Here is a 108,985-nt window from a genome sequence, read left to right as displayed (position 1 = left end):
ACCACCTGCGTTAATAATAACTACTGAGGTAATAACTGCATATTATTATTATTATTATTTTTGAGACAGAGTTTTGCTCTTGTTGCCCAGGCTGGAGTGCAATGGTGCAATCTCGGCTCACTGCAACCTCAGCTCACTGCAACCTCTGCCTCCTGGGTTCAAGCAATTCTCCTGCCTCAGCCTCCCAAGTAGCTGGGATTACAGGTGTGCACCACCACACCAGGCTAATTTTGTATTTTTAATAGAGATACAGTTTCACCATGTTGGCCAGGCTGGTCTTGAACTCCTGACCTCAAGTGATCCATCCACCTTAGCCTCCCAAAGTGCTGGGATTACAGATGTGAGCCACTGCACTCGGCCCATATTATTATTATTATTTGACTAGACACTTTTTTTTTTTTTTGAGACGGAGACTCACTCTGCTGTCAAGGCCAGGCTGGAGTGCAGTGGTGTGATCTCAGCTCACTGCAACCTCCGCTTCCCGGATTCAAGGGATTGTCCTGCCTCAGCCTCCTGAGTAGCTGGGACTATAGGCCTGAGCCACCACACCTGGCTAATTTTTGTATTTTTAGTAGAGACAAGATTTCACCATGTTGGTCAGGCTGGTTTTGAACTCCTGACCTCAAGTGATCCACCCACCTTGGCCTCCCAAAGTGCTGGGATTAAAGGCGTGAGCCACCGTGTCTGGCCTATTTGACTAGTTACTACAAGATGTTTTCTATATATTATTTACGGCCCAAAACTTATGCAAGGGAGATATATATATATATGTATATATATAAATTTTTTTTTTTTTTTAGATGGATCTCACTCTGTTGCCCAGGCTGGATTGCAGTGGCACGATCTCGGCTCACTGTAACCTCTGCCTCCCGAGTTCAAGCAATTCTCTGCCTCAGCTTCCCAAGTAGCTGGGATTACAGGCACCCGCCACCATGCCCGGCTAATTTTTGTATTTTTAGTAGAGACCGGGGTTTCACCATCTTGGCCAGGCTGGTCTTGAACTCCTGACCTCATAATCCACCTGCCTCGGCCTCCCAAAGTGCTGGGATTACAGGCGTGAGCCACTGTGCCTGGCTGCAGGGGATATATTTTAATCCCCATTTTATATATTTAGTTTTTAAGATGGGGTCTCATTCTGTTGCCCAGGCTGGAGTTCAGTGGTATGATCTCAGTCCATGCAGGCTTGACCTCCTGGGCTCAAGTGATCCTCCTGCCTCAGCCTCCCCAGTAGCTGGGACTACAGGCATGCACCACCATGCCTAGCTAGTTTAAAAAAAACTTTTTTTGAGATAGGGTCTTAACTATGTTGCCCAGGCTGACTTTGAACTCCTGGCTCAAGTGATTCTCCTGCCTTGGCCTCCCAAAATGTTGGGATTACAGGTGTGAGCCATGCCTGGTCCCCCCATTTTATGTAGAAAAAAAGAAGCCTAGAGGTAGTTTTCCAAAATCATAGAAGTGGCAGCACCAGACCCTGAGGCCCCTGAGTCTGATTCCATATAGAAGCTTCTCCTTTTACTACACCACCAGGCCCCAGAAATTCTTGGCCTGATTTGTCAATGAGGAAGAATCCTAAAGTCATACTCTCACCTCTTGTCTGAGCAAAACTCATTTGAAAATGTGTAACCTTCTCTAAAGTGGTCTTCATCGAGGCACACTGATGCCTGTGTCCCTCTCCCAGAGATGCTAATGTAATTGGTCAGGGCTGCAGCCTGGGCATCAGAGAGCATTAAAAGGTCCCCAGAAGATTCTGATGGGCAGCCAGGTTGAGAACCATTCACTTAGGGGAATCTGTGCAGTAATGATTCCAAGCCTTTAGTCCAAACCTGCATCGTGAAGGACTCCGAGGAGGTGCCCTGATTCCACTTAGCTTTGGCCAGATCAGATTCACCAATGAGATGCTGGGCCTTTAAGATAAAGAAGGAAAATGTTCCCTTACCAGGCCTAAGGCATCCTAGCCGACTCTCATGTGGTCTCCTGTCGTAGGCTCCTGTTAGATAAGAAACCCAAACCCCGGGCTCCAAGCCAGGAATCCCAGGGTCAGGCGATTGTTTAACCAGTTTAATTGTTGTGTGAACAAAATGTACCACTGCAGCAGTTTCTGGAATTTGATCTCAGAGGGACCGGCTCTCCTCTCACCTCTGCCTGGTGGCCTGAACAGTAAAGACAGCTGATTAAGCATCCTAGTGCTCTTTCCTTTGGCTCCTGTCTGGTCCTCCAAGAGCAAGGGATGGCTAAGCTCCAAAACAGCCTGGGAGAATCGGTGCCATTTCAGGAAATAGACAAGAAAGACATCAAAGGAGAATGACGGGAGTGTGATTAGGAGCTGCAGGAGACAAACACCCATGTGGCTTTTCCTCTGGGGTTCTCTATTGTTTGCAAAAACCACAATATTAAGACACTCGGCCCATTGTGGGGATCATGGAAAAGAAAAGAATTTTAATATTCTGAGTTTTAGTCTTCATGTTAACATAAATCAAAATCCTCCCTTTTTCCTTTCAGTATCCACGTATTTTTGTTGTTGTTGTTTTTGTTGTTTTTTTTGTTGTTGTTGTCTGTCACACAGGCTAGAGTGCAGTGGTACGATCTCAGCTCACTGCAACCTCTGCCTCCCAGATTCAAGCTCTTCTCGTGTCTCAGACTCCTAAGTAGCTGGGACTACAGGCACAAGCCACCATGCCCAGCTAATTTTTTGTATTTTTAGTAGAGATGGGGTTTTACCATGTTGGCCAGGCTGGTCTTGAACTCCTGACCTCAGGTGATCCACCGGCCTCAGCCTCCCAAAGTGCTGGGATTACAGGCATGATCCACCAGACCTGGCCCCACATATGTATTAATACCTATTTTTAATCTCAAAATAACTGACCCAGAAGCCTCAACCATCCAGAACTAAAATTTATGAACTTTGACTCATGCAGCAAACATTTAGGCCCTCATTTTGAGTCTCTCACATTTCTTTCTGTATTTTTTTGGGGGGGCGAGGGGCAGGGTCTTGCTCTGTCGCCTTGGCTGGAGTTGAGTGGCATGTGAATAGCTGGGTCTACTGGCATAAGCCACCATGCCCGGCTAATTCTTTTATTTTATTTGTTGGTGGAGATAGGGTCTCACCTCGCCATATTGCCCAGGCTGGTCTAAAACTCCTGGGCTCATGCAATCCTCTGGCATCTGCCTCCCAAAGTGCTGGGATTACAGACGTGAGCCACAGCACCCGACCTATTTCATTTTAATTCTTATTAAAATTATATTTTTAAATGTATCCCAAATATCCTTTATTGATCTCTATTATCTGCTGGCCCTGGGCTGGGCATTAAAGAGATTGATAGATAATTAAGACATCATCCTCATGCCCTAAGAGTTCACAATCTAGTTGAAAGCTACACATCTGCAATTTACCACGTGACAAGTCAGGCTAGGCCAAGAGACAGTAACGACAATAAAAACCCAATCGATTCTCCTAAGTCTGGTTAGAGGATTTCTCCAACCAATAGCAGATTAGAGTCAGAAAATTCACATGCAGGGAAAAACTGTTTGAGATGGCTGACAGCCTGGAAGCAGGGGAAGAAACAAACAAAACCAACAACTCAGAAACACAACAGCCTGGCACCGGCTAGTGTAGAGGCAAGTGTCTTACAGGCCTCTGTAGTCCCCTGAAGACATCCCTATTTTAATATGGTTGTAAAATAACATCTGTAATAATTACAGCAAGAGTTATTGCTAGGTGCTGTACTAAGTGCTTCAGGATAGACTATATCCTTTAGTCCTCACAACCACCCTATGAGATTGATGTCGCTCCTCCACTCCAGATGAAAGACCTGTAGCTCAGCAAGGGCCCTCAGTTGCTAGGTGCGGGGTCAGAATTCAAACCCAGGTCTGTCTCCCTTTCCACTCCATCCCTGAAATGATGCTCAAGGTTATAACTTCAAAAACACATAAGAGTTGGCAAGGACTGGGCAAGGTGATTCATGCCTGTAATTCCAATACTTGGAGTCCAAGGAGGGAGGATCACTTGAAGCCAGGGGTTTATGACCAGCCTGGGCAACACAGGGAGAACCCAGCTCTACAAAAAATTTAAAAATTAACTGGCTGTGTTGATGCATGTCTGTAGTCCTAGCTCCTCCAGGAAGCTGAGGTGGGTGGATTGCTTGGGTCTGGGAGGTCGAGGCTGCAGTGAGCCATGATCGTACCACCGCACTCAGCCTGGGTGGCAGAGCGAGAACTTGTCTCAAGAAAAAAAAAAAAGAGTTGATAGGAATATCGTCTAATTCAATGTCCTCAAAGAAAGGTATACATTTCAGGAAGATTTCCACCAAATATTGCCCCTATAACACTGTCATGTGTAGGGTTTTGTAGAGCAGAGCCTCAGACAGGGATCCGGCATATGATTTATTGCAGTAGTCTCTCCAGAAAGACCTACAAGGGTCTTAAAGCACATAAGGGGAAGGAGCCAAACAGACCTGTGGTCCCAGGTAAAGTCTAGCCCTGGCCTGATTCACAGTGGATGGGTAGGGTCTTCTGGAGCATAAATAATACTGCAGAATTATCCTCTCTCCACCTTAATGCTTATTTATTTATTTATTTATTTATTGGAGATGGAGTCTTGCTCTGTTGTCCAGCCTAGAGTGCAATGGTGTGATCTTTGCTCACTGCAACCTCCGCCTCCCAGGCTCAAGCGATTTTCCTGCCTCAAGCTGGGATTACAGGCATCTGCCACCATGCCTGGCTAATTCTTGTATTTTTGGTAGAGACAGGGTTTCACCATGTTGGCCAGGCTGGTCTTGAACTCCTGACTTTAGATAATCCACCTGCCTTGGCCTCCCAAAGTGCTGGGATTACAGACATGAGCCACCGCACCCGGCCAATGCTCCCCCTTTTAAAAATCAGGGTCTCACTCTTGTCACCCAGGCTGGAGGGCAGCGGCACAATCTTGGCTTACTGCAGCCTCAACTTCCTGGGCTCAAGCAATCCTCCCATCTCAGCCTCTCGAGGAGCTGGGACTACAGGTGTGCACCATGACACCTGGCTGATTTTGTTTATTTTTTGTAGAGATGAGGTCTCCCTAGGTTTCCCAGGCTAGTCTCGAATTCCTGGCCTCAAGTGATCCTCCTGCCTTGGCCTCTGAAACTGCTGAGATTATAGGCATAAGCTACTGTGCCCAGGCCACATCAGTCCGTCCTTTAGCTGTGGGCTGCCAAAGGGTATAAGGGAGTGGGTGGGTATAAGGGAGTAGAAGAGGCAGCACCCATCATCTGAGGACAACTCTCAGGAGGAGAGGGGCACCCACGAGCCGTTAGCAGCCAACCCCCATGCCGCAGAGGTGGGTGTGCTGAGCCAGGGAAGGGGATCTGGGTAGAGCACCAAAACTGCATCCATCCAAACACTCAGGACAGGTTATAATCATCTGTTTATGGCTCTGCTTCCCCCACTACTTGGTGAGCTTCTTGAGGGAGGGGAGAGTGTCTTACTTGTTGTTATAGCTCAGCTCCTAGCACAGTGCACAGCACATAGTAGGCTGTCTATACTTGCCAGCAGAATGATAAAAAGGAGAAAAATTGTCATGGCTCTCAAACAGGCAAACTGTAGTTGTCTGGGGAAAAGTGCTGATCGAAAGAGGCATTGCTGGGCATAGGGCCACACTGAACCACATGGGTGGTTGGGCAGAAAGACTCATGGAATACAGAGCCTACAGCCTTCCCATAGCCAGCAGAGCAGAATTTCCTGAGAATGCAGATCTGTTTATCTAAGCAGTACTTCTGCTTCCCCACTTAGGGAGAGCATAGCACATCCAAAAGAACCTTTTGATGGCTTCTTACAAGCAAGAGACATCTGCGCTGTCACTGAGAATTAATTGTAGAAAGTCTAGCCTAAGGAAATGCTCAAGTTTCTCCTTTTTGCTACCAGATTTGGTATAAGCAGGCATCGAACTGGCAGATGATTAGTGATATGTTCCCCACACTTCTCCAAATGGCCTACTTTTGCAAGCAACATCCCACCTTTAAATGAAGCTGCTAGCAAATGCGGAATGCTGCCTATGTTATTTTGCCAAGTTGCAGTATCAGGCTTATAAGTGAAATACAGCACAGGCGACCTCTAGAATCTGCATGGCTGCTACTACTCCCCTAAAGTATAAAACCCTTGTACTCTAGAAGCTTACATATTGGGATGTATTTTCCACACTTGTCAAATATCAAGAAAGATGCATGATATCATCTGACTTCTTTTTTTTTTTTTTGAGACAGGGCCTTGCTCTGTCGCCCAGGCTGGAGTACAGTGGCACAATCTCAGCTCACTGCAACCTCTACCTCCCGGGTTCAAGCAATTCTTCTGTCTCAGCCTCCCAAGTAGCTGGGATTACAGGCATGTGCCACCACACCTGGCTAATTTTTGTGTTTTTTTTGGTAGAGATGGGGTTTCAACATGTTGGCTAGGCTGGTCTCAAACTCCTGACCTCAAGTGATCCGTCTACTTCTGCCTCCCAAAGTGCTGAGATTACAGGCCTGCACCCGGCCTCATCTGACTTCTGAATATGGTAGTGAGTGTGGACGTCAGATGTAGTAAGGAAGCTGGTTTTACACCAGAAATTAAGAGGGCGAAGGCATAGAGTGTGATGGGAGAGGAGGTGAGAACTATTTCACTAGGTCTCCATTGAGAAAACTAAGAAAATAATGATAAGAATTAGTAGAATTCTTGACGTAAAAGTGAGTTTGGGGCTAGAAAATGCACCTGTGTACCCCAGATCTCTGATAGGCTCTGCTACAATGATGGCAGTGTTGATGCCATTGCACCTGCCTATAGGTGGGTGTACCCTGCCTATGCTGGTATATTCTGGCTGGGCTCCCATAGGCACACAATGTAGAAAGTCAATGGACTTATCCAGATAGTTTGTCTTGGCCAAAACCTGTTATTAAGGGAGATGTGTGGGGGTGGGAATGCTGGCAAATGAAGAAGAAACGAAAAGTAGATGATACAGACTGGTTACCTACAGAGAGGTAGAAAACAGAATCTCACCTGCAGATGTATTTTGTTTGCCCACAGTTTGTTGCTTTATAAAATTTTGAATTAGTTGCCAATTTAAATAATTAAGACATTTCACATAAATATCCAGAATATTCCCTTCCTCTTGAAAAGTCTAATCACATTCCTGCACGGCATGGCTTGGCTGGGCTGGGAGCTACTACCTCCTCTGTACGCTAGGGAAGGCCGTGGGCTCACTCATACAAATGGCCTGACCCCCATGGGTGCTTGAATTTGAGACTCCTGATACTTTGAGTGAATATTGTGGATAGTTGCTTAGTTTATTTTATAACATATATTGTGAAAGGCCAGGCACGGTGGCTCACGCCTATATCCCAGCACTTTGGGAGGCTGAGGCAGGTGGATCACCTGAGGTCGAGAGTTCGAGACCAGCCTGGCCAACATGGAGAAACCCCATCTCTACCCTACAAAATTAGCTGGGCGTGGTGGTGCATGCCTGTAATCCCAGCTACTCAGGACTAGCTGAGACAAGAGAATCACTTGAACCCGGTAGGCGGAGGTTGCGATGAGCCAAGATCACGCCATTGCACTCCAGCCTGGGCAATAAGAGCGAAACTCCGTCTCAAAAAAATAGTGGTAAAATATACATAACAAAATTTACCATTGTAACCATTTTTAAGGGTACAGTTCAGTGGCAGTAAGCACATCCATGCTGCTGTGCAGCCATCACCACCATCCATCTTAGAACTTTTTTCATTCTCCAAAATGGATATTCTGCACCCATTAAACAGTAACCCCCCATTCCCCACAGTCTCCAGCCCCGGCAACACCATTCGGCTTTCTAACTCTGTGAATCCAACTACTCTAGGTAACTCATGTAAATGAAATCATATAGTATTTGTCCTTTTCTGACTGGCTTATTTCACTTAACATAATGTCTTTAAGCTTCCCCATTGCATAGTTTCTGGCTCAGATCATTCTGGTGCTCATTTTACAGATAAGGAAGCTGAGGCCCCAAAGGAGCCTGCCAGGGCAGAGGTAGAATTGGATCCTGGATCTTCTGCTCAGGACACTCTCCCCAACGTTTCCCCGTTGAGGTAAACTGAGGAATGGAGAGACCGATATGGCAGAACAGGAGGATATTTATTTTAGGGTATGCACCGGCTCAGTGGATTCACATCCAAAAAGCTGAGCATTGAACAAAGACAGAGCGGGGCTTTTACAAGCAGGCTTACAAAAGCAAAACAAAGGCAGTTAACCATATAGTGCATAACTTGTGGCCCTGCATAGCTGGTGGCCTTGTAGCTGAGTCAAAAGAAAAACAAGAACTAGCTAAATACAGACATTTGTAAAACATAGTTATGCTTAAGAAGCCAGGGAAAGGAGTAACAGTAAAGGAATTTGTCTTCCTCTCTTTTTTTTCCTTTCAACCTTGCTCTGGAGGGAGGAGTGGGTGTCTGGAGCCCATTCCTTTGGCCTGGGCTTTTCAGACAGCGTTATCTTATAACCGTCCTTGAAGTGAGCTGCTAAGCAGAAGAAAACTTGCTTCTTTTCTTTTTAACCCTTGCCTTGCTTGTTACTTTTCTTGGAGTGAATGAATGCATATTTATTTTTAAATTCCTGCCTCAGCCCTTCTTAGACCAGATCTCACCTTTCTTTGCTACTAATGCAAGTGAGAGCAACGTGTTCTTCACAGCAGCAAAGCCATCCCTGTTCATACACGTTGTAGGGTTGCCTTCTCTCTGTTTGCCAATTTGAAGGGTTGCCCAACATTAATCTGGGAAGGGAAAAAGAGCTGCCTCCTAATCAAAACAGTAATGAACATTAATAATCCATTCTCCTTCAAGGGACAAATTAAAAAAAAAAAACCCAGTAGCAATAAACTAAAAAAAAAAAAAAAAAAAAAAAGACAAACTCATCCTTTCCCCTCCACATATTTTTAGCTAACCCTTGAACCGAAGGAGGATTTTACCAATGGCTCTCCAGGAATTAGAGTTGTCACACCAGTCTCCTGTTGCCAGGAAATTAGGAGAGCTGTCCTCATCCACATCTGCAGTACCTAGAATAGCCCCCTCTGGCTCTCCACAGATTGATTCATTAGAGGCAGGGTTGTGTTTAGGTGACACCCACACACAAGAACATTCATAGGAGCCATCATTTCTCAGTGAATGCGGTCCTGTAAATGCTGGCGATCTTGTAGCAGTGCTGATTGGCGAGTTGCTGCAACACCTCCGCATATTTTTTTCCTGCTCCTCACTCACCTGCTTTGCCAAAATGAACAAGAAGAAAGCATGATTGGGCTGTGCACCGAGGTGGCAAGGAAGCCCTGGATGACCCTCTTAACAGGTTCATTTCTTCTTGAGCAAGCTTGTTAAAAGTTAGCATTGCTTAACACAGGCTAATTGGCTTCCCTTTCATTTTCTTCCATCCAAGTTTCTATCAGGAATCTTCCTCAGAATGAAATGCCAAGTTGGTTAGGCACTTTCTTATTTTAGTCTTGAGATTACGTTCTTGCTTCAGGAAAGAGTCAAGTTTAATTTTACTTCCAAATCAGCCCCTTCTTGTTACTCTAATCAACAAGACTTTTCTTGGCTGGGAGGTAGGGGTAGGGGAGGAAAGGAAGGGAGGAAAAAAAGCAAGAAAAACAACCTCCTAAACATCAACAATCATTTTTCTTGCATGTAAGATTATCAACTACTACAGATATAAACATTGTGGTCTAGCACTTCTTTATTTATGACTGTGGCAATGAAAATAACTTGGTACTTAACCAATTATTTTTAAGAGGTGGTAGCACAGTATTTCTTTGAATGTCGAAGAACAGAAATAGAGCCTTTAAGAATTTCTTCCATCTGCCACCCTGAATATTGACTGGGTAGAGATTTAAACAGCATGCATGCGATAGAATTGGCCTCATTGCCCCATCTGTAGAACACAAGCCTGTGAAATCCAGTGTGTCTGTGTGACATGCAATTCGCTCAATCCTGTTTCTCCATCCAGGGCTCCACTTCATTGTTTGGCCATGGGATGGAGAACACCTTTGCTGGGTGGCGGGATTGACCCTGCTGTATATAGCGACATTTATAGGAATGAGCACTTTGGATGCCCTGGGAATGACAGTGTGTTAGAAGGCTAAACAACTGCATAATGAGGTTGATTGGGAATGCCTTTCAACAGCAGTTTGCTCATTTTAGGGACTTCTCATCACAGGGATAAACAGGAGGCAAAATCTGGGGTATTGGTTTTGTGGTTTCAAATGTCTATTTGAGTTGGAAACTGCTCAAAATGGAAATGGGCCCTTTCGGGAGGTAGCACAGACATCACTTCGAGAGGAGATCCAGAGATGATTAAGACACAGTCCTCGACACAAGGAACTCCAAGATTTGTAGGGGAGGCAGATGAGGCATTGAAATTGAAAAAATAAAACACCTCGCTGTCCAGGAGTTTGCTTTTGACAAGAAGAAATCAATCTCTAGACTGATTCTCTTCCTATTGCTGAGACTAGTGCCCTGCCTTGGAATTTGATTTGGCCCAAGGTCAAGAAAATCTCAAGATCATGGCTCCTTGTATAGCTGAAGGTGGGACGGGAGGGGGTCAATGACTCTGCCGTTGGAGAAGGCACTGAGGTAAGGCCAGTTTTTTACGTACCAGGTCCCCAGCTGTGCTCTAGAAACTGCAGAAACAGAAAGAAGCATAAGATTTGAAAACAAACAAATACACTCTGCACGTTGGAAGCAGGAGAAATCTTGGTATAGTATGCTGTTGTAGAGTGAGGGAGATTTTTCTCTTTCTTTATATAGATTCAGGCAGGATTGTGTCTGAGACCAGAACTACGTCTGAATCATTGTGAGCCACTGGGAGGGAGGTATGATTTTGCCCTGTATGGGGGTTTCAGGGTGGAGAATCACTCTGAAGGTTTAAAGGGGGGGCCCTTGGAAAAGGATGAATCCTGAAGCAGAAAGCAAAGCTAGCTGCTTCAATGCACTTTTAATGGGGTTAGCACTTTTTATTTTCCTAGGATTCTGGGAATGATTCATTTAGCATTCGGTGTTAAGGTTCTTCCCTCCCCACATTTCAATTTCATATACATTTTCCCTTCCATCTAAAATGTCAGAAAAGCCTGTTACATGTAACACAGACTATGTCACTGTATTGTGGAGAACGTAGGAACAGGGCAGCAATGGGAGAATTGGCCTGGCCTGCATCAGCTCTCTGCAGAGGTCAGCTTGATGGCAGTGATCCTGGGATGTCAGTCAGCCCCCACTCCCTGGACCTATTTTCCCCAAATTACCAGGGAAAGGTGAGCCTTAAAAAGAAGATCATGGGCTGGGTGCAGTGGCTCATGCTTGCAATCCCAGCACTTTGGGAGGCCGAGGCGGGCGGATCACGAGGTCAGGAGATCAAGACCATCCTGGCTAACACTGTGAAACCCCATCTCTACTAAAAAATACAAAAAATTCACCGGGCATCATGGCAGGCGCCTGTAGTCCCAGCTACTCGGGCGGCTGAGGCAGGAGAATGGCGTGAACCCGAGAGGAGGAGCTTGCAGTGAGCCGAGATTGCGCCACTGCACTCCAGCCTGGGTGACAGAGCAAGACTTCGTCTCAAAAAAAAAAAAAAAAAAAAAAGAAGATCATGGACTGGGCGCGGTAGCTCACACCTGTAATCCCAGCACTTTGGGAGGCCAAGGTGGGTGGATCACCTGAGGTCAGGGGTTCAAGACCAGCCAGGGCAACATGGTGAAACCGTATCTCTACTAAAAACATAAAAATCAGCTGGGTGCGGCGATGAGTTCTTGTAATCCCAGCTACTTGGGATGCTAAGGCAGGAGAATCACTTGAACCTGGGAGGCGGAGGTTGCAGTGAGCTGAGATCGTGCCACTGCACTCCAGCCTGGGTGACAGAGTGAGACTGTGTTTCAAAAAAAAAAGGATCATAAAACACTTGGGTCACATCACAAATACTCAAAAAACAGGGCAAGTGCATTCTTAGAGTTTTCTAAGCAGAGAGGTTTTAACTGTTCCTCTTCACCCCCGATTCCCCTGTCCTATCTATTTGCACTGGTCAATTGCAGCCACAGTTCTGTTCTCCCTGGGAGCTCCACAAAGCTATCTCAGCCACTGGCCAGCAGCTCATTATTCCTTCTCTGCTGCTTTTGCTCCAGTAGCATTGCCCCATTCACTGCCCGTATCAAAGGCACCCACGTTGGGCTGCCCACATTTGTTGCTGCCAATACACTGCAAACTGACCTGCCTCTCCCCTGTCCCAAGTGCCTCAGGGGATTCAGCACACAGCTCCTTGGTTTGGCCCCTCCTTAGAAGCCCACCTATCCAGCTCTCAGGCAGGAGGCTGTGGCAACTGACACAGAAGACAATCAGGGAGGCAGACACTGTTAGTCCTTAGAAGAGTTCCTTTTCTTATGCATTGGCTTCCATTAAAGTTCAAACTTTAACATGGACCATATTTTCCTTCCTATGGTCCCAAGACCCTCTGTGATCTGAATCCCACCTTTTCCAGCCTCATCTCTCCCCACCCGCTTCACTCTCTTATGGCTCCCTAAACCTGCCATGCAGTCTCTCACACACTAGTCTTTGTAAATACTGCTCCCTCGCCTGGCAGACTTTTCCTTTAGCCTCGCCCACTTTTCCCTTATTTGGACTGAGTCCTACTCATCCTTCTGGCTTCAGCTGTGGTACCACTTTTTCTAGGAAGCTACCCCTGTCTACTCCCAATATAGGAGAAGGTTGCTCTTTTGTGCTTCCAGGGTACCCTATGCCACCATCAAAAGCATGTCACTTAACACCGTAATATCTGTTGACTTTTCCATCTCTCCTGTCAGACTGTGTGTTCCTTAAGAGCAGGAACTATATCTTATACTGATTTAAAAAAAATTTTTTTTAGAGACAGGGTCTTGCTCTGTCACCCATGGGGAGTGCAGTGGCACAATAATAACTCACTGCAGCCTCCTCGAAATCCTGGGCCCAAGTGATCCTCTGGGCTCAGCCTCCTGAGTAGCTAATTTTTCTTTTTTTTTTTTTCGTAGAGACAGAGTCTTGCTCTGTTGCTAAGGCTGGTCTTCAACTCCCAGCCTCAAGTGATCCTCCCACCTCTGCCTACCAAAGCGCTAGGATTACAGATGTGAGTCACTACGCCTGGCTGGTTTTATTTGTCATTTTATTGCAAGGGAACAAGAGGTGCTAATCGATTGTTGAATGGATGGTGACACATTGCCTGGGACCACACTTGTATGCCTTGAGTCTCTTCTTTTAAGACAAGTTTTTCTCCAAGAGGGAACACGTCCCCATTGCGCTTAGGTTCCTGATAGACTTAACTCATTGGTCCTCTGGCCTGAGTTTTAGAGACTGCTCCTATATATGGATCTATTAGAGACAGGAAAAAAAAAGTGTTTTTTTGTTTATTTGTGTGTTTTTGGGTATTTTTTGTTGTTGTTTTGTTTTTTTGAGACAGGGTCTCACTTTGTCACCCAGGCTGGAGTGTAGTATCAAAACCATGGCTCACTGTATCCTCGACCTCCAGGGTTCAACGATCCTCCCACCTCAGTCACTCAAGTAGCTGAGGCTACAGGCATGCACCACCACACATGGATAATTTTTGTATTTTTTGTAAAGACAGGGTTTTGCCGTGTTGCTTAGGCTGGTCTCAAACTCCTCAGCTCAAGTGATCTGCCCACCTCAGCCTCCCAAAGTGTTGGGATTATAGGTGTTAGCCACCATGCCCGGCCAACCAAAGTGTTTTTTCCTACTCCCACCCACCACAACACTTCTGACACCAGATGTGTGGGTTTTTTCCCCACACACTAAGCAATTCTGACACGAAATTCTCCATCAGACACCAACTGGATGCCCTGTAATTTAATTCAATTCCAACACCGTCTGCCTAGGCACAGCATCAGATCCCACAGGTTCGGGGCTCAGTCTCAGAAGACTGCCCCCCACTTCCAATGCCAGTTACGAACCCTACATTGTGACCTGTGCTTCTGAACAACCGGCTATAAATCAAGGTTCCTAGGACCCTCTCCTTGGGTTAGATTAATTTGCTAGGGTGGTTCACAAAACTAAGGGAAACACTTCCCTTACATGTATTGGTTTAATAATAAAGGGTGCAGATGAGCAGCCAGATGGAAGAGACACACAGGGCGAAGCATGTGGGAAGGAGCACGGAGCTCCGCACTGTCTCTAGCACTCCACCCTCCAGGCATCTCCACAGGTTCAGCTACCCAGAACCTGCTTCCGAACCCAGTCATTTTGGGTTTTTATGGAGGCTTCATTATGGAGGCATGATTGATTCAATCATTGGCCATTGATGATTGACTTAACCTTCAGTTCATCTCCCTTTCCTGGAGGTTGGGGGAATGGGACTGAAAGTTCTAACCCTAGAATCCTGCCTTGTTCTTTCTGGTGACCTGTCCCCATCCTGAAGCTATCTAGGGGCCCCCAGCCACCAGTCATCTCAAAGAGCATAAAAAAGACACTCTTACTATTCAGGAGATTCCAACGGTTTTAGGAACTGTGTGCCAGGTACCAGGGGCAGAGACAAAATATAAATTTTTTATTATATCACAGCATCTGATAGGGATGGGCCACCACAATGCTTCCCAAACTTTAATTTGGGTAGGAATCACCTGGGATCCTGTTGAAATGCAGATTCTGGCTCAGTAATTGGGACGGAGCCTGAGATGCTGATACTGCTGGTTGGGAACTCACACCTTGAATGGTCAGACACAAAAGTAATTGTCTTGTGCAGTCTCTTTAAACTGATTCCAGAATTCTAACATAAAAGAACTGGGAAAAGTTGGAAATAATGGAGGAAACTTTCTAGGAGTTTTATTTTTTATGATGTTTGGTTTCATTAAGAACAGAAGTTTCGGTGGAGCACGATGGCTCACACCTGTAAACCCAGCACTTTGGGAGGATCACATGAGCCCAGGAGTTCCGAACCAGCCTGGGCAACATGGTGAAACCCCATCTCTATAAAAAATACAAAAAAATTAGCCAGGTGTGGTGGCGCGGGCCTGTAGTCCCAGCTACTCGGGAGGCCGAGGTGAGAGGTTCGCTTGAGCCCGGGAGGTGGAGGTTGTGGTGATCCACCACACTCCAGCATGGGTGATAGAGTGAGACCCTGTCTCAAAACAAACAAAACAACACAACAGAAGTTTTCTTTTTTAAGTGCATGTGGCCACCACTGTAGGTTGGCTCTGCTTACTCCTATGACCAAAATCCTCTTCTCCCTCGTCTGTCTAACACAGAGGCTGCCAAGGCTCCAATGCCCACTTTCTCAGCCTCCCTTGCTGCTCAGGATGAAGTATGTAGAGCTGGAGAAGAGACATGGTTAGACCTTATGTCCTGCCTTAAATGATGATGTGATGGCCATTATCTGGATCCTTCATGGAATTTCAGCAGTTCCAAGGTGTCAGGCCAGTATCTGGGATTCTCTTAGCCTTTTGCTTTTTCCCCTGGGAGTCGGACAGCTGCTGCAGCTCAGTCAGACCAAACCTCTCTGAATACCACCAAGAATCAGGTCAGTTTCACATCTCCTTGATCATAATTTTTTCTGCAGTTGGTTTGTTTGAATCAGAATTATATCACATTTTTGGTCATTTTAAACAATATTGAACATCTTAAACTCTAGACTTTTTTTTTTTTTTTTTTTTGAGACGGAGTTTCACTCTTGTTGCCCAGGCTGTAGTGCAATGGCATGATTTTGGCTCACTGCAACCTCAGCCTCTCGGGTTCAGGTGATTCTCCTGCCTCAGCCTCCCGAGTAGCTGGTATTACAAGCATGTGCCACCACGCCCGGCTAATTTTGTATTTTTAGTAGAGACACGATTTGTCCATGTTGGTCAGGCTGGTCTTGAACTTCCGACCTCAGGTGATCCGCCCACCCAGGCCTCCCAAAATGCTGGAATTACAGGGTTGAGCCACGGCGCCTGGCCCTAGACTTCTTTTTATGAGATAAAAATAAATCTGTGTTTAAGCCAGTCTTACTAGAGTTTTATGATCCTTGCGTTCAAACTGTAATACAGTATGCAGTTTTTCAAAAATGTCTTCTTCTTCTTTTTTTGTTTTACAGGCAGGGTCTTGCTATGTTGTCCAGGCTGGTCTCAAACCCCTGGCCTCAAGCGATCCTCCCACCTCAGCTTCCCAAAGTGCTGGGATTGCAAGCATGAGCCACCACATCCAGAGAGAATGCAATTTTTAAAAATTAATATTTATATTCTCTCATTAGCAAACTGATACACACTGCTTACAGAAATCTTTAAAAATATTTAAAAAGTAGAAATAGGGTGAAAAATTAGAGCCCCAGTCACTGAAGTACTCTTAACATTTTCACATATTTTCTTCCAGTGTTGTGCAGTTGTGATAATATGGGGCAACAAATTTGTGTCCTTTTTTGTTTACCATTAAAATGAGCACCTTAAGGATTTCTTTTTGGAATGATGAAAATATTCTAAAATTTATTGCAGGAATGATTGCATAACTCCATGAATATACTAAAAATCATTGAACTGTAACTCTCAGTAGGTGAATTATATGGCATATAAATTATTTATCTGTCTCTCTCTCTATATATATTTTAAGAGACAGGGCCCAGGCTAGAGTGAAGTAGTGTAATCACAACTCACTGCAGCCTTGAACTCCTAGACTCAAGCAATTCCCCTATCTCAGCCTTCCACAATAAAGCTATTTTTAAAAAAATTTTTAAATAAGCATTTTCAGGCTGGGCATGGTGGCTCACGCCTGTAATCCCAGCACTTTGGGAGGCCGAGGTGGGTGGATCATGAGCCTGGGCTGTTGCCCAGGCTGGAGTGCATCTCTGCTTACTGCAACTTCCTCTGCTTACTGCAACGATCTCTGCTTACTGCAACCTCCGCCTCCTGGGTTCAAGTGATTCTGCTGCCTCAGCCTCCCGAGTAGCTGGGACTACAGGCGTGTGCCACCACACCCGGCTAATTTTTTGTATTTTTGGTAGAGACGGGGTTTCACCACGTTGGCCAGGCCTCAAGTGATCCACCTACTTCGGCCTCCCAAAGTGCTGGGATTACAGGGGTGAGCCACCATGCCCAGCCTTTGGTGCTTTTTTGTACCTAGAATTAGCTCCTCCCATATTGTGCCAAAGTGTAACATTGCTTAAGCATTTATTGAGTGCTTGCTACAAGTCAGGTGTGGACTACACTAAGTACATTACTCACACTAAGTACATTACTCACGTTATTTCCTCAAATTCTTTTTTTTTTTTTTTTTTTTTTGAGAAGGAGTCTCGCTCTTTCACCCAGGCTGGAGTGCAGTGGCGCGATCTCGGCTCACTGCAGGCTCCATCCCCCGGGGTTCACGCCATTCTCCTGCCTCAGCCTCCCGAGTAGCTGGGACTACATGCGCCCGCCACCTCGCCCGGCTAATTTTTTTGTATTTTTTAGTAGAGACGGGGTTTCACCGTGTTAGCCAGGATGGTCTTGATCTCCTGACCTCATGATCCGCCCGCCTCGGCCTCCCAAAGTGCTGGGATTACAGGCGGGAGCCACCGTGCCCGGCCATTTCCTCAAATTCTTCATCACCCTAAGAGGCCTATTCTACCCCTATTTTTGAAAGCTGACATTGAAACTCCAGGAGGACAACTAACTCACCCAAGGTCACAGGGCCGATAAAGAGAGGAGCCGGGTGCCTACACAGCTCTGCCTGGTCCCTGAGGCCATGGTTATTCCATTCCTTTTTCAGATGGTAATTTTTTAGAACCTTGTAAGTTTCGAAGGCAGAAATGCTATCCTGTTCTAAACTGTTTTCACGGTGTTGGACATTTCTTTATGTTTACTAAACTAGACACATTCTTCTGCTGTAAATTAGCTGTTTCCCAGGGTTGGCTATACAATTGGAAGAGTGAATAAAATGCGACCTATGGCTTGTCACCATCGTTAGAAAGAAAAACACCAGTTTCCTTTTTTGACACCTGCTCAAATATGGAAGCACCTTTAATGAGAGCTGACATGACTTGGGGGATTTCCTAACCATCATGCTGTTAACACAGGTGCCTGGTTCTCCCATTGGTTCCTTCCACCTGGCTGAGCCCAGATACCGATCTATGAGAGCAGCACAGTGCAAGGGAAGGCTCCCTGCGAGGGAGGGCTGCAGGCTAGGCTGGCCCTTCAGGGTAGTGTTTTGGTTCTTTCCTGAAGCAGGAGGCCTCACTTGGAGCATTGCTTTGCTCCTAAATTACTTAACCAAACGGCGACTTATTTTCCACGGTCAGGTAGACAAACACCACAATGATGAAAATACCAAGCACAGCAAGCTTCAAGCCCACTGGGAAACCTTCTTCTCTCCAGCTCTCAATAGTCTGGTCTTCCACGCAGTAGTCTCTCTCTTTGGTGATAGTCACATATGTGATTCTGGTGCTTGGTGCTCTTGCAGCCCACCTGTGAAAACATCAGTGGCTCTTAGGATTGTGCACAGCTCTGGTGCACCTGAGCACACCCTTAAAGTGTGTGGGTCTTGAAGCCCAAGGGTGCAGTCATGGTGGGGCTTTAGAGGTAGCCTCTCCTCGCTAAAAACCTATGCTAATTTCTTTTTTTTCTTTTTTTTTTTCTTTTTTTTTTTGAGACAGGGTCTTGTTCTGTTGTCCAGGCTGGAGTGCAGTGGTACAATCACAGCTCACTGCAGCCTCAACCTCCTGGGCTCAAGACATCTTCCCACATCCACCTCTCGAGTAGCTCAGACCACAGGTACATGCCACCACACCCAGCTAATTAAAAAAAAAAAAATTGTGTAGGCCAGGTGTGGTGGTTCACACCTATAATTCCAGCACTTTGGGAGGCCAAGGCAGGCAGACTGCTTGAGTCCAGGAGTTCGAAACCCTGTCTCTACAAAAAATATAACAATTAGCTGGGCATGGAGGCAGAGATGGGAGAATCAGTTGAGCCCAGGAGTTCGAGGCTGCAGTGAGCTATGATTGTGCCACTGTACTCCAGCCTGGGTGACAGAATGAGACCCTGTCTCCAAAAAAATTAAAAAATAAATTTTTTTACAGAGACAAGGTCTCACCATGTTGCCCAGGCTGGTCTCAAAACCCCTGGGCTCAAGGGATCCTCCCACCTCAGCCTCCCAAAGTGCTGGGATTATAGGCATGAGCCACTGCGCCCAGTCTCTAATTCAACAAGTGATATTAACAGCGTATTGGGGGATGTGAGGTCTCTCAAATCCCACAAAGCATTTCTTCATTGTTTCTGCCCATTTGTGTATCACTTCTCAATGCCAGCATAAAGCCTGACTTGGCACAGGCCTTGCAGATCCCCAAGTCCTCGCTGGGAAATGGTATAAGTGGATGGGAAACCTCCGTACTCAGGCCCTCTCCCTCCTCCCTTTTCAGGTACAAACACCACCTTTCAGGGTGGGGAGGAAAAGCGCCTTTGCAATCTGCTTATTTTGCACTTAAAAGGGCAAGAGTACTTTCTGAAATTTTTTTACGACAGCCTTATGTTACCACTAGTCTAATTCTGCAAAACCTGCTGAAGTTTATTCAGAAGTTAGGAAACTCTCCAGAAAGCTTTACTTTCTGACTAATACAATTGCCTGTCTTGAGCTTTTATTTGAACTACCTACTCTTTTTATTCGTTTTTAAAAATGGATACATAATAGATTTACATATTTGGGGGTATATGTAATTTTATATTACATACATATTTTTTTGAGACAGGGTCTCACTGTGTTGCCCAGGCTGGAATGCAGTGGCACGATCATAGCTCACTGCATTGCAGCCTTGAACTCCTGGGCTCAACTAATCCTTCTGCATCAGCCTCCCAGGTAACTGGGACTGTAGGCACATACCACCATGCCTGGCTAATTTTTATATTTTTCTGTAGAGACAGGATCTCACTATTTTGCTTAAGCTGATCTCAAACTCCTGGCCTCAAGTGATCCTCCTACCTCAGCCTCCCGAAATGCTGGGATTACAGGCATGAGCCACTGTGACCAGCCAACATGTGCTATTCTGATAGTTTCATATAATGTGTAAAGATCAAATCAGGGTAATTGGGATATCCACCACCTTAAATATTTATCTTCTCTTTATGCTAGGAATGTTTAAATTATTCTCTTCTAGCTATTTTGAAGTGTTCAATAGGTTATTGTTAACTAAAACCACTCTACTGACCTATTGAACCCTAGGCCTTATTTATCCTATTTAACTGTATATTTATATCTTTTTTTTTTTTTTTTTTTTGAGGCAGAGTCTTGCTCTGTCGCCCAGGCTGGAGTGCAGTGGCATGATCTCAGCTCACAGTAAGCTCCGCCTCCCTGGTTCAAGCAATTCCCCAGCCTCAGCTTCCCGAGTAGCTGGGATTACAGGTGCATGCCACCACGTCTGGCTAATTTTTTTGTGTTTTTAGTAGAGATGGGGTCTCACCATGTTGGCCAGACTGGTCTTGAACTCCTGACCTCAGGCAATCCACCTGCTTCGCCCTCCCAAAGTGCTGGGATTACAGGCAAGAGCCACCGCACCTGGCCTTATATCCTTTAATTTTTTTTTTTTTTTTTTTTTTTGCCTCTTGCCCATCTTCCAAGACACAAATAGAAAGAAATGTTTCCAAATGGCTACACATCAGGAGACTTGGGCTGTGATCTCAGTCCATTGTGACTTTTGCCCTGTCCTCCCAATTCTCCCGGGCCTATTTCCTTATCTCTAAATATGAGCAATAAACTAGAAACTTTGGATTTGAAATTGTTGGATATTACAAATCTTTCTCCTTTCTCAACAGATTCTTTTCAGGCTAAACTCTTCACAGAAATATGAATAATTAGTTTTTTCCAGAGCTACAGAATACAGTAATATCAATTTCCACATATGCTAAAAAAACATCATTACCTTCTTCCCTTGGAAGGCTTATAATCCAAGCAATAGATATCTACAGCTTTGGGTTTAATGGTGGAAGCCTCAGGCCACTGATAAACAGAAAGAAAACATCAAGAGGAATTTGTTTCCAATGTCTTGTACAAATAACCTTGGTTTTTATTCTAGAAAAAGTCACATAATATGCCAAAAGTTTTTGGCACGTTAGGTAGTTTGGTACTTTATAATACAAACTTGTTTGTCTTTATTCAAGAATTAGCAAAAACATTCAAGTTCCATGGAGTAATATTTTACTTCAGTGACTCGCATGAGAACGATACACATAAAAGGGACTAGGGCCACGTGATGAGAACAGCACTCTGTTCTTAAATATCAACTCTATTTTGCTTCTTTATTTGTACTTTATTGCTTGGAGCTCTTTTTTATGAGCCTGTATCATTTTCTACAAAGAATAAAGTAATTTTAACAAAACAAGTTGACTATGAACAGGGACTAGAAAATAATTTAGGAAAATGAAATGTTGCTTTGTAAGAGAAGTAGGAGCAATTGTAGGGGACTCCCAGGAATGTGAAGATGGGATGTCAGATGATGTTGCTAATTCTATTGATCAAGCACTAAGCCCCATTTACCCATTAACTCACTGAGGGCTTCCAGTGAGCACCACCTGCGAGGGAGCACCCCACCCCTATCTAGTAAGCACTATTCTGTTTTGGAAATGAGTCTGAGACAGAGAAAGTTTAAGTAACTTGCTAGAGGCTACACAGTATTATCAATGGAGAACTATGTGCTTGGACTACTACACTAGACTTCTCTCTACCCTTCAGTTTCTAAAAATAATTTGCCCCTGTAGGAAATCTTGATTACTCTCATCCACTCAGATCACTCTTCTATGCCATATTTCTTCGCCCTAATATACACATTTTGTACTGTAGTGTTTTGTTTGTTTGTTTTTGGAGACAGAGTCACCCAGGCTGGAGTGCAGTGGCACAATCTTGGCTCACTGTAACCTCTGCCTCCTGGGTTCAAGCAGTTCTCCTGCCTCAGCCTTCTAAGTAGCTGAGATTACAGGCATGCTTCACCACGTCTGGCTAATTTTTGTATAATATTTTTAGCAGAGACGGGGTTTTGTCATGTTGGCTAGGCTGGTCTCGAACACCTGGCCTCAAGCAATCCACCTGCCTCAGCCTCCCAAAGTGCTGGGATTACAGGTGTGAGCCACTGTACCCAGCCCTTATGTTTTATTTATGCATTTAACAAATATTTGTTGCGTGCTGCTGAGTGCCAGGCCTGACGCTGGCTGTGAAGATTTCAGAAAGGCCTGCCAAACCGTCCCTGTCCAAAACAGCTCACTACCAAGCACGGTTATTTTGTAAGTGTTCTGCCCTGGCTTCCTTCTTCCCTAATCAGACCATCTGTTGGATCTCATGGAGCTGTCTCCTATTTCTCTGTAATCAAGCCACAGTATCTAACATTTGGGGCCACTGGTAACTTGCCGTCTACTCCCATGCTGGAAGCCCAGGACCCTTGAACATAAGAGGCGCCTTCTGACACCTGTGGTGCTATCAGAGCCTGCAGGCTGCAGACAGTGAGTCGGGAAATGGAGAATTCCCAGGAGTGGTAGAAGGAGCTGGGACTCGCGTCAGACAGGGAAAAGACTGACCGAGACCAGGACAGAACAAGAAGCACGAGGAAAGTCAAGAGGAGAGTAATGACCGCAATCCCAAGGTAGACTGGACTGGAGTGTCTGGAGGGTCCGACAGGAGAGGGGCATTTGTGTTCATCACGGAGCTACCAGGAGAAAGGAGAGCCTGGGTCTTAGCAAGGATGTGGTCAGGACACAACAATAGAGTGGACCCCTCCAGTGAGTGTGACTATGACCTACAGCAGGCCCAAGGGTCCCAGCCCAGGGTGGGCTGGGGAGGGCATGGCTTGCTGTAGCATCACGCGCTGCTAGTCACCCTCTACCCAGTATAGGTCACCAATGATGGAACAGCTACAGCCTCCTCCCCTTCCCTTGTACTCCCTGTGCCCTCTTCTTTTTTTTTTGAGACGGAGTCTCTCTCTGTCGCCCAGACTGGAATGCAGTGGCGCGATCTTGGCTCACTGCAAGCTCCGCCTCCCGGGTTCATGCCATTCTCCTGCCTCAGCCTCTCGAGTAGCTGGGACTACAGGCACCTGCCACGATGCCTGGCGAATTTTTTGTATTTTTTAGTAGAGATGGGGTTTCACTGTGTTAGCCAGGATGGTCTCGATCTCCTGACCTTGCGATCTGCCCACCTCAGCCTCCTGAAGTGCTGGGATTACAGGCCTGAGCCACCGCGCCCGGCCCCTGTGCCCCCTTTCTTAAACATGTTTTCAACAGTGGTTTAGCGATACCCAAGCAAGGCCTTTGCATGTGTGAGAAGTTGTGCACCATGCAAGAGCGCGACATGCAAACAGCACCTTTCCCTGTGTAGACACTGTAGATTTATATACCCTTAGCACATACCCTTCCAGGAACAGGGCAGCAAAGGCTCTTGAGGAAGAGATACTTTGAAATTTCCCACAAAGGTGCTATGTGGGTTAGTGTTGGCATGCTCACCAAGAGATATTTCAAGCTATTTCCAAGGGTATTGGAAAAATCATTTATAAGCAAATTCTTTTTTTACTTATGGAAAATTTTAAGCATATACGAAAATAGACAACAGTATCATGAACCTCTACGTATCCATCACATGCAACTTCTTTTTAATTCTCTTAAACTTAAAAATAGATACGTGAAATAAAGCATTTGGGGTAGTTCATTGCAAAATCAAATGATAGAATTTCATAGCTCCTAGGCAATCAAATACTCCCCTTGTGCCATAAGGAGATTTAGGCCTTTTATTTCCTTTTATTTTACAATTTGTTTTCTTTGCTATCATTCATATGTAGAGTTCTCCTGCAGGACGTAGAAGGTGGACATCGTCATTTTCAAAAATGGGGTAATTATGGCCTATCTACCTGACTGTGCAGCTATCAACAATAATTACTATTATAAAGACCGTATAACAGGGAAAAGGGTTATCGATTAGTGCTAATACACAGGGTATAAATTGTACATAAACAGTGATGCCTACTGTGTAAACACATAGTAGATATGCATGTAAACAAAAACTAGAGGTAAATTGAAAAAATAAAATCAGTTTTTGCATCAAGTGGTATGTTTGTCGTTGATTTATATTTCATCTTTTAAAAAATTCCATTAATGCTGTTATAATATGATTTCCACTATAAACAACATTTACAGTGGAGCTAAAAAATATTGGTGTTTATTAAAGCAGTGGCTCAGTGAGGGTAAATGGCACCCAGGAGACACATAATGTCTTTGCTCTCTTCTCCTTAGGCCCAGAGCTAGAATCTGCAAAGATGGCTGTTTTAGCAAAGCATTCAGAGCCCAGAGCTGGGGCATATGTGGACCCCTCTGCTTTTCTACCCTCTTCGCTATACCCTCGGCATTCAAGTCCGAAAATTCCACCACACTCCCAAGGCCTGAAGCATATTGCTGGCCACAGCTGTAGTTAGTTATAAAAGTAGTAAGTCGGAGATATACCAATACAACAAACTGTGACTGTCTCACTACAACACTAGCTAACACGTATATGGCATTCCCTGTGCACTAGGCACCATTCAAAGCATTTTACATCAGTAAACTAATTTCATTCTCAAAACCACCCTATGTGAAAGGTGCTTTTATTATGCCCATTTTACAGATGAGAAGCCTGAGGCACAGAGCATTTAAGTAGCTTGCCCGTGCTCACACAGCTGGTGAGGCGGTGGAGCCCCACAGTCCCTGCCCATAATCACCACATGGTACTGCAGCATGATAGTGGAGGGAATTAGAAATACCATGTTCTGAACATCTATTATCTTAGGCATTTAACATGCTTCAATTCACTTAAACTTTCTCTCCTTCTTTCCTTCCTCCCTCCCTCCTTTCTTTCTCTCTCTCTCTTTCTTTCTTTTCTTTCTTTCTTTCTCTCTCTCTCTCTCTTTTCTTTTTCTTTTTCTTTTTTTTGACGGACTCTTACTCTGTCACCAGGATGGAGTGCAGTGGCGTGATCTCGGCTCATTGCAATCGCCGCCTTCCGGGTTCAAGTGATTCTCCTGCCTCAACCTCCTGAGTAGCTGGGATTACAGGCGCGAGCCACGACACCCAGATAATTCTTTTGTATTTTTAGTAGGGATGGGGTTTCACCAGGATGGCCTTGATCTCCTGACCTTGTGATCCACCTGCCTCGGCCTCCCGAAGTGCAGGGATTACAAGCGTGAGCCACCATGCCCGGCCAATTCACTTAATCTTTCTAACAACTCTAGGAGGTAATTATTACAGTCACCATTTTACAGAGGTGGAAGGAGAGGCTTAGGGAGCTGAATTATTTGCCCTAGATAACACAATTCATAAAAGGCATAACTATAACTTAAACCCAGATATTCTGGCTCCAATGCTTTAAAACATATATTTCTATTATTATAGAAGAACTCATCATTGAAAATATCTCAAAACATGTTTTTAAAAACTTTTCATTAATTAAGAAATTATCAAAATCATTAATTTCCTATGGAAGTAACATTTTTAGCCAGTAGTTCCATTCTTAATTATCTTGGATGAATTGACATTTTCATAAGGGTGTTTTTTTCCAGGTGGACTATTTTGTGCTAATTCTGGCCTACTTAGGTATATCATAGTCAATCTGAAATAATATTGCGTATGATATTTTATGTCATACTGTATCACATTATAGTTAACTACAAAACACTGGGCTAACATCCAGAGCCAGAAAGAACGATAATCTTTTTGTATTCTCATTAAAATAATCAAAAAGTACATTTGCTTTTTTTTTTTTTGAGATGGAGTCTTGCTCTGTCGCCCAGGCTGGACTGCAGTGGCGCAATCTCGGCTCACTGCAACCTCCACCACCCGAGTTCAAGCAATTCTCCTGCCTCAGCCTCCCGAGTAGCTGAGACTACAGGTGCACGCCACCATGCCTGGCTAATTTTTGTATTTTTAGTGGAGATGGGGATTCACTATGTTGGCCAGGCTGATCTTGAACTCCTGACCTTAAGTGATCCGCCTGCCTCAGGTTCTCAAAGTGCTGGGATTACAGGCGTGAGTCACCGTGCCCAGTCTACATTTGGATTTTTAAGAAGAATCTACCTTGACTAAAGCCGTCACTAACTGTCCATAAAGAAATACAAGTTTGTTTGCATTTCCACAAGACATATATTTACTGTGTAGGCTTGAAGCTGGCCAAAATTTCACAGGCTGACACCTACAATTAAGGGTAGTCAAGAAAAGGGTGCTGAGAGCCCAGTTTCCTACCCTTTCTTTCTCTTATTCTCCCAAGACTCCTTACCGCTGGACTTGGAGAAGTCAGAAGTCAGAAGTGTCAGGGATGTCCCTGAAGCTTAGGGATGGCACTCTCTCCAAACTGAAACATAATACATCCTCCAATTGCTCTAAATCAATAATGCAATTACTTCTTAAAGGCCTATATGTAGAATTGGACACTTTTACAAATGACATAGCAAACTGGAAGTTATGACCTGCTTACAGGCAGAAAAAAAGAAAAACGTCCTTTTGATTTACTGATCTTTAAAATTTAGTTAACTCCAAATCCCTTTATTGACTAAAAATTATTAAGTTAGTAAAAGATCTATGATCATAGCAGACTTTTACTTCATTGTTTTTGCCTGAATCCTGATTTGATAAAGCTTTTATTTAAAACGTTGTATTCTCTTAACCCAAGTAATGATTTTGAATTAACTAAAAGGCTTTAAAAATTATCTGCACCACATTAACAAAAGAAAGGTTAAAAACCTTATGATCAACTCCGTTCCTGGTTTTTAAAAAATCTTCTAGCAACCAGGGGAGGTGGCTCACGCCTGTAATCCCAGAACTTTGGGAGGATGAGTCAGTTGGATCACTTGAGGTCAGGAGTTCGAGATCAGCCTGGCCAACATGGTGAAACTCCACCTCTACTAAAAATACAAAAATTAGCCGGGCATGGTGGTGTGCACCTGTAATCCCAGCTACTTGGGAGGCTGGGGTGGGAGAATTGCCTGAACCCGGGAGGTGGAGGTTGCAGTGAGCTGAGATCACGCCACTGCACTCCAGCCTGGGTGACAGAGCTACACTCTCTCTCTCTCAAAAAAAAAAAAAAAAAAAAAAAAAAAACTTTTAGTAAACCAGGAATAGGAACTTCCTTAACTTGATAAAAGACATCTTCGAAAACCTACACCATAAGTCATATTCAAAGGTAAAATATTAGAAGTATTTCCTTTAAAATCAGGACCAAGGAAAGAATGTCCACTGTCATCACTCTCCTTCACTAGTGTAATAAAAAGTCTTAGCCAGCACAGTAAAACAAAAAGAAATTAAAGACATACAAACCACGCTACAAAATAATCTGCAGAAAAAGTATTATAATTGCAAAGAGTTTATTGTTGTAAAATCAATATACAGAAGTCGACTTCATTTCTATACACCAGTAACAATTTAAAATATGCTTTAAAAGAGGTCCTATTCCCAATGGAGCAAAAATTAAAAGCCTACCTACTAATAAAGCTAACAAAAGATGAGCATATCCTTTACTAAGAAAATTATACAATCTTACTGAAGGACACTAAAGGAAATTTCAATAAATGTAAAGGCTTTAAAATACCCATTTAAATACACAGGACACAAAGATGGAAACAATAAGCAGGGGATTCCAAAAGGGGGAGTGAGGAAGGCAAGGGTTGAAAACATAGTATTGGGTACTAATGTTTACTACCCGGGCGATGGGATCATTAGAAGCCCAACTCTCAGCACCACATAATATACCTGTGTAACAAACCTGTGCATGTACCCCCTGAATCTAAAATTTTAAAGTAAATAAATAATCCATTAAAAAATACCGATGTATAAATGGAAACTTGATATATGACAAGAACTAACATTGCAGCTCAGAAGAAAAAAAAATGGACCATTGGAAAACAGTATTGGGAACAAATTGGGGTAGATGTACTTCTCTCAATTTATTCTGCTAAGTACAGCCAATCTCCCTGGACATTATACCTAAAACAAGCCTATGAAGACTCTGGAAGATATAGAGAGAAGGTCCACAGGCCAGGGAGCTTGAGACTCAGGGAAGACAAGGTGGTGAGTTCCTGGGTTTTTTTTTTTTTTTTTTTTTTTTTACCTTATATATCCTGGACTGGGAGCTGGAGGAGCTGACAACCTGGAAACACCAAGGGATGCAGGTGGAAAAAAGCTCCCGGAAAAGCCAAAAGACAAGGAAAAGGGCAGCCTGGTAAGACAAAAAACTTTTTGACATTAACTGCCCTGTGGCAGCCAAACAGCCCATCTCCACCCCAACCAGCCAAGGTACATGAGAAGCCTGGACTTTCACCCCCATGTGGCAAACCCTCCTGCTCCCCGCCTGGGTGATGTCAATGGAGCCCACATGGGAGCCCTCCCAGCAGCCCAGCAGTAAGGAGGCATCCCCTGCCTCCACCCACACCCCAAGGTGTCCCCAGTGGGAGCCTGGACTTTTACCTCCACCTGGCAGCAAAGAGGCAGCGCCCCTCTTTTCCCACCAGCGTAGAGTCAGAGAAGGTCTGCTAAAACAAGATTTAAAAGCCACCTAGAAGGCTGGGTGTGGTGCCTCATGCCTGTAATCCCAGCACTTTGGGAGGCCAAGGGAGGTGGGTCACTTGAGGTTAGGAGTTCGAGACCAGCCTGGCCAACATGGTGAAACCTCGTCTCTACCGAAAAAAAAAAAATTAGCTGGGCATAGTGGTGGGCACCTGTAATCCCAGCTACTCAGGAGGCTGAGGCAGGAGGATTGCTTGAACCTGGGAGGCGGAGGTTGAAATGAGCCAAGATCACACCACTGCATTCCAGCCTGGGTGACAGGGCGAGACTCCGTCTCAAAAAAAAACCAAAAACCAAAAAACAAAAACCACCCAGGGTCTCGTGAGGGGAGACCATAATAGACACTGACATCAAGATGACACAAATGTTGGAATTATCTTACCAAGATTTTAAAGCAGCTGTCATAAAATGTTTCAATGAACGATATGAACATGTTTGAAACAAATGAAAAAACATAAATTCTTTGCAGAGAAGTAGAATATATAAAGAAGAAGCAAGTGTAAATTTTAGAACTGACAGCCTGCGCAGCAAAACGAGATCCCATCTCTAAAAATAAAAGATAAAAAAAATCAGCCAGGCATGATGGTGTGTGCCTGTAGTCCCAGCTACTCAGGAGGCTGAGGCAGGAGGATCGTTTGAGCCCAGGAGTTTGAGGTTACAGTGAACCATGATTGTACCACTGTACTCCAGCCTGGGTGACAGAGTGAAATCCTGCCTTAAAAAAAAAATTAGAACTGAAAAAAATACAACCAAAATATGGACTCAATGGCAGAATAGAGAAGACAGAGAAAAGAATCAATGAATTTGAAGATAGAACAATATAAATCACCCAAGCTGAATGACAGAGAGAAAAGAGAAAAAAATAAACAGTGTCTCAGGGTCTCATGAGACTGTAATGAAAGACCTAACGTTTGTGTCATCAGAGTCCCTAAAGGAGAGAAGAATGAGGTGGGGCTAAAAAAAATTTTGAAGAAATAATGGCTGAAAATGTCCCAAATTTGGCAAAAGACATAAATCTACAGATCAAGAAGCGGCATGGACCCAAATCAGATAAACCTAAAGAAATCCATGCCAAGACACATCATAATCAAACTTCTGAAAACTTTTGTGCAATAAAGGACATTATCAAGAAAGTAGCCAGGCGTGGTGGTGCATGCGAATAGTCCCAGCTATTCAGGAGGCTGAGGCAGGTGGATCGCTTGAGCCCAGGAGTTTGAAACTACCCTGGGCAACATAGTTAAAAAGACAATGTATGGACTGGAAAAAAAACTTGCACATCATATATCTGGGGTCTATTATCTAGAATATATAAAGAATTCTTACAACTCAAAAAGAAAAAGAAAACCCAGTCTAAAGATGGGCAAAGGACTAAAACAGACATTTCTTCAGAGAAGATATAGAAGTGGCCAATAAGCACATAAGATTCCTTATAATAAGATAACGACATATCTTGATATAATGATGTCATAAGATAATGACATCATTAGTCATTAGGGAAATGCAAATCAAAACTACAATGAGATACAACTTTATACCCAGTAGAATGGCTATTAAAAAAAAAAAAAGGCTGGGCACAGTGGCTCACACCTGTAATCCCAGCACTTTGGGAGGCCGAGGTGGATGGATCACTTCAGGTTAGGAGTTCGAGACCAGCCTGGCCAACATGGTGAAACACCATCTGTACTAAAAATACAAAAATTAGCCAGGCATGGTGGCAGGCACCTGTAATCCCAGCTGCTTGCACGGCTGAGGCAGGAGAATCCCTTGAACCCAAGAGGCAGAGGTTGCAGCGAGCCGAGATCGTGCCACTGCACTCCAGACTGGGTGACAGAGAAAGACTCTGTCTTAAAAAAAAAAAAAAAAAAGGAAAATAGCAAGTGTTAGCAAGGATGTGTAGAAACTGCAACCCTCATACACTGTTAGTGGTAATGCAAAATGGCCCAGCCACTGCGGAACACAGTTAAGTACTTTCTCCGGAAGTCAGACATAGAATTATTATATGACCCAGCAACTCCACTCCTACGTACCTAGCCATAAAAAAAAAAAAAATGGAAATCAGGTACTCAAACACTTGAACATGAATGTTCATAGTGGCACTGTTCACAACAGCCAAAAGGTAGAAACAACCCAAATGTCCATCAATGGATGAATGAATAAACAAATTGTGGTATATACATATAATGGAATATAATTCAGCCATAAAAAGAATGAAGTGCTGACGCAAATACATGGACAACATAGATGAACCTCAAATACCTTATACGAAGCAAAAGAAGCGAAACACAAAACATCACACATTGAATGATTCAATTTATGTGAAATCTCCAGAAGAAGTAAATCCATTAAAACAGCAGATTACTAGCTGCTGCAGTGGTGGGGTGGGGTGGGGTTGGGGGTGGAGCGACTGGGGGGTAACTGCTTACTGGGTATTGGTATTTTAGGGTGACAAAAATGTTTTGGAACTAAAATAGAGGTGGTGGTTTCACAGCATTTTGAATGTACTAAATGCCACTAGATTGTGAACTGTATTATTTGTTTATTTATTTATTTAATTAATTAATTTATTTATTTTTTGAGACGGAGTTTCCCCCTTGTTGCCCAGGCTGGAGTGCAATGGCTCAATCTTGGCTCACCACAACCTCCACCTCCCGAGTTCAAGCAATTCTCATGCCTCAACCTCCCGAGTAGCTGGGATTACAGGCGCCCACCACCACACCCAGCTAATTTTTGTTATTTTTAGTAAAGATGAGGTTTCACCATGTTGGCCGGGCTGGACTCGAACTTCTGACCTCAGGTGATCTACCCGCTTTGGCCTCCCAAAGTGCTGGGATTACAGGCATGAGCCACCAAGTCTGGCCTATTTATTTATTTATTTTATTTTGAGACACAGTCTCGCTCATGCCTGTAATCCCAGCACTTTGGGAGGCCGAGGCAGGCGGATCATGAGGTCAGGAGTTCGAGACCAGCCTGACCAAAGCGGTGAAACCTCGTCTCTACTAAAAATACAAAAATTAGCTGGGCGTGGTGATGCACGCCTGTAATCCCAGCTACTCAGGTGGCTGAGACAGGAGAATCGCTTGAACCAGAGAGGCGGAGGTTGCAGTGAGCCGAGATAGCGCTACTGCACTCCAGCCTGGGTGACAGAGTGAGACTCCTCAAAAAAAAAAAAAAAGTTAATTTTATGTTGTGTAAATGTCATCTCAATTTTTAAAAATCTTGATTTTTGTCATTGTACTGTGATTATATAAGTGATATTATGTCTTTATTCTAAGGAAATACATACTGCAATTTTGGGCAGAGGTCAAAAAAACATGATGTCTGCAGTTTGATCTGAAATAGGTCAAGGAAAAAAGATAGATAAAATTGTAAAACACAGATGGAAAAATCTTAACCATTGGTAAATTTGGGAATGGTTAGATTCAATATGACCATGTAAGAATTCTTTGTTGGAAACTTTCTGTAAGTTTGAAATTATTTCAAAATAGGCCGGGCATGGTGGCTCATGCCTGTAATCCCAGCACTTTGGGAGGCTGAGGTGAGCGGATCATCTGAGGTCGGGAGTGCGAGACCAGCCTGACCAACATGGAGAAACCCCGTCTCTACTAAAAATACAAAATTAGCTAGGTTTGGTGGCGCATGCATGTAATCCCAGCTACTCAGGAGGCTGAACCAGGAGAATTGCTTGAACCCGGGAGATGGAGGTTGTGGTGAGCCGAGATCATGCCATTGCAATGTAGCCTGGGCAACAAGAGTGAAATTCTGTCTCAAAAAAAAAAAAAAGAAAGAAATTACTCCAAAATAAAAACTACAAATATAAGCACATTTAATTTTTAAAAGGCACCAAGAAGAGAGTAAAAAGACAAGCCAAAACTACTGGAAGATACGTGCTACACATATAGCTAACAGAAAATTGGTAACCACAATATATAAAGAGCTTCTATAAATTAAAAAGAAAAAGGTAAACAACCTAATAAAAAATGGGCAAAAGACATGAATAGGCATTTCACAGATGAGAAAACACAAATGACCAATAAATGTGAAAAGATGCCCAAACTTATTAATAATAAAATACATAAAAATTGCAACAATAAAATACCATCTGACACCCACCACACTGACAAAAATAAATCTAGCAAGGCTAAATTCTGAAGATTTAGAAAAATGGAGCATTTGTTTTTTTTTAAGACAGGATCTTGCTCTGTCACCCAGGCTAGAATGCAGTGGCAGGATCAAAGTTCATTGTAGCCTTGAACTCCCAGGCTCAAGCCATCCTCCTGCCTCAGTCTCCTGAGAAGCAAGGACTGCAGCTGGGCACCACTAGGCTCAGCTGATTTTTTTCTTAAATTTTATTTTTAGAGACAGGGTCTTGCTATGTTACCCAGGCAGATCTTGAACTCCTTATTTGAACTCCTCCTACCTTGGACTCTCAAAGTGCTGGAATAATAGGCATTAGCCACCATGCTCAGCCCCTGGAGCTCTTAATATATAGCTGGGGGAAGCAAAAAATGGTGCAACCATGTTGTAGAGCAATTTAATATAATCTCTTAAGTTGAACGTGTGTAGACCCCTTCCATTCAGCAGTCCTACTTGTAGGTACATTCACACAATCACAAAAAAAATTCTTACACATATACACACTGGGTCCTGTACCACAAAGTTTGTAACAGCATTGTTTGTGTTAGAAAAATTTGAAAATGATCCAAATGTCCAACAAATAGGGAATGAATAAAAATACTTCTCCAATAATTCTATATAGCAGTGAAAATAAATGAACTAAAGCTACCAATAATGACCATGTAAGCTCACAGCATGAGGCTGCATGGTAAGGGAAGCTGCAGAAGAAAACTTGCAATATAACATCATTTAAATAAAATACAAAATCATGAAAAACTGAACTAAAGTTTGTGGATACTATAAAGAAAAGGGAAAGAAGGATAAGTAGAAAATTCAGGTTAGTGGTTGCCATGGGGGAAAAGGAAGATGTCCCAAGAGGGATACACTGGGGGCTTCAGCTGATTCAGCAATGACTTATTTTTCAGTCTTTGGGGTGGGAGTCCAACTTCTCATTACGTAATTCTTTATTCCTTTTCATACGCATAATGTATTTTATTTTAAAAGATTTTCAGACACAGTTTTTTCCTCCCCACTTGGGCAAATTCCAGCTACCAATCTGCATATGTCAGCCCATTTCTAACTGTGCTGATTTCTGTGCCATGGTTTTAGTTTGTGCTGGGAAGGTTCACCAAGAAGTACCTCCCATGGACTCTCACTACGTAGCAAGAAAGATCAGCCTTTGCTTCCATGGGAAAACAGATGTCCCGAGTCCTTCTGTAATACCATGGAAAGGACACTGAGGGGAGCTATTTCATCACTCAGGTGCCTGGCCGTTTTTCCTCCCCTGTGGCCTTTTGATGTAATGGAGAGGGCAACAGAATGGAAATTAGGACACTAGATTTCTATTTCCAATTTTCCTCTAATCCTCTCTGTGGTCTTGGGCAAGTCATATTGCCTTTCTGCCTGTTTCCTCATCTGTAAGATAAGTCACATAGCCTCCTCCAAGAAGGCTGGGCAGCACAGCAAGACCTCATCTCCACAAAAAATGTAAAAATTAGCAGGGTGTGGTGGCACACACCTGTAGTCTTAGCTGCTCAGAAGTCTGAGCCCAGGAGGTCGAGGCTATGGTGAGCTGTGATCACACCACTGCACTTCAATCTGGGAGATAGAGCGAGACCCTGTCTCAAGAAAAAAATTATCTATAATAAATCATTCCTGGACTCATGAATTGTAATGAATAATTCCTGGTGCTTACGAAGCCTCGACAAGTCTCAAGAGATTAAAAATAACTCAGGGGTGCTCATATGGGAGGTACAACAGGAAACTCCCCTTCCTAAAATGAAGACATAGATCCATACTCACAAAGCAAAGTATAATTTAGCTAAAGCCAGTATGGGTGTATTCTTAGATGAAAAAGAAAAGAAAGCTGAGTTTTCTAAACAAATCCATATTTTTTTCTACAAGAGAACACCACTGCTCATAATTCAGTTTTATGAAAATAAGTAAGTTTACCTTTTTTTTTTTTTTTTTTTTGAGACGGAGTCTTGCTCTGTCACCCAGGCTGGAGTGCAGTGGCGCAATCTCGGCTCACTGCAAGCTCCGCCTCCCGGGTTCACGCCATTCTCCTGCCTCAGCCTCCCGAGTAGCTGGGACTACAGGCGCCCGCCACCACGCCTGCCTAATTTTTTTTGTATTTTTAGTAGAGACGGGGTTTCACCGTGGTCTCGATCTCCTGACCTCGTGATCCGCCCGCCTCTGCCTCCCAAAATGCTGGGATTACAAGCGTGAGCCACCACGCCCGGCCTAAGTTTACCTTTATTATCATCTTGGAATCATTATAATCAGGGTTTGGTTCCACTATTTCCTCCTGCTGGTCTTGAATTTCAAAAACTGGGTTCCATTATACAGAAAAGAAATCAACACTTAATCAATAAGATCAAGATATATTGATCATATCTACCAGGAGGTCAATATTTTTACAGGAAGAATGTTAAATTATATTCCTTGTAAAGATGGCATTTAGCAGCCCCCTTAGCACACGTCAAAGGTAAGAAGAAAGGGCTTATTAAGTAGTTAAGAGACTATGTAATTTTCTCTTCACTTTGACCCAACTTGAATATACAACTACTATTGGGAATAAGGATGTTTTTCAATTAATTAAGAAACTATTAGAGAGATGTTTAACATCAGGTCTTCTAAAACCTGTATATGCTACTTGAATCACACACTACTTAATTGTAGTCCTTTAATATATTTTCCCATGATACACTAGGCCTGCTGGTGGCAGCCTTTGGCGTGGGCCCTGCCTGTGCTATTGTAGGCTTACAAGGTATCTCATAAGCAACAATAGAAATTGAGGCACAGGGAGTTAAAATCCTGTTAAAGTTTTGGCAGAAAGACATTGAAATAAACTTACAATTCGGAAGGAAAAGTGAGACATGAAGTTTTCCTTCCCTTCCTTATCGTCCCCTGAGGTGTCAGTATGCTCTACACACTAAGAAAAGAGGCAGAAGTGACATGGACACAGAAGTTTTGGCATGCCTGGAGGCCAAGAAATGGAGTGGTGAGGTTGTGGAGGGTTTCTGCCTGCCTGGTAGTAGAAGAATTAGAGCAGTGGGAGGGGTAGGGGGACCAGCATGGACACATTAGTGTGCCCTGGGGCAAGGAAGAGGGACAGTGAGGGGAAGGAAGAGGGCTCTCTTGTAGTGGGGGCTGCAAGGAGGTGTGGGTATGTTCCGTGGTCAAGGAGGTAGTTACGGGTGATACAGAGAAGGAAGTGGTTATTGTGATTGGGTGATTAGTTACACTGAGAAAAATCAGAAAATTGAGGCTGAGTGTGGTGACTCATGCCTGTAATCCCAGCACTTTGGGAAGCTGAGGCGGGCGGATCACCTGAGGTCAGGAGTTCAAGACCAGCCTGGCCAACATGGTGAAACCCCATCTCTACTAAAAATACAAAAATTAGCTGGGTGTGGTGGCGTGCGCCTGTAATTCCAGCTACTCAGGAGGCTGAGGCAGGAGAATTGCTTGAATCCAGGAGGCGGAGATTGCAGTGAGCTGAGATCGCACCACTGCACTCCAGCCTGGGCAACAGAGCGAGACTCCGTCTAAAAAAAAAAAAAATTAGAAAGCTAAGTGAAAATGTAAATACAGTGAGGCTAATGTAATCTATAATCAGAGGACAATGGAATCACTGTCAGAGAAGTGATTTTATAAAAGTGAATGATTAAAAAGAACATTGGATTGTTAGATTGCAATTGGAGATAAATAGAAACTCATAGTTTTTAATTTTATGTATACTTACATAACAATAGAGAAGTATGTGTGTATATGTACATAGATACATACATTTATTTTCTAGCTCTGTCCACTGAAAAGGGCCTAGAAGCAGAGAGACCCAGTAGAAAGGTGCTCACTGAAGGCCTAGATCTTGGTTTCCAAACACCATCTTGTGAAAGGAATCAAGGCTCCTGGGGCGGGAAAAGTACAAGATGAGTCTGAAACATCTTTTTGTGCCAGAAACCAAGCAAGTACTCAAATAATGATGAGGACATATCAAAAGGACACAATATCTATCTTGAAGGGGCTCCTACTAGCCAAATCTGGGAAAATTTGAGTATGAAAATAGTGATGTCAATGGATACAATCCATTGGATGAAAAGAAAGCAATGAATTCATACTTACATGAATGAATGAGTGAGTGAGTGAGTTATTGAATGAGTAGGGAGAAAGGAAAACGCTTCTTACAGTAGAATGCCAACTAATAAATGTAGAAGGACTGATATAAATAGAAAATCTCAATAGGCCATCACCACAGTGGAAGTTGATTCAGGCAGAGTGTTCTACAGATACTAAGGCTAACGAGTGAGGGTCTATGAGGAACAATATGTTGGTGTCATTTCAGAGTATCTCCCCACAGAATGCTGTTCAATTACAAAGGCAAAAATAATGTTTTGGGGTTTTTGTTTTGTTTTGTTTTGACACAGGGTCGCTTTGTCAACCCAGACTGGAGTGCAAGGGCACAATCTCAGTTCACTGCAGCCTCAATCTCCTAGGCTCAAGCCATCCTCCCACTTCAGTCTCCCAGGTAGCTGGGACTGCAGGCACGTGCCACCATGCCCAGCTAATTTTTGTGTTTTTTGTAGAGAAGAGTTCTCACTATTTTGCCCACTATTGAACTCCTGAGCTCAAGCAATCCACCTGCCTTGGCCTCCCAAAGTGTTGGGATTACAGGCATGAGCCACTATGCCTGGCCAAGAAACCTGACAAACATCAACATTTCCAGGTAATTAAGGTTAACATTACTAGCAGTGGGACATAGTGACATTGTTTGTCCCGTGGCGATGTAATGAGAAGAGCGCAGAGCCATTTCTAAAGAATTCCTGCTGAGAACGCGTGGCCTCTAATACTAATCAAAAGGAAAAATCAGACAAATCCAATTTGAGGTTCACCCTTGTGATGCTGTGATACAGTCAGAAATATGCACTTGGTCTTCTGTCCCATCTCCTGGCACAGAGCTCCTGAAGCCCTTGTAATTTCCTGAGTAATAGGTGTGATAGAAGCATCTTTTATTATAGTATTTTTGTCTTAGTCCCAGGTTCCTGACACAAGAACTTCTAAGGACCCTTGGAATCTCTGGAGCTACAAGAGTTATCTTTTTGCATGCTAATGAGTTGACTGGTGCCCAGAGACCCTTAGATAGCTTCAAAATGGGGTCTGGTCGTCAGAAAGGCCAACCATGTGATTAGAAGATTTGAACTTGGGGCTGGGCATGGTGGCTTAGACCTGTAATCCCAGCACTTTGGGAGCCTGAGGCGGGTGGATCATGAGGTCAGGAGTTGAAGACCAGCCTAGCCAATATGATGAAACCCTGTTTCTACTAAAAATATAAAAATTAGCCAGGTGTGGTGGCACGTGCCTGTAATCCCAGCTACTTGGGAGGCTGAGGCAGGAGAACTGGTTGAACCTGGGAGGGGGAGGTTGCAGTGAGCTGAAATTGCACCATTGCACTCCAGCCTGGGCAACACAGCAAGACTCCAACTCAAAAAAAAAAAAAAAGATTTGAACTTGGAGCCCCACCCCCTGACTTCCAGGTAGAGGAGGGGGAGCTGAAGGTTGAGTTAATCACTGATAGCCAATCATGCCTAAGTAACAGAACCTCCATAAAACTCCTAAAAGACAGAGTTTAGAGAGTTTCTGAGTTGGTGAACACATTAAGGTACTTAGAGGGCAGCATGCCCAGAGAAAGCATGGAAACTCTGCATCTCTTGCCCTAGACCTTGCCCCCTGCATCTCTCCCATTGGCTGTTTCTGAGCTGTATCTTTTAAAATACACTGGTAAGGAAAGAGCACTCCTGAGTTCTGTAAGCTGTTCTAGCAAATTAGCAAATCCAAGGTGTTGTGGGAACCCTTGATTTTTAGTGAGTCAATTAGAAGTGTGGGAGACCCAGGACTTGAGATTGGCATTTTAAGTGGGGGGCTGTCTTGTGAGACTGAGCCCCTTAACCTGTGGGATCTGACGCTAACTCCAGGTCTATAGTGTCAGAATTCTACTGAATTGTTGGACACCTGGCTGGTGTCTGGAGAGTTGGAGAACTGGTTGGCATGTGGAAAAAAACCCACACATTTGGAATCAAAAGTGTTCTGTGGATAGAGATAGTTCCTAGTAACCCTACAGAATGAATGGCCTGTACTCTTGAAAACTGTCAAGGGCAGGAATGACAGGGAAAGACTGAGGCACCGTGGCTCCAGATCGAAGGAGAAGGAAGAGATGACAATTAAAGAGAGCGTGTGTTCCTGGAGTGGTTGTGGATGAGAAAGCAAAAAGACATCGTTGGGACAGTTGGTGAAACTTGCATGGGCCCTGAGTACCGGCTGGAAGCATTGAATCAGTGTGGATTTCCTTATCTGGAGGGTCATATGGTGGTTATGTAGGAGAGTGTCCTTTGGTAGGCAGAATACTTACTGGGGAGCCCAGGGGCTTCATGTCTGCAATTTGCTCTCAAATCATTCAGAAAGAGACAATGGTAGGGTACACACACACACTCCTCAAATGTAGTACAAGGTACCAACTGAGGAACTGGAGTGGAAGGAATGTGGGGGGTGTTTGTACTATCCTTGCAACTTTCTGTAAGTTTGAAAATATTTCGAGAGGTGTGGGAAAAGATTTAAGAACTTTTTCTTTTTCTTTCTTTCTTTTTCTTTCTTTTTCTTTCTTTCTTTCTTTCTTTCTTTTTTTCTTTCTTTCCTTTCTTCTTTCTCTTTCTTCTTTTTTTTTTTTTTGAGACAGGATCTCACTCTGTCACCCAAGCTGGAGTGCATTGGCACCATCATGGCTCACTACAGCCTCAACCTGGGCTCAAGCCATCCTTTCACCTCGGCCTCCCAAGTAGCTGGGACCACAGGTGCACACCACCATGCCCAGCTAATTGTTTTGCAATTATTGTAGAGTTGGGGTTTTGCCATGTTGCCCAGGCTAGTTTCGAAATCCTGGGCTCAAGTGATCCTCCCTCCTTGACCTCCCAAAGTGCTGAGATTAAAGAAGCGAGCCATCAAGCTCAGCTAAATTTAAGTATAAGATTAAGAAGGAGTCCCAAATACGGGGAGGGCACGTATGACTTAAACAAACAAACAACAACAAAAAAAAACAAGGCCTCTGTGATCCAGGCAGGAGTCCAAGTGGCGTGATCTGAGATCCTGGGCTCAGGTGATCCTCCCACCTCAGCCTCTCAAGTAGCCGAGACCACAGGTGTGCACCACCACGCCGGGCTAATTTTTTATATTTTTAGTAGAGACAGGGTTTCACTGTGTTGCCCAGGCTGATCTTGAACTCCTGGGCTCAAGCAATCCATCCACCTCAGCCTCCAAAAATGTTGGGATTACAGGCATAAGTCACCAAGCCTGGTCGGCATATGATTGTTTTTTTAAAGTTCAGTCTGCCTCATTCAACACGCAGGGCTTACAGAAAGTAATCTTTAATTGTATCTGTATATTTACTTCTATAAATATATCTGTAGGCTCTCGATAAATCACATTCTGTAGCACTTAAAAGTTCAATACTAAACATTCATTTTCCATTATGTTATTTTTCACTAAGTATGTTGTTTTGTACTACAGGTAATTAAATATTATTCTTTTCATGTAACAATAATGTGAATGGTAATAATAGCTCTTATTTGTACTTGCCTCTTATTACGTATACATATACTACTCTGCTTTGCATATTTTAACTCAATCTTCACAACACTCTGTGAGGTTGAGACTGTTCTTAACCTTATTTATAGATGAGGAAACTAAGACATAGAGAGGTTGAGTGTCTTGTCCAAGTTAATAGTAGAGCTGAGATTTGAACCCAGGCAGTCTGGCTCTAGAGTCTTTTTTTTTTTTTTTTTTTTTTTAAGAGAAGGTCTTGCTCTGTTGCCCAGGCTGGAGTACAGTGGCATGAAATTGGCTCACTGCAGCCTCAACCTCCTAAGCTCAAGCAATCCTCCTGCCTCAGCCTCCTGAGTAGCTTGGGACCACAGGCGCGCATGCCACTATGCCCAGTTAATTAATTAATTTTTTTCTTTTTTTTGAGATAGAGTTTTGCTCTTGTCGCCCAAGCTGGAGTGTAATGGCATGACCTCGGCTCACTGCAACCTCTCCCTCCCGGGTTCAAGTGATTTTCCTGCCTCAGCCTCTGGAGTAGCTGGGATTACAGGCATGCACCACCACGCCCAGCTAATTTTTTTGTATTTTTAGTAGAGATGGAGTTTCACCATGTTGGCCATGGTTGGTCTCGAACTCCTGACCTCAGGTGATCTGCCCGCCTCGGCCTCCCAAAGTGCTGGGATTACAGGCGTGAGCCACCGTGCCCAGCCCCCAGTTAATTTATTTTTATTTTTCTTGTAGAGATGGGTTCTTGTCATGTTGTCCAAACTGGTCTTGCACTCCTGGGCTCAAGTGATCCTCCTGCCTCAGCCTCCCAAAGTGCCAATATTACAAGCATGAGCCACCACACCCAGCAGAGTCCATATTTTTGACACACATATTCTTTGTTTCCAGAGCTCATTTTCAAGTTTCTTCATGATAGGATCTATGCCTTTTTCCGCATTTATTTTCTTCCTCAAGAAAATCTAGCACAATGTCCTGTATTCAATAAATAGTTGTTGACTCACAGGCGGAGATCCAGGGGTGGAAACTCTGTTGCAACCATTCCCTGAATGGTCATCCATTCACAATGATCTAAGCATCATCTCTCAAGAGACTACATCAAGGTACGTCTAAGAAACAAAGTATATGGTACAGAATAGGAAGTCAGAAAGAGAGAGATCATCAACATCAGTAGTGGAAAGCTCCTTTCAGTTCAGCCAACAGGGACTGAGTAACTCACTGCCCCACCCCCAAATGCCTGGCATGGAATTCAGTGCAGAGGAGTCAAAGTATGGGTTTTCACCTTCAACATTTTACAGCCTGCGGCAAAAGCTCCTGGGCAGGGGTGGGGTGGAGACTGAATGAAAAAGTAGCAGGGCATGGTGCCCCGTGCCTGTAGTCCCAGCTACTTGGGAGGCTGAGGCCAGAGGTGAACTTGAGCTCAGGAGGTCAAGGCTGCGGTGAGTTATGATGATGCCACTGCACTCCAGCCTGGGCAACAGAATGAGACTCTGTGAGAAAGGAAAGAAGAAGAGAAGAGAAGAGAAGAGAAGAGAAGAGAGGAGAGGAGAGGAGAGGAGAGGAGAGGAGAGGAGAGGAGAGGAGAGGAGAGGAGAGGAGAGGAGAGGAGAGGAGAGGAGAAGAACAGGAAAGGAAAGGAAAGGAAGAAAGAGAAAGAAAAAGAAAGAAAGAAAGAAAGAAAAGAAAGGAAGAAGGAAAGAAAAGAAAGAAAGAAAAGAAAGAAAGAAAGGAAAAGAAAAGGAGGGAGGGAGAGAGGAAGGAAGGAAGGAAGAGAAAGAAGGAAAGAAGGAAGGCAGGAAGAGAGGGAGGGAAAGAAAGGAATGAAGGAAAAAGAAAGAGGAAAGAAAAAAGAAAGAAAGAAGGGAGGGAGGGAGGGAAAGAAAGGAAGGAAGGAAGGAAAAAGAAAGAAGAAAGAAAGTGAGAGGAAAGGAAGGAAGGAAGGGAAAAAGAAAAACAAAAAGAAAGAAGAGACAAAGAGAAAGAAAGAAAGAAAGAAAAAGAAGGAAGGAAGGAAAGAAAAGAAAGAAAGAAAGAAAGAAAGAAAGAAAGAAAGAAAGAAAGAAAGAAAGAAAGGCTGATTCTTGGGCCCAGACCCGCAGAATATGCAGGATGGGTTGGAAGATGAGAAGACAGCATGCAGGCTGGGAGAAGAGAGTAAACTGAGGTTCCAGCAGGGATGAGCATGTTGTGTCTGGGAGAGGGTAAAGAAACACCCAGGTGGCCCAGGCGGGCTCAGGAGTACACACCTCCCAGGGCCAGCTGCCCTCTGGTTGTTGAATGCAGCAGCCCTCTGAAGATGGGGCACAGATATAAACACTTCCACCCTTGGAACTGCTCCCAAACCCAGGACCGTATGCCCCCGTTTGCCCAAGATAGTCCCAGTTTACTCCTGTTGTTCCAGCATCCCTTCAGGTTAGTGTCCCTTTTCAAAAGCATACTGGTCAGGATGATAAATTATTCAGCCACCTTACTCAAAGCCCACTTTATGTAGCCTGACATTGTAGATTACTCTGCCTCCCTACCAACCAACCCCAAATCCCATTTTCCCCTCTTTGGTAGAAGGGTACTTAGAGACTGAGTTACACTTACTGACTTAATGTCCCACTCCGTTATTGGCAACATAAGCTATGTCTAGTGTCTTTCTGATGAAAAAAATCCCCAATTAAAAAAAAATTTGACCTGGCTTAATGAGTAGCTTTAACAACCAAATCCAATGGGCTGCATATGTGATTTGATAAAGCAGACACATATAGTGTTAAACAGAGTCCAGAAACTGCATATTCCATATCTCTAAGTGGCTTGTATTCCACTAGAAACCAACTAAAAATGAGAGGAAAATGTGGTATTGCAAATACTACCTATCTAGGCACTCAGAAGACTGTTAGGTACAAACAAATGCTCTTAAGTAATTAAAGTCTACAGTGTTAAGACAAGTGTCTCAATAAACACACCTTCTACCATCTTTTACATGGAAATGCGAATGCTTATTTACATTTACTTTCAGATTTAAGGATGAACAGATGTCTTGAGGCCCTTCTGAGAATGAAAATGGCTTATATAAACCCTTCAAATCAAAACATTTTATGCCATCACAAACTTCCTATTTAATTCTATTGCCAATTCAAAATATCGATGTGGTTTTATTTCAGGTTTATGTAAAGCGGAGACCGAAGGCCACTGGTCCTACCTGATGCATTTTCAATACTCAGGTTGCTTTTTCTGCTGTAGCAGAAAAGGAACTATATTAAAGGGTTTTCTGCAGAACTCAGGTTTACTGAATGGAAAGGATTCCTTTAATGAGCTATTTGGAAGTTAAAATGTAGTTTTAGAAAATTTGGTATTATATCAGAATTACTTCATCAAATTTGAATTATGTTTAAATGGGAAGCTGAAGCTATAGCATATGTGGCAATGTTTACTTGAAGATTTCATTTGTTTAAACTTAGCAACTAGTTTAAATACTAGACCATATTTGCAAACTAGCTTTTTTTTTTTTTTGAGATGGAGTCTTGCTCTGTCACCCAGGCTGGAGTGCAGTGGCGCAATCTCGGCTCACTGCAAGCTCCGCCTCCTGGGTTCAAGCCATTCTCCTGCCTCAGCCTCCTCAGTAGCTGGGATTACAGGTGTCCGCCACTATGCCTGGCTAATTTTTTTGTATGTTTTAGTAGAGATGGGGTTTCACTGTGTTAGCCAGGATGGTCTCGATCTCCTGACCTTGTGATCCACCCACCTCTGCCTCCCAAAGTGCTGGGATTACAGGCATGAACCACCACGCCCGGCCCGCAAACTAACCTTTTTGCCATTGGAGCTGTTTGGTAGATTTGGTGAGGTGAACTTTGAACTCCTACTGTGTGCAAGACCCTGTGATAGCTACTAAATGAGAATAAAATATCATTTTATTTTATTTTTTATTTTAATTTTTATTATTTTTTTGAGACAGGGTCTTGCTCTGTCACCCAGGCTAGAGTGCAGTAGTGTCATCATGGCTTACTGCAGCCTCGACAACCCAAGCCTCAAGAGATTCTCCTACCTCAGCCTCCCGAGTAGCTGGGACCACAGGTGTGCATCACCGTGTCCAGTTAATTTTTACAATTTTTGTAGAGACGAGGTGTCACCATCTTTCCCAGGCTGGTCTCAAACTCGTGGGCTCAAGCCAGCCTCCTACCTCAGCCTCCTGAATAGCTGGGATCACATGTGCGTGTCACCATGCCCAACTAATTTTTTTTTTTTGTGGATATGAGGTGTTACTATGTTGCTCAGGATAAAGTGCCATTTTTTTCGAGAGTCTCCTCTCACTCTGTGACCCAGGCTGGAGTGCAGTGGCACAATCTCGGCTCATTGCAACCTCTGCCTCCCAAGTTCAAGTGATTCTTGTGCCTTAGCCTCCTGAGTAGCTGGGACTACAGGCACATGCCACCATGCCCAGATAATTTTTTGTATTTTTAGTAGAGACAGGGTTTCGCCATGTTGGCCAGACTCGTCTCGAACTCCTGGCCTCAAGTGATCCACCCACCTTAATGCCATTTTAAAAGGACTCACAGAAGTGGCCACTGAAATACTCTTAAAAGATCACCACAAAGAGGGGGTAAGTGAATGACGCTGAGCAGAGGCTGAAGGAGGAGGTCTCAGGCACAGGCACATCAGGAGCCGAGAGGAAAACAAAAAGTCAGAATAGAAACAGAGATACAGAACCAAGAACCAAGGAGTGGCAGAATTCTGAAATCTAAGAAGGCAGGCATCTCCAAATAAAAACCGTTCAGAGGTCAAAAGACAGAAAAAGTCACTAGAGTTGGCACCTTGGAGTTCATTATTAAGCACTAGTTATGGGCTGTGTTTGATGCTCAGAGATTTACCTGCCTTTCACTTCACATCCACCCTGTGAGGTAGGCACTGCTGTTAAACTGTGCTAGGAGGCTTATATCTGTTCACTGACTTCCCCAAAATCACACTTCCAGGAAGCTGAGGGCAGAAATCCTAAGCCAGTTAGGCCTCACCCCAAAACCTGTAACTCTCACACACTTGGCCGTGTGCTTCAATACGGTGCTGGGGGTAGAAGCCAGATCTTAGGGACTACAAAAGCAAACGGGATGGAAACTCACATTTATTCTATGTTCACTGTGGGCCCAGAACCGAGCTCAGTGCTATATGTGAATGTAGACAACAGATAGTGAAAACGGGGAGGGGGGTTGACAGCTGGGGAAAGCAGAGTGGTGGCTTTCTTAAGAAGGGGCAGGAGGGACCCTGTCATTCTGGGTCCTCTGCTAGATCGTGGAAATTTTTTCATCATACAGAAATCTGCATTAAAATGATCCTCTTTAAACTAGGATTTTACCACTATAACAGAATGTAGTGACCTGCTATCCCCTTTCTTAATACAGATGAACAGAGCTACTCCCTGTTTTTAATATATGGGTATAAGTATTCAGGCATTAGAAAGGTACATACGTTTTTGAGTTTCTTGCTTTTTTCTGTTGAGAGTATGATGTTTCCTTGCAAAATGATATTAAGCTCTGGATCATGGGAAACAAAAGGATAATAGGCCATGAGAACATTTGAACTAGCAAAGGGAATAAACATCAATCATCAATCAGGGTGAATTCTCTCAATCAGAGGACATTTTTGCAAGGGGATGAAAATTCATGTGGCCCTTCTGATGGAAAAGAACATTTCTCCTGAGCTGCAGCAGCCTTCGTGAAACAGACTTAGGCCTTCCTCTGGGAATAAGGCCTGTCATATTTGTATGCCTCCCAGAGAAATACACGAGCTGGCTGCCCATCTGGGCAGCTGTTTGCAGTCTAGTCATTGTCCCTTTGAACAAGCTGTAAGCCCCGTGCATTCCTGAATGCCAAGATAGGAAGGGAGGATTTTCTCCCTCTGGATCCAAAAAGGCACCCAGGGAAGGCAAGGCCAGACCTGTGCTAAAAGCCTTTAAAATTGGGGGAACTGCTAGGGACGGAAAAGGATGTTGTTAATTAGCCTGCAAAGAAGCATTTTGATAAACCTAGAGGAATGGTGGAGTTGCACATCCATTTTAAATGAGCTCTCCAAGTCAAAAATATTTGGAAAGTTTGAAAGCAGTTAGATAATTAAAGCTGTGTCTCCCCACCAACAAGACAGTCAATTAGTGAAAATGGGAAAAATCAAACCCACCGATTGTTTGGATGACCTCATACTCAGCCTCAGGTCTAGGACTCCCTGCGCCTCCACCTCCACTACAAGCCCATTCCAGGACTAGGTGTTTCCATGAAAGAAGAAGGCTGAGTCCACAGGATACTCCCCTCCAGTTCATTACAACTCCTCCACTCTAATGGTACCAGTGGCTATGAGACCTTTCCAATGAGCAAATTCAAATGTCTGGTTCAAACCTAATTCGGAGAACCAGGTTTGCTACTTGTGGCAACCACAGGATTGCATTACAAGCGTAGGACTGAATCAACACTTCCACCTCGACCTGATGGCCCGTAGTTGGCTTAGATCAGGTAGGCACTATCTAAAGCAGTGGCAAACCTTATAAACAGAAGGACCAATTTTCTCCCAGCCCTAGCATCAACGCACTTCTGTGGAGGGCTACATGCTGGGACCCAGGACGGCAGGGACTGAGACCACAACAGCTTGGTTTTGTAGCTTTAACCGAAAGTCCTGGGCAGTCGTGAGCAGTTCTGAAATCTTCAACCTGGCACTGCTTTTCACCAGTGCTGGTTTGGTCTCTTGAGCCCCTCCCCAGGGCAGGAAACAGAAGCAGGCTTGGATCTGGGACAGGACTCTGAACACAATCTACAACCAGGAGAGGCCTGGGGTAGCCACTTTCCCTCAGGCACCCCCGTGCTAACTGCCTGCTCAAGGGCCAGTGAAGTTTATCCCTAAACTTTGCCATCCTTTTCAAGTGAGGCCAGCGGTGCTAAACCCCTGGGGATAGTTTTCAGTATCTGTGCCACCTCCAATGTCGGGATTACAGGATTTTTCAGAGGGCCCCAGGCACTTGCATGGTTTATCCAGTTTTTAATTTGAACTATATGATATTGTCCTTTTTTTGTAGATCAGACATGATAAAAAAATGTAATGTGGTCACATCCTCACAATAGAAATTATGAGAAAAATATAGGGTATGGAATGGAAAGAGCAAAGTTTGGAAAGCCAGACTGGGTCCAAATCTCAGTTCTCTCACTTTCTCTTATCCAACAAACATACACCAAGTTCCACTATGTGCTGGAACTGTTCCAGGAGCTGGACACAGAGTGGTGACAGAGACAGATGGGTCCTGCTCTGCATGGCCCATGCTAATGTATGCTTATCTTCTGGGGCTGCTTCCGAGCTTGGTGACGCTGGGCCAGTCACTTGGCCTTTCTGAGCTTCTACTAAGTGCTGTGAGAGTTAAATGGGATGATGAGCATTCAGCCCAGGTTGCACTGGTGGCCTTCAATAAATGGTAGTTCCTGTCATTCTACTGTGGCTTATAGAGAACTCCTGATAAATATTTGTTGAATGGAAACGCCTTGGAATGTATTGTGGGAATCTCCAAGCCCTTCCCCTAAGATCCCTGAAGCTGGAAACCACTGCAGGAGAATGGTGTACCTGGAGCACGGGCCACTGTCAGCAAAGCCCAGAGATCCTGGAGACCCCTGTTCCCTACCCATTCTGTGACCTGAAAGAGACCAGCTGCTGTCAGTTGTTATATAAATCAGGAGGGCAGTCAGCATAGGAGGGGTTTCAGGGAGGTATAATCTGGTTCAACTTTTTTTTTTTTTTTTTTTTTTTTAGATGGAGTCTCACTCTGTCCACTGGGCTGGAATACAGTGGTGCGATCTTGGCTCACTGCAACCTCCGCCTCCCTGGTTCAAGCGATTCTCCTGCCTCAGCCTCTGGAGTAGCTGGGATTACAGGTGCGTGCCACCACTGCCAGCTAATTTTTGTATTTTTAGTAGAGATGAGGTTTCACCATTTTGGCCAGGCTGGTCTCGAATTCCTGACCTCAGGTGCTCCGCCCGCCTCAGCCTCCCAAAGTGCTGGGATTACATGTAGGTGGGAGCCATCAGTGTGGCTCATCTTTCTTAATAGGCATAAAATCATTTAATCCCCCCAAAATAATGGTCAGATTTATCAACTGAGGCAAAGCAGAGGTTGAGACCTCAAAGGAGGCCCAGAATTTACCTGTAGGAATTTCTGATTGTAAGGCATCACCACACATTTGGCTCTAGTTAGTAAAAGGACATGCACGTTGAGCAGTCATTCCCCCAACTTTCCACCCAGTCAAGTCACTGGCGTGAATACAGATGTGAAGTTAACAGATTCTTTTTACAGCCCAGGGGCCTATTTTCCAGGCTCTCTGTGCAAAGAAGCCACATGGCTATTTCACAGGTCAGGCTGCACACCATTTAAAGCTGCATAAATCATGCTGGACAAGGTATTAATAAGTGCAAAGTTGCTATCTATCAGTACAGCTTATGGCAGTACCTTTGCTGTCATCACTGTCCTGAGCTCTGTCCAGCTCTCTGGGTCCATTCATCACAGGTGGTGCACAGGGAGGTGAGACCAACAATTGTACTAACTTTTTTTCATACAACTTTCTGGTGGAAGCTGAGGAAGAATTTGGAGAACAAATTAAATTGTTCTGTTTTTTGTATATGAGCCTACTAGGTTCAAGGTATTTCATAATTCAGACTTTTATTCTTATCCCTTACATTATTGGTTAATTATGGCTTTTTTTTTTTTTTTTTTTTCTGAGACAGAGTCTCCCTCTATCTCCCAAGCCGGAGCACAGTAGCATGATCTCAGCTCACTGAAGCCTCTGCCTCCCAGATTCAAGCGATTCTCCTGCCTCAGACCCTCCAGCAGCTGGGACCACAGGTGCGCGCCACCACACTCAGCTAATTTTTGTGTTTTTAGTAGAGACGGGGTTTCACCATGTTGGCCAGGCTGATCTTGAATTCCTGACCTCAAGTGATCCACACGCCTCAGCCTCCCAAATTGCTGGGATTACAGACATGAGCCACTGCGCCCTGCCCAATTATGGCTTTTTAAATGAGGTAGACTCACAGCTTTTCAACTCCCTCCTTCCTTTCCACAAACACTTAGGTGATACCTGTATGGATTAACCACAGAGTCAGGCATTGGACACATCTGAGAAGACAGACAAGGCTGTGCATTCCATCTATGGCGAATATAGATAATAAATAAATAGTTAACAGGGTCGACATACTAAAAACAAAACAAAAAACTGAACAACATAACAAAGAGTAACTGGTTTTTCACTGATGAAAAACACCCAATCCATGGGCTGGGTGTGGTGACTCACGCCTGTAATTCCAGCACTTTGGGAGGCCGAGGCAAGTGGATTACTTGAGGTCAGAAGTTTGAGACAAGCCTGGCCAACATGGTGAAACCCCATCTCTACAAAATACAAAATCATTAGCTGGGCGTGGTGGTGTGTGCCTGGAAACCCAGCTGCTTGGGAGGCTAAGGCAGGAGAATCGCTTGAATCTGGGAGGCAGAAGTTGCAGTAAGACAAACACCCAATCCTAATCTGTAAATAGGATTTGGGTATATTTACTGCCTCTTCCCTCTTTGTGGTTTTCTGTTTTCTCTCTGTTCCTATTTCTATTTTAATGGTTTTATTGCATAACTTCTATTGTAAGTTATTTATAAACCATAAATGACAAGTCTGTAATATTTGCTGCATACTGTACATACGTAGTATTGGGCCAGGTGAAAATCCAAGCTTCTCAAGTTGGTTCTGCAATTTACAGTCACTCAGACACTTCACATCCACCATGGTGATAGAAGTTTGGCCTCTTTTCTGATGGTAGAATCCTTGAAATAGCAAAACATTAAATTCATTAAGACAGCCTTACAAATAAGTACTAAAATGTTACCAATCCACATAAGTGTTTATAACCCTATCTCCCCAACCTCCTGGGTACACAGGCAACAAAGCAAAAATCAACACTTTCTACTTCTGCCATAAATCCCTGCTGGGATTAGTTGCCTCCAGTGTAAAACTTTGGGTGGGTGTCATTTTCCCCAGTGTCTTTAGGGCTCAATTATTTATAACTGTTCTGTTCAATGAATATGAGAAAAATCTTCTGGACAAAATAAACAGATATTTCCATTACTGCTCAGGAACTCTGAGTAAAACTCAAGTTCTGTGAAGATAGGAAGTTAATTAAATATGAAAGAGCTGAGAGGTTTTTTTTTTTAGTGAGTTAAATAAAAGTTATTTATCCCTGCCCTCCTTTTGATGACAGGACAGAGAGTACAGAGCATTCAGTTATTGCAAACAGTAGCAGCTTTCACACTTGTAATTTAACTCTGAACATAACAAGATGGTAGTTTTTAATTAACCGCCAGCAGACTTAGTAATTGCTGAATTGGCATTTGAAAAAAAGTCAGCTATTCATTCTCTGGCACACAAATTGATTCATATAGATTTATGCAAATCTTGATATGGCTTTCCAAATCTGCACAACCTCAAATTCAATCAGTTTTATCCAGTTGATCCCTTGATCTCCCAAAGTTGACCCTTCTACCTACCTAACAAAATCCACAAAAAGACAGACCCATTTGTCAACCTTTTAACGGAGATTTTTTAATTTTGGAGTTTGTTGTACCACATTTCTATCATGTTTCAAGGCTTTTTAATACTGCAGTGAAAACAAAGCAAGATAATTATTCAGCATAGGAGGATCTAGACCAATTTTAAATAATGACTTTGCTTTTGTTGGTGATCAATCAATGTCCAATTAGGAAGAACACTGTATACAAGCTAGAAAAAGTCATGGGTTGTTATATATAATAGGGTTGTTTTGGAATACCTAATTTGACATTTCTCTACTTTCAAGCCATGCTTTAAAGAGAGTTACATTCTAGCACACATAGTAGGTACCTAGCAAATGTTAGTTTCCTCCTTTTCTATGTGTTTGGGAAACTGACTTAACACTTTTAGGCCAGTGGGAAACAAACTAATGCTAGGAAGAAAAAGGACAATGCATCTCAGCAACTCAGATTTTTTTTCTTTCTTTTTTACTGGAAGCTCGCTTCGGCAGATCCTATGGCATTTGTTCCTGAGAACAGCTGTCTGTTGTTTCACCAGCTTCCCAAAAATAACCTCCAATAGAGCCCTCATCAATTTCAAGTGACACTAGACAATTGCCTAGAGGAAACACACATATGGAAGAAAAATATTCAAATGGAACCCAACTGGATGATTAATTCACTTACCCCTTCACATGGTTATCTAAAGTCTATGCAATCGAGTTGGTTACTAAAGCTGGGTGAGTTTCACCCTGAGGCTTCCACTAGCAACCAGTCCCTTTTTGCCTGTTAGATATTACAGTAATCATAATACTGACAGTGTGACATCAGTAACCCCCATAGCAACAGATTGATGTGCAAATCAGATGATTAATTTAACCTAAGTTCAAACAGAAGGAGGTACTGGTCGACTTCATAGGCACACTGCCATGATAAAATGTCAAGAGATGCAGAGAAGTTATCATTATGCACAGTAAGTAATGAGCTGTTACCAAACCAAATGGTGTCAAGAAACGGGGAAGAGAAAGGAGAAATCAAACAAACTCAAGTGTCTAGACCACCCATCAAAAGGTCCATACTAGTAGTTGGGCAATTTGACCATCTACTCCAGGGAAAATAGGAAAGTGGAAGAAACCTATATTAATTTGTTAAGGATTATTCAATTAAGAAAATAAGAAATCAGGATGGAGGGCAGATAAATAATAATACATTGCAGAAGTTTGATGGATTTGGCCTTTTCAAAGCATTTTTGTATCATCTCATTTCATCCTCTGGACACTCTTATAAGACAGCTGAGACAGATATTATCATCTACATTGCAAAAGCCTACTTCATGTTGTTGTCTTATTTTGTTTAAGGAAAGATCTGTGAGACTATTAGCCTGCATCTTTCAAGACAGACTGCTTAGATTTTAAAGACGTGTGCAAGACAAAATGTAACTGTGAGAAAACCCAATGCCTTCATTAAATTGCAGGATAGAGGGAATGATCTGAAAGGGGTGAAGAGGACAGTGGAGACAACCTGCTTAGAGTCAAATCCCAGTTCTGTCATTTACCAACTGGGTGACATCACATCAGGTAAGTTACTAATTTCACTGTGTCTCCTCTTCTTTGTCCCTAATGGGGGATAATAAAAATGGTACCTGTTTCAAAGGACTATGTTATTTAAAGAGTTATAATACACATAAAGTGCTTGGCACATAGAAAGCATTATATAAATGTTTTCCATTATTCTACTCATGAGCCCTAGCCCCAGAAAGTTTCCACATCCAGTATCTTCCTCAGGAGGCTTCATCTCATTTACACTTGCCCATGGGAGTCTATAGTTTCAGTCCTTTCCAGATTCTGGGAAAGAGCTGAACGTCTTTGGGTGGGTGGTTATGAAGGCTCATTGAGTCTCCCAGGCTGTGGCTCCAAGGGCTATGGCTCCACAGTTTCTGAATAGAGCATCAGTTTTCAAACAAACATGTAATGCAAACATTTACCAACATCCAAACATTGCATTCACCAAACAAAGACTTTGAAAATTGACACATTTGTTTCCATCAAAGCAAATAAATGATAGGCTTGGGTTATTAGGAGGCACAAGCATTTTGTTTACATTTCCCAGAATTGCTTTCAACAAAAAAGCAGCCAGCAGGTGGAACTGCTTCCATTTAAACAGTTAGACTATTGGGATGAAACAGACATTTCTAAAATATTTTCTTGGTTAAATCTCTGGGGTTTAAAACAAGCTAGGTAGAGAAGGATTAAATCAGATGATTTCAATCAACATCTATGGGTTGCGCCCTATATTATGTGCAAACTATTCTGCTTGAAATTATTCTCTTGAAAATCCACCCGCATAGTTATGATTCTATTGTCAGCATTATTCCATTTATGAATTCCTGTACTCTGTGCTATCCTGAAATATTTGGTTTCATTGTTTGCAGCACACCGTCTCCCTCAGTTTTATCTGTGCAGTCCTGAGCATTAGCTTGTTTTTTATTTTTCACTCTCCCCATGGCTGCAAAGATATTTTTTATTCCATTTCTTGAGGGAAGCAAGTTTTAATTGCCAATTGAGTAGGTATTCAACATGATAAGGTATCTAAACCCTGAGAGCTTCCTCCTTTCATTAAAATGTAGATCCAGTTTCTCTTCCCTTAATGCCACATGCTGTTATTAAACTGAAATAACGGAAATAGTAAAAGCCAGATGCCACTTCAGTCTCAGGTTTGATGTGGAGCACAATTTCCTCTCCTCAAATTTAATCTTCGAGTTATTTACTAACCCCATTCTTTGGAAGAATGCACAATTTAAATGTAAATGCAATTTACATAGGGGAGAAGATAGTAGATTTGCAGTTTCAATTGCCAATAACCATTTGCAAAAGGAGAAATCAACTAAAGCAAAGATCAGCAGCTGTCAGTCTAAAGCCCGCATCACTCACCATTCTCAGATAACTTTCCTCCTGAAGCCACCTGCCTCTGAGCCTCCACTATGCAGGCAAAAGGAAGTGGAAAGCAGAGGCATTTCCCCAGATACTTCAGGCTGAATTTACTACTGACCGGAGGGAAAAGGGAGAAGTTTGGGTTTCAGTGAGCTGATCTGGTTGGCATCATTGTTGAAATCATTAGCCGATCAATTTCTTTCAAAAATTATTTATTGATCATCTCCTGTAGGATAGGGGTTATGCTTGGCCTAAATCAAGGAGAAGTAGAGGAGAATACAAAGATGCAAAAGCTATAGCCCCTCTTTCAAGGAGCTGACTGTCTCCTTAAAGAGAAAAGGAAACAAATAGCTACAAAAAATAAGATAAAGTGTTAAAAGAATGCTGCAGGAGCCCAGAATCTGAACCATAAGCATCCAAAGGTACGTTGAAGCTGAGACTTCAAGGATGAGCAACAGTTTGCCCTATAAACAAGGGGCTGGGGACAGACATTCTAGGGTGTGTTGAGCAAGACGAGAAATAAGTCAGGTTGAATGGGTGGATCCCTCCAATTTGTGAAGGATCTGGTGTGTCATGCTAAGGGATCTGCCTTCACCTCTGGGCACATGTAGAGGTTTACAAGTAGCTCATGGTATAATTACACCTAGTTTGATATCGAGTGGAGGATGAATTGGTAAGGAACAGTCTGGAGGCTACAGGACTCCTTGGAGGTTATTACAACACTCTAGAAAAGAGATGATTCCATTTGGGGGAGGACTAGAGAGAAAGATACACGATTCATGAATGATTTAGAAGGCAGAATAGCCACAACAGGATGGCTGATTATGTGTTTCCTCTGCACTTCACTTGCATAGGCACCATCTCAATACAAATCTTTTGTCTAAGCCATGAGCCTGCTTACACAAGGAACCATATGGAGTTTGGTCTACACAGCACTGACACTTTAAAAATTATTCTGCACTTGTCTAGTCAACCCTTGATTATCCACACTACTTGAAGGCAGCAGCAATGCAGATAATCCATAACCCTCTTCTATTTGGCTTCGGAATTAATTACACCTTTTAGAGCAAATTTGCTTTCCTAATTAATCTTTCCTAGGCTAATATTAAAATTAACTAATATTCTCTGAGCCACGCCAGCTGGGCAGGGGAAGAGGGGAGGTGGGGAGGGGGAGGACAGGGAAGCAGCTCAGGCTTAAGCTGAGCAGCAGGAGGATGCCAACGCCACATTAAAATTCACCACGGATCATCCGCAGAGCTTGTGAGCCAGGTCTAGCTCGTTGAGAGGTGGCTGTATAATTAAAGACTCAAACCCCTTGGCAGTTCAGTTACTGAGCACCTACTACGTACCAGGCACCTGGCTAAGGCTGCAGATGAGGAAAAGAGTGAGCCCAGTAGACTCCACTCTCAAGGAGCTGCCGGTGTAGTGGTGGAAATGGAAGAGTAAACAGAGCCTTTACTCAAATGCAGTGAAGGTTCTGGCAGAAGCATCTTCCCTTCAAAAGCATGAGGCATGAACAAGGTTGATGGAGGGAAAAAACCAACAAATGTGTATAACAAAGAGGAAAATGCTGCCTAATTGCCATTCTATAAACATAATAGCAAATATGCTTTTAATAAAATGAGTGCATGTAATTTCTCCTTTCAATAATCCAAATTAGTAAATTCTTTTAATATGGAGTAAGATGCGATTTTTCCTAGCAATTTTTGAAACTATGACACTCCAGTCCCAAGGTCTCCTCCGCAGTGCCTGGAGCTGCCATGGAGGGGTGGGGGACACAGAGCAGCTCCACTCCAGGGGAGCCAGAACGACTCCACCCTCACCTGCTTTACACACTGGACTCATATGAAGAGTACACTTAAAGGAACACTTTCCCTGCTATACGAAGTTAGGAAGATATCCATCTACCCTATTTTCTGAGCTGCTGCTTAAAACCTAAAAGATCCTAGCCTCCCGTCCTGTCATGAAGGCAAATCAGACCCTTGATGCTGGTAAACATGAGCTGGGGGCTCCTTTCCTGGTATCCTATGAGTCCTGCATACAGAGATTTATGATACATAAACCACATGCAAGAAATTTTGGACAACCCACAGGGAAAGATAAACATGTAAGATGTAGGTCTTCAAATGGATTACATTCTAGATGGAGAAACCAACCAGAAACACACATGGGCAAAGGTAAGAAGTGAAAGTTCATAATCAAATGCCAATACAGTGGTAGCCATAAATGCCGAAGAAGGTCAGAAACAGAGAAAAATCTCCCCTGGTTGGGGGTGGTGTTGTTCAGGGAAAGCTTCCTGGAGGAGGTGGAACTCAGAGTGGGAAGAACAGGTAAGGTCTGGATTGGCAGGAAGCAGAAGGACGGGCATTGTAGGCAAAGGCATATCATGAACAAGGCTTGGGGGTAGAAGTGGGGATGAGACTAGGCTGGCTTCGGCAAAGGATGTGCTTTAGCTAAGTGGATGGATGTGGTTGAACTAGCTTACAGAGAGCTCCAGGATTTCCCTGAGGGTATTTAGGCCCCCAGGTCCCCCCAGATCCTTCTGCTCTGGGGCCCTCTGCAGCTGATGATGGGTTGCCACCCTGGAGGCCTCTGAAGGAGGGTGTTCAGGGCTGTCAGGAAGAGTAATCTAGCAAGGCAGGGCAGGATGGGAGAAAGAAGGCAGGGAGGGAGACCAAGTGTGTCCCTCACCCCAGTCACTCTGAAATGATAATGAACAGTAGTGGAGGAGATGACGGGAGGATTTCAATTACCAGAGTCACCAACCAGGAGCTCAGGAAACCCCAGGGGACCTTGAGAGGCAATTTCAGAGTGGTTAGGAGAACAGGCTCCAGAGTCACACTGCCTCTGGTTGTATCCTGGATTTTTGTATCACTGCCTCCATTTGTGTCACTTACTAGCTGGGCCCTGGCTTTCACATCTGTGGAAAGGAAATGTAGTCATAACAGTACATTCCTTCCAGAACTTTTAAGGACTGAGTTAACACATCTCAGGAGCTAAAAACACTGTTTTCTTTAAGTGCTCACAGTAAGCGCTCACAAGTGTGAACTGTGAGTGAGGCCCCAGTATGACAACATGGCTCTGGGGTTCTGCACTGGGATTCTTGCTGATGAGGGGACATCAGTCATGATTGGGGCATCTCCCCATCTCATTTGATATCATAGCTCACCCCTTTACCTGGAAACTCAGGGAAACTGAAAGTGGCTTCTCGTAATAAAGGCCAGTCAGGATCTGCTTTTTCTCAAAAGAACATTTGAGAGAGAGACAGAGAGAGACAGAGACAGAGACAGAGAGACAGAGAGACAGACAGAGCGCACACTCAAGGGAATGGGTTTCCACCGCAGTACACATGGTAAGGAGCAATGTCATGAAATAGGAGACCACACAAACCAAGATGGCGAGGACATTGTGGGACATCCATTTCTGTCCTTAGAATCCAGGAGTGTTGAATTCCCATGGCTTAAAGGAGACTCTGTACCAGCAGGGATCTGAAGACAGTCACAGAAAGATAATAAAAGTGGAAGAAAAAGAAGACAGGAAAAGTAGCAGCATAAAATGGAGAAGGAGTGAGGCTGAGATGGAAACTCTCATGGCTGATACATAGTCTGTTCGTGCAGGAGGATCTCCAAATTGACCTGGCCTTCTAGCAGCCATACGGAAAAACTCTAGTCAATTCCATACTCATGAAATGGAAACGAACAACTGTTCCACAGCATTATAATGGTTCCTGGTAGTAAGGAGAAGTGTGGATGTTTCCTGAGGATCCCGGTGTGGAAGGCAATTGGGTGACTGGCAATGGGTGAGGCTGGAAAACTGGCAGAGGGCCAGACAGCCAAGGGCCTAGGAAGCAGGATAAGGAGCTCTTAGGCTTTATCCTAAGGACAGTGGGAGCCACTGAAGATTTTATGGTGGTTTTTTGTTTCCATAATTTTAAAACATTTATAACAAACAGAAGTCAATTACAAGCAAGTAAAGTCAAAGCGTAATGAAACCTACATATACTCCTCACCCTGCTTCAACAGTTGTCAACATTTTGCCAATCCTGTTACCAAAAAGCTTGGAGCAGGGGAGTGATGCCATGACAGTTATCTTTGAGAAAGAGCCCTTGAGGTGCTACAGAGGGGATGAGAGGAAGGGTGCAGGACTGGGTACAGGGATATCGTTAGGCTACAGCAAACCATTCCTTCATTCATTCAACAAATACTTCCTGAACCCTACCATATGCCTTGCACTAATTTTGGTGCTGTGAATACAAGGTTAAATAAAGCAAACGAGGTTCCTGCCCTCCTGAAGCTTATTGTCCTAAGAGGGAAAAGGAGACACACAAGCAAATGGAGTGAACAAGAACCTTTCAGAATGTGATAACCAGACAGACTGATGTGACAGGGAAAGGCTTGGGAGGAAAGTGCTCTGATTTAGACTGGATAGTCAGAGAGGACCATGTGTGAGTTCCTGGAATGGCAAGAAAAGTCAGGGAGGCTGGCGTAGCATGAGAGAGAGGGTGGTAGACTGGAGAGCAAAGTGAGAAAAGATGCTGGCTTGGACTAAGTAACTAGATGGGGATGAAAAAAATAGATTTGAGGGAGATTTAGGAGGGAGAGCCAATAGGATTTGAGAATTTGGTGGCCGATCAAAGGTGGGGTGGAAAGTGGAGAGTGTCAGAAATGAGTCAGATTTCTGGCTTGAATATCTCAGTAAACAGAGGTGCCCTTCCCGGAGACAGGGAAGAGAGGTCATGGGAGAAGTCCAGATCTCCACATGGCTCCTTCACAGCCTTTCAAAGTGAGGGCCTGGCAACGGGAAGCCACTTCCACCGCCAGCCCCAGTCAAGTAACCAGCTATCCATGCAGCTTCTGGATCAGACAGTTGCCTCAGGCAATTCCAAGTGATCAACACCACCATCCCTTACCCTCCACAGGTGGCCCCAACCCACCTTCATCTCCAGTGATCTAGAGAGTATGGAAGGACACTTCTGGTCCAGTTTAATTTGCTTGGGCAGCGGAGATGAAGGAGATGCTGCAACTATTTTAACACAGCCTTGTGGGGAGGGTGGGTACGTTGAACTGAACCAGAGGAATATGATATCCACGCTGGTGGTGTGTTTCAAAGGCTGATCTTATCAGGATGGTAGGGGTCCTCTGAAGCCCTGTCAATGTCTCAGGACATTTTGTGGCTTGGCTCATTTCAATGCCGCATTGTGTCAGGCAGATATGAGGGCTGAGATTTAAAAGGATCAGGATTTTGCTGGGAGGCCATATGCAGGTCTGGGCTAGAGGGAAATCTGGAATTAGAACATCCATTATGCCCTCACACTGTGACTTTTGCATGGTGGACAGATTTATTAGAAGAGGCATAAAAGATGGCCTGTGGAGATAGCCGGGGTGGGGGGGAGGAAGAGACCCCCAAATGCAATCTAAACCGGAGATCACAGTGGCTAGCGCAGGTCTCTGTTTCTGGAAATGACTCCTCTACTCTCCTTAGCATGCTTTTTAGCTATTATCTGTCCTTGCCGCATCTTGCCTGAGAAGGGCATTTTTCTCGGCTATTTTGATGTTGGGGGGTGGGGGGAGCAGGGACAGGCATTTGGGGTCATTGTCTGGGAATGAATCCTGGACAGCAGGAGGCTGCTGCTCTCACTCCTCATCCCCATCATCTGTCACCCAGCGAGGGCAGCCAGCAGCCAGGCCGAGGACTGCCTAATGAAGACAGAGAGGTGGTTCCGGCTGTGCACAGGTGCCGCTTCCCCATTAACAGAGGTGACATTCCGAAACACTACTCATTACAGAGCAGACATTGGACAGGGCTGGGACACATATTAATGGCAGCAGGGCCAGCCAGCGTCTGTCTCAAATCCCACTGCCCCTGAGAGAGCAATCGAGAGAGCGAGAAAGAAGCATCCTGAGTGTCAAACCAGCAGGCTTCTCACTTTGCAGAGAAAAATGAATTCTTGCCACATAGAAGGCCAGGTCATTCTCTCTGCTGCTTGCACATCCAAGGATCCTCAGCTTCAGGTCCGCCCAAACGCTGACCAGCTCCTGTCCCTCTTAGGAAGGGCTGTGCTGCAGACGGCTGGGCAGAAGGGGCATCCTCAAATCAGACCTGGATCTGAATGGAGCCCATGAAGTCTTGTTTTAGAGATGGGCATGGACCCCAGTTGTAACTGGGAAGTATAGAGGGAGGCTATGGAGAACTTCCAGACGGAGGGTTGTCAGGGACGGGGTGGGAGAGTGGGGTAGGGGTGAACAACCAAAGTCATCCAGAGGAGGTAAGAACAGGACAGATCTCCCTCCTGGAATGGGATACGTGGTTCCCATGAGACAGGAGAAAGCTGCCCATCACCGTGGAGAACCAGGAATGGCAGACCACGCGGACGCCAACCGTTTACGCAGCTCCCCAGCTAGGTGCAAAGTGGCCAAAGGAAGAGCCGGTCTTCCACACCCACACCTCCGCACCCACACTGCCCCAGGAGCCTCCCACTCAGCCGGGGGACCCCCAAGCAGCCGGCGAGGAGCACTGCGCACGCGCACTCAGGCCGCCGCTCCAGCTGCCCTCCCTCCGCAGTGGGGCGCCCCGCCCCCGCGCCGCTCAGTTTTAAACCCGCAGCAGACGGAACTCGACTTAAAAATAACTATTTTGACAGTTCAGATGTAAATATGTGAGTGACGCGTGGGGCTGTTTTTCCTTTACACTTCCCCTCACCCCTCGCTCCCTACCCCAGCTCAATTCGGCTGAGGCTGAGATGATGGGAGAGCGCCGTCTGCAGGATGCTCCCTAAAATGCAGCAGGAGGAAGAGACTTGTCCTAGCGCGCCCAGCGAGCTTGGGGGTGGGGCGGAGGACCTCAGCTCACTTTCACTGCATAGGTCACACGCCTTTTGGGGATAAGCAGATTTACACACTATTTCTTGTCTATTACCTGAAAAAGGAGACGTTAGCCAACACACAAGTGAACTAATTTAATCATTCCTGACCTCTCCATACCCTGTTTTCAGTTCAATTTGACCTGTGCATATTGACTGAATGTCTACTTCGTACCCAACACCGTGCTAGATGCAGTGGAACATGTGACACGTGCAACATGCACACTTGCGATTCCTAATTTTTTCAACGAACCTTCCAGTTTACTCATATTGAACACCTGCTTTGTGCCATGCCAGGAGCCAGGTGAGTACTTGAGCACAGGCTATCTGACTTGACCCCTGCAAAAACTTGTGAGTATTATTATCTGCATTTTCCATATGAAAAACAGAAGTCTAAGGAGATCGAGTGACTTCTCTAGGCTGCCACAGATAGTAAAGACAACAAGTCTTGTGCTCTTCTCTCCATAGCCAATTGAGTGGAAGGGTGGTGGAGGCAGAGTTCCACCCACTTTATAAGTAGGGGAAACTGAGGTCCAGACAAAGTCGCATGTCTGTCTGGTCACCAATACACATTTTAGCTGGGGCAAAGCCAGGACAACAACACAGAAGCTTTTTTCTTTCTTTCTTTCTTTTTTTTTCTTTTTTGAGACTGAATCTTGCTCTGTTGCCAGGCTGGAGTGCAGTGGTGTGATCTTGGCTCACTGCAACTTCCGCCTCCCAGGTTCAAGCAGTTCTCCTGCCTCAGCCTCCAGAGTAGCTGGGACTACAGGTGTGTGCCACCATACCCAGCTAATTTTTGTATTTTTGGTAGAGACGGGGTTTCACCATGTTGGTCAGGATGGTCTTGATTTCCTGACCTCGTGGTCCACCCGCCTCGACCTCCCAAAGTGCTGGGATTACAGGTGTAAGCCACTGTGCCCAGCCAACACAGAAGCTTTAGGATTACCAGCTTGCACGTCCCTTCCCAATCTTCTGGCCCCAGGCAATGTGGTGGGGGCGTGACAGACACCATGTGATGTCTCTGAGGTTCTCACTGTCTCTTTGGAAGAAGGGTAGGGAAAAGGTAGCAGGAGAAAAGTTAGAGAAAGGAAGAGGAAAGGAAAAGGAGGGAGGAGGGCTGAAGAGTGGACAAGCATAAGTGTGTGTAGACATGCACGGCCTGGCCAGGTAGTGCAATGAGATAGGGAAGTTCAGCGAGCCCCCAGCCACTCCTCCTTTGTGTGCTCCCGGTCTCCCACCGGGTGGGGCCTCTCCCTCCTTGGCCCGGTGTGCACTGCTTCCACGCTCTTTCCCCTCATCCTAACAAAACCTGCTCCAAGAGGGAATCTGAGGTAATCACTGATGCTGTGGGACAAGTGCCTGAAAACTGCCCAGTGTTTGCTTCCCGTCTGGATTACAAACCCCAAGGGATCAAAACCTGAAGTCAAAGAGAGGAAGCACTCATGAAATTTCAGATGTCAGACTTTGGAGAGGAGAGGAATTTGGGAACAGTATGGCTCACTTGTGACAGAAGAGGCTTCCTATCATACCTGCCAGCAGGGTCATTGCTAGCTCTGTCCGTGCGTACATACAGCCATGGGCAGAAGTCTGCAGACGCTGGCAAAGAAGAGAGGAGGGTCCCTGGGAAATCCCACCTCAGCCAGGCACAGTTGCTCTTGCCTGTTATCCCAGCACTTTGGAAGGCCAAGGCAGGAGGATAGCTTCAGCTCAGGAGTTCAAGACCAGCCTGGGCAACATAGTAAGACCCTGCCTCTACAAAAAACTACAAATAACTAGCTGGGCATGGTGGTACGTGCTTGTAGTCCCAGCTACTCAGGAAGCTGAGGTGAGAAGACCACTTGAGCCTGGGAGGTTGAGGCTGCAGTGAGCCATGATTGCGCCACTGCACTCCAGCCTGGGCAACAGAGCAAGACCCTGCCTCTAAAAATAAAAAATATAAAAATTCCACCTCTTCTGTGATGCCTTCCCTAATTCTTCCCTACTCTACAGTTGTGTTCTCTCAGGCCTCTGAAGCCCTGGGGCACTTTGCTTGTACTTTAGCTGAGGCATTTTTGAGCCTTGCCACATTGTTTTCTAAATTATTATTAAATTGGCCGGGCGTGGTGGCTCACACCTGTAATCCCAGCACTTTGGGAGGCAGTTTGGGATCACAAGGTCAGGTGTTTGAGACCAGCCTGACCAACATGGTGAAACCCTGTCTCTACTAAAAATACAAAAATTAGCCAGGCATGGTGGCACACACCTGTAATCCCAGCTACTCAGGAGGCTGAGGCAGGAGAATGGCTTGAACCCAACAGGCAGAGGTTGTAGTGAGCCAAGGTCACGCCACTGCACTCCAGCCTGGGCAACAGAGCGAGACTCTGTCTTGGGAAAAAGAAAAATAATATTAAATTGTGAGTTTCTCCAGGGCTGGAGCAATGTCTGGCTTTCCTACATTTCTCCTGCAGCCCCTCCCACAGGGCTTTGCATAGGGCCGGGACTCGATATTGATGGAACAGATTCAGTCAACAGCAGTGCACAGCATACATTTCCCCATGCAAGAGGGTGAAGGCTGGGGTGCAGACAGCAGAGGGACTGGGGCAGGCATCTCGTTGGACTCCTGAAGATGGAAAGGCTTGGGGTCATATCTGCCCCAGACCACTTAACAAACATTTAGTGAGCGCTTTATGCTAGGCGTCATGGTGGCTGAGCCTGCAGAAGAGGCAGCCAGCCCTCTCAGGAGCAGTCAATCTGCCACCCTAAACAACAGCTGCCTGTATGATACTTGAGTCTCGTCCTGCCCCAAATCACTTCTTGCCTTACAGGAGACTGGCTTTGGGGTTAGACTTGATGGCCTGATCTCTCTGCCCTCTCTCAGGGCTTCCTGCTTCAGAGATCACTGGACTCTCTGTTCCCCCCATCCAAGTGGAGCTATGACATAATAATTCTTTTTCAAACAGCTTTATGGATATATAATCACATATATGATGTAATAATTCTTGTTCTTAATGTTATGCCATCTTACAGCATCTTTCTCTCTTTTATAAGTCTGAAAATTCCCATGTGTTCTGTGAATACAGTCTTCAGTTCTGAGAAGCCCAACTAAGGATTCTTATCTTTCTTTCTTTTTTTTTTTTTTTTCTCTTTTGAGACAGGGTCTCGCTGTGTTGCCCAGGCTGGAATGCAGTGGCATGATCTCTTCCTAGGCTCAAGGGATCCTCCCACCTCAGCCTCCCAAGTAGCTGGGACTACAGGTGAATGCTACCATGCCTGGCTAATTTTTAAAAATATATATATATATTTAGTAGAGACGAAGTCTGGCTGTGTTGCCCAGACTGGTCTTAACTCCTGAGCTTAAGTGATCCTCCTACCTCGGCCTCACAGGCATGAGCCACTGCGCCTGGCCCTTTCTCTTTCTTAAAGGCACCTTTAAGACTACGTGGTCACATTGTAGTCCTAAACCACCTTCCCTGTTCCCCACACCCACCCACTCTAGCTGGCTTTATCCCACTATTATTTCTGAGATGGTAAGAGGCATGAGGCCTGGCTTCCTTCAGTTTAGAGATAGCACAAGTGAGGCTCCCGGAGTTCCAGGGGACCTGGGGTGTCTCCCAAAGCCTACTTCTTGGCCCCAACACCTCACTTTATGTCCATACTCCTGACTCTTCCCCCCAGGCCCCATTCTCCCTCCTCTCAGCAGATTTGATGGAAACAAATGTTTAGCTTCTGCTGCTGCAGTGTATTACAGTGCAAAATAAACACGGATGCCCCTTCTACCCTGACAACATAATCCATTTACTGCAAAGGGATATAATAAAGTCTGTTTATTACAGCAATTAACAGAGCAGCGTTTGCCGGCATGCTTTTCAGTGGCAACCAGAAAAGTGCTTACTCCAGGTGCATAGATTCGGGAAACCATGCAACTTGAGCCAAAATGAAACCAATTAGAGGCTTAGTAAATGGGTTCCAGCCACCCCAGGAAACTTAACCATCCATGAGTCAGTTCAGCTGAGGCAGAACCTCAGTGCAGGAGTTTGGCATGATATAGAGTGCTACTTTACAGAATTAATCCAGACCTGTCACCAGGGTCGTGGTCTTGAGGATGTGAAATGTATCCGCCCAACACAGCCACCCAGGTGCTGGGTTCAAATCTCGATAAACTACATAGGGGTATATAGGTGGGGAACGTTAGCACCATTGACTCTCAGGGGTCTCTCGCCACTGCCATGGAGGTGGGGACATAAGGAGAGGACTAGAAGCTGGGCCAGAGGGAACAGACAGAGAAAGAACAAAAATCCTTTCATTAGACTGTCTTCAAGAGCCTGGATTGAAATGTGGCCGTCTTGAGTAGGGGTGGGGAGGAATCTGCTTTTCAGCCTGGAGAATATATGCTATTTTGCTTTAGGCAGAAAGACTGGACAAAGACATGAAGCCATTTGTTTCAGTTCTTTGAGGGAGGGACAGAAGAAAGGGAAGTACTGGTTTAGATTCCCCAGTGAATCTGATTGCTAATTAACCAAATTTAATTATCTGTCCCCTTTTAGGAGGACAGGGGTTGGCTTATACCACCAACAGGACATTCTTCAGAATGAAGTTTAATTTTCCCAAGAAGGGAAGTGGCTGCAGTGTCATACCTCTGTAGGAAAAAATCCATCCTGATTGGCAGCTCTTTTTTCTCTGGAGCAGTCTCTCAGGGAGACCATGGGGAGTTTTGATCTAGAAAACATAAACCTGGGTGCCTGAGCCAGGTAGAAAACCAAAGGCTCAAAAGGGCAGAGACAAACCCCTGTTAAACAGTTCCCCCTGGTTGAGGGGTGACCTAAGGGGTTCCCCTTTTCTCCATCACTCTTTCCCATCCTCAGGCCTCTGGGAGAAGATGCTGTGTTGAAGGATGAGGGCAGAAGCCAGCCTGGCCTCTCTGGAACAGAGAAAGTTAGAGCTTTGAGCATCATGAACAACGGGATAAAAATAGCAGTGTTGCCATGGCAACAGAGGCTGGGAGAGTCCTGAGGATCTGTCTGGGTCCTGCCATCTCCCCCTCCTGCCTTCCTCCCGCCTCTCAGATGGAACACGGGAATGAGCTGAAGGAGGAGAGACGGCTGCCCCAGAAGGGAAAGAGACAGACCAGCAGCCCACGAGGAAAACCCTTGAACTCCAGACTTGGCGGGGGGGTTTCTGCCAGCTCCTGAGCTGCCCAGGTCTGGGAGCTCTTGGCTTTTGCAATTTCTTCCTCAGCATGACGACTTCCTCCAGGAATGCCCTGGGCAGCTACCACTCACCTTCCTGGCGGATGGTTCTGACCTCCTGGGCTTCTCTGTGAAGAGTCAAGGTTCTCGTTTCTTCTTCATGATCTATAGTTCCTATCCCATGTAAATTTAGAGAAGGGAACCCAGGCAGACTGGCCACAACAACCCTGACACAGTGGGCACTACCACTCCAAGGATGGCCCGGAGGTCCAGAGGATTCACCCCGACAAGCCAGACACCCTTGTCAGCAATATGGACTTGGGGGGCTGTGTTTGTGTTGGGAGCAGGGTGATGGTGGTGACAGCTCTCTCTTACTCTTGCTTTTGGGTCAGAGAGATAGAACGTTCATTCCTTGGGAACAGATTCTGTTTCTTGGTTCTTGTGGTATTGTCAGCTTGATCACCTGCTGGGCACAGCAGCCACCTTCAGGAGGAACACCAGACTTCCTGGACCAGCCTGCAAGGAGCCTACTGAACTCAGCAGCCCAGAGATTTTCTTCTCTGGCGAAAGCCCACCTTTGCAGTTGTGAACCAAGTATCTGTCTCCAAAAGTTCCAGCCACATCTGGGCACATCAGATAAGTGTGCCCTTTTTAATGCGTGCCTTCCTGTGAGGTAGGGAGGAAATGGGACTCATCGCCACCTATTATGGAGGAGGCTGGGAGAGAGGAGGCAATTTGCTAAGGTCAGGAGTCAGTCATGGCAGAACACTGGGGAGCTGTGGCTCTCCATCCAGAAACGATCACCAGCACATTCCACCACCAGCACATCCCCAGCCACTGGGCAAAATGCATATTCAGTCTGTAGACAGGACAAACTCCAGCCTGAGGCACTTCCCCTTGCAGAAGGCAAGGAATGAGGTGGGGTGGTTTGATCAGCATGGAGATGGGCACATGAGGAGCTGTGCAAAGGGAAGCCCATGGGTTACATAACTGGAGCAGAGCGCCAGTCCTTGAGATCTTTTCTAGAATCACTTGAGCATCTATCTGCAGGTGGTTGTGGTGGTGGTGATGCTGTGTGTACGTGACAGAGAGAAAGTGAGAACGAACGTACATAAGAGTGGCGCCTGTGATGGCCTAGACAGGACTTGGAGTCAGAGTCCAGGCCAACTGACTTACTCCCCTTGGGCCTGGCTGTAGGAGGGAAGAGAGTCCTGGGCCCTGGCTAGGGGAAGATTCTAGCAGAAGCTCTGGGTGACCTGCCTTTCCCTCTCACTCCCCCTCTCACTTCTCAGAGCCACCATACCACTTCCATCCACCCTCTCGATGTCTGTTGTCTGCACAGAGTGCATCTGTGAGGGCAGAGGAAACCTGCGACTCTCTGGTTCCACAACCCTATGCCCCACTGAGGCTCAACTTCCCAGACTCACAGAGCCCTGGACTCCAAAGGAGACTTAAGAGGAAATTCATGTAATCCCCTATTTATAGTTGAGGAACCTGAATCTCAGAAATAAGACATGACTAGTCTAAGGTCACATGGTCATTAGTTTCCAAGCAGGGCTAGAAGCCAGGAAACCTGGCTCCCAGCTCAGTGCTCCTTGCATCCCACTCTATCTCTTCATATGTATTTCAGTTAGTTAATTATTGCTCTTTTTTTTTCTAAAAATAACAATCTCCCTATATATTTCTATGAACCCATATGCTACATGCAAAAAGCCCTTCCCTGGGAGCAGAGAAGGAAATGACATTCTAATGAAAAGGTTTCAACCTGAGACAAGAAGCCCCTTGGGTCCTGTGGGCCAGGGTCCTAGGCAACACTTAAGTCACAAGGACCCTAAGCACCCTTCACACTTCTTGATCTTCCATTCAACAGCCTGAAGCCCAAGAGGGAAAATGGCCATGGGAAGTCCTTGCTTTACAGATGGGGAAAACTGACCTCCTCACCCAACTGCAAGGAGGAATCAGTGCCACACAGCAAGAACAAGAGGCCTGATCTCCTCCACAGAATCATCTACCCATGTGCCCCTCCCTCGCCCCAAGAGCTCAGGGCCCCCACCTCAAGGTGGAGTCTCTGGGAAAGAACCATGGAGAGAGGATGGGAAGGAAGGGCAGCCAGGCCCACCCCACAAGGAGCAGAAGCCTGGCCCGAAGTCACAGGCCCAGGGCGCAGGGTCTGTGAATGCTGGGGCTGCTTTGGCCTTTCCCTATTCCCTGGGCTCATCCAAGGGCCTAGAGGAGGGCACAGATGTCCAGACTGCTTCCTGAGATGCTAAAAGGAGCAAAGTCCCCATTTCCCAGAGAAGAAAACTGAGGGACAATAGAATGTGGCGTTGGGGTGTGCCTGGCTAGAAGCTGCTACCTCCTACTCAGACAATTCCAGCTGCAGTGCTGGCCCCGACCTCAGCCCTGGGTGAAGGGGCTGCCAGCTTGGAGGCAGAGGACAACTGGACCTCCACTCAGAACACTTTGACCTTGGGACCCCACCCATGTTCCCAAAGCCAGGGTTCAAGATATCTAGTATCCCTCTGGAGCCAAGGGAGTTCTCCCGGGGGAGGAAGCTCTCTGGATGGGCTCACTGCCAAACCCCTGCAGCTGCAATCCCTGCCAAGGTCTGAGAGGCACACATGGGGAAAGCTCTCCTTGGCCACCCGCTCCCCAGGACGTACTTTCTCCACTTTCCTGACCTTTCCTCTTGGTGAGCCCGTGTGGTCAGGACATAACACCCAATACCTCTGAGTCTCCGGGGATACAATTTCATCCTCTGCCACAGAAGTGACTTCTCTAAGACTGCAGCCTCGCAGGTGACCGCTAGGGACACACATGCCCTCCAGGTGGCTCTCTGGCCTCTGTATCAAGGTAACTTTTCTGCCCATCTCTTTGCCTCATCCAAGGCCTCTACTATCCAAGAGGACAAAGAACCAGGGAGTTTTTCTTCTGTCCTTTGTGACCCCACTGGCCTTTATTGCTGAATCTTGCTCTTCCCTTGAGGGAAGGACTTCTGTTTATAATTCTTTGGATATAAAAGGAAATAACAGATTGTAGAAGGCGGGGGCTGGGAGGTAGGGGCAAAGGAAGGGGTTGGAGTATGGGAGGAGGAACTCAAGCTGTGCTCAAGCCTCATAAAGACAACCTGAATCCCACCAAATCTGCCCAAAACTCAGGAAAGGCCCCTGAGTGTGGGCATGAGCTGGGCAGGTAGAGGCTGCCAGTATAGAATGTGCCCTTTCTTCTCCCAGGTTCTGGGAGAACCAGACGAGGAAGCCTTTTGCCCTTCCTAGTTGCCCAGAGAGGCCCGCATTCCAAGGAAAGGGGAGCCCAGACTCTCCTATCTTGGGGCCTTGACCTCTCTACCCAAGTCACCTGTTTGCCTGTCAGAAGGGCTATTTTGTCCCTGGGGAGCTAGAGGGGGCTGACTTTGCTCCTTGGCTGAGCTGTTCCCTGATGAGGGAGAACAGGCTTATAGAATCTGCCTGAAGCATCTCTGCCGCTGGCATTCCTCTCTTCATGTCTTCTAGCCCCGGAGAACTCCAGGATCAAAGACAAAAGGCTAAGTTATACCAAAATCGGGGGAGAGAGGAAGGAGGGAAGAAGGAAAGAGGGAAGGAAATGCTTTTTTCTTTTGCTTCCTGCCTCCTGGAAATGGGCTAGGGGTAAGGGCAGAGGCTGACGCTGGAAGGTTGGCGGGGGTGGGACATGAGGGAAAACGTCAAGGAAAGTCCTAGAGGTCTCCCTACCCCAAGAGTTTCCACTGAAGGCACCACATACGAACGCAGTCCCCTCTGTGGCTTCTGAGGAGAGAAGAAAAAGGCAGGGGAGACAAGAGAATTGAGGGAGGGCATGGCTCAGTCCAGGAAAGGGGTCCCTCGGTCTGGCCACGGCAAGACAGTCCCTGAGGAGGGGAGTCAGGGCCTGGGGAACAGGCCTCCCCACATCTGTGATGCTGGCAAGGAAGCACAGGCATCATGAACATGGGTGGGTCAGGGCCGGGGCTGGAGGAAACACTGCTTTCTGGAGAGCAAGAACAGAGGGAGCCACGGAGCCGCTGGCCACCTCTGCCTTCCTCCTCACTGGGCTGGCCACCTCAGGCCTGGCCCCACCTGGCCCAGGAGGATGCTGGCAGGGGGCTGGAAAAGGACTCTTGCCCCAGGTCCTGGAATCCCAGGAGAGTCTCACACTTCCGCCCTGGAGGCCTTCTCCAGGGTCAGGGCTGCTGGAGGTTCTCTGCTAGAGCAGCCAGTTTCCCATTTAGCAACAGCTCTCCTAGCCCAAGGCGGCACATCCCTCATGCGGTTACCCTGAAAAGAGTCCCCCGAAGCTCTCAGGGCAGGAAAGAAGTTTCGCTCCTTGGCCTCCCTGGGGCTTCTCAGTCTCTGGAAGGCATGCGGCAGGTCCTGGGGTTCCCCCTTGTGTGGCTGGGGCCTCTCTCCAAGGAGGTCTGAGAATTGGAAGCTAATGGGTGTGGGCATGAGGATGAGAGGCACACAGGAGGCTGATGCCCTCGGGTGAGAGTCAGGCTGAGAAGAGCACTGGCTAAATCAAGACTTAAGATACACACACGGCTTCCTGCTCCAAGGCCCAGCCAGAAGCGGGCACCATCAGGCCTGGGACCTGCTGGGGGCTTGATGGAGGGGCCCTGGTTCTGATCACACCGCCGTCTCCCGCTCTCTGTGAACTTCCTCCTTCTTCCTCTTCATTTTGCAGAAGCCGTGGAGACCACAGAAGCAGGCGAAAGTGAACTGGGGCATGCCCTATGCCAGGCTGGGGGAACACTCACCAGAGATCTGCAGGGAAAGGCAGGGGAGGGAAAGGGGGCAGGAGAAAGGCAGGAAGAGAGAAGCAAGCTGGGGTTAATGCTCCCAGAACCCTCTGGGTCTGGCCCAGTCATTGCCACTCCCTGAGGCGGCCCGCTAGGTCTCTCACACCGGCTGGGGGAGGAGTCAGGCCTCCAAACAACAGCTCTTTGAAACCTCAGTGTTTCCTGATCTGTGTGGAGCTGATGTCATTCCTCACATTGGAGACTGGGTGAGTCCAAGGGAGGAAAGAGAAGGCCCAGCTGCTGCCTCCTTTTTTCCCCTCCCACCCGCTCTGCCCCACCTCATCACCATACACCTGTGGTTGGGGAACAGGAAGCAAGCTGGCTTAAAATAGCCTCTGGCTTGTGCCACCTTACACAGGTTCCAGCTGGGGGCTTCCACTCGCTTCTGCAGGTTGCACACACGACAGGCCCTCCTCCATCCAAATGCGGACCCCTTCATCCAGTGTAGCTTTACTTTGACACCTGGGACCGAGTCAGATTCCTCCCTTCCTTAACAACCCCAAGTTGTCTGACACCCTAGGAAAGCCTATAGGGAGCAATTATGCCCTTCCTTTGACTGCTCAGAGCAATGCAAATCCCATCCTCACCATGCAGAGAACAGACAGCAAAGAGCGTTCTTTTAGCCAACAGGCTCTTTTATTTAGCACCTATGCTGGGCAAAGGGTTGAGAGGTAGATACAAAAGGGTAAAGACATGGTTTCTTCCCTGGCACATAAGTCTGAGGTAGAGGCTGAGGCTGGATCTGCCCCAGCTGGACACGTCGTCCCCCACCTCTGGCTGACCTGGCCCTCAGCAGGAGCCAGGGGCCGCTCTGGTATCTGTGGCAGTCTGGCTGGGGAAGAGAGGGAGCTTCGGGAGCTCAGCTTCAGTCTGCAAGAGTATCCCTTTCTCCAAAGGCTCATTTAGGTTTCCCTAGCCTTAGCCACCTGCAGATTTTTCCAGTTCACCTCTCTGCCCTTCCTCTGCCCCTGGGCCTATGGAAAGGGAGCAGAAGTGCATTCAAGCCGCTCAAGCGGAGAAGCTGAGAACAAAGGAAGGAAAGCGCCCTGCGTGGAGGTCAGGCCCCAGCCTGGTCTGAATCACTCCTCTCTCCAGGAAGAACATGGGGGCAAGCAGGTGAGTGAAGCCCAAGTGCTGCGGGGGAAGGAGGGAGGCACAGGACTATGCTGGAGGGGTTTCGAATAGGGAAGCCTGAGGCGCCTTCCTTCGCCAGCCCCTCAAGCAATAGAGATTGCACAGGATGTCCTGGGCTACCCTAGCAAGGCACATGTGCAAAGTGGTTTCACTGCCTTTGAGGAATGTGGCATGGCCCAGGTGGTGGCTCTCTGGACAGTTCCACTGGTCTGGCCAACCTTGCCCCTTTGGAAAAACTTCCTTCGTGTTTCTCCAGACAGAGCCGAGGCCCACACCAAGCACAGTGTCCGGTGGAGCCAAGTCCTGTCAAGATTCTCCCCTCCCTCAGCCTCTCAGTGTCCCAGTAATACAGCTAATAGCTGTAATTAATAGGTGCAATGCATTTCCACTGGCCAGCTGGATGGGCAGGAGGCCCAGCTTGAGTCAGCATGGGTAGGTAGGCTGGTTATTTAATAACCCGATTTCCAGCATCATTTACACACCCACTCTGGTGGAGTATATATAGTTAGCAGAGAGCAACCTCCAGGATATATATAGAGCCGAGACACAACTACTATATTTCTAGATCTATCCCCTGCAGCTATCTCTGGATCCCTCCTGTGACAAACCTAGAGAGAGACAGGGATCCAATCTGGGACTTAGGTGGCCTGGGTTCTATTCCTGGCTCTGATGCTAACATGCTGTGTCATCCTAAGCAAGTGGCTACATCTCTCTGGGCCTTCATTACCTCATTTCAGTGTACCAGGAGATTAGGCAAGGTTTCACACTAAGACCCCAAACCTAAGGGGCTGGAATCCTAACTTGATCAGGAAAGAGGGAGGGAGGGCAGGTGGATTCCCGTGTAATCAGTTATTGTCACGAGTGCACTTCTCTTGCTGGGGGTGTAAGTCAAGGGTATGATCAACAAAGCATTCCCATGATTATTGAAAAATACATGGGGAGAAATTGACAGGCACAACAAGGCTAATCTGGGAAGGAACTCAACTAAAACAAGCCAGGAAGGTAGCAGCCCCACAAACAGGTCACGGTGCAGCTCAGGGTCTCTGGCCCCAGGGTGCATCGATCCCCTTCCCTTTTCACTCCACTTCCTTTTCAATGACTGTTCTTTCTTAAAAACAGCAAAATATACCCCCTTAAATGACCCGTTCCTCCCCAGGGTCCTTTGGGGAATTTAAGAAAATTCTGGGGAGGGGGGAGGGACAGCATTAGGAGATATACCTAATGCTAAATGACGAGTTAATGGGTGCAGGAAATCAACATGGCACATGGATACATATGTAACAAACCTGCACATTGTGCACATGTACCCTAAAACCTAAAGTATAATAAAAAAAAAAAAAAAGAAAAGAAAATTCTGGCTTTTTTTGCTCAGCTTGTCACTGTAGGGAAGGATGGGGTGTGATGTCACAGGAACAAGAACCTACACATCAGAGGAAAGGAGAGCTAATGAAGCTGGCCAGGAGCTGGGCTAGGGGCTGCAGCCTGGCTCCTGAGAGCTGTTTGAGGGCTGGCTGCCTCAGTGGGATTCCTGGGTCCTTGTATCTAAGAGCAGAAAGTATCATACACAGGGCCTGGTTATTCTGCTCAGATCTTTGCTCTAAAGTGCTCTGGTCATCCTTCCTCTTCTCTAACAGGGTCTCTAAAAGGGTCCTCACTGTAAGGTGCACAACTCCATGCCCCGGAAGCTGCCTGGGCTCCGTCTGTAGCAGGCAGATTGCTGGGCCAGCCCCTGAAGTGGGGGGACAGGGGGCAGAGAATTCCAACCCATTTCAGTGTCCCTGCCTGCTGCAAACCCCACTCCTCCCTCAGAGTCCCCAGCAGCAGGTACCTGGGGAGTCCCTCTGCCAGGCTGTGGTCTCCGCTCCTCTCTGCTTTGCTCAGGCAGGAGTCCCATCGACTCTCTTCCCTGACTTTACCCCTTCACCCTTGGCAGAGGGCTCCAGTACCAGCTGGAGGCTCCCTGAAGTCAGGTCCCCTTGCTGCATCTATTTGAGGGGGAGGAGTCTGGACTAGCACCTGGGTCCACTCCCCACTCATCAGAGCTCATCATGGGAACTCCCCTCCTATCCTCCCCCTCCTTTTCCATGCCCATAGTCCAGGAGGGACTAAGGAATGGAAAAACAGCCCGCAGAAAAACAGAAACCCAGAATAGGACGGAGAGGCAGGGTGGACACTGGACAAACCTCCTGCTACCACACAGTTGGCTGCATCTGACTGCAAGCTGTTGGCCCTGGCTTCTTCCCCATCCTCCTCTCTGGCTTTTTCCCAGCTCAGGTCCAAGATGGTTTACGGTCTGGGGGCACAGACGATGCTCTGCCCAGCCAGCTTTGTGGGAGCCAAGCAGAAGAGATGCCAATCCATAGAGCATCCGTCCTCCCCCATCACTAGGAGGTTCCTTGGCCTCCCTGCTGATCCCTTCCCTTGGCCTGACCCCCACATCTCTCTGTGCCAGATACTCTCCCGGGGTCCCAACCCTTGCGCCTCTGGCAAAAATGGGGCAGTGAGTCAGAGACAGCATGAATATGTGGAAGAACCAAGAGAGAAGACTCAGCAGGCCAGAAAGTAAGATAAAGAGAAATCCAGGGCCCCAGGCTTGCAGACCACAAACTCCTAAGTGTCTCAAATTTTGGCAATGTCCTTCATCAAAGTGGGCGGCAGCGGGGGTGGAAGGCTAGGAAGCTATTTAAAAGTGTTGGGGCATGCCAGGAATTCTCTGATAAACAAGAAGAGGGATATTGCGCCCCCCACGACCCATCCCTTCATCTCCCAAGGCAGAGAGCAGAGGCACTCTCAACAAGGCAACCCCCACCTTAACTCCCCGCCACCCCCAATCCCAGGTAAAGGGCAAAAGAGAAGTGACCCAGTAAGGAGGGTGTGCCCTCGGCGCCTCTAGAACAAAGCTGAGCCCTCCACCCCCTCCCCGGCTCCCTTAGCACCGCGCCTCAGTAATTAAAATATGAATTCACCTTCCCTCCCTGAGCCATTCATCACTGCGAAGGGAAGCAGCTGCGGCTTAGGAGACCGGATTTGGGGGATTAGCTCGGGCGGTGGAGCAGACACACCAGGAGAAAGAATTAAAAAGGAAGGGGGTGAATTGGGTTTTCTCTCCCCACCTCCTCCCTCTCCCTCTCCCTCTGGCCGCCACGGAGCCTTCTACCCCACCCCTTCCCCCAAAGCCTAGCCTCTGCAGGTTTCTGGGAACTGTAGTCTACAAGACCGTGTTGATAAACAGGCAGGCCAGGGGTGGGTGATGGCACAAACTACAGATCCCAGGACTTCTTCCCGGAGTTGGCACCAGCAAAACTGGGCACAGACCTCCAGTCTGGGAGAAGCCCGCATTCTCCTTGGAGGTTAACTCCTTCTTGGCCTGCTTGAGCCTGAGCTCCAGCCTCTGGCTCACCGAGCTCTCTGGAATCACAGGCCAAGGCCTCTGCTTCCAATGGCCTTCAGAGACCACAGACCCTAGCTTGCCAGGCCAGCCCCCCTTGTATCTTGCTTGCCCACCTATGGAGAAAGCTCTCTCCACTTTTCCAGACTGCAAGGGCAGCCAAGCATTCTCAGTGGTTCTGAGATTCTTGGGAGCTGGAGAGGTCAGAGCAGCAATAGTCCTGAAATGACTTTGTGGCCTGCACCCAGGGTTTTCCAGCCTGGCTCAGCAGAGGCTGGCCCACCCGAAGAGTGGGCAACATGACAGGCAGCAGCAGCTGGGAACCTGGTGGACCAGACTGTCAGCACCAGAATGAACCCCAAAGGTCAAACTCTAGTGTCAAACTTTAGAAAGATGGGGACAGAGACTTTTTTTTTTCCCCAATAGTCTTTATATATAGGAAGGAGTAGGGCTTAGCAGTCAAACTCTATTTCCGCTAAAAACGGAACAAATACAATAAGAGAGAGTCATCTGAATTCAGTGTTGTTAAACACGGGCCCACTCTCGCAAGGGAGGCCTTATGCTGGGTATATCTGAGGACTGTAAAAAAGACTTAGATTGCTGGGAATAAAGTTTCAGCCGTCTGCAGGCAGGGGACAGGACACACACAGCCCTCTGATCTGTGAATCCTCCAGGGAGAAGGGGCATGAGGGCAACTTGCTTATTCAATGCAGTTGAACAATCATGTGAAATATACAATGCATATCTTCTCCAGGCCTGTCCCATTGGCAGTAGCCAAGAGACAAAGAATAGAATGGAGACCCACCTCTGTAACCCCCAGAAGCAATCCAGGCCCAGCCCCAGCAAAGCGAGGACTGTCTTGGGTGAGTTGCTGAGCTGTGGGCTTGCTCCATGTCCCTGCTGGTGGCAACTTACCTCTTTTACCCCATCCATCTTTTCTCCCAATTCGCACTTCATTCAACAAACATTTACTCAGCCATCCCTACAAAGTCCCTTGCCTTGCTAGAGCTTTACAGAGGTATAATCTCTGGCATGGCTCATCTGTACCCTTCCTCCCAGGCCGAGCCCAATGCTGAGGACTACCGGGGCAAACTGAACAACAGGATTCCTGGGAGGGGCCCAGTTGCAGGGGGCAGGAAGGGGGCATGGCTCTAACCCAGCTTTCCAGTTAGGAGATCAGGAGTTAAGGGAAGCAAATCAGGTGCCTGCACAGCCTCAGAGCAGGGTAGGGAATAGGATAGGCTCACTGTGGGCCCAGGGCAGCTGGACAATGAGGGAGGTGGAGGAAGGTGCCAGCTATCTCTGAACTCCGGGTGCGAGAACCCAGAGGGCAAGTAAGAAACCCTGGCCAATTCTCATGCCTTGTTCCTTTCACCATCTAAGCTGGGGCAGGAGGGGAAGTAGCCTGGATCAGCCCCAGCAAAAACCCAGCTGGCTTGGGATTTCTCTTTGCTTCTCCTATTGTTCTGATCCCCCCGCTCCCCCCGACCTCCTGTGGGAAAAGGAAAACCAGTGATGGACAAACGGTGATTGGAGTTGGGCCACGGGGCCAATTTGTGGACGTGCATCCAATAGAGATCTCGTGAGAACAACCTCCCGTATGGGTACAGCACTCCCTGGTTTTCAGAGTACTTTCCCATGCACTGGTGTTGGCTCTCCCAATATGCAGCATGATGTGCTAAGAGCATGGGTTTTGGCACCAGACCATGTGGGTTCACGTCCCAGTTCTGCTCCTTCCTATCCATATGAACGTGGGCCAATTTCTTAGCTCCCTGTGCCTCAGAATTCCCATAAGTAAAATAGGCTAACAGTAGATAGGACTGTCCTGAGGATGAAATGGGTTAATGCAGATAAGGCGGTTAGAATCACGGGGTACATAGTAGGTGCCCAGTAAATGCTGGTTGGTGAAATTAAGGGCTCTGAGATATTATAAGAAACTTGCCTTCTGATTGTCAATACCAAATCTAGTGCTTTCTATGATTCTTCAGTGGTCTGTCTTAGACAGAGTGGGGACTGGAACAGGGGGCAGAAGGTGAGGCACAAGGATGCTTTCTCTTCCACCACAGCCACCTGTTGGAATCTTCCAGGATGGGAGGGATAAAGTCAGGCCAATTTAAAAGGGGGCGGGGAAGGAATGTGGGAGTGGCGACAGGCATAGGGAGGAGCCAGGCAAGCTGAGTGACAAGCAGGACGGGGGCAGGGAGGGCTGGTGCCCTTCACACACCACAGGAGGGGGCAGCTCCTGGAGACGGTAGCACACCAGGAGCGAGGGACCCCGGAGTCCAGCCTGTCGCCCAGGGGGAGCACCTGCCTTCCTAGTTTCACTCTGCAGACACCTCCTCGTCCCTCGTGGCCGGCATGGAGTGTTCCCATTTCAGCCTCAGAAAGAGCCCAGAGGTCTCCTTACACAGAAAAAAGGCTGCGGATTCCAAGCTGACCTCAGAGAAAGGAGTGAAGGAGTGAGGTTTTCCTGGAGGCACTGAGGAAAGGCCCAAGTCTTCATGCCCTGAGGCCCTTGACTCCAGCCCCCAAATCTCTGGCCATAAGCCAGGCCTCAGTAACTTGGCAAGGGGGAAGGAACCGACTCAGAAAGCTCAGCACACCCTGAAGGTCTCCTTCCTTTCTCAGAGGGAATCTCCCTCTGGAATCACCAGCCCAGTCTCTTCATTGCAGAGTGAGGAAACAGGGCCAGAAGGGAAGTGACTGCGCCAAGGTCACACGGCCTAGCCCTGATCCCAGGTTACCAGATCCCATGATGCCCCACCCCCAAGCAAAGCCTCCTTCTGGTGCCCCTTGGTGGCTGGCTCCGAACCTGGTCCCATGGGAGGTGCAGCTGCTGCAGGAGAAGGAGCTCGCCCCTCACTGTAGCCCATGGCTTTTAGCCCTACATGAGTTTGGGACAGCAATCACATAGGAATGAAAAGCCATAGGCCACAGCAGAGTGGAGGGGTCCAGCGGCAGGAATCTCACAGGGAAGCGAGAAGCTGGGGCACCTGAGAAGCCCTCACTCCCCTTCTCAGCACCCCCGACCCCAGACCCACCCACACTGCCTCCCTCCAGGACTGGGCCCCCCAGGTTAAATCCTCTCACCATCCTCCACCACCTGCACTAAAGCCATCCCAGTAATGAGTTTCCAGTTCTTGCCCTACAAAAGCCTCACACAATGGTCCTCACTCCAGGGTATGAGGAGGGGTGGCTTCCTGGCCATAAAGGACCTCCTTAAATTCCCTTAATTAGCTTCCAGCCCCCTGCCCAGGGTCCTTAACTACCCCTCCCCTAGAGAATAAGGCCAGATCTTTTCAAGGCTGCTGCTGCCAGTACCCAGGATGGGGGGCCCCAGGTTAGGCTCCCTCCTTACAAAGCTTAACTCTTTCTAGTCCAGCCACTGGAAACACAAAGGGCAAAGGAGGGTCTGGGTAAAGGAGGGCAGCGATGAGGACCAGCCCTTTGTTTACAGGGGTAAATAGGTTTCTTGAGTGCCCCCAGGGGTGGGGGCTGGGCCACTCTACCCAGACCAGTCTGGGTGGTTACCGACAACACCCATTCTTGCATAGTTTAGAGGAGAGTGAGATCTCCATCTCCAGACCTGGTTGGAGGCAGAAAGAAGGCTTCAGCTGAAACCTCCCCAAGCTGAAGGCAGCTCACTATGGAGCCGTCCCTGACAAGGCTGTGGGAGGGGTGCGCAGTGCCCTGCCGCTGTCATTGGCAGGACATGGGGGTTAGCACAGACATCTCTAGGACTGGATTGAAGAGCTGAGTTGAGGGGAACCAAGGTCTCAGGGCCCCGGAAAAGGTGTGTTCTAATCACAAGTACCATTTTCCCACCGCCTCCCGTGACGGGTCAGCTGCAGGCATCAGCTTCAGAGAAGTGGGCCTCTAAGGGCTCCTGCTAGCCCAGGGTCAGGAAAGCCCCAGGGGCCTCAGATCTCTCCCAGGGGCCCCCAAGAAGATGGTAAGAGGCCCCAGGCCCAGATCAGGCCCTGCCTCTGCCAGGGAGTAGCTGCCACTCCCACCCCAGCTGTACCCTCAGCCCCAGGGCCACACTTGCTGGCTCCCTGCACGACCCTGGTTGAAGCAACCTGCTTTCACTGGACAGGAATCCTGCATTCCCCAACAACAGCACAGCACAGCACAGCACAGCACAGCACAGCACAGCACGCCCCTCCACACACTCCAGCCATGCCCAACCTTAAGGGCCAAACAATCAGGCATCCTGCAGCCTCCCACCCGAACTTTGGGGTCATCTGCCCCAGCCCCAACCCCCTCTGGTTCTCCTTTCCTTCCTCGCTCATAGGCCCCCAGAACCCCAGACCCAGGCCCTGCATAAAGCCATGGACTCTAGGCAGAATGCCCTCAGCTCCCTCCCAAGGGATGCTGGGCCAGGGGCTGGGGGTCCCAGGGGCTGCTCACCTGGCGGACTCAACAAGGCCCCCTTTCCCTCGCAGTCCGCCTCACAATTCCCCGCAGAGCCACTTCCTGCCTTCCAGGCAGCCACTCACTCCTCCACTCACCCCGAGAAGCTCCACGCCCCAGCGAGGGCAGGCCTCCTCCCTCCCCCTGCCCGCCCACCACCGGCCAGGGCTGAGCTGTACCCAACTCAACTTGACTCACTTGTGACCCGCCCCTCCCCCAGCCCTGAGGACGGTGGGGGGTGGGGGTGGGGGCGGGCTGGGCAGGCGGGGCAGTCAGGTATTCCTTCAACCCTGACTTGGGCCTGAGTAACAAAGGTCTCATTGAGCCTCTGGCTGTCTGGTCGGTGAAGCACAAACCTCTTGTATCTACTGGCTTTTGATCTCACTCCCTCTGAACCAGCCATGTATTACTCACGTCCCCCTGCCGGGCTATTGGTGCGGAGGGGCTGTTTGGTCCCTCCCTCCCTCCCCATCTCCTTTCTCTCCTTCCTTCCCCTGCCGCTCCCCTCCAGCTTTTTTATAGTTTAATTTTTGGCAGGAGACCTGAGATGGCTCCCTGCAGGCCCCCTCTCCTGCCTGGCCCCCCTCCCCTTCTCCGCAGCCCTGGTTCCTCTCCTCACCCATACCCCTATTCTGCTCCCACCACTCCCCTGCCCTGGGAGGACAAGGTCAGCACTTGTCTGTCCTTCCATTTCCTTTCTCAGACCTGCTCGAGCCCAGCCCCCTCCACCCACCCTCACCCAGTCCTGCGTTCGCATTCCCAGCCACAGCCTGCCAATCCCAGCTGCCTATCCCTGGGCACATGAAGGGCTCAGCCCCTGGCCTGCCTACCAATCCCAGCCCACCTGACAAGCCCCAAGTAAGCTGTGGAAGTGGGGCATCTCTCTCTAAGGTGTGTCTGGGCCAGAGGGACTGGGCTGGGGATGGAGGTGGGGACAGCCATCATGTCTCAGGCCGGACTGAACCTCACTTGGAATATGGAGAAAGAGGAAGCAGGTCAAGCCTCACCTCCTTTCCCGAGGAAAACCCTGCTTGTTCCAATCCCGAGAACCTGGGCAGTGAGAGGCCTCTGCTGGGCGAGAACCTCGAGGACTCCCCCTCCTCAAGCTGGGGCCATGCCCACGATTCCTGTCTCCTCTGTGGCCACCACAACCTTTCCGCAGCTTGCTGGTGGTGAGAACTGGGGCCCAGCAGCCCAAGGGGCCCACGGGACATCCACTGTGTATAAGGGCCACCTCACAGGGCCACTGGAACATTTTCTCTTTAGCTTCCCCTGGCTCTGTCCCCCAGGATCCCTTTCCTCCCTTTCCTCCTTGGCCACTCCAGGGAGAGAGGCAGTCACCTTTGAGGTCTGAGCTCTCCCCAGAAATGCCAACAGATGCTAAGAATTCCCATGGTGGCCAATTCTAGAGCCTTGCCCATCCCCCACACCTACCACCAGTGGCCTCCTCTCCACTTCAGCAGTTTCCACCCCTCCCTGGCCCTCAGGTACTCCCATTCAGCCGGATTTGGGAAACTTCTGCCCCAACAGAGGCCCCATTCTTCCTGCCGCAGGCTCCCATTGTCCCTCATGACTCCACACATTCTTGGGCCTCTAATGAGAAGTGGAGACAGCCACCCGCCCTGCCTGCCTGCCTTTGCTGTCAGCACAGCCTGGGCCCTGCCGCCTGTGGCAGGAGTTGGGGGGAGTGGTCAGGGGGGTAACCAAGAGGGAATAAAAGGAGGTGGGAGACAAAACAGGAGTGAGGGGGAGATGGAACTGAGAGACACAGAATGGAGACACTGAGAGAAATTGTGAAGAGGACAGAGGTGATAGTAGATGGAAATGTAGAAGAAACTCAATAGGAGAAAAAAGGAGAGAAGGGCAAAAGAAACTTTTTTTTTTTATTGAAAACTGTGTCATGCATCTAGGTCCCCCTTAATGATAATCTTTCAGTAACACAAATATTTATTATTATTCCTATTTGGTAGATGAGAGAACTGAGGTTGATGGAGGCTACAACTTGCCTGGATGGGCATTTTTTGCTCTTAGAGGAGAGGGTAGGAGAAGCCTGAAAGAAAGAGAAAGCAGAGAGCCAGAAAAGAAGAATGCTGACAAAGAGAAAGTGGAGGCAGAGGTGGAACACAGGCAGAACCGCAGGCAGCAGGGAGAGATGAGGGGGCCTGGGGGAAGAGGCGGAGGGAGGGCTGGGGAGAAGAGACCTCAGGTGTCCCTGGCCTGATTGGCTGGCTGGTGTGCCCTCCTCTCCTCTCTAGTAACAAGTCCCTTAATCTTAGCGCAAGCTGCAGAAGCCAGGTCCAGCATGAAAACTAAAGCCTGTTTCGCTGGGGAGCAGGCTGCAGCAACTCCCTTTTTAGGGAGCCCCCAGTCCCACCATTTCCTTCAAGGGCACACAGTCACTCTGGACCTCAGCCCACATCAGGGCACTGGTTGGAGATGGCTCTGGTTGAGGCTAAGCCAGGAGGAGAACTCCTTTGCCAGAAGAGTGAACCATTATCCCTCCACAGCAGAGAAAGACACAGAGGGAAGGGCCAGGGGGGCAAACTGGGCTCAGTCCAAGAAAGGAAAGAAGTAGGACTGTTCCAATAGGAGCCAGTGGGCTCCCTGTCACCGGAGATCATCAAACACACGGTGCATAGCCACTTCTCAGACCCACATCCTGGCACACAGTAGCTGCTCAATAAATGGTGAGCTAATGTAGAAGGGATCCTTGCACCTGGAATTAAGTTAGACAGATAAAACCTAAGGTCCCAACAACTCCAAAATTTCATGAGTCTATATTGGAGCTGACTCGTCCTCTCAGAGCCTTTCATAGACTTATGTACCCTTTGCAGGGACTTAGAGCTCAGCAGACCTGCCTTTGCCCATGGTGGAAGGGAACCAGGACATTGGGAAGATACTAAATAAAAGCCACTTGCTTTTACCACCCCACATATGCTCCAATCCAAAAAGACTAAATCAGAAGCATTTCACATTATTCTATGGATGTTGGCTGAATGGTATAGGTATGCATTCGATGAATGAATGAATGAATGAATGAATGGCTGATGAAGCTTGGAAACAAGAGCAAGAGATCTAAGCTCTCCTATATTTCAGGCTTGGTGTGTGCTTGGAGCTCCCTTATGCCTGTCCCCTCAGGGAAGAGAGTCCCTGGGCTGGAACAGGTTGTGGGGTGTGAGTGGGCAGCAAAGCCTGGAAATCTAATTCCACTCACATGGGGGTGGGAAGGCACTGCTGAAACTTCAGAGCGCCTCAGGGGATCTGATTCTGCTATCTGCCCCAAACAAGCCTGCAGACTTGGAGTTGTGGTTGAGATGGATCTGTGGGTGCAGTCCCTGGCCCAGAACCAACGCACGAGAAGGCTAGTTTCATGAAGATGGACCCAGCAGCCTCCCACATACATTGTCCTCTAGACCTGCACTAGACCAGCAGTGTGTTTGCTACGGAGAAAGGCCACTAGGTAGCCTTTCCCCATGACTCCGGTCCCCTCTGCTCCCAGGTTCCATCTCTACTCCAAAGGATGGACAGCTCAGGTTCCCTCTCATTTAACAGCTTGGGAGCCCCCAGCCCCCTGAGGTAAAGTGGGGTGGGCACTGCTCCACTGAGCAGGAAAGCACAATTTTTCCCCCAAGGGCTTTCTCTAGTTGTTCCAGGAGCCTCAGTTCTGAGCCTTCCCAGACAAACAGAGGGAGGTCCTAGCCTGGCAGCCCTGGGCTCTTAGGGAAGGGAGAGACGGGAGACCTGGCAATAGTCCCAGGCAATGAAGATAGCAAGAGACCCAGGGGCAGGAGAGCAAACACAGGCAGAAGCTGGAGGAGTCTCTGCAGCCTGGGTACCCCCAGCCTCTGCATCTGATATCCACTAAGCTCCAAGGTTGGGCTGTGGGAGGGAGGACACAGGGAGGTTCTTGTGTTACAAGAATCTAGCCTCCCTAAGTCCAGGACCCAAGCCACAGTTTTGCCTCTCAGCCAATGAAGCTGTTAAAGAAAAATATAAGAATGGGTCATTGGCAAACTCACATGCATTTCAACCTGAGCAATTTATGAATATCGAAATGTCTCAGTGTCTGCCCAAGCACTATTCCTGCCCCCACCCCTTTTCTTCCATGCCCCTCCTCAACCTCCATGGGGTGATGGTGCCCCAGCCTAAAGAACTATGGAGCTGGGCTCTCCCAAGCCCCTGGGGGGTACCTCTTGGAGGAGGAGGCAGACAGAGATGAAGGGTGGGGAGAATGGCTTCAGGGACACCACTCATTTATCAAACATGCACCGAGCACATACAGTGGAATGGGCACTGTGCTAGGTACCAGGAGACAGCACTCAGTGAGGCCCGGCAGGCAGTCCAGTGGGAAGGCAGGCCCACATGCACACGACTGCAATTCAGAGCAGTCATGTCAGCAGGACTGTGGTCTCCCCTGCCACCCAGTCTTCATGTCACCTCTTCCAGGGTTACACTGAACTTGATCCTCCCTTGTTGAGGGTCTCTCCTTCCTCTTCATGCCTTTAGGACAGTAGTCCCCAGCTCTGAGACTACTGGATGTTCTCTTTGTGTGTGGGGGGTGCGTGGAATGGGGGTGGGGGGTGGTGGTGTATGGGCAATGGGAGGGGCCCTGAGTCTCAGAGAGTGCCCAATACCACTTGGAGGAAGTGTTATCTGGTGTGAGTGTGTGTGTGTGTGTGTGTGTGTGTGCAAGAGAGATCCTCTTTTCCTGCCTGTGTGGCAGCCCCAGTGGGGCAATGAAAAGCTGGCATTGAGTGACTGAGAGATAGAAGTTGTTTGCCAGCATTCTGGGAGGCCGAGGCAGGTGGGTCACCTGAGGCCAGGAGTTCGAGGCCAGCCTGGCCAGCATGGTGAAGCCGCATGTCTACTAGAAATATAAAAATTAGCCAGGCGTGGTGGCATGCACCTCTAATCCCAGCTACTCTGGTGGCTGAGGCAGGAGAATCGCTTGAACCCAGGAGGCAGTGGTTGCAGTGAGCCGAGATGGCACCACTGCACTCTTGCCTGGGCAACAGAGTGACTGAGACTCCATCTCAGGAAAAAAAAAAAACTCTGAGAGTACTGTCATACTGGTCTTTAAGAAAAAAAATTCTGAGAGAAAATTATTTCAACCTAGCCTTTTATACTGAGTCAAACTATCACTCACACGTGTAAGTAAAATAAAGACATGTTAAATAAAAAAAAAAAAAAAAAAAAAAAAAAAAAAAAAGAAGTTGTTTGCAGCCCCAGGCCTCCGTTGTGTCCTCCTGGAGGGCATAAGCCACCAAAATTACCCCCGAAGGGGGTTTCTTAGAGGACAATCCCTTTCCCCTCAATTCAGAGCTCTTTGACCAAGGGTTCCCATCCCAGCCTCAAAAGAGCTGACTTTTCCTCCAAAGTTAGCCCTTCTTAAGGGTCAAGTTGAGAAAAGTTGTTCACTGGCAGATTAAGGTATGTAAAAAAAAAAAATCATCAGGAAAGATTAAATCAGAGCAAAAGAAGAATTTGTTAATGAGGGTTGAGGAAAGGAGGGCAGTATACAAGCACTTCCAAACGGAGGCTGTGGAATGTTGGTCGGAAGGGAGGGCTCTCCCTTGGGCCCCCAGACGCCCTTTCCTGACCAGCTCAGTACTGTCAGGGCTGGCCAGCTCTTGTTCCCCGGGAGCACCGTTTGGACCCTTTCTCAGGAAAGGGAGCAGCTATCCTCGTCTAGCTGCCTTCCTGGGCCCCCACCCGGCCAGAGCTCCTCCTCCAGGTGGGCTCCCAGCTCCGGCCTTTCTTAGGCATGCAAGGGCCCCAGGGATGGGGAGGCAGTGGGAGGCAGGCTTATGGCCAAGAGGTCTGGCCAGACCTAGACCCCACAGACACAATAGCTAGGAAGGACTCTGATGTGTGTGGGAAGTAGCTGGTGTCTCCTCTAAGCCTGGGACCATGTTTGCCTCCACATATACTGGAGTTAGTGGTTTTGCCCACAGACATGGCTTCTCCCAGGCCCCAAATTGGGGTCTCCTGGGGCCCTCTGTTCCAAGGGTACCAGACAAACATATGCACAGGTGTCACAAAGCCCTGATCCCTATCCCCTTTACAGCCCCTTCCTCATACCACTCCATACCATGGGGTATAAAGGAAACGGAGGAGGCGCTCTAAGCGGGTTTCACTCAGCGGGGACAGGAGGATCGGCAACCTCCGGAGCCAAGGCTCCCTCTCACACTCCCCCCAATCCCACCAGCGGCAAAATCCTTTAAAAGGAACAAAGGCAATGGGGGCGGGGAGGGGGCTTCCTCTTTGGTCGACCTAGGGCGGCGGTTGACGCAGCCCGCCGCCGGTCAGCTTTCAGGTGAGTGCCTGAACCCGCAACCCGCCCATGCCTCAGGGACCCCTGTTCGCCCAGCCAAGCCCGGGGCGGGGAGGAAAGTCCCCCTCAGCCGCACTCGGGCCCCAAACCCGGCCAAGGGGTCGCCAACTCGCAGCACTTTCTGCCTATTTGTTTTTGCTCAGTACTCACAGTTTAGATGCTAAGCCGGCTCCTCTTGCACTCACTTCCTTTGTCTCTCTCTCTCTCTTTCTCTCTCTCTCCCCCTCACCAATCTCTCTCTTCCCTCCTTGTCCGATTCTCTGCTGTAGCTTCCAGTGGAGAAAAATAATTATTCTTCTCAATGGGTTCGCACGGGGCACGCACACACGCGCGCGCACACAAACCCCGCCGAGGTACCCAATCAATGCACAAATCTTCGGGGTCCCTTTAACCTCTGCGGATGACTCCGGGAGTTAATTATGAAGCCTATTTCGGCGCGGCATAAATATGCATTAAGGTAGGAAATGACAACCGATACGCTGAACTTCAGGGAATTGGCATTTAGACGGACTCCGTCTCGCCGCCCCCCACTCCCTCCATGGCCCCACGAGCCACCTCCACAGCCTCGCGCCTTCCCGGGCTCACAACGCCTATCTCAAGCTTCTACCCGGGTTTCAGGGGGCCCCTGTGGCGGCGTGGGCGCCGCGCCGGTGCCGGGAGACCCCCTCGTGCGCCCTCTGCGGTCGGGGCAGACCCTCAGCCGGAGCTTCTTCCTCCCCCACCCCTGCAGGCCCGGCCCAGGCTGCGACACCCCCAGCACGGGCTCAGCCTGTGAATAAACTCCAAGCTCAGTACTCGGAGGAACTGGCGAGAGCGGGACGGCTACCTGCCCGCACGCCCGAGTTCCGGGCACAGCTAGAAAGACCGGGACGCGATTTAACTCCCAATCGGGTGAAGCCGCCTCGCGCCTTCGGGTCCCGCCGCCCCCGGCCGGTCCCGACCCGCACACACATGCAGGCATTAGCACACACGCGCGCACACACATGCGCGCACATGCACACACACATATGCACACCCTCGCGCACACAGACACTCCCGCGCGCGCTCACGCCCGCACACACTCAGGGTTATAACAAAGGAAGAGGGGCCAGCGCTGCCTTACTTTTGTCTCTCTTCTCTCTTTTGCAGCCCCCTAGACCCGGGGCCGGCGTGCCCGGCCCACCCCGCCCTCCGCGCCCCCCCGACGGCCGCGGTCGGCCGGCATTCCCGAGCAGCGCGTCGGAGCTGCAACTTCGCGCCTAAGCGCCCGCACCTCGCAGCCCGGCGGGCGGGAGACAAAAGCTGCGGCGCCGCCGCCGGAGGCCGCGCGGCCAAGGTGTGTTCGCTAATTGTCAGGAAATGTGTGTGTGTGCGGCCGGGAGCCCGCAGGGGCGGGGGAGGGGACGGAGGAAGAGGAGACCCACCCCTCCTACCCCCGCCACTCGCCAGCGCCGGGTACCCGAACCGGGATTAGAGAATAAATTATCTGCTCTCTCCTCATTGGGCTGTGGCTGAGGACGCCGTCGGCGGCGCCGGACTGGGAGCTCTCCCGGCTCTTTGCATTCACCGCATAGCTCCGGCTCGCCTCGCTTCGTGGAGGCCGAGAGCCCGGGGCCTCGGCTCCAGACACCAGGGGACACCAGCCGGCTGGCCGCGCCGCCCCGCCCCTCCCCTCCCCCGCCACCCGGATCGGCCTCAGCCCCTTCCCCTCCCAATTCTGGCTTGGGTCTTGGGGACGAAGATACTAGGGAAAAAGGCCCAGAGGTCGAAGATCCCAGTATCTTTCCTCCTCTCCCGCCACTCCCCCTTCCCAAGGAGGCGGAAGTGGGGGGGGGGCAGCAGGCGTCGGTCACCTGAGCCCAACCCGCTTCAGTCAGAGAGGGCTTTTAGAGCCCTCGAGAGGATCCCTTCAGTGACCACGGCCCATGTCCTGCCCCACACACAATGACAAAGAAGAGATGGCACTAAGGATCTTTGCTTTTCTCCTCTCTCCAGCCCCCTCAACTGCAGTCCAATATTGTTACTAATTTCCTGGACCTTCCTTTGGCCCACCTTGGCAGACAGCTCATTAACTGCCTGGAAGGAAATGCCCTCTGGTTCAAAGCAGCTTCCTGCCAAGAATTCATTCATTTAGCAAGAAATATGCAGGATCCCCCCCACCACCACCACCCATGCCATGACACGGGCTGGGTGCCAGGAATGCAAAAGAAGAAGATCCCGATGAGACAATCATATTTTTAAAAAGCAACAAATACTGGAGTCAGAGGTGTTATCCCAGTGTGAGAGGTGCTAAACCAAGGTACAGACAAGGTTTGAACCCAAAAGGCAGGATTGAGTAACTTCAGCCATTCATTCAATAATAATGTAGCATGTCTTCCATGCCAGGCTCTGTGCTAGGCATTGGGGGTATACACAGGAGAACCAGTGCGTGTGGTGCCCAGTCCTCTGGAGTGGACAAGATGGACACTGACTAGTGCCATATGAGCTGATCAGGAGACATTTGGGGAGTGTGAATAATGGGGACTCTTACTCTTCACTGGGGAGCCCAGAAAGGCTTCTCTGAAGAATGAGATCTAAAGGATGAAAGATAGCTGGGTGAAGATGGGATGGTGAGGGGCAAGGGAAGAGTTCTGGTCAGAAGGAACCTGTAGAGAGGCCCTTGAGCTGCTAGTAACTGGCTCATGAGAAAGCAGTGAATCGTCCAACTTGCAGAGAGGTAGCACACAACGGAGCGAGGTGGGCCTGGGAAGGACCTGCAGGAACTAGAGGGCTGCCCAGAGTAGTATTTGCAGGTGTAATCCAGGCAGACTTCTCTAGGTTCCAAAGACTAATGTTTTGAAAGAGGCTTACCTGTGTGTTGCTCTTTCTGAGCCCAACCCCACACTGTAGCCCCCTTTAACTTCTAGTGTCTGATGGTTGCAATTGGACCAACTTTGTCCCTGCTGAAGACATCCCCAAAATAAAGAACATAGATGATGACATCCCTGTTTCAACCTGTCACTCCCCAGTGGCCTGCCCCACTCTGTTTACCTCCTCATTTAGTGACCATTGACCTTCACCTGGGGGAAGCTATCAATAGCACTGGCTAGACTCCTTTCCATGTTCTGGGGTTGTATGCTTTCCTATACATTTACTATCCCTAGATTCTCACAAGAGCCCTGAGAGTTAAGTTTATCTCCATCGGACAGATAGGGAAACAGAGTCAGAAAGAGGCAGTGGCTTGCTTAGTACCACGTACAAATTCATTGGCCAGCAGAATTGTTTGGCTCCCTGCCTTTTCTCTACTAGACTTCAGGTATTTGCTAGCCTCCCAGCTTATCCACGAGCCCACGATGGTAGGGGCTAAGTAATCCCCTGCCTCTACCAGAGCCTTCAGCACCTAGGACAGGGCCCTGTACACCCAGGCTCTGGAGCCAACCCTGCTGATGTGAGTGGCTGTGGTAGAAGGGAAGGAAATGATTAAATGGTAGATTTGGGAACATGTTATAGCAGAAACTGTTTGGGCTTTGGACTTAACATGCACTTTGATGGGAATTGCCACTGTTACCTACACGCTCTGAGCCATGGTTCCCTCACCTGCCAAATGGGATTTAAGATATCCATCTGAGAAGGCTGTCATGAAGATTAAGTGAAATTGTATATGTGTGGAATGTCTATGGAAAAATGCACAAGACATTGCTAATGATAGGTACTTCTGGAAGGGGACCTGAGTGGGTGGGGCACCTACTTTCATGTTTCCCCCTCTAGCAGTTGTGATGTTGTACCATGTGCATGTATTACCTGTCCAAAATAAATGGTGAAATACTTTAATAAGATAATATGTAAAACAACATAAAAACAATACTAAAATAGGCATACCATGCACTTTTGTTGAACTGAATGGAGTTTTGTAGTTTGAAGCACCGAGATGTATTATCGAGGAAAATCACAGAGTCTCCTTCAGAAAGTGATGCTGGCCTGAAGGTTTGCACAGTGCCATGTCTTCAGGCAGGGGTGAAAATGGCTAACCAGGTGAGATGTTTTCCAGCCCAGAAATTCTACAGTTCAAACCCTCGTTCACAGAGGTAAATAGCATCCCTGCAGGCTCACTTTCTATTGAGAGATCCAAATCCCTGCAGGTAATAGGAGATGTGTGGGGACAAAGCAGGAGTCATGGGGAGGAAAGGCTGTGGGTCTGGGCAGCCCCTCAGCCGGCCCCATTCTGTCCAGAGAGGATAAGGCAGAGAGAGACTCCTGATCTGCTGACCTGGTGCTGCTCTTTTCTGGCTTAGTGAGCTAGCTCCCTGCCCAGCCACCCTGTGGCCCCAAAGAAAGCTGAGAGCAGCAGATGCAGAGCCTAAGGAGGGGAGTGGGTTTTCTCCTGTTACCCTCCAGGGATTGAGGTCCTGGGACAGTGCAGGGCAGCCATTCATCAGCCAGCACAAAGAGACACTCTCTCAGCCACACAGAGACCAGGTTGGGTCACCTCAGACACTGGGGCATAACATCAGTGGCAACTTTAGAGGCATCTTTAAAAAAACCCTTTGGACTCTCACATCTAGTGGTATTGGTGGAAGAGTTGGGACAGGAAGGAAGCATTCTGTGGGAGATCCTGGGGAGGAAAAGGCAAAGATAGGCCCCATCTTCAGTGAAATGGGGGAGGGCAGGTGGAATCAGAAAGGCTAGAAAAACAGGAGTTGGACAGGCGCGGTGGCTCATGCCTGTAATCCCAGCACTTTGGGAGGCCAAAATGGGCAGATCATTTGAGGTCACGAGTTTGAGGCCAGCCTGGCCAATATGGCGAAACCCCGTCTCTACTCAAAATAAAAGGAGTTAAAAGAAATAGAAATAGCCAGGCGTGGTGGCTCATAGCTGTAATCCCAGCACTTTGGGAGGCTTAGGCAGGCAGATCACCTGAGGTCAGGAGTTCGAGACCAGCCTGATGAAACCCCAGCTCTACTAAAAATACAAAACTTAGCCGGGCGTGGTGGTGTGCACCTATAATTCCAGCTACTCGGGAGGCTGAGGCAGGGGAATCACTTGAACCCGGGAGACGGAGGTTGCAGTGAACCAAGATCACACCACTGCACTCCAGCCTGGGTGACCAAGCGAGACTCCATCTCAAAAAAAAAAAAAAAAGAAATAGAAATAGAAATAATTTATTCTGGAGAAGAAGCAACTAAGAAGGAAAAGGAAGGGAAGGCAAAGGCCCAGGACTGGGTGGCCATATTTTCATCTAAAGAAAAAATGTGGCTGTTCCTTTTTCTGCTCTGAGCTTCCAGAGAAGGGAATCTCTCTGTTTGCCTTCTGAGGCAGAGGGTGCAGTGTTTTAGTCTGGGGCAGGGATATCCTGCAGCTCCAACTTTGGACAGGTCACCTTACTGACCCCTACCTTTGCCTCCTGTCCGCCTTCTCCTAACTAACACGAAACACACTGTAACCCAGTCCCTGGTCAGTCTTGAAAACAGGTGTAACTTTCATCAGAAGGGACAAAATGCAAATGTTTTCCTTGCTAAGCAATCAGAAGTACTTAGAAATTACCGTCACTCACAGCATCCTGAGTCTGTTGTGTGTAGCACAGTGGGCTAGAGCCTATTCCTGTTACAGTCACCAGAACATCAGCTCTGGGATCCAGATAGAAAGCCACAGTTTTCGTCAATGAATATGTCATGTGCCTAGCACAGCACCAGACACTTCATGGATACAAAGATTCATTTCATTCATCCTTTTCTTCAGGAGAGTCCTCATTGCCACCTAAGAGTCTGGACTGTGTGTAGCTTTAACTGACCATTCGCCTTCCTGGATGACAGTATCAGGCATGGCAATACCATCCCTCAACCCCTACTTCACTGATATAATAAATACAAATGGATGCAAAGAGATGAGAATTACTTCACGTTCCCATCACAATCCACCAGCCCATCTACACAATCTCTACTCATATTCTCTGCCTTCCCTGCAGCTGTAATAGATGAAAAGTCTCCATTCCTACTTAGGGCCAACTCCTGCATTTTTGCACTGGATCCCATCCACTCTCACTTCTGTGTCTTTGCTCATTGAAATTATACCCGGTCTTTCCTGAATCATCAGTTTCTCCTTCAACCCTAGATCATCCCCACATATAGAAAAACATGCCTTAATGTTGCCTACCTTAAAAAAAAAACAGCCGGGCGCGGTGGCTCAAGCCTGTAATCTGAGCACTTTGGGAGGCCGAGGTGGACAGATCATGAGGTCAGGAGTTGGAGACCAGCCTGGCCAACATGGTGAAACCCCATCTCTACTAAAAATACAAAAAAATTAGCTGGGCGTGTTGCCGCGCGCCTGTAATCCCAGCTACTTAGGAGGCTGAGGCAGGAGAATCGCTTGAACCCGGGAGGCAGAGGTTGCAGTGAGCCGAGATCGTGCCACTGCACTCCAGCCTGGGCGACAGAGTGAGACTCCGTCTCATAAAAAAAAATAAAATAAAAAAACCTTTCCTGGCTCCCACACTTTTTTCTAGGTAATAGCCCTTTTCTTTGTCATTTTACAGCAAAACTCAAGATAGTTCTCTGTAATTACTCTACACTTTCTTACCTTTATTCACGCCTCAGCTCACTCCAGTTTGACTTCTGTCTTCACCACCCTGCTGACGCTTCTCTTGTCAAAATCATCGACAGTCTCCATCTTGCAAAATCCAAAGGCTGAAGCCAGTTCAATTTTATCCATCGTCATAAGCGTGTGACATAACTGCTCTCTCCTCCTTCCAACTCTTCCCTTGAGACACTTCCCAGTACCCCTGCCTCACTGGCCATTCCTCTGTCTCTCCCTGGGCTCTTTTCTCCTCTCAATTCTCCCAAACCCACTCTCTAGGCAATTTTATTCCTGTGGCTTTAGAAACCAAGCTCTCTCCTAAGCTCCAGGCTTGCATATCCAAATGGTCATTTGACCTCTTCACTCAGCTGTTGTACTAGATTCCTAGAGCTGCTTTAATAAAGTGCTGCAAACTATGTGGCTTAAAATGGCAGAAATGTGTTGTCTTACAGTTCTGGAGGCTAGAAGTTCAAAATGAAGGTGTTGGCAGGGCCAGGCTGACCCCTCTAGGGGAGGATCCTTCCCTGCCTTTTCTAGCCCCAGGTGTTCCTAGGCTTGTAGCAGTATCACTCCAGTCTCTGCCATGTTCGTCACTGTGAGACCATCTTCTCTCTGTGTCTGTGTCTTCATATGCTGTTCTCTGTGTGTTTTTGCTGAACTTGATCTCTCTGTCTTTTTTTTTTTTTTTTTTTAAAGACAAAGTTTCACTCTTGTTACTCAGGCTGGAATGCAATGGTGCGATCTCGGCTCACAGCAACCTCTGCCTCCCAGGTTTAAGCAATTCTCCTGCCTCAGTCTCCCAAGTAGCTGGGATTAGAGGCGTGAGCCACTGTGCCTGGCCAATTGATCTCTCCCTCTCTCTTTTTTTTTTTTTTTGATGGAGTTTCTCTCTTGTTGCCCAGGCTGGAGTGCAATGGCTCCATCTCAGCTCACTGCAACCTCTGCCTCCTGCGTTCAAGTGATTCTCCTGTCTCAGCCTCCTGAGTAGCTGGGATTACAGGTACCTACCACTACCCCCAGCTAATTTTTTGGTATTTTTAGTAGAAACGGGGTTTCTCCATGTTGGCCAGGCTGGTCTCAAACTCTTGACCTCAGGTGATCCGCCCCCCTCGGCCTCCCAAAGTGCTGGGATTATAAACATGAGCCACTGTGCCGGGCCAAACTCTTTTTATAAAAATGATAGTTATATTGGATTAGGGCCACCCTCATGACCTTATCTTATTACATGTGCAAAGACCCTAATTCCAAATAAGATCACATTGACAGGTATTGGGAATTAGGACTTTTCTGGGGGAGACGCAAGTCAACCCATAACAGATGTCTACTAGGAACTTCGAATTTAACATGTCCATGATGGAATTCTTGATTTCTGTACCTATTGCTCCCAATCGCTCCTCCTTCAGTAATAGGACCATCAGCTCTGTCCAAAAATGTAGAGAGCATCCTTGATTCCTCTCTTTTTCTCACCCTCCCACAGCTAATCTATCAGCCAGACCCATTGCTCAAATCCAACCACTTCTGTCTGTCTCCCTGGCTGCCCCTTGAGTCTAGTGTTCTTGCCCCTCTCCTGGCTGACTGCACCAGCTTCCTCCCTGGCCTCCTGCTTCCACTCATTCTTCCCACTGCAGTCTACTTTCCATCTGAAAGCCAGAGTGAGTGTTTTAAAGCACAAATCAGATCACATCCCTCCCACTGCTTAAAACCTTCCAAAGACTTCTTACTGGAATTAGAATAAAATCCAAGCTTCTTAACTTGGCTTATGAGGTTTTACACGGTCTGACCCTTCTTCTCTCGTTTACTACAACTCTCCCCCACACTCACCTCCTCTCCAGCTGCACAAGCCTTCCTTCTGGCTCCCCTGAACATTCCAAGATTGTTCTTGCTGAGGGCCTCACACTTGTTGTTCCTTCTGCCTGGAATACCCTTCCATCATCTTGGCATGAATAACTTTGTCTCATTATTCCAGGTGTATCTCAAATGTTACCTCCTGAGAGAAGCTCCCTATTGCAACAGGTATTCTTTATCCCCTTACTCTATCTTACTTTATTCATAGTTTTATTTCTAACTGAGAATGTTTTATTTATTGGCTTCTGTGTTACTATCCGACTCTCCTATTAGAATGTAAGGGGCCCCAATACCTACAGCAGAGTCAGTACATAGTAGGGCCTCCATATTATTATTATTTTATTATTATTATTTTGAGATGGAGTCTCACTCTGTTGCCAGGCTGGGGTGCAGTGGCGCAATCTCGGCTCACTGCAACCTCCACCTCCTGGGTTCAAGCGATTCTCCTGCTTCAGCCTCCCGAGTAGCTGGGACTATAGGCATGCGCCACCATGCCCAGCTAATTTTTGTATTTTTAGTAGAGACAGGGTTTCACCATGTTGGCCAGGATGGTCTTGATCTCTTGACCTCGTGATCTGCCTGCCTCAGACTCCCAAAGTGCTGGGATTATAGGCAAGAGCCACCGTGCCCGGCCTGGGATTCCATATTATTTATTAAATACCATAAATTTACTACTACATGCCAGGCACTGTACTAGGTATTGCTTTTGCAATAAGCAAATGGTAAAATATGGTTTTGTTGTTGTTGTTGTTGTTGTTTTTTGAGACCGAGTCTTGCTCTATCGTCCAGGCTGGAGTGCCGTGGTGCAATCTCTGCTCACTGCAACCTCCACCTCCCGGGTTCAAGCAATTCTCCTGCTTCAGCCTCCTGAGTAGCCGGGGAGACAGGCGCCCGCCCCACACCCGGCTAATTTTTGTAGTTTTAGTAGAGACGGGGTTTCACCATGTTGACCAGGCTGGTCTCCAACTCCTGACCATGTGATGCGCCCACCTTGGCCTCCCAAAGTGCTGGGATTACAGGCGTGAGCCACCCTGCCCAGTGGTAAAATATGTTTCTTCTTTATGAACAAGACAGTGACCCTTCCCCTGGGGAGCATGTCCCAGAGAAAACCAGGTGCTGAACAACTTGTTAGCAACATTATCTCTGAGGATGGGTAAGTTCTCTGTCTTGGGGCCACAGAAGTTTCTCCAAACCTACACCACTCCTGTCACTTCCCTGCCTCCCCATCTCAGTAGATGATCTTGCTTTCTACTTCACAGAGAAAACTGAGATCTGGACCAGGAACTGTTGCCCCAACCTATTTCCTTCCCTTTCCTTCTTTCTGCCTGCCCTTCTGGAAAGAGTGTGGGCTTTGCATTCAAGCAAACACAGGTGCTAACTGTGGGTATGTGAGTGACCTTGGGCAAATTACTTAACCTCTGAGTCTCAGTTTCCTCATCTGTAAAATGGTCATGATAACACCTACCTCATTAGCTTGTCCTGAGGATTAAATGAAACATCCTGTATCAACATGCCTGTCATTTCATAGTTGCTCAGTAAATGGTCCATTCCTTTCTCTGCCCCTCTCTCCCCAGCCACCTGATGAGATAAGTGCTATCCTTCTTGTTTTACAGATGAGGAAACTGAAAGCAAGTCTACTGATGTTCAAGTCTGTCAGTTAACTTACCCAAAGTCACATGTTGCTAAGTGGCAGGCCCTGAGTTAATTCCATATCTCAGACTCCAGCCCCAGGGGATCGCGCTTCTACTGCAAAAAGCAAATGCGAAGACAATCTGTTGGCATTTTAATAATGCCGAATTAATTCAATTTAAAGATTGTTCCTTAGTCTGACATTTTGTCCATTCTCTCTCCCTCTCTCTCTCTCTCTCCCCACCGACCTTAGTGTTGTTAGAATGTCCTTTATCTCTCTTTCTCTCTCTCTCTTTTTTTTTTTTTTGAGATAGGGTCTCACTCTGTCACTCAGGCTGGAGTGCAGTAGCACGATCTTGGCTCATTGCAGCCTTGGGCTCAGGTGATTCACCTACCGCAACCTCCTGAATAGCTGGGTCTACAGGCATGTGCCACCATGCCCAGCTAATTATTTGCATTTTTAGTAGAGATGGGGTTTTGCCATGTTGCCCAGGCTGGTCTTGAACCCCTGGCCTCAAGTGATCTGCCTGCCTTGGCCTCCCAAAGTGCTGGGATTACATGTGTGAGCCACTGTGCCCAACCTAGAATGTCCTTTATCTTAAGAAATGATTACTGCGGCTGGGCACGGTGGCTCACGCTTGTAATCCCAGCACTTTGGGAGGCCGAGGCAGGCGGATCACGAGGTCAGGAGATCGAGACCACGGTGAAACCCCCTCTCTACTAAAAATACAAAAAAATTAGCTGGGCGTGGTGGCGGGCGCCTGTAGTCCCAGCTACTCGGGAGGCTGAGGCAGGAGAATGGCATGAACCCGGGAGGTGGAGCTTGCAGTGAGCCAAGATCCCGCCACTGCACTCCAGCCTGGGCGACAGAGCGAGACTCCGTCTCAAAAAAAAAAAAAAGAAATGATTATTGTATTTTTTCCTTACTTGGAAAGAAAGCTAGCTATACAACATCCACCCCCTGCATTACAAAACTGCCTTAAACAGCCTAGGTAGGCTGCCCCTCCTTATCTCTGGCAGAGGGCTGGCCCCAGAATGTCTGTATTAGAGGGGCTAAAGTTGGTGCTTTGGTTGGGAAGAGGAAGTCGAGGAATTGTCTAAAAGCTAGTTCCTAACTATTAACCTTTTTTTGAAGGAATTAATGGAGAATTCAGAGAAATCAGAGCTTCTACCCCACCACCCTCTGTCATTGCACTGCCCTGGCACATGGGCACAACATCTTCTGAGAAGGGACACAAACTGCTCAGACATGTGGCATCCTCCCTGTAGTCCTCCTTTCCTGGCCGGTTGGAGAACGATCTCTGCCTTTCTCTTCTGAACAGCTCCCAGCATGCCCCATGGGGAACGTTTTGGATTTGAATGAAGAGCATAAAAATGTGGTCAGCATATTGGCCTTGGTATTTGATTTTCTTTTTTCCGTGCAACCGGCCCCAGGAGGTGACTGACAAGTTGGGCCAAGTGCACTGAAAGCCCTGTCTCGGCTGGCCCATAACTCCTGAGCTGCACAGACCCCTAAGGACCCCGTGAGCCGGCAGAGAGCCATAAATCCAGCAAGCTGGAGGCTGGGAGCTCACTGATTGCACTGGGGAAAAGCAGCCTGATCTGATTGCTATGTGAGCTGGAGAGAGAAAAGGTGGTTAACTGGAGTGCTGGAAATACAACGACTTTGGAACAAAATGAAGCAACAGAGGAATGGCAGGAGGGACTGTAGTTTTCTCATCTGTACAACAAAGGGACTGGATTGGACTGCATCTGAAGCCCTTTCATCACAGAAATTCTGTGTTTCCCTTTGTAACTAAGGTCAAACAGATGTGGGAGGGTGTCAGGATGGGAAAGCAAGATCGGGGGAGCCAGAGAAGCCAGAAGAAGCAACGAGGAGGCCGACATATTTACTGCCCAATTACTATCACATTTTTTGCTGTGTGTGTGAGACAGGGTCTCACTCTGTCTCCCAGACTGGAGTGCAGTGGTGCGATCTCGGCTCACTGCAACCTCCGCCTCCTGGGTTCAAGCGATGCTCATACCTCAGCCTCCTGAGTAGCTGGGATTACAGGCACATGCCACCACACCTGGCTATTTTTTTATTTTTGTATTTTTAGTACAGATGGGGTTTCACCATGTTGGCCAGGCTGGTCTCCAACTCCTGGCCTTAAGCCACTCATCTGCTCAGCCTCCCAAAGTGCTGGGATTACAGGTGTAAGCCACTGCACCTGGCCAACTATCACATTTAATTCTCAGAATAACAAGTGAGATAGATATAGTTATCCCCATTTTACAAGGAAGAACACTGAAGTACAGAGGCTACATTAATATCTCAAGGTCACAAGGCTCCATGCTCAGGCTGGGATTCCAACCCAGGCAGTCTGACCCAGAGCCTGCACACTTGGTCATGAAGCCTTCTTGCCTGAGTATGCAATGTGACCAGGAAAACCCTGGAGGAAACATGTATGCAACTTGTGTTTCCTTACTTTGAAGGGTAAGAGTAGAAAACAGATAGTCCCCATGGAGTAGATTGTCCAAAATATACATCTGTCTTCTGGGAAAGAGGAGTGTGTGTGTGTGTGTGTGTGTGTGTGTGTGTGTGTCCATAGGGGATGTAACAGACAGAACCAAGAAGCGTGTAGGTGAAACTATTTAATAGGGATGAATGTAAATTCCTGTACCTGGGCACAGAATCCCCATTATATAAAAATAGAATAGAGAGTTAGGATCAGAAAGCATCGATTTAGGGGCTTCACCTGACAGCAAGCTCAGGTTGAACACCAGTGTGGTGAGGCTTCCAGAAAAGCCCACCACAGGGCTGCATCAACAGAAGGGAAGTGTCCCACACCAGGACAGAACCCTTAGAGCATTCGCGCTAGGTTGAGTTCCAGGCCCCTTGCTATAGGAGGGACAGAGCCAGGCCGGAGAGGATAAAGAGGAGAGCTACAGGGAAAGGGATGGACATCTGAGGAAGAGGTAAAACACTCACCAGTTGAAAGAACCAGGCCAGACATGGTGGCTCATGCCTGTAATCCCAGCACTCTGGGAGGCCGAAGCAGGTGGATCACCTGAGGTCAGGAGTTCGAGACCAGCCTGGCCAACGTGGTGAAATCTCGTCTCTACTGAAAATACAAAAATTAGTCAAGTGCAGTGGTGGGCACCTGTAATCCCAGCTACTTGGAAGGCTGAGGCAGGAGAATCGCTTGAACCCCGGAGACAGAGATTGCAGTGAGCCAAGATTGCGCCACTGCACTCCAGCGTGGGCAACGGATAGACTCTGTCACAAAAAAAAAAGAAAAGAAAAGGAAAGACCCAGGTGACATTGTACAAGTTACACCATACATGACAACGTCAGTTTTCCTATCTGCAAAAGGGGTTTATTAGTAGGGTCGGCATAGAGATTAAATGAGGTAATGCTCGGGGCCAGACATAATAAACGTTAGCTGCACCAGCCATTATTAAACCCTGAGCATGCTCACCTCAGACAAGGGGTGCATCAGGGACATGGCTGGAGGACCAAGGACAGGGATCTCCATGGCATCGGTCCAGAGTCACAGCTCTCTGTGGTAGCTTAGTGAAGCCAAAGGCCCCACAAGTTGTTCCTCATCCTCTGACATGAGTCCTGGTAAACCTCAGCAGCCCATTCTTCTTGGTGGTAGTGAGTTCTCTTGGTGATCAAAGCAGAAGGGTGTCTGGCTAGCAGTGCTCCCTCCTTTTGGGCAGGCTAGTTGGGTGGGCAGGGAGTGCAGGGGCCATGAGACCAGCAGGACCCCCAGTGACTGCCAAGGTCCAAGGCACCTCCTGCTGGCTCATTCAGCCCCCTCCTGTCCTAGTCCTTCCCCTTCCCAGGCCCACAGCCCCGTCTTGTCCTCCTCCACCCTCCTTGCTCTCTTGCTGGGAGCAGGGAGAGCAATGCTAGTCTCCCCTTTGACTCTTTTCCTGAACATTGGCTGAGCATCAGTTTCCTACACTGGCAGAAGCAAGGCACACAGTAGGCTTTCAAGGACAGAGAGGAGGAGGACTGAATGCTTAGAAGACAGCAAAGTACATCACAGGCTGTTGGGTTGGAAAGCACGTGCAGGATCACCTAGTTTAATCCTTAGACTTGGTGGTTTTCTAACTGTACTGAGCATAGAATTATTTGCGGTAGATTGTTCAAATGCAGATTCCGGGGCCCTACGTACTGAAATACAGTCTCTTGGGTGGATTCCCAGGAATTTCATTTGTAACCAGCTCCAGCAGGTGATAGCCCATGCAGGTGGTCTGGGTGGACATTTTGAGGAACACTGCCCTGATTCCTGACTCCTCTCCATATTTTTACTACATTCCTGCCACATAGCCATGAGAAAACACAGAAAAGAGTTCACAGAATGCCTCTGCTCACAACTCATTCACGGTCTAGCTGGAGACGAGGACGGCCACAGGAGCGGTTAGTGCTCAGGTCCTGACCGAGGGCCTGCCATGGGAGTTCAGAGGCAGGCTGGCCCAGCTCAAGGCTCCGGGAGGAGACAAGGTTTGAGCAGGGCCAGGACAACCGGATATGGTTTTCTTCCCCAGTCAGCTAAGATCTGTTCTTAGTGGAGGTGCCCAATTAGCCAAGCTCATGAATTCTGCATGTCTGACCGACTTTCATCCACCTCCCTCCCCTCCCTTCAGATGGAGCCCTCTGCTCTCTGGGATGTAATTACGATATCTGGCCTGTTTTAATGAAGGCAAAACTATTCAGTATTTGTATGTGACTTCTCCCATGTTGGAGAGGGTGGGAGGGGCAGGGCGGGGAGGCGGGGCTTTGGGAGAAGGAGAGACTAATAACCGCACCTTTGCACTACCTTCTAGCGTCTCAGTTCACAAAGTCCATTCACATGTATTTTCTCATGGAATCTATGGCCCTACCATGGCGGCCAAGTGTTTTAGAACCACTTGTGCCAGCAAGGTGTGCCTGCATGGTGTTTTAAATGATGTTGACATTATGTCAGCTCAAGTAAATCAATATTTCCATGCCAACCAACTCATTTAGCTGAGAGTTCACATACCAGGATATCAGTTAACATACATCAAAGATGTTTCATTAGGAAGTCACTTTTTATTTCTCTTATTGTTCATGGTGATGTTCACAGACCTATTCCTAGCATATTACATTAACCTTGAACTGCTGATTGGAATAAGCACAATTATTTTACAAACCACTAGAAAAATAAAGAGCTTTATTAGTTACTATATAACCATTGGTTGTAAACTGTGCCAATTTCAAAGATACTAAAATTTGAAAAATAATGCATGTTTAAATCTGTAAAATGGGCCAGGCACACTGGCTCATGCCTGTAATCCCAGCACTTTGGGAGGCTGAGGCAAGCAGATCACTTCAGGTCAGGAGTTCAAGACCAGAATGGCCAAGATGCAGAAGCCCCGCCTCTGCTAAAAATACAAAAATTAGCCCGGTGTGGTGGCAGGTGCCTGTAATCCCAGCTACTCGGGAGGCTGAGGCAGGAGAATCACTTGAACCTGGGAGGTGGAGATTGCAGTGAGCCAAGATCACACCACTGGACTCTAGCCTGGGCGACAGAGCGAGACTCAGTCTCAAAAAAATAAATAAACAAAAATAAATGTCACTAGTGGTAAATTTTATGTTCTGTGTATTTTACTACAATTGGAAGGAAGGAAGGAAGGAAGGAAGGAAGGAAGGAAAGAGGGAGGGAGGGAAGGAAGAAGAAAGCAAGAAAGAGGGAAGGAAGGAAGGAAGGAAGGAAGGAAGGAAGGAAGGAAGGAAGGAAGGAAGGAAGCAAGCAAGCAAGCAAGCAAGCAAGCAAGCCTGGCAGGAAGGAAGGAAGGAAAGAAGGAAGGAAGTCAGGGAAAATCGAATATTCCATGTTCCCTGCTCCCTGGTACTGTGCAGCCCTGGTCTGCAGGCTGGCACAGCAAGTCCCTACCATGCAGGGGGCACTGAATAAATTGTTGATAGAATTGGGGATGGCCACTGTTTTAGAGAATTGTAGGAAATCCCCAGAGAAAAGACAGTGCTTTGCTCTGGAGGTCACAGTCAGGAGGCTGGGGGTGGAGGTGGGCAGAGAGAAAAATAAGTGAGAAAAGAGAGCTGTGGAGAGACAGGCAAATGGGAGAAACAGGGAAAAAGAAAAGAAAGAAGAGAGAAAAGTGGGGAAGGGGAAAGGGACTTTTCTTCAGAGAAAGCAGGTCAGGAAGGAGAGAAGAATGTGGCTGAGGTGAGAGGAGGGAGGAGGGGCAGCGGGGAGAAGCTGGGGCAGCTGGAGAGCTAAGATGCCAGAGGAGAGGGCACAGCGGGCACTTGGCAAGCCCACTACCCACCCCCCACCCGGGTTGTGCCCCTCCTCCTGCCACAGGAAGATGAGCAGAGCTGGCCTGGGATCATCTGTCTTCATTACACCGTCCCCACCAGCCCCGTCACTTCTTGCCAGAAAACTCATCAATATTTCCCTGTGGCTTGCCAGACCCAGCCCCTTTCCTCCCCGGCCCCCACCCCAGCCCCCCACCATCCTCCAAGGTCATGTGCCTGGACCATCTGATGAGCACACCCCAGTCCTCCACTCCAGGGTCCCTGCTCTCCTCTCTGTCCTCGGCAGATCCAGCCATGGCCCTCCCTCCTGGCCGCAGGGTCCCTGCTAGGGAGGAAATGGACACATTCCCTGGAGCTGGGGAGAAGCCTTCCTGGAAGCCAGCTGGGCTGAGAGGGGCTATCTCAGTGTGTCAGCCCCATGGAGAAGACATCCTTGACCCCTGTGTTTGAAATTTCAAAGCACCCCCCAGCACTTGGTATCCCTGACATGTACTTCATTTTTCTCTAGTCTAAACCCTTGACCGTTGTCTAGTATGGGCTCTGTATGTATAACCTATAGTGCATATTTATGTTGTTTATCCGTCTCCTCCTTGTAGAATACTCTGGGAGGGCAGGGCTTATGTCAGATGCGTTCACTGCTGCATACCCACGCCTAGGGCAGTGCTGGGAACATAAGTGGAACGAATGAGTGTTGCAGTGTTGGGTTTGGACGCCCAGCAGCAAAGTGTTGGCACCTTCTGGGTGCCTAACAGCCTCACTAAAGATTGGGATAGGGAAGTTTCAGTACTGAAATCCAATGGCTTCAATACCAAGAAACAAAAGCAGAAACCAGATTTTAAAATTCCTCTGATTCTCACCCATCCAGTGGCCTCTGTTACCTTTAGAATAAAACTCAAACTATTTCCCAACCTGGCCCAACTTGATGAGGCCCCTGGCTGCATTTTTCATCTCATTTCCTACTAAGCTCTGCCTCATTCACTCTGCAGAAGCCACTGTGGACCTCTTGCAGCTGCTCCAACCCTTGTCCCAACCTACCAAGGTTATTCCCCACTCAGTGTTTTAGCACCACAGCCCAGACTTTAATACAGGCAGGTGAGCCCAGAGAGCTCCGTCAGTAGAGCATCAGACTTTTAATCTGAAGGTCCAGGGTTCAAGTCCTTGTTCAGGGGTCCTATTTTGGCTGCGTACAGTGGCTCACTCCTGTAATCCCAGCACTTTGGGAGGCTGAGGCGGGAGGATCACAAGGTCAGGAGTTAGAGACCAGCCTGGCCAGTATGGTGCAATCCCGTCTCTACTAAAAAGTGCAAAAATTAGCCAGGCATAGTGGTGTGTGCCTGTAATCCCAGCTACTTAGGAGGCTGAGTCCGGAGAATTGCTGGCAGGCGGAAGTTGCAGTGAGCCAACATCACGCCACTGCACTCCAGCCTGGGTGACAGAGTGAGACTCTTGTCTCAAAAAAAAAAAAAAAAAAAAAAATACAGGCAGGCAACTGGCTTCAGACAGCCTGTCCCTCATTCTATTTAGGTCTCAGCTAGAATCTCACCTCCTCAGAGATGCCTGCCCTGACCACCTGAGCTAACACTGCATCCCCCATCCCTCTCCATCCCCTGAACTGCTTTTTCCCTTCTGGTGCTACCTGACTGTATAGTACATATGTTTGTTTATGGCTCTTTCGTTAGAGTGTAAGCTCCATGAGGGCAGGAACTTTGGTTCACCCAAGGTAGTAGTAGGTGCTGTTGGTACTCTGCTCACATCCTTTGCTCTAACTACAGAACTGTGCTTAACCATCCACCAGCATCTGCATTTCTTTGCCAGATGGCTTTCTCCTGCTGTGCCTGCTTTGCTTGCCTTGTGATATGGCTTGGCTCTGTGTTCCTACTCAGATCTCACCTTGACTTGTGATAATCTCCATATGTCAAGGGTGGGACCAGGTGGAGATAATACTGTTTTCATGATAGTGAGTGAGTTCTCACCAGAGATCTGATGGTTTTATAAGGGCTTCCCCCTTTGCTCAGCTCTCATTCTTCTCCTTCCTGCTGCCATGTGAAGAAGGGCATGTTTGTTTCCCCTTCTGCCATGATTGCAATTTTCCTGAGGTCTCCCCAGCCCTGCAGAACTGTGAGTCAATTAAATCTCTTTCCTTTTTAAATTACCCAGTCTCAGGCAGTTCTTTGTAGCGGTGTGAAAACAGACTAATACACCTTGCATCCAGCAAAAGGTAATTCTCAGGAAACTAACACACACCCCAGAAACCCTCAACCAATGGCAGTTAATAGCGCTCGGGTAGTAAGTATTATTACTAGCATATTTAGTGAACCTGAGGTATTTTGAGTATAAACAAGTGTTACAAGTAGAGGAAGAGATCCTACTAGTGTGTAAAATAAGAAGTATGAGCTTAGATTGAGGTGTTCTGGTTGGTTGCCTCAGTGGGTGATGATGATTAGGGTAGAAACTAATCGTTGTTGGGAGCTGGTGTATAACATACCTCTACCCCTTTGCTTCTCAGGTAAAATGATTCTGTGGTGCAAGTTCTAACCTGGCTCCCAGAGTTACTCAGTGGCCTTGAGCTTTGATGACTCCCATTATTTGCCTGATAATGATCCTTTATTGGCTGCCTTCCCTTCCTAGTTTCCCTTCCCTATTCCACTCCTGGTATTTCCTGGGATCACTTCCTAAATAAAATTCTACAGTTAAAACTTTATTTCAAGTTGGAATGCTTCATACGTTGCTGGTGGGAATGTAAAATGGTGCAGCTGCTTTGGAAGATAGTTTGGCAGGTTCCCAAAATGTTAAATATGGAGCTACCATATGACCCAACATTTCCACTAGGTATCTATACCTGAAAGAATTGAAAACATATGTCCGCACAAAAACTTGTACATAAATATTTATAGCAGCATAATCCATAACAGCAAGAAAGTGGAAACCACCCAAATGTCCATCAAATGGTGAATGAATAAGCTAAATGTGGTACATCCATACAATGGAATAGTATTCAGCCATAGAAAGGAATGAAGTACTGATACGTGCTACAACATGGATGAACTTTGAAAACATTATGCTAGATGAATGAAGCTAGTCACAAAGGGCCACATATTATGTGATTCCATTGATATGAAAGTCCAGAATAGGGAAATCTATAGAGACAAAAAATATATTTGTGATTGCTAGGGGTCAGGGGAAGAAGAGAATGGGAACAATTGCTAATGTGTATGAGGTTTCTTTATAGGGTGATGAAAGTGCTCTAAAATTGTGATGGTTGCACAACTCTTAATATACTAAAAATCACCATATTATACACTTTGAAGGGATAAATTATATGGTATGTGAGTTATATCTCAATAAAGCTTTTTAATTTTTTTAAAGACCTTGTCTCAAGGTTCACTTCTTGGGAAACCTAAACTAGGATTCCCTAGAACCTAGAATTGTGCCTAGCACATAGTGAGGGTTTAATCAGTGTGGAAATACATGTTGAATGACTGAATATTGAACAACAGCAAACTCAGGTTTAATATGTCACACACACACAACTGCTAATAGAACCATATCTCCATTCCCACAAGCCAGGCCTCGACCACCACCTCGTTCCCTACTGGAAACATCAAGTCTGGCAGGCATGTCTGTTTGGAATTGTTAGCTTGTGAAAGGAGCGGAGTGGTGTGTAGGTGTGTTAGTGAGATGGTGAGGGAGGGAAAGGGATGTGTATGGTGTGTATGGGGTTGGGGGTGTGTGTGTGTGATGTGTGTGTAGTATGTGTGGTGTGAATGGTGTGTGTGTATATATGTGTAGTGTGTGTGTATGTGTGCGGTGTGGTGTGTGTGTATGTGTACAGTGTGTGTATGTAGTACGTATGGTATATATATGGTGTGTGCTGTACGTATGCATGTGTGGTGTATGCGTGGTGTGTGTGTGTATACGTGTAGTGTGTTTATATGTGTGTGGTATGGGGTTCCTGCAGCAGCTCACTGTCACTCTGCAGGGTGTCCCCACCCTCAGGGGTTTGGCCGACATCCTCAGCCATCCATTGGTTGGCCAGTCCCATCTTTTGGGGTTCAAAGGCTCAGAAGAGAAGATGGAGCCTGACCCTGAGCAGGTTTAGAGTAGAGGACAACCCTCACCCATGATCCAACATGACAGACCCTTTCTCATCTGTTAGCAAGAAAGCCAGTCCTTGAGGGACTTAGAACACTCCCATCACCATTAGAATGGGCTTCCCAACATCTGTGACTCAACATCCCCCTCAACTGAGTGAGGCTGTCAGATCCCTGCCCCCATCCCCCACCCCTACCTGCCATGGCCTAGCTGAGCTCCACGTGGCCCCATGTGCCCTGCGAGGCTGTATGTGGGGTGAGGAGTATGCTGGTGAGCCGGGTGTGAGCCCTGGGACTGTCGCGGCCCCGTAAGGTGCAGAGCAGGCTCCTTCCCACCTTGGCCCTGGTCTCCTCGGAGTGTGGCGAGGCACAGGGCTGTCTGTCTGCTGACACTCCGAGTCCTTCCAGCAGGGTACATCCTCTGCCCTTCCCCCTGAGGGGGTAACCATCAGGACTGCCCCTCCTTCCTCAAATCCTGGCAGTTCCAGGAGTGCCCTCTGTCCCAGGCCTGGCCTGGCCAGCTGCCCCCTCCATTCTGCAGGGCCATGTGGACTCCCTCTAGCTGTCCCTGGTCCAGGCGCTCAGTGGCAGAACTGTAAATCCTCTAGGCTGGCTCCAGACTCTACCTGCCTGGGCACCTGCTTCGGAGGACGGGCCTGCCTTTCCCACCCCCGGCAGATGGCCACTGCGCCTTGGGATCTGTAAGCAGGAAAAACAGCACCAAGCGTCCCCTGACTGGGCCTCCCTTGGCCCTGCCCCACTTCCCTCAGACCCCTCCCCAGGCAGCATGCCCCCGCCTACCTGTGGGCAGCACTGGCTGTCGGCCCCAGCCCATCCCAGTGCTCATTCTGACGGTTAAGTCAGACGTCACTCCACAAATATTTTTGGCCTCCTTGCTCTGAGCCAGGCACTGTGCCAGACCCTGGGGATACCAAGATGAATGAGGAAGCTAGAGGGTACTACCCACAGGGATTCGGGAGAGGAGAGCAAGTAACACAGAACGCAATGTAGTAAAAGCAAGGGCATTGTTCATAAAACAGAGCTAACCACACGTAGGCACTGCTGTAAGCACTTTATGTACATTAGGTCATGTAGTTGCACAGCTCCATGGTGCAGGTCTCATTACAAATACAGAAGCTGAGGCTCAGAGAGGTGAAGACATTTGTCCAGGGCCACCCAGCTAGTACAGGGTTGAGGTAGGATTCAAACCCAGGCTGTCCAGCTGTCCAGCTTGAGCTTAGCTTTTATTTATTTATCTGCTTATTTATTTGAGACTCAGTCTCACTCTGTCACCCAGGCTGGAGTGCAGTGGTGCTATCTTGGCTCACTGCAACCTCTGCCTCCTAGGTTCAAGCGATTCTCATGCCTCAGCCTCCAGAGTAGCTGGGATTACAGGCGTGCGCCACCACACCCGGCTAATTATTGTATTTTTCAGTAGAGGCAGGGTTTCACCATGTTGGCCAGGCTGGTCTCAAACTCCGGACCTCAACTGATCCGCCTGTCAAGGCTAGCTTTTGAACAATGTTAGATTGCTTCCAGATGAACCCAGGAGGAAGAAGCTCAGAGGGCATCTCTGAGCTGCCTGGAGAGGTAGTGAGGGATCACCAGGCAGCTGGCTTTCTCTTCCCAGAGGCATTGAACTGATTTAAATATGGCTCTAAACACAGTGAGCTGGCAGGGGCCTTGGGGCCTCACAGTATTAAGCCCTTAATGGTGCAAAGCCCTTCCAGGTACTAAAGGGCAGCTATGTTGGCCCTTGGCATGGGAGGGCAGGGAGGGAGGAGGGCCATGGTGCCAGGAATCTGTAACCACAAGACACCGTGTCTTAAAAAAAAATTTTTTTTTTTTTAGGGACAGGGTCTTGCTCTGTTGCCCAGGCTGGAGTGCAGTGGCACAATCTTGGCCCACTGCAGCCTCAAACTCCTGGGCTTAAGCCGTCCTTCCACCTCAGCCTCCCGAGTAGCTGGGACTACAGGTGTGTGCCGCCATGCCAGGCTAATTGTTTAATTTTTTGCAGAGGGGGGGTCTTGCTATGTTGCCCAGGCTGGTCTCGAACTCTGGGCTCAAGCAATCCTCCCACCTCAGCCCCCTAAAGTGCTGGGATGACAGAAGTGAGCCACTACTCCTGGCTAAGACACCCTGTCTTTGGTGCCAATATCACCACATGAGCAGAGGGCAGTCCTGGGGGTCCCAATGAGGCCTCTCCCCCATTTATTTTATTATTCCTTTATACTCTATACTTTCTTGATCACCACACTTTATTTCATTGCCTGTCTATCTCCTAAGTCTCCAAGTTCCCCGGGAGCAGGGGCTGTGTGTGTATTAACCAAGGTCGTGTCCCCTGCAGCTAGTACCATGCTTGGCATAGAAGATAATGACTTAATGAAGTTGCCAAATGAATGGATGGATGGGTGAAGAATGGGTGAGTGGATGAACATGAGCCTTCCAATCACCCTGGGAAGTGGAGTAGGCATTATTATCCCCATGTCATGGGCCCTGGGAAGGGACATGGCAGAGCTAAGGGACCAGATCCCTGTTCTGACTCCAGCCCAGGCAACATTGTTGGGTTGCTCTGGGGGCAGGTCCCTAGGGTCATAGGAACCAGTAAAGGCCCAAACAAAGTTGGCTGTGGAGACCTCTCACTATGACAGCTCCCACTTTCCTTCTCTTTCGCTCCTTCCCTCTGCTGGGCCCCCGAGAAGGCCACAGTCCCTTTCCCTGGCCTGGCCCATCACTGTGTACTTGATGCCCGTAGCAGTGGAGCAGACACATGGCCTGGGGGACAAAAATGTGGGGTTGTTTCTTGTTTTTTTTTTGAGACAGAGTTTCGCTCTGTTGCCCAGGCTGG

General features: G+C 47.4%; 2 protein-coding genes and 1 long non-coding RNA gene across 5 annotated transcripts; 2 read left to right on the top strand and 1 right to left on the bottom strand.

Moving 5' to 3' along the window:
• The first annotated feature begins 8,999 nt into the window (after positions 1 to 8,999).
• On the top strand, positions 9,000 to 24,000 carry LOC105739770. The gene is made up of 4 exons (XR_001115740.2): positions 9,000 to 9,315; positions 15,236 to 15,507; positions 18,586 to 18,703; positions 21,787 to 24,000. It is a non-coding gene; the product is annotated as an uncharacterized LOC105739770 (long non-coding RNA).
• On the bottom strand, positions 17,916 to 86,022 carry LEMD1 (LEM domain containing 1). 3 transcript variants are annotated; one of them, XM_030813124.1, is made up of 7 exons: positions 85,903 to 86,022; positions 69,962 to 70,448; positions 49,877 to 49,996; positions 48,641 to 48,763; positions 45,635 to 45,699; positions 20,842 to 20,918; positions 18,076 to 18,397 (listed from the first exon to the last, which is right to left on the bottom strand). In XM_030813124.1, the coding sequence occupies exons 2-7, from the start codon at positions 70,131 to 70,133 to the stop codon at positions 18,199 to 18,201; spliced, it is 756 nt and encodes a 251-aa protein (XP_030668984.1). In that variant the 5' UTR covers positions 70,134 to 70,448; positions 85,903 to 86,022; the 3' UTR covers positions 18,076 to 18,198. The 3 variants fall into 3 exon arrangements, with proteins under 3 accessions (XP_003273221.1, XP_003273220.1, XP_030668984.1); XM_003273172.3 differs by lacking the exons at positions 69,962 to 70,448; positions 85,903 to 86,022 and adding an exon at positions 51,404 to 51,500 and having other exon boundaries at positions 17,925 to 18,397; XM_003273173.3 differs by lacking the exons at positions 48,641 to 48,763; positions 69,962 to 70,448; positions 85,903 to 86,022 and adding an exon at positions 51,404 to 51,470 and having other exon boundaries at positions 17,916 to 18,397.
• A 21-nt stretch (positions 86,023 to 86,043) lies between these two features.
• LOC115835164 lies at positions 86,044 to 99,291 on the top strand. Its single transcript, XM_030813123.1, has 3 exons — positions 86,044 to 86,209; positions 86,881 to 87,067; positions 96,890 to 99,291. The coding sequence occupies exons 1-3, from the start codon at positions 86,172 to 86,174 to the stop codon at positions 97,070 to 97,072; spliced, it is 408 nt and encodes a 135-aa protein (XP_030668983.1). The 5' UTR covers positions 86,044 to 86,171; the 3' UTR covers positions 97,073 to 99,291.
• Positions 99,292 to 108,985: the final 9,694 nt, after the last annotated feature.

Source organism: Nomascus leucogenys, chromosome 5 (assembly GCF_006542625.1).
Source record: "Nomascus leucogenys isolate Asia chromosome 5, Asia_NLE_v1, whole genome shotgun sequence".
NCBI classification, from domain to species: domain Eukaryota; kingdom Metazoa; phylum Chordata; class Mammalia; order Primates; family Hylobatidae; genus Nomascus; species Nomascus leucogenys.
This window is presented reverse-complemented; position numbering and strand designations above follow the sequence as displayed.

Bases quoted from the DNA above. Each gene is read 5' to 3' on its own strand.
- LEMD1 (XM_030813124.1), bottom strand. From the start codon at position 70,133: ATGCCCACACCCATTAGCTTCCAATTCTCAGACCTCCTTGGAGAGAGG. The intron at 20,919-45,634 runs GTATGTACCTTT...TCTGTTTATCAG, and splicing joins AAAGCAAGAAACTCAAAAAC to TGGCCTGAGGCTTCCACCAT. The intron at 18,398-20,841 runs GTAATGATGTTT...ATGTTTTCACAG, and splicing joins AAGCCTTCCAAGGGAAGAAG to GTGGGCTGCAAGAGCACCAA.
- LOC115835164 (XM_030813123.1), top strand. From the start codon at position 86,172: ATGAAGCCTATTTCGGCGCGGCATAAATATGCATTAAG. The intron at 86,210-86,880 runs GTAGGAAATGAC...TCTCTTTTGCAG, and splicing joins CGGCATAAATATGCATTAAG to CCCCCTAGACCCGGGGCCGG. The intron at 87,068-96,889 runs GTGTGTTCGCTA...CTTTTTTTGAAG, and splicing joins CCGGAGGCCGCGCGGCCAAG to GAATTAATGGAGAATTCAGA.